The sequence below is a fragment of the Manduca sexta genome, chromosome 18 (genome assembly GCF_014839805.1).
Source record: "Manduca sexta isolate Smith_Timp_Sample1 chromosome 18, JHU_Msex_v1.0, whole genome shotgun sequence".
Taxonomy (NCBI): domain Eukaryota; kingdom Metazoa; phylum Arthropoda; class Insecta; order Lepidoptera; family Sphingidae; genus Manduca; species Manduca sexta.
Window position 1 is genome coordinate 13008987 of NC_051132.1, and position 126806 is coordinate 13135792.

Sequence of the window (126806 nt, forward strand, 5' to 3'; positions counted from 1 at the left end):
AACTGAAACTAAAAGTGGCTTAATTTATACTTTTTGTATTTGTCAGTTTATGAGTTCTTGCAAAACCGACGATATGATGAATTCCATGAATATGTGAGTAATCGCATCTGCAATTACTCTTAATTTTTAACATAGGTGGACGCTTCCGCATGTCGTTGCCCCAAAGTAAGCTTTTGAATTTAAAGACTTTACTTGACTTTTCTATTTCCCACTTGTGTGCTCGACAGTCAGTCAGCTCCGCCCACAGAACAAGTTCGAGTAAAACTATCCCACGTTTACTAATGTCTACCCTCACCGTAGTAGGATTATGTTCACATTCACCCCATTTGACCCTAGACCCCATCCTCCAGGTATAAACACAGCGCGCATGGCCGAGGTGTGGATGGACGAGTATGCGGAACTGTTCTACCTTCACCGACCTGATCTGAGGGTGAGTACTTCTGCCATCCCTTTGAAATAGGATCCTGAATAATGGTATTAAGTCTGCCAGACATCAGCGCCGAAGTATCGATTAAATAATATTCGATTATTATTGATCGATCAAGCATCGATTTAATTGACCTTTCTTTAGCTACATACCACCACTTTTTGTTGTGCTAGTTGTAAGTTTTCCTAAATAAAATATCTCAATATAGGTATTGTTATTTATTTTCTAAATTAATGTATTAAGTACTGTAATTTTTATTGAATATAATAAATACGGTCCAATGGTGCTTAGATATATTATTCCGGCAACGGTTTGACTGTTCCTCTGGCATTGTAAAGTCCACGGACGGATGTTGCTTACCATCAAGCGGACCGCTTGCTGGTTTGGCTACTAAAGCATTAAAAACGTTAATTTTTCATATCCCTTGATTTTGGACGAATCTGTCTTCCAGAACAATCCGAAGATTGGCGACGTGACGCACCGCAAGATCCTGCGGGAGAAGCTGCAGTGCAAGAGCTTCCAGTGGTACCTCGACAACATCTACAAAGAGAAGTTCGTGCCGGTGCGAGACGTCTACGGATATGGCAGGTACGTTATAAAAAAGTGTTTTCGAATATTTGAGAACACAAGAAGTATTAATAATACCAGCCCTGTATACTGTCCCACTGCTGGGCACGGGCCTCGTCTACTACTGAGAGGAATTAGGTTGGCCTAGTGCAGATTGGTAGACTTCAGACACCCTCAAAATTTCTGTTAAGAACTTCTCAGGTATGCAGGTTTCTTCACGATATTTTCCTTCACTGTTAGAGCAAGCGATAATTCACAAAGAATACACACATAATGTTAGACAAGTCAGAGATGTGTGCCCTTGTGATTTGATCTTGCAGACATTCGTCTCGGCAGGCTGTTCCACAACTAACTAGGCTATCGTAAGAAGTATTGTGGTGGTGTAATTAATCATTGTTAAAAGACATCAAATCACAGTTGATATTGTATAATAAGAAACGGAAATATTTATCGATATGAACTTAGAACCGTCACCGTTACATAGTAGAACTTACATAAACCAAGTGACTGAACTAATTGCCTCTTCTATGGACACATAGGATTGAGCTTATGAACAATCATTTCTGAAGAACGATTCAGAGGTATGTTCACTATAAATATGTAATATTTGTGGTCCTTCGATCCGGATAGTGAGGTCTGGTTGGCGCAGGTTCATGAACCCGTCGAGCGGGTTCTGCCTGGACACGATGCAGCGCGAGGGCGAGGCGGTGCCGCTGGGCGTGTACCCGTGCCACGCGCAGCTGCAGGCCACGCAGTACCTGTCGCTCAGCCTCGCCGGCGAGCTGCGCGACGAGGAGAAGTGCGCCCAGCTGCAGTACACCAGGTCACACTGCACGCTTCTCAGCAGACTGTTACATTTACTGTTAAAGTAACAGTTGCCACAACACAAACGTCGATAAAGCAAAACAGTGGTTATATGTTTCACGAAAGTAACCGTAACTTTGGCAAATACGGTTGTGAGGGTATATGGTAGGCTGGGACCTTATTCTCTATGCCACATGTTATTTTTACAGTGCGTAACAAGCTCGTAACGCATCGCGTCACGTTCAATACAATAGAAATTGGCATACAGAATACTATTCCACACAAATTTCACGAAGATAACATAACACGGCCGCGTAACGCGTTTGCAGTGTCACAGAGAATAGGGCCCCTGGTGAGGCCGTATAGTACCAGCGCAATAGCAAGTAAATATAAAACAAATAAAATGTTATAGATATTATGACACATATTTCGTCAATCGTTATTATAAGCGTGAACAAAATAAATTTATGGAAAACATATTTTCTGTTATTACATAAATGGAAAGTCGCAAAAAAGTATAGTTGATATGATTGATTGACTGTTGTGCGCAGGCGCGAGAACGAAGTCGACGAAGACATCAGTCGGAAAGTGCTGATGGCGACCTGCCACGGGAAGCAACGGGGGCAGGTAACATTATATAGAATCTATGGACGTCACATTTTTAGTACTCCGTTGACATAATTTTGACTTGAAATGCTATACACTCACCCGGTATATTATAGTCTAGTCGGATTGTGGATTTCTACTCGTAGTAATGCTCTAAGAACAGTAATATATCAAGCCGGCATGGCACTATTTTTCTAATTTTTATTATTTTTTTTAATAGTAAGAAAATAGGCAGTGTTGCTCAAGCTTTACCAAGTAAAAAATATTTTCTGAGATAAAAGTCCTACTGGTCTACGTCTTTCTATATCATTCCAGCTTACTTTGTACCAATATTTTTTTCTAATCGAATCTGTGATTTACACCCGTTTTCAATAACCAATCCCAAATGCTTTTCGATCTATCTCGAAAATTGACCAATCAGATAAAAGTTTTTTTTTGACATGCTTATAATGACCTATTTTGATTGGTTTATTCTCGAGATCGGATTAAGGCGAAAGCTTTACTGATAGACGGATGGATCTACTTTCCTTTTGCTACTTTTGCACTTAAAAAGTGATTGGTGTGGATGAAAACGTATTTGTCGTCAGAAATGGAAGTACGAGGCGAGCTCGGGCACGCTGAAGCACGCGGACTCGGGGCTGTGTCTCTCGGCGGGGCGCGACTCCAGCGCCGACGTGTTGGCGCGCACCTGCCGCGGGCAGCCCGACCAGCGCTGGCGCATCGACTACGCCGAGTACAACCACTTCACCAGGGACGGTCAGTGTACCATGGATTCCAACTATACTGGCTTTGGGGAGCTCTTATGGAGGGAGGTAGTCAGTAAATCATTGTTTGTGTACTGGGCTCGGCCACCTGGGAGGGGGGATACAGTTACCAGCTCAATGCAAACACATTAATTTGTAAGTCAATTTACCCTTCTATTCACCCCCCCCCCCCCTACTTGCCAGCCCGAGCTGGTTACTTCAGTTTGTACCTTGTCTTTAGTATAAATTTTATACCTAATTTAAAATGTCCATAGTAATATAAGTAATTTTAATAGTTGTTTAGAAATAATAATAATTATTCTTATGCTTTGTTTTGACGTATCATAAGTGCAACTTTGTTGGCCTACGTGATAAATAAAGTATTTTATTTTATTTTAATCAGTCACAATTGACATAAGTTAATACTATTATTACCTTTATAGATTGCCCGTAATGTGGTAGAAACGAACATTGCAATAGTACTTAAACAAACAAAAGCCTATCACCAGTAAGAGTGAACATGCTGACCGTACAATTTGCTACCATCAGGGCCATATTCGATGTGACAGTGTGTTTACACTATTTTTTACCACGGCAGTGTTATGAATATAAAAATATTTATAAAAATAATTGCTAGAGACTTTCAAATTAGACTGAGCCTGTGTCTCGAGAAACCAATTAATAAAATATGAAGTTATTTATTTATTGCGAGTTAGAGAGCGTCATGTTTGTATTAGTGTGCGTGTGTACGCACTACGCATGCGTGCTCATGTATGTGTTATTTTCGTGAAATTAGCGTGGAATGGTATTTATGTCAATTGCCATAACTGCTATAAGGCGCGTCACGTCTTTGTTATGGTTTGCTCAGCACACTTCACTCAATATGTGATAGTATTGCGGACATTAAAATTATTTTGTTGCAGACGTGGAGCCTAGCGACAGGGATGAGAAATTAAAAAGCTTCGTGGACAAAGGTACGTTACTGTTAGATGTTTTTGTTATTTATTTATTTATTTGGGAAACAAACAGAACAAATTATGACTAAAAGAAATGAATGTAAATTAAGGTTCTTAATCCAACACAGTTTCCACTAATAGGTAATACACACATAGAAGAGAGTAGACGAAAATTAATTTACAATATTACAAATTAAAATTGCATAAAGAAAATAAACAAACAAACTCAATCAAGCGTGGAAAATAATTCAATAGAGACAAGTATCTAAATTATCCACAATATCAATTAATGCCTTCCTTTAGATGTTTAACGATTGACAAAATATATCGATATCGGAGATTAAAGCAAACTTATTATTCTTAACAGTTGCTCTACTAATAAAAATATTAGAACCATAATTAGTTTTAGACGATATATGAGTTACTGTGTGACGTTGTAAATTACTTGACAAAATTGAGTTGTTTGAAGGATATTTGGATTCGATTATTTTTGCACTTTATGGTGATAGAGTCGCTCTCAAGTGCATTGATGCCAATCGTTCCGTATACTAGCATTATGCTACAGTCTAAAAAGCAATAATAATCATCGAATAAAACTATCTGTGTTGTAAATATGGTATATGTTCTTAGTAATTAAATAAAGTTAGTAAAAAGATGTTATTGACACGAGTGTTTATTTCGGACTAAAAGGGAAGTAACTATGGCAAACAAAATACAATTAGTTCTAAAAATAGAACATATAAAAAATAATAAGTCACGACGAAGGTTACAATCTCCAACAGCCGCCCTTAATCGCAGTTGTGACAGAAACAAAACAAATAAAATAATTAAGTTTCTAAACCTAAGTTAACTACACATCGTTTGTGTGCTAGAGGTCCGAGGGCCTTCGTTAGTACATCAGCAGGCATATCGTTACTTTTATATATTCTAACTTAACAATATTATTAGATACCTTTTCCCTAATAAAGTGAAACCTAGTATCTATATGCTTCGTCCTGCTGTGGTGTACAGGATTTCGAACAAGATTAATGGCACTTTGGCTGTCAGAAGCTAAGTTAACTGAACAAAGTATACCTGTTATCTCGTATATAAACCGACGTAAGTAACACGCTTCCTTCGTGGCAGACGCTAATGCCATATATTCTGACTCGGCCGAACTTAACGCAACAGTAGGTTGCTTCTTGGATTCCCATGATACTGGACCTCCACTTCACTTGTAAACATAACCGGTGTATGACCTTCTGTCGATTGGACAGTTTGCCCAGTCTGCGTCACAAAAACCCTTTAAAGGTTCTCTATTCTTCCTGTAAACCAATGAATAGTTTAGGGTACCTTTTAGGTATTGCAGAATCCTTTTAGCAGCATTCCAGTGTTCTTTAGTAAAACACGTATTAAATTGACTTAAATAGCTCGTGGCGTAAGCGATGTCTGGTCGTGTGTTTACCGCTAGATACATGAGGCATCCTATTAAGTTTTGATAAGGATAAGACTCACCGACTTGACCATCCATTCTTTTTCCATATTCTTTTAATTAATGGAGTATCCACGGCCTTACAATCCTTCATATTAAATTTTTCTAATATAGAAAGAATATAATTTCGCTGGTTCAACCTTATACTCTCGGAATCACTTTCAACTTGTAGTCCCAAATAACATTTCAGTATTCCGAGATCTTTTAATGAAAAATATTTCGACAAATCATTTTTTGACAGTGTCAAATGTCAAATCAGAATTAAAGAAGACTATTATGTCATCAACAAAGATTCCTAATATTACAAGTTCTTTACCAAAAAGTTTAGTATACACACAAGGTTCGGAAGGAGTTCCTATGAAACCTATTTTAGAAAGCGTTTCATTTAACTTTTATTCCAAGCTCGCGGTGCCTGTTTAAGACCGTAAAGAGATTTCTTCAATAAACAAACTTTGTTTTCTTTACCCTTTTGAATAAAACCAAGAGGTTGCTCCATGAAAACTTCTTCTTCTAAATCTCCGTTAAGGAAAGCTGTATCGACATCTACGTGCTTCATTCTCAACTTCATATCTGCAGCTATCGCAAACAACGTGCGGAGGGAAGAATGACGAATCACTGGTGCGAACGTCTCCTTGTAGTCTACACTTTCAACTTGATGAAAACCTTTGACGACGAGTCTCGCTTTATACTTGGTAATATTACCATAAGCATCCCTTTTAATTTTGTAAATCCATTTACATGGTATAACCTTTTTGTTAGGTCTATCTACTAAATTCCATGTATGGAGTTTCCTTAAGGAACTATACTCATCAACCATAGCATGTTGCCACTTATCAGCATCATCGGCATGAGTAGCTTCGTAATATGTCGTAGGTTCATTAGAATCTACCATTGATGTATTGTAAGCTTTATAAAAATTTGTTGTTTTTCTGTCTCTGGAAGGGTATCTGCGCTCAGAGTGCGATTCCTGTTCCAAATTCGCTGTCTCTTCTTCCACACTAGGCAGTCTTAAGCCACTGAGAGACTCTCGTTCTTCCAGAGTCACTGACTCTTTTGTACTTTCTAGATTTACTGGTAAAGTTGCTTCAGCCGCCGGGCTGATACTCTCATCACAGTCATAGAATTGACAGTCATGATCAAACTCAGACTCAATCTCTTTTGCTCATCAAATAATAATATAGATTTTGACTGTGCGACAGATTGCTTCTGCTTTAGCGCTGTAAAGCAATTTTCAAAAAAGGTTGCATCTCTGGATATAATAACTTTTCGTGGGTTAGCAGGATCCCTAAAAATATAAGTGCCTGGATTTTTAGAATAACCGACGAAAATTGCTTCCTGTGCCTTGACATCTAATTTCTTCCTGTGACACGAAGGTATATGGACTAGAGCTCTACAACCAAATACTTTTAGATGGCTAAGATCACCTTTTCGTCCATACCATTTGTCATAAGGAATTTGTCCACCTAAGGCTCGATGAGGAGACCTATTCTTAAGGTAAATGGCAACTTGGAATGCATCTTCCCAGAATGCTTTCGGTAGTGAACTTTCAGCTAGCAACGTTCTTGCCTTTTCTGTAACCGAACGATGGGTGCGTTCCGCTACTCCAACTTGCTGAGGAGGAGGCGTCGTTGTTTGATGTTCTATACCTTTTGAAGCAAGATAATCAACAAACTCTTTATTCACGAACTCCTTACCTCCATCAGTCCTAATTGCTTTAATTGTTTTATCTAACTGATTTTCAACAAAACATTGAAACACACAAAATATATCTTTGACTTCTGTTTTAGAAGAAATAAAATAAGCAAACACTTTTCGCGTATAATCGTCTACTATTGTCAACATATATCTATTTCCTTGAAAAGAAGTTGTAGACACCGGTCCCATCAAATCCATATGGATCAGTTCCAAGGGGAAGTAGCCCTATTAAACGCTAACCTTTTGAAAGGTTTTCTTGCTTGTTTACCTTCCACGCAAGCGATACAACTAGTTTTATCTACTCCTGTATACTTTATACCTACCTTGTGATTTTTCAGTTGGTTCATGCCTATACGACACAAATGTCCTAACCTCTTATGCCAAATTTGATAACTATCCTGACAGCCAGAGTGCACATCTTGTGTCAAAAATTATCCGCCACATTCTCGGAAACATTTACAGTACCATCTAAAACGTACAGTCCACCACAGGGCGAGGCATGAGCAACAGATTCACCTGTAAAATTAAAAGTATCAGATTTATAAAAGTTACATCCATTTTTATCAAAAACACAAATAAAACCCTTTTCAACAGTTTTATATACAGATAACAAACTAGCTTTCAAATCTGGTATATAAGCAACATCACTAATATTGTTGACCACGTTCTCGGGCGTGTTTATTGAAATATTTCCAATTCCGCAGCACTTAATCTGTTCTCCATTTGCGACAGTAACAGTACCTTGATTCTGTATCGAGATATTCTGAAACCAGTCCCGTCTAGAAGTCATGTGTCTAGTACAACCTGAATCTACATAAATTATGTCCTTTCTTGGGTTTCCAGAAGTATTAAGACTTGTAAATATCGTATCATTGGTATTTACCGCATTGCCTTTCTCCTTCTTGTTTCTCTGTGGACAGTCTGGTCTCTTATGTCCAGGTGTCTTGCACTCATAACAAACTATATTCTTCTTCATTGACTTAGGCTTCTTCTTCGCATGAAAAACAGAGTCTAATGACGTAGCCACATCTTTGGACATTTCATTAAGCAGTTTTGTTTTCACCAACTCTGTAGTCACGTCTACATTACAATTTTCTAAAGCCATAATGAGAGGTTCATACCTTGGAGTTAGACCTCCCAAAAGTATTGCAGCAATAGACTTGTCCTCTATGACTACATCAATATCCGCAAGATCCTGTGCGGTTGACATAACTGCGTTAATATATAGTTCAATATTTTTGAACTCTGATAGACTCAACTTGTACAGTCTACGCTCCAAAAATAATCTTCGTCCTATTCCCTTATCTTCAAAGGCTTTTTGCAAACAAGTCCATGCCTCAGATGCAGTTTTCGCACATCTTATATGGGTTATTGCTGCACCTTCTACTGATAAGCATATCTTTGCTAATGCCTTTGCGTCTTTGCGTACCTTTGTAGAGGCAGGGGTTGTGTCTCCATCTCGGTATCCACTAATTGTTTCCCATAAATCCTCATGGATAAGGTAATCTCGCATCTTGAACTTCCAAGTCGGATATCCATCTTTTATCCTCAAACAAGGAAATGTAAAAGATGAGCTCGACGACGGGGAATTTTTCACACTCGAAACATCTCCAGATTCATGTGACATTTTCAGACTATTACTATTTCCTAGTCACACAAAAAATATATTCAACTTTATTTTACTAAATAACGTGAAAAACTAAGAACTAAGCGTTCGTGCTGATAACGTGTTGTAAATATGGTATATGTTCTTAGTAATTAAATAAAGTTAGTAAAAAGATGTTATTGACACGAGTGTTTATTTCGGACTAAAAGGGAAGTAACTATGGCAAACAAAATACAATTAGTTCTAAAAATAGAACATATAAAAAATAATAAGTCACGACGAAGGTTACAATCTCCAACAATCTGAACTGGGAATCGAACTCAATCTCGACTGTACTGGATGTAGGGACACACTTGCGCAGCTATGTAAGTGCGCGTGCGCATATGTGCGGGAACGACACTCCATGCCTCCCATATAAAAGCGACGTGCGCCTTTGTTAACTAAGTACGTCTACTAAATTGCTACTATTACCACCTAAGTACGCCGCTGTGTATTAACGTACTCTGGAACTTTGAACATATGTTATATACCGTGTCATCCTTGAGTTTAATTTATATAAGCTAGGGTTGTCACTCCCATAACTACATACTTCAACATCAACCCTATACTGGATATAACTTAGCTTTAAACTTGAATTCAGCCTTAAATGAATAAAATAGTATTTATTATGACTAGACATTTTGTATATTCTAGAATTATACTTAAACAAGCAAAAATCTCAAGTAGTAAAAACAGTCTGAGTTGAGAATCGAACTCAGCTCCATCGTTGTCTCAGCCTTTGTAATATATTAATGTCAATTTGTCTGCAGACGGATATCCCGGTCGCTGCTGTCGTACTCTAGCGGGGAGTCGAACGCGCTGCCCTCCTCGGAGTCGCCGCGCCGCAAGTCTCACCGCGGGAAACACAAGCGCAAGCGCACGCGCACCAAGAACAAGGTATACAACATACTATTTCTTTCTACCTTCAGGTGGAATCTATGGAATTACTGAAATGCTAGTTAAGACTGCTTGGGTGGCGTAGTTGTATTACGTGCATGGTACGACTACTGATCTTCGAGTCCCGGTTCGACTTCCTGGTGGGGTAGTGATATTCGGTTATCGGCTCAGTCCAGAATTTGGAATTTGTGCATGATATGGCTCGAAGCGCGTCCCCCATCATATCATGCCACAGAGGCGAAATGTGTTCTCATAGTTGCATCTCTGCCTACTCCTAGGGCATAGGGGCGTGAATGTGTGAAGTATAGTACAGTAACCATCTTTAAAGTCAGTTTAAATAAGCTAACTCCCTTATTCATAGACATTATTTATCTAAGGACGGAGCATTGCTGTGATAACAAGTCTGTTTCTCTGACAGCTTGCTGTTTGTTCAGCTTTGTTTATCTGACAGCTAACTAGATTCAAGTTGTATCTCAATATTAGCCAATCACAACGGCCCTATGTTTATGCACTGCGAATGCTGCCATGCCGTCAGCACTGAGAAACAGACTTGTTACCACAGCAATGCTCCGTCCTTACATAAATAACGTATGTGAATAAGGGGGAAAGTTTGTGGAGCTCATTACAGCCATTCGCTAATGTTAATATACAGAATTGTGACATACACCGCAGTCTATTTACCTCGTTGTTAGTTCATCGTGAAGTTGTTGCGGACCCTGGCCAACGGCACGGAGGACCACCTGGAGGTGGACATCCACTGCAAGCACCGGCAGCTGTACCCGAACAACAGCTTCGTGAGGGACCTGGTTACTATCCTCAACGATCGAAACATTAAGGTACAAGATATTTAATAATAATAGTATCAGCCCTGTATTATATACTGTCCCACTGCTGGGCACGGGCCTCCGACACTACTGAGAGATTAGACCTTAGTCCACAGCGCTGGCCTGTGGATTGGTAGACTTCACATACCCTCAAAATTCCTATAGAAAACTTCTAAGGTACACATGTTTTTTTAACGATGTTTTTCTACACCGTAAACCAAGCGATAATTCACAAACGAAATATTTAATTTAAAATCATTAATAAATCTGTTATTTTTTATGTAATTTGCCAAAAATGCCGCGACGATCTAGTCATTATCGTCCGTACAAACCGCGTAACATAAGTGTTTTTAAAATGCCAAAAAGAGATTGCCGAAGATAAGTGGAAGTCCAGGGCGTCTGGATATCTAACCACCATTTCCTATAAACGATCCGAATCGCTTTTTTCGATCTATCTCAAAAATCGACCGATCAGAACAAAGCTTTTTTTGACGTGCTTACAAATGAAGTATTTTGATTGGCTCATGCTAGGAATCGGATTGAAGATTGAGATTGGGATTGTTTATTGAAAACGGCTGTAAGTCGTTACATACAAGTGTGTCGATAGGTGATCAACAACGGCCGAGTGTTCGAGAAAAACAAGGTGACGGAGCTAGTGCGCAGCACCAAGCAAGAGAAGAAGGTCCTCAACAAGCTGGACATACAGGACAAACAGGACTTGCAGGTCAGTGACGCAGTGACTGACAGTTGCCACGTATTCACAAACAATACTATGACGTACATAATGTCGACTTCATAGCTCTATTCGGCTTTTAGCTTGTTTATCTTTTTTTATTACTTTGAATGGCGAGACGAGCTTGCCGTTTCCTGATGGTAAGCGATACGACCGCACATAAACAGAAGAAACACCATCCAACCCTTTCAATTAAAAAGTATTGTTTGGTATTCCACTGCACTCGCCATCCTGAGACATGAGATGTTAAGTCTCATTATGTCCAGCAGCTACTCTGGCTACAATGTTCTTCAAACCGTAACACAGCAGTGACAGTGACAGATGAATATGAATCAAGGTCATTTGTAAATCACCATCTCTAGATGCCGAAAAAACACCATAGCAAGAAGCACAAACACGCGTCGAGTGTCCACGCCGTGAACATCGCGACGCAGGCGCCGGCGGGGCTCGCGGAGGGAGAGGGGCAGGGGGAGGGGGCGGCACTCGACAAGAGGATCATCATCGAGGACTTTGTGGCTGTACAGTCCACCACTAGCACCAAGGTATTTGTTTATTATATTATTTATATTATAAACTAGCTTCAGCTCGTGGTTTCACTCACGTTAAGGAGTATTCCGGGATAAAAGTCCTGCTATATATTTTCCCGAGATAAAATGTAGCCTATAGCCTTCCCAGGGTCATGTCACTCACGAATATTAAAGTCAAGAAGACGCTGGTTGCAATATTTATTACAAACACATTTAAAGTTTACAAATATTTTGGAACAAACAACTCATTATAACTTATGTTTTATGGGCATTGAAATAAAACTATTTACGGATTATTATTATTTTCTCGTGTCGTTTCAAAGACTGCCTTCATGGTCACGGGCTAACAGTCAGTCAGTCAGGTCAGTCCGTCGAAAGACTACGAAGGCTGCAAAGTTTTCGAAACATCGAAAGTAAAAAATAACATGAATACTCACGACAAAATCCTAAAAATTGTTTTATATCAATGTGTAAGATACGCGTAATCGTAAGAAATCATTATGTTTAACCCGTCATGACTTGTCAAAATTTTATTTTCAAATATGTACAGGTAGCTGAATGTTTGCCGCCAAACATTGACAGCTACACGTGTGACGGAAAAATAACCTTATTATGTAGTATATAAGGTTATAATCCCGTGACACACGCAAATGTCATGTAGCTGTCTTGGCTCGCCGGCGAGCCACGAGAGACCAAGAGTTAATGGTTTACGTGCCGTAATATCTATGGTCCGTTGTCAATCAATTTCAATAAACGATTTTCACCACCAACTTTGGACTATCCATATTTAAGCAAGTCATACATCTCTCTGATTGGTCCATTCTCGCTATCGAACATCGGTCTGTAGGTAACGATTGGGATCGTTTGAAATCAGCTGTTAATGCGTGAAGAGGTAACGTTATCAATTCTCTAACGAGCCGTTTTAATGAACGATCCCTATCGCTTTTTTTTGATGTATCGTGAAAATCGTCCAATCAGGACAAAGATTTTTGGACATGCTTATGAATTACTTATTTTGATTGGTTTAAGGATCGAAGGTTAAGATTGGGATTGTTTATTTGAAACGGCTGTAAGTAGTTAGACACATCATAAACACTGCACTACACAGAAGTCGTCAAGCCTGTGACAGGTACCTCATGCTCCTCGGTCCTCACTTCCTCTGTATCATGTTCGGTGACCCACGTCAACTTGTATTCCTCCTCGAAGCTATTCCTGTCGTGGATCATGCCCACAGTCCTGCCGCTGCCCACGCTGGCCACGGCCAGGGTCTGCAGCTTGGCGACCACCTCCTCGATCCTGTCGGTAAACCCGGGAAGGTTGCCTTTATCACTGGCTGCGTACGCGTACTCCTTCAACTGCTGTATCAGTATATACACGTCCAAGTTGTTGATATTGATGTACAGCCCGTGTGACGGGAACCTGGTGTGTGGTGTGATGGTGTGTGCCGGCATGGAGTCCAGCAGGTCGCTGACGGCGCGGAAGCCTGTGTATATGTAGCCGGCGCTGCGCAGCGCGCGCCACAACACGTTGCTCAACACGTCCCGCGCCACGTACCTGTGCGTGGTCAAGGCCTCGTGCTCCTCGCCCCACGGCGCGTAACGTCCTGGCCGTCGTCTACTAACCATCGACAACTGCGCCGCTAGGTTATCGATGCTCGTTCTGAGTCTGTCAGTTTGTGCCTCGTGTTTCAAGTCGTCCACAGTTCTCTGCATATTAACTACGGTTTGCTCTAATGCGGCGAGTCTCTCTTCTATTGTGTCACTCATTTTTGCACTTTGTTATAACCGAATAACGTTTCAAATCACTTAGTGTAACTGATTTTCAATTGGTTTTATGAGGAGTGTGTATGCGGCTGCATTCCACGCCGGTATGGACGTTATCAGCCCCCTTATCAGTAGTGATAGCGACTGATTTGATGTCGCAAGCTAGCGTTACGCACGCCGGCATTATGATTGCAACTAAGCGGATGGGTTTATCTGTTGTTGACATAGTTAGTCGATGTCGTGTTGGAAGTATATTGTTCAGTGGGTGTATCGGCCGCGTATGTTACTGAAGTGTATTGGATTCAAATACTGAGTTCGGAAATTTTTCTTACGCCTTTTAAGATGCATTATGATTTTTAGAGGCATCGTTACCGGTATTTATCCAAGTTTGAAATGCAAATGAAATCGTAGATTTAACAAAAAAGATTAATAATCTAATAAGTAAGATAATTATTAAAATATAATCTATATCTATATATATAATAAAATCGTCGATTTTTGTTGTCTGTACATATAAATATTTTGGAAAGAAAATATTACTAGACCCGAGAAATAAGTAATATATTTTATATGTATGGTGATATCTTACAACTAAAACGTAAATCCGAAATACAATTTTATTCTATGGTACGTGATGTTAGTAATGATGTAAGATAAAGATGTAAGCGGCGATAGCCTAGTTGGGTGTGGAACGGACTGCCGAGACGAATGTCCGCAGGTTCAAAGCCCAAGGGCACACACTTCTGTCTTTTCTAAAAAATCATGTGTGTATTCTTTGTGAATTTATCTTTCGCTTTAACGGTGAAGGAAAACATCGTGAGGAAACCTGCACATCTGAGAAGTTCTCTATAGGAATTTCGAAGGTGTGTGAAGTGTACCAATCCGCACTAGGCCAGCGTGGTGGACTAAGGGCTAATCCCTTTTAGTAGTGTCGGAGGCCCGTGCTCAGCAGTGGGCAAGTACATAATACAGGGCTGAGATTATTATTATTACGTGATGTAACTTGCAGCGCCCGCGGAAGCATAAAAAGGTGCGCGCGCGCACGTCTCCCGCGCCGCTCCCTCCCCCGCCCTCGTCGCCCCTCCCGCCGTCCTCCGCGGAGGGCGACACGCCGCTCACTATGTTCACCAAGCAGAGGGCGCCGAAGGTCAACGAGCTGATCAAGTAAGAAATACATTTTTAGAGGTACAGGTGAAGTCAGTTTCACTTGTCAAATAACATAATACTTTTCGACGTGAAAATACGCCAATATTGAGCCTATTTGGTCAGCAATGTTTTTTTTTATTAATGGCCTACATTTTTTGAGAAAACGAGCGAAAATGCTATTTTTGGTGTTAATTGTTTAGAGGTCGAACATGACCTCGACGTCCTGTTTGTGAAATTAATTTGTAAGTCATGAATTATTTTGTTGCCTTTAGGTCCTCTCTCCAATCTGACGAGATGAAGCATGACTCCATCGAGGACACGCCGATGTTGGGCAGCGAGAGTGAGCGAGACGAGGATATGCGCCACGCCAGGAGTGATCGGGACGGTGAGAGGGACGCGGGGGACGAGGACTGGCCCGTCGGTGCGTATGGTTACTTACGTTAATAATTCGGTCTGGTTTATTAAAATGTATGGTTTAGAGTGGTCGAATTGCTGTATTGAAAGTCTTGTTACGGTGGTTTGTTGTATGTCGTTTTTGAGAGCAAGTCAATGATATTTGTCATTAATATATACGGTTGTATCAGCAGGCGTGTCGCGGTTCCGCAGCCAGGACGTGCCCCCCGCCGCGGCCGAGTCCCCCCCGCCGGCGCCCGCGAGCCCCTCCCCCGCGCCCGCGCCGCACGTGCGGCATCAGCGCACGCACGCGCACCATCCTGGGTGCGAGCACGATCAACAAGTGAGTATGGCCTGACCAGAAATTATAGTCTCGCCGTGTTGTGGTGAAAATGAGAACCAATTTTCCTGGCAATGATAAGTGGCGCCTCCATATTGTCTAGTCAGATTATAATAATGTTCGATGTATGTCCGCAGGAGGTGTTGATATCGCCGAGCTCGGCGGCGGTGGAGGCGGTGGGTGTGGCGGGTGTGGGCGGGGCGCGGCGCGGCGTGGGCGGGGCGGGCGACAAGCCCGTGCGGCTGGTGATGCGCACCAACCTCACCTTCAACCTCGGACACGACTTCTTCCAGCGCGCGCACCGACTCGCGCAGCACAAGTCAGCGCAACACTTACACTCTCTACGTTATCCTAATTCTATTTGTATTGGAATTCCGGGGCTAGAAATTAATAGATACATGATTTAATTGCTGATTATTCAGTTACATTAAGCTATTATAATAGCCCTTTATTAAATACAGCCCCACTGTTGGCCACGAAGGTCCCTTAAGATATATATTTTTTTCATTCAAAGTAAATTATGACGTTTTGCAGTGAGCTGACAGAAGAGTTGCCGGTGTCCTCCCGTCCCGCGCCCCCCTCCGAGCGTCTGGTGTTCCCTCGCTCGCCCGAGGCCCGGCCGGACGACAGCGACACCACGCATCAGTCCTCCAGCTCCTCCGAGAGTAGCGAGGGCACTTGACGGAGCACGCGTTATGGACGGTGATGTAGCGTAAATGTGGTGTCAAACAATGTTTAGATTAGCACGAAAATTTGCAAAAGTTAACTTCCGCAAGTAATTTTCGCCGAAAAAACAATCATGGCTAACTGCTGCAAATTTTACAGCTTGCAGAATTTATGCGCGTTACGACTAGCTGACTGCTGCAAATTGTGTAGTTTGCAGAACTTGTGCGAGTCGCATGGCTATAAGATTATTGAAATATTGCCACTAATATAAACATATCAGGAAGCTCTTATGCAATATTTCTTGCTAGTTTAAACTTAATAAAGACAGAAATGGGTCTCTCTAAATGCTTAGAAAAGTTTAATGTATGTTTATTTAATATTAAATCATAGTGCCACTTAGACCATCTAGAAAGGACACGCCATAAGCCTATTGATGCAAACAAAAATTCTGTTTCTCATTGTCACTACTACATTGAAACAACAACACGTACAGTCAAACCGTATTGTGTCGATATGCACACACATATAAATATTTAACGCTACACACACTAATATAATTCTGTAGAAGTGTGCATACTCGTTTGATCTTATCCTTTGATAGCAGGAAGAATTATACAATCCGCGTTTTTTTGTATTGTCTAAGTAACGGCATTTTTAATTTGTTTAAATACATTAATAACAGCGTCTCGGAAAAAAAAAATAATTCGGTAAATTAGTTCATCGATTAGAAGGAAAGGTATATTAATACACAATTTTTAATCGTATAAACTATGCATTAGAGACCATTTTTGAGTCCATAGATTAGTTTGGTTAGGCTACACAGTTATTTAGGGGTTTGCAATATATAGCATGTAGGTTCTTTAATATTACAAATGGAAGAAATGTCCGTTCTAACGGACACTGCCTCTTATAAGGAGGAATAATTTGACATTTCGATTGTTAAACCAACAACAAATTTGCTGTCAAGAATTAGACGTACACGATAAAAAAAAATACAATTGAAACCGGTTCGTTCGCTTGAGTGCTATAAAGGCGCAGTTTTTAACAAGCTTATTGGTAAACTATAAAGATTACAAATGAATAAAATAATATCTTTACTTTGTTGACCGCAACGCACTCGCCCGTTCTGTCAGCGAACGCGTGCGTACGTGATGTCACGCGCGCGTACAATACGGACAACGCGCTCTTTGTGTAGCGAGCACGAACCGCAATGGTAGGTAAATATCCTATACTTTAGCGTCACAAAATAAAAAAATTACAGCAAAGACATATCAATATATGTAAGTGCTCTACTGTGCTATTTTTGTAAATTAGTTGTACTTAGTAAACTATGCCGTCCGCGTCAAGACTGCACTTATAAATTAATTGTAAATATTATTACTTTATGATCGGTCGATTTCAATAAACGACCTCAATAACTTCGGATCAGTAAAAATTAACTATTTTTTTTAAATTGATATTCAAAAACTACAGATACGCCATTCCCTTATCAAACAATAGAAATTATCCGTACGCAATTATACATATTATATTTCACATTCATGTCGTATAAAATATAATATGACGTATTAAACCAGTACGAACAAAAAAGACAGGTAATATGCTATTGATTGATTTAATTTCGTGTCTCAGATTGTGCGTGCTAATGGCATATTTATAGTTTAGAATATTATTATAAGTATGTAGATCTTCTTTTTGATTGGTCCATTTTGATCTGAAGATAGCAGTTAGATACTTATTGTAATCTGCCGTAAATTGTATAGGGTTAGTATGGCTGCATTTTATTACAATATAAACGGCACATATCTTGATTACTGGCGGAGTGATATACGCGCAATGTACGTCATTTGCCTGTGGCTGTTTCATCAATATAATAAAAGAGTAGAAATCATTATATCATAGAAATAGACGTTATTTTATAAAATACTGAACTATGTGTTTTAATAAGTCCTCTACCATATCATGGACTACAATACTTTGTAATAATATGTTCCTATTGAATTTTTAGTAAAATATGTATATGCTGTCCTTTTTTATCATTACATATTTTAATGTCTAAAAAATTTCGTATTGTATTATATTATTGAGTAACTTTAGTTCGTATATGGTAACATTAAATATTAATTTATTAATATTAAAACCAAACTATTACATCATAATATGAACATCACTTCATTTCTTATCGAAACAAATGCACGCTCCATTCAGACGCGTCCGTAACGGGATGATCTAGTTTTTGAACGTATCAGAAAATTATTATAAATACGCTTAGCGTTTGCATTTTTTAAACTATCATTTTTTCATTCATTAGCAAAATATTATATTATATCGGATCTCAAAAATGTATAGGTGCCTTCAAATTTACCGCGCATCCCTTGGCGGCAAATTTGAAGACGCCCTTAGTAAGTGAAAGGTCCTATTTTGAAGGCGCCCTTAGTAATTGCAAGGTTTTATTTTGAAGGATCCCTTAGTAATTGCAAGGTCTTATTTTGAAGGGGCCCTTAGTAATTACAAGGTCGCGTTTTGAAGTCGGTCTTACTAAGTGAAAGGTCCTATTTTGAAGGCACTCTTAATAAGTGCGCGATCCTGTCAAGGATGTCTGAATATATTATTGTCAAACACAGTTCCTATCACACATATTTCATATCTTTAGTGAGTACAATGCGGCTGTATATGTCGCCTATATTTTACACCTCGCGCTTACATTCTTAAGTAATGTAACGACTATTTGATATGACTTGCAGAGAGTGGCTTTGTCCCTTTCTGCCGCTAAGCAGTATTGATGTTATAGTTTGAAAGGTGACGTCTGCAAGTTGTGTTAAAATATTCTTATTTTCTCAAAATGTGTTTATACTATTGGCTTGTTAAGTAATTATTGTAAGTTTAGTGATATGGTTTCAAAACATTCTGTAACTAAGTTACTTTGATATATATATTTTGAATTTATGTTATAATTTTGTTTATGGTGAATTACTGAACATGTTATAATCCGCACGCAAATGCTGATCATGTAGTAAAGGTAGAGCGTGACACGAGATAACGTGCACTTGACAAAGAAGCAATTAGGGAGGCCGACATCATTCATATCAAAGGATACAACTCCTCATGAGTCAAGGCATCCCTTTCTGGTCGCCAGAAAGGGATGCCTTGACTCATGAGGAGTTGTAAAATGAAGCCCAAGGAAAATGTCGACACATTTTACTTGGGCTTCACTACGCTATAGAGAAAAGCACGAGGCGCTAAATCACTCGTGTTTTTTTGTATTGCAGTTGAATTCCCAGACGAACATGCTTCTTGCTTTTAAATGACACACACACACACGCACACAACATCACGCATTTTATCCCCGAAGGGGTATGCAGAGGCGCAACCATGGCACCCACTTTTCGCCAAGTGTGTTCCGTCCCATGATGTGATAGGGGGCGAGCCTATTGCCATATCGGGCACAAATTCCAGACTCCGGGCTGATACTGAGCAGACAAACCCAAATATCACTTTTGCCCGACCTGGGATTCGAACCCAGGACCTCAGAGCGCTGCCGTACCGCGCATGCAGTACAACTACGCCACCGAGGCAGTCAATGTAAATGACGTCAGTATATAAACAGTAGCAACGCCATACAAAACTAAATTACAAAGTACTGCGTACCATTTTACCGCAGTCATCACCCAAAACATAAGATATACAGTCTAATATTAATATTACCCTGGTTACAAACCACTACAAATCGGAACATAACAGTGCATGAACGCTGTTGCTTGCCGGTGGAAACACACATTACAATGGTACCTACCTAGACGGCCCCTCGTGTGCGAGAGACCTCCAGTATTTAGTCAGTTAGGCGTCCAACGCACTGATGTTTCGATTGTTTGCTCAGTCGATGTTCATTGTCTAATTAAACTTACATTCGTTCCATTTGTACGCTGTCTCACCTCACAACTGTCCATCTGTGCTTGTCTTGTGCTGTTTAGTGTACATCCAGTATAACGAAGTCACGTTGCTATGAAGGAATAGTTATTCGCGGACTTTCTCGCATTGCCTTTCCATAGGAGGGGACTGGCGCTCGCGTGCGGACTATATCGCAAAATGGGGAGAATATGACGGGACGAAAATTGACTGGATAAGCATATTCAATAGGGGACCGGCCTATGCTTGATTTTGTCCATTATTCTATATATAATGGTTAATAATATGAAAAAGAAGTACTCCTGCGAAAACTGCATAAAAATTGGTTAAAAAATGAGCGAGTAATACATATTTAAAATATTGTAATGTGCAGAAGTGGGCGCGATGTGGGGATATCGCTACATCTCTTTCTTTCGCACGCGTCGTAATTCCCGATGACGTCACATGTGGGTATTTCGTCTCTTTTCTGTTTCTTGTTAATTACCCCTTCCACCGAAATTCAAAGACTTATAACTTGTTGATTTTTTACCGGATTTAAAAAATTCCTTCTGTTATCTATACTATTATATAAAGCTGAAGAGTTTGTTTGTTTGTTTGTTTGTTTGTTTGTTTGAACGCGCTAATCTCAGGAACTACCGGTCCAAACTGAAAAATTCTTTTTGCGTTGGATAGCCCTTTGTTCGTGGAGTGCTATAGGCTATATATCATCACGCTATACCCAATAGGAGCGGGGCAGTAATGGCTAATCTCAGGAACTACCGGTCCAAACTGAAAAATTCTTTTTGCGTTGGATAGCCCTTTATTCGTGGAGTGCTATAGGCTATATATCATCACGCTATACCCAATAGGAGCGGGGCAGTAATGGTTAATCTCAGGAACTACCGGTCCAAACTGAAAAATTCTTTTTGCGTTGGATAGCTCTTTGTTCGTGGAGAGCTATAGGCTATATATCATCACGCTATATTCAATAGGAGCGGAGCAGTAATGGCTAATCTCAGGAACTACCGATTCGAACTGAAAAAATATTTTTGTGTTGAATAGTCCTTTGTGGAGTGCTCAAAGTTATATATCATCACGCTATGACCAATAGGAGCGGAGCAGTAATGGCTAATCTCAGGAACTACCGGTTTCAACTGAAAAATTCGTTTTGTGTTGGATAGCCCTTTATTTGTGGACCGCTATAAGCTATATATCATCACGCTATGACCAATAGGAGCGGAGCAGTAATGGCTAATCTCAGGAACTACCGGTTTGAACTGAAAAAATCTTTTTGTGTTGGATAGCCCTTTGTTCCTGGAGTGCTATAGGCTATATATCATCATGCTATAACCAATAGGAGCGGAGCAGTAATGAAACATGTTGCAAAAACGGGGAAAATTATGAGTTTTGAGAGCTTCCGTTGCCTGCGCTGCGTAAACGGTTAAAGTTATGCAACAACGATGTATGACGGGATTGTTTCACTTAAAAGTTCTAAATAATATAACAAAAGTCCCCCGCTGCATCTGTCTGCCTTAACGTGTTAAACTCAAAAACTACCTAACGTATTAAGATGAAATTTGGTATGGAGACAGTTTGAGACCCTGGGAAGAACATAGGCTCCCGGGAAACTACTATTTTTATAATGGAAAACTTTAGCCTGAAAAACTTTATAACGCGGGCGGAGCCGCGAGCAAAAGCTATAATTTATATAACGTAAATATTTGATAAAAGTAAAGAACAAAAATGAGTCCGGTACCCTATTGTATAAAGTTTAATGATTTTTAAAGTGTATAAATATCGCATTCTGTTTGTGTTTACTACAATCTAAACTTTGTTTTCTATTCGCCCCTCGAGGTCTTAACAATTGTAATTTTTTCTGTAATGTCTAACACTAACGAATGCGATGGCTACGAATTCTAGGTTCAGTGTTCAAGAAACCAATTATGTAACCTGAAACATGTTTTTCAAGATTGTTTGTGGCATAAGCTTGTCCCCTATTATATAGGACAATTTATTAGCTTGACGAGTCGTGCCTACGGGTGCATTAAGTGCTCTTACCTATCCATAACGTAAGGTTTTTAGTTTATCCTTGATTTTTAAAAAAGAATATGTACTATATATATCTATGTATATTGTTATAAAATGGAATAAAATGAGGTTATATTCCAAATGGGTTTTATAATGATTGTAAATAAATATGTTCAATAAAGTATTGTTTTTATTCACCCAAATAACAGCCTTTGTGATGCGTATAACAAACAATCATATTATTTGTTTGTGCGTGGCGTTTACTCACTCGGAGTTATCTACATACATAACATCACGCATTTTATCCCCGAAGGGGTATGCAGAGGCGCAACTAGGGCACCCACTTTTCGCCAAGTATGTTCCGTCCCATGATGTGATAGGGGGCGAGCCTATCGCCATATCGGGCACAAATTCCAGACTCCGGGCTGATACTGAGCAGAAAAACCCAAATATCACTTTGCCCGACCCGGGATTCGAACCCAGGACCTCAGAGCGCTATTGTACCGGACGTGCAATACAACTACGCCACCGAGGCAGTCAGGAGGAGTTATCTACAAATTAATTATATTCAGTGTAAGATGAGGAACCAATGACTGATGAAAGCATTTATTTATTATTTAATTGCCAATACATGACAGGCTCGGAAATATGTAAAACAAAGTGATGTTAATAATACAAGAAACCACCGAAAGGTGGCCGTCGCCACATGTGTGGCATAGGCTCGCAGTACTCGCGCCCGTCTTCGGAGTTTCTTCGCAAAATACACGTCGGCCTCCGTGCTCCGAGCTTCATCCGCCTCCCGCCGCATTTGCACCTCCTGTCCTCTTCGTCAGAGGTTCCCGCCTCCTCACCGGGGGCTGCCGGCCTGCTGATCAAATGGGTGGTGGGTTGTGGCGTAAAACCCACTCGGGATCTTGGCGTAGGACCCAAGGGCTCTCCGCTGGCTGGCTGGTGTGGTCCAGGGATATCTAGGCGAGCAGGTGGCCTTGGAGGTGTGAAACCTGCCCCCGAAAACATTTCAGGCGCGCGAGCTAAAGCTTCAATAGAGAATCTACTGCCATCCATATCGGTTCCTGAGAAATGTGGCTGCCGGATCCTCCTGAACGTGCGCAGCCCAATTGCATTGAACTCTGCGTTGATCTGCGACAAGTCGAAGTCCTCGGGCGGGGGCGCCTTCCTCTCCGCCTCGTTGTTTTTCAGTTTCTCTACGAACGCGTCGATCACTTGCGGCATCACTTCCACATTCACCTTCTTCAGATGTCTCGCTATTTCGCTTCTCATTTTGTTGTCGTTCGAGCAGTTGTGCCCGTTCTTCTCTATATCTGCTAAATGCTTGGCGAGACTTAGTTTGACTTGGTTTCTATGATTAATGTTCTCTTCCTTTTGATCCGGAAATGGAACCTGCTCGAAAAACTCGTCCACTTGTTCTCTCATTTTAATTTCCTCGACCTCGTCCTTTAATGTATCAGGATCTGGTATAGGAACTTTGGCGAGTTCACAAAGCAGCTGATTAATCTTAAACATTGGATTGACTGTAGGTTCAGTTTCAGGTTGACTTTGGATCTCGTAGAATTGCTTAAGCACAGCCTCTTGCACTTTAGACTTGTAAAGCTGCCGTCCCTCTTCGTCATTCCTGTTATAATGAAGTTGGACAAAATCTTCAACGATCTCCTCGACCAAGTTGTCAAACAGCGCCATTTTGTCTGCCGTGGTGTTTACAGGTGGTTCCAGTATAGACACAACTGTTTGTTTCAAAGCGTCTTTATAATTATGTCTGTTTTTGTCTTTCTTGATGAGCATTTTAATAGATGCTATTTGTTGTTTTAGTAGTTGTTTTCTGGCCTCCTTGCTTTGTTGAGCGTCATAACTAGTAGGAATCATGTTTAAAATGTTTTCTAACTCGTCATCCAGCATTTCATTGTACATGAAGTCGTTAACGAAGATTTCTTGATCAGCGTTGAGTTCAGTAAGCTTCATAACAATTCTAGTGAATATTTCTTCTCTGAAGTCCTTGTGTCTCTCGATTTCTTCGACCGTGTTGCCCATTAGAGGCAGTTGTCGACACCACTCTGCCACTGTTTCGAGCAAGAGGTCTGCCGGTTTTCCTTTCGGTGTATTCGGCGTTCGGCAGCAAGGAACAGCGGGCTTAGGTGCCAGAAAGGAACTCCGCCCCGTCGCTGCTGCTGCTGTTGTTGGTTTCACTTGTTCCTTACTTTTCTTACCTTTAACTTTACCACCTTTACGAGGTTTTGTTATAACACATTTTCTTGACTCGGCTGTAGATTTCAGCGCATTTTGTAATTTGTTGGCAAATTCATCATATCTGCTCTCCTTTCCAGGTAAAAGAGGCAGTCTCGGAAGCCATTTTTTTATTTCCTTCAGTATCTTATCCTGTGAATTTTGTTCATATTTTTCTATTTCATGAATCTTCTTTGCAATCGTTGCTAACTTTAAGTCCCATTCCAACTGTTCGTTCAAGTTAGTAGCTTCTCTCAATGGCAGTTCCTCAAACCATTTATCGATCTCACATCTGGTTTTTACTATTTCCGCTTCGTCTATTACGGCGGCTTCATTAGGTATAGGAACTTTGAACAGAGCGCTGTATAGTTCGTTATAAATCTGATCTTTCGTCAGAGGAATAGCGCTTTTATTTTGGGCGCACTGAAAGTAGCGATCGATTTCGGCTCTGATCTGTTTCTCGTATGTTAACTTCATTTCTTCGCTGCTGTGATCGAAGTTCTCTAGAATGAACATATTCACTAGACGGTTTTTGTACATTTCGAATCCTGGTTCAGGCATTGGTTCTTTTCTCGCGGGACTGGGTATTGAAGTGTTGATCACGTTTTCTAGATTTTGTTTATATTCTTCTCCTGCTGACTTTTCTTTAATAGCTGCATTTGCATCTATAATAGTTTCTATTAGATCTTCTTTTAATTTTTCAATATTTTTTGCGGCGTCTGGATTAAGAGGTGCTTCTTTTACAATATCATTGACTTCGTCAGTAAAAACATCACGGTAAAGAGGAGGATTGTTAAATACAGCTGGATCAATATTCAGTTCCCCAGTTTTCTGCAATACTTTTTTCTTGATTTCATCTTTGGTTGATTTTACTACTTCTTGGTTCTCACCGCGGATTGGCAGAGCGTTGCAAAACTTCTCCACAGTGTCTACGATCAAAGCCTCCGGTTTGTTTATGTAGTCTTTGTTTTTTAGCATTGATACCCTTGGCTTAGGTTCAGGGCGAATAACTCCCATGTTGGTCGACCTCGTTACATCTGATATTGACACGTCCCATGATTCGTCAGCTTTTGCTTTATCTACTCTGTTCAGAAGTTGATGTATGAGAACAGGCACAACAATCTCGTGCCGAGGCTCCAGTTCCAGTCGCGAGATCCAACTCGAAATATATTCAACGGCATCTGCATCCGCTTTTTTGTCATTGGGGTCTAACGTCTTTTTAATTTTCCTTTCAAATAACTTTTCCGCAAGATCAGAAACCATCTCTACTCTATGTTCACCATCTTCTTTGCTCGTAATAGGAGCTAGTGGAAGATTCTTCATCCATTCAACGATTTCTGTGATATAATTCATTTCTAAAACAAATGATTCGACAGTGTCGTCGAATGGCAAAGGCACGTGGGCGAGTCTGTTGTACACCTGGTTTTGTGTAAGCTCCGCGGGGTTAGAGGTTTCGTGAACAATTTTTTGTATTTCGTTCATAAGTCTATCGGACCATACTTCTAACTTTATCTCGTTATCATAGACGTCTTCGCCGTATTTTCTTACATATTCACCGATGAATTCGCCCAAGTCATCTACGATAGGCGCCTGTCGTGCCTTCTGTTGTATAGACTCTTTGTAAGCGGATAGTTTCGCTAAGATCTGATCAATCATTCTCGCCATATTCACTTTCTGTTCGTTAGGTATTGGAAGTGTATTTAAATAAGACATGATTATATTTGCCAAGTGTAGATCATAATTCATAGCTCCCGGAGCTCTACTTCTCTCGTTTTCAATAGCAGTAATGTACTTGGCGACATATTGTATGAAGTTAACCCGATCTTTATTCCCTAGCGCTTTGTAATTTGGATCTATAGGTATTGATTTCAACCAATCAGCCAACAGCTTTATGTACTCTAGCTCTTGTACAAATATCTGTGGTGCGAACAACGCGTTGGGTTCAGATTTAGCGAAGTTGTCATATACCTCCTTTCTCGTTGGTGGCTTTAATTTCATTAACTCTTGTTTTAGTACTCTAGTCAACGCGCGACGGGCGACTGGATCATCAACAACATAGTATTGTTGTATAAATTTTTGTATAAAATCTTTCATTGTTTTTTCAATTATAGTTTCGTCGTGGGGTTCTTTAACAGCGTTTGCTTTCGCCAACTGTCGTTCCATAAGGTCTTTCATTCTTTCTATGTGCGCTTTACCTAATGTGGCATCTTGTGGCAAATGTTTCAGTCTCTCTTTTAGTTCCCCCGTCATTTCTGATAAGTAGGGCCTCGCAGTGGGGCTCAGGACGGAGTTTAACCATTGCCTGACATCGTTTTCGATTTCCCTTTCAGGGCGTTTGTTAACTAAATGAGCCTGGACATTCTCTGCTAATTCGTGTATCATTTTGCCTCTCAGACTTCTGTCATTATTAAGATATGCATCAGCCGGTTGCTCGTTCATCCAAATGGAGATTTCATCTTCGAGTATATCTATTCCCTTAGGTACGTATTCTATATGTGACTCCTCTTCTCTGTACTTCAAATGCCCGATAGCTTGTCGATTCCCGTGCTGAGGTCTAGTTAATACTGGCACCCTTTGTAATCTCTCAAATATTCTTCCGAACAAGTCTTTAATCTCATCTAAATGTTGTTCATAATCTACAAATATTCTAAATTTGACGAGCCAATCTGATATGGTGGTCGCCACGGCGTTTTCACTTTGAAGTGAGGGAGTGAGCTGTAAATTTCGCAATGTTTCCACAACTGCTGCTGCTAATTCGTTTATTATTGCTTCTCTAAAACCTCTGTCTTCTGACCTATGATATAGGTCTGGTATAGTATCCATCCACTGGTCAATAGCTTCGGCTATATATATGATGAGGTTTATTTCCTCGGGGCTTTGCCGTGGTATTTCTGATCTTGGTATTGTAACTCTTTTAGGAGTAGAAGTTATTGGATATGACGGCATAGTGTTCCTTTCTTCGGAAGTATATACTGATATGATTCCTGAGAGTCGAGGTTTGGTAATATTTCTCGCGTTATAATCTTTGGGATTGTTATATATCACGTAACGGACACTAGCTATTATATTGCTAGCTATATCCATCGCTTTATTAGGAGACACGTCACAATAATTTTGCAAAATTCCCGCGACTTCATTCACACTGTTTTGGTTTAAACCGTTATCTGTGGATTCGAGACGTTTTAACACATCAGAAATTTCTTTTTCTATTTCCTTGTTAGGATTGATTCCCATATTTTCGAGGCATTCACTGATTACTGTAAAAATATTATATTTAAAATTTGCCGGCGTTTCAAGGTTCATGATCTCATGAACACGTTGCTGTAACATTACATTTTGAACTTCGTTAAATCTATGTTTGGCGTGTCGCGCCTGGACACACAGCAGTCTGTTGGCTAATTCTTCAGCCAGCCTATAAAGGTATACCATCTTGGAGGCAGGACGTTTTATGGCTATCGGCAATTTTTTCAAAACATCTAAAATTTCGCCTTTCAAAGTAAATTTGTAATGTGCAGCAACTTTGGGCTCTTTCAATAAATACTCCAAGTTATTAAGAAGTAATTGTTGTATTTCATCCGCCCTAATATTGTTTCCAAACAGATCTTTTTCTATTTTTATATTAGACAACCATTCTTTGATTTCATTTTCTATTATGCGGATGTCTATATCTGCTAAAAATCTGGTATTATCTGTAGTGTTCTCTTCTGTAGTATCTTTAAAATGTATTGAACGATTTTTGCTATTGCTTGGTTTATCTTCTTTAAACAGCCGGTTATTTAATTTCTTTATAGTGTTGAATAAATCTGCAGTAAATTTGTCTTTAAACGGGCCTTGTTCTCGTTTATCGCCTGGCATCCACATCGGTAGCTCATTCACACTTTTGTCTATTTCAAGTTTTAAATTTTCGTCATAGTTTTTGTGATTAATATTTTCTGAAATTGTGCAAATGTCTTCAATCAGTGCATTTATTACGTTATCTCTGAGCATTTCGTTTGCAGCATCGGTTTCGGCGTACATCGGAAGTTTCTTCATCCATTTTATTGTTTCATTTCTAACGTATTCCTTGTAAAAATCGTGTTTCGGCGTCAATACTTCTCGAGTCTCGGTGCTTTTAAGTGCGATATTGTTGCTTTTGGGTTCATTGAGTTTTCTTTTGTTCAGGATGTCATTGGAGTTGATTGGACCGTGTCCGTAGTCCTGGAAAATAGGTTTCTTTGTTGGATTGACTTCAGTTTGAGCGGAATGTGATTCTTTTGACTTTAGACAAACGTACGGCGCTGAGCATGAATCCATTGACGATGCACTCATCTGTAAATTAGTCATATTTAGATTACTCGGTGCAAGGTTGGATCTACAATTGCCAATTGATCTAAATTTAAACCTTCGTACTATCGCTCACTCTTCTTCTAAAGCATAGACTGTAAGTGTATACCTCCCGATCCCGAGACGTGCTCGACGATTCGGACATCAGTTCCGGTCCCAGTTCCTGGACGGTGACGTTGGAGTGATGCTCGCGATGATGCTCGTCGAACCTCTCCTTCATCATCTTACACTGCTGTTGGTTGCAGGTCTGGTGTCGGACATAAATTGCGACTGAATTTATAGGAACCAGTGGCGTTTATAGACTACTGTTGATGAAAATTTACGATATTTGTAAGTTTGAAACAATCTTATAGCTTTGCGTAACCATTTGTTAGTACACGTTCTCTCCTAAAATATCTCTGCTATTAGTGTTGAAAAGCAATGTGTAGAAAAGCAGTTAGGACAGCGTAATCCTTGTAACTGCGAACAGTTTAGTTAGTCATTATTTTAATACATTACATTAACATTAAAATATAATATATGGTCATTTTGTCATGATAAAACAACTCAACTAACGTAGGACGACCTGATCCTGTCTCTGAAGCTCTTAATGTTCTTCAGATATCTGACGTTGACGTGTCTATCGTTTCTTTTCCCGTTTCCTCCGTCTCTACTCCTGGCAGCCCAGTCGCGTCCCTCCTCGCTGTCCAGCAGAGAGCCCGTTTTTCTTGTTGAGTTTCTTTGAATGCGTACTGGTATGTTACTTCTTGCCTGGTATGATGACGCTGAGGGTCAAAGGTTTGATTGCAGTCGTAGTTTTGATATCCCCAGTACCTATATAATGCATACCATGCAGCATAATCTGTACTATTTCTACCTTTTTATTTATTATCAGCTTCCCGTCAGTTGCATTAGGGATTTTTCAAAAAAATGAGAAGACGAGATAGTAATCGATGTAGTCCTCTCTACTATTCGTAATGCTTCAACAGTTACCCGTTAATCACGTACCTGATATCTTCCGAAGGCGGTCCTGAGTAACGCTATACTGGTTTGCTGGTAGCTGCAGGGCCATGTCTCCCAGCGGCCTACCTTCGCCACCGGGAGTCTCTTGTGTGGTTCACTTTAATTTCATATCTATATTTGGTTATATAGTGTTACTTAGAATTTGAGTTTTTGTTTTGTTTGTTTCATGTTTGACGGCTAAAAAATAGATTGTTGCTTGGAAACAAATAGAAGATTTTGTGAGGAATCAAAGATAATTATCATGTAGAAGGAGCATCTAGGGAAGAGTTTGTATACTTAATAATAATAATAATTTAGCTTTATTTATTCCATACTTAGTTCAATAAACATGCAATAGGTGACTTAATTCTTTTAAAGTTAATTTAATTAAAGTTAATTTTTAAGTTATGGACCCCCTTCGGGTAAAAGCCTCCTCCAAGGAGCTCCACTTATCTCTATCCTTCGCGACGCTTAGCCAATCTCGGCCTGCCGTCTCTACGATCTCGTCAGACCACCTGGCGCACGGTCGGCCTTTCGCTCTCGTACCTCGTGGACCGTTCCACATCAGCGAGCGTAATGTCCACTTGTCGTCTTTATATCTGGCCATACGGCCTGTATGTTTGTATACTTAGCACCTAATTAATGGTCCCGATAACTAATTGTAGCGACGTGTAGGTAGTCGACGTATAGTAAAAGAGGGACAGATGGTGACGTTCCTTTATAGAAGGGCCGCGGCTGGTCAGGCGCAACATCTGTCTGACTTGAGATTTTCCCTTGCCATTTCTTATTCCTCAAATACACACATGCACACGCTCACACACGCACACACATACATACACACACATTCACGCACGCTTTTATCCTCGAAAGAGTATGCAGAAGCGCAACTAGGGCCCCCACTTTTCGCCAAATGTGTTCCGTCCCATGATGTGATAAGGGGCGAGCCATATTAGGCACAAATTCCAGACTCCGGGCTGATACTGAGCAGAAAAACCCAAATATCACTTTGCCCGACCTGGGATTTAAACCCAGGACCTCAGAGCGCCTCCGTACCGCGCATGCAGTCCCACGCATGCAGGCAGGCATAGTAATATCATACAATTTTGCCAGTTGCCACCGAGTTCCTCTGTGTTTAGCTTTGTACATTTGTATATAGAAATATAAAACTGGCGAAAGTTTCAGAGACCTAATAGTAAAATTGTTACGTATTTTTTATAATCGTTTTAGTGTAAATAATAACACTAATCTATGAAAAATAATATATTTGTAGGAAATTACAAATCACCCAAGTGATCAATGTATTACAATAAATCAAACAAATTGTTCTTTTTCAAATTATACAATATACTTTATAGTTCTAAAGTTAGTCATCAGTCACCTTTTCTGTGACATACGCAAGGCTCGTGACTAACTTCATGCCGTGGTTCGTCGACATCACTCGTCGCATCCGAAGTCGCACAGCGCTCGGTTGATAAAGAAGCGAGCCAGCGAGTTGGCCCTGTACCGGAACGTCTCGATCTCGTAGATGTTCAGCTTGGTCAAGTCTTTAGTCAGGAACTTCGCCGTTGGACGATCTGTAGAATAGATACCGTAGTTTTAGAATGAAACGAATAGTCTTTTGTACACGTAATGCTTAGTTTTATAAAAAATTTAAGCAACCTTCTGAGATGAATTGTAAATCGCATTTTGGCCTATATTTAGCTCCATGCAATCGATAAATAAAGATGGGTTATTTGTCTACAGACACAGGTATTTTAGTAAAATTATACTTAATGCATATTTAAGGCCGGTCATGTTTAGATAACACTTCTAAGTCATTAGTTTACATATATTAATACCTTTTGGATCTACATGAAAGACAGGCAGCTGTGTGACATCAGCGAAAGTAAATGCATTGCACAAGTCCATTGCGCTGGCGGCGTGCAGTGTGGTCGTCAACCTGATCAGAGCTGCAACAATCAACATCACAAAAATACTTTTATAATAAATAACATTTACGCAAATGTTCGACAATAAAATAAAACTACCGTTGCCTCGTAAAACTCTCCCTCAATAATGTTAAAAATGCGAAAGATTTTGAAAGCGTCGACGTCTAGATCCATGTTAGAAGTAAACGCAGTAATCGCTGGACAAATTTAATTAAATTCGACACGTAGAACCCAGGTAGACCTAGACTAACATAAGTAGGCTACTTTTTTATTCCAGTAATTTGTTCCCGAAGTAAATATTTGACCTTTATAATCAGATTTTTTATGATTTGATGATGATGATTTAGGGACTTTTGTAGCGTGAAAAGCTCTTTACAAAGCCGTGAACAACACCCAGTATGCAATAAAAAGAAAATTATATGCAATAGAAAGAAAATACAGTTCTAGTGCAATTTGTTACTTACGATAAGTGCCATTGATGTTATAGCTGTAAAAGGAGTCCTCTCGGTAAGAGGCGTGTTGGATGAGCGTCCTCGTGGATTGCAGGTTCAGATGCAGACAGTCGAGAGCTAGTACTGCGGTGTCGGTCAACGGGTTGTAGCTGCAATTTAGATGCTCATGGATTAGTTTTTAAGAATTTTATTATTTTAGAGTTCTATTTAACAAAGTATGATTAATAACTTTTCATAATTGTACTTATACATACATTAGTTCATCTCCGTCTTTAACACAACAATCTCAATGCCTTTTTTCGATCGATCGGGAAAATGGACCAATCAGAAGAGTTTTTTGTGACATGCTTATATATGTGACTTATTTTGATTGGTTTAATCACGGGATTGGATGGAAGATTAATATTGGGATGGTTTAATGAAAACTCCCGTCAGGCATGAAGTCATTATAGTATTAAATATATTATATATGTTAGTAATATTGGGTTTCTCTACTCAGTATTAGCCCAGAGTCTGGTATTTGTATCTGATATAGCGATCGGCTCGCAACCTATCACTTCATGGAACGGAATATGGTGGAGAGTGGGTGCGCCAATTGTGCTTCTGCTTACCCCTTTGGGAATTAAAGAGTTTATGTGTGCGTGGGTGTGTGTATATTATATTATTCGTTTTAATTAATTTCGCTCGTGAATTTTAATAATAATTAACTTATCTTTGGTTTTTATCCTAAATCTTACTTACAAGAATTCGGAGACCGCGCACTTGTCGTGATTCCTGATGTTGAGGTTTTCGTCGATGTAGGTGGAGTTGAAGTAGGGCGCCTCGAAGCGGAACCGCGGGCGGGTGTAGCGCGGAGGCACACCGCCGGCCGGAGGGCGGCAGTGGGAGTTCGCACGCAAGTTAGACACGATGCACTCCGTATTCTCCAAGCGGCAAGGACGAATGACTTTAGGCGGCCCTAGGGATAAAATATTTATGTGGTATGAGAGGTTATAAAGTCATGCTAGCAGCAGGAAAAACATTTCTTTTTTAAAATCCTGGTACCGTGTTGTATACAAGTTGTCTGCAGCATGGAGCCATGAGGTGGTACCATTTATGTCTCACTGAGTAACTGTGATCACACTTCTCTATCATTAAGTAACTGTGATTGTTCATAAATGGTGTTCACTTACCATCAGTCGAGCTACTTACAGCGCGTGCCTACATTAAAATTTCAATACATTACCTGCATTGCAAAGATTGGCGAGGACAAGCACTAAAACGATAGTTTTGGACAGCATTTTGTATGCTAGCGATGTTGTTGACGCGCGACACACTACTAGACGAATGTTCAAATCATTAAGCATTGATTGTGGCGAATTAGTGAGGTTTGCACAAGTGTGGATGAATTTCTATTGTTCATGTTTGTGGCGGTCGTGGAATATTGGTGTAATAATTGCTTTATTTATCGCCGTTAGAGAGTCGGTCTGGGTTTAGGACTTGTTGCTAGGTCCGTCGCGACCCGTGGTATACATTACAGATCGATTGCTGTTGGAAAACCAATTTCTCATCTTATAATTTTGATAAATGTACTTTCATGTCTATTAACTAATTTGTATTTACTAGTATTTTGATAGAAATATAGACAATAACTTTTATATATTTTGATTGAGGTAACTTACGTCGGTGGTCCTGTAAGGGTTTCTTTTGAGGTACAGAACCCTAAAAACGCTTGCTTTAAATCATGTTTTAATTGTGTTCTACCAAAACATGTCCGATAAAAACATCAGTAATATTGTGTTAGCTCGTAGCGTATTTGCGTAAGGTTGCGTCTGTACAAACAATTCTTTTATTTATAATTTGAGTTGTATTTGTTCATTGATTTGAGTCAATAATAGACCGCTTTAGTTATGGGAATTTAAACCTTATATATCTTTGGGGTATTTAATAGTATCAAAAATGAGTAGTTGGCCTCGATTCACCCCTTCAGGAATAAAGGCGTGAAGTTCAATGTATTTACAGGTAGGTACATTTCCGTTTTTTTTTCGGACATAATTGTTAGATAATGTTAGAGAACTACGCAACCGACGAAGTAACTAGAATTAATTTTAATGCCTGTGCGTGACGCAAACTAGGATGTACAGGTTGATGCAAAACACAAAACATTTTAAAAATCGTTTTTATTTATTCATAACTATCGTACATTATTAATAATAATATTAATCAATTAAATACAATAATAGTTAGGTTATAACTGTCAGCGACACTCGCACTCAACAAGCCGTGTTCAGCCTAGTAAATGCACTTTTACACGTCTCGGCGGCCGGTGCGTCGCGGCGTCGCGTCGGCGTCGTGTCGGCGTCGTGTCGTCGCCGCACCATTGGAAGTAACGTGAAATGCCGGCGGCGCGGCGCAGCGGCCGCTCGAGGCTTGCACAGTGTTAAATAAATTGTGCGGTTATTTTTTTAAAACTTATTTTTATGTCTTTTTTTCGTAGAATACCACAATAAATTCTTATCGTATGTATGTGGATTTATAACCAGTGTATTACTGGTAATGTATTAAAAAAAAAAAAAATCAAACAGCCTGTATACGTCCCATAACACATTTTTAACATTAAATTATAAGTGTAACCAGAATTTTCATTTTTGGAAAATTTATGAAGTCGATAGTAATTTCAAGCAATAGTAAAAATAATATACGTTCAAATTGTCTATAAACATTACGTCACAGGTTGGAAAAAAACTGACATAGTTTCTTCACGAATATAAAAGATTAAATATTGTTTTTTTAATTATTTAATATTGCAATATTTTTTCAATTAAAAATCGTTTACAATTTGTTTTTTGCTTTATATTATGGGCTTGCGCTATATCGCAATCGGTGGCGACAATGTAGGGTGGGACGATTGTCGTGTGAGTTTCAAAATGACTAGATTTTTTGGCAGTAGAATACCAAGAGCAATTGTGGTGATCCTTATTGTTTTAAAATGAGAAACGTACTGGCTGTTATTATGTTTCTTTTTATATATTAAGTTCTTGAATACGACTTTTTCACCGCTACAACTTATTTAACATGATAATAAAATATCAACACGTGAATTCCTTTTTTAAGATGTAATGTGTAAGTTAAAATTAAATATAACCAATGTTCCCTACTCTAATTTAAGATCTTTGTTTTATTACCATTTTGTTATTTCCATAATACTTTAAATAATATTTAAAGAATCTTTTTACTTTATTGCAAAATTGTCGGAGTAAAAGAAAATCAAATTAGGCAATCGTTTTGATAAATTCAACGGACTTAAAAGTAAGAAACTTAATCTAAAAAAAAGGAAGACACACATAGCGTATCGTACGCTGAATATACTGTAATATTATGAGAAAAAAAAACAAACTATAAAAGCTCAGACACTTTAAATAAAGGAATTCACGATGTCAATACACCGTCACAACGCTTTACACATTGTCTAGTAAAGCAAAAATATTACATCAAAAAACGTAAACAAAGCTACGCGAGTGCAATTCCGCTATTAGGGAAAATATTCCCACGATGGGAGAAAAAATATATCGCATCCAAAGAAAACACAACAGGAGACTACGTCTTATGTGTATTAATATAATTCTTAGGGCGCGAGTGCACAGAGTTTTTGAAACTACGCAATGATTTAATTAAATTTTTCAACTACTTCAGTATTTTTTGCGTTTTTTTTTACGGATTTTTTTGCGTTTTTAAAAACGCTCCGCTCACGCGCCCTCATGTTTGGTGAGGCACTGTAGATGCTTGTACGAGTTTAACCACTGCGGGTCATGAACATGATAGATTTAAACTATGTAAATGGAGGAAATTTGTGAAATATAGTGGTGTCGCGCGAATTCCCTCGCCGCGACTGCGCGTACAAGCTTGTGAGGGTTCCAACGATCTGCGGGGTGAATGGGTATCGAGTGTTTTGTGTCTTTAACATACCGACAATAATAATCATAAAAAAAATTATAACTTACAAGATTTTTAGTACTCTATTAAATCTTCAATATAGTTCTGAACGAAGATTTCTCATAAATTTCTGTTACTATTTAAAGCTGCACCACCAGAGGCGTTACTTATACTTTCCCAATTTAAAATAGCATTTTTACAAACAATATTGATAAATAACACAAGCATTCATAACTCGGAAATGAAGGAATAATTGTTCTCGTATTTTTCGTATCAATGTGTTTTTTTGCGACATAGTTCGTAATACTAAGCGACTGATCGTACACAACAGCAACGCCATCGAATACTTTAGAAATACAAACAGCGTCAAGAAATTATAAATCCCAGTAAATGCACCGCAAAACGTCTCGAATCCCCCAATCACCTCGCACGCAACACAAAATGCTACATCTCTAACCCACGCTTCCGCTACCGATCATGTCCAACATATATACAAGCTGTCCAACAAATATTTTCAACATACCAAACAATGCGTAAAACAAATAAATGAAAACACTTTTTAAAAACACATTTCATTGTACTGACAACTTTACTTAAAGTAATTCACTAGAGTTCGGTGTAGAAGGTTCTCGAAGTTCATTCGGCAGTTAGAAGTGCTAATTAATCCAATACAAGTATAGGAATAATTTAATTGAGCCTGATAATTGTTTGTCTCAGTTTCATTTCACATTGACGACTATTCTAGCATTTTGGCTGTCTCAATGTCACTTCACTGACTGTCAATAAAGTAGCGATAGTACCAAGATTTTATGAATACCAACATGTTAAATTTATTATTTGTCTTTTACTAAGAAGTTTGGCAAGGGACCCACTTCAGTGTTGGTTACTCGTCAACACAGTTCAATATCTATTATACAATTATCATAAAAAATACTAATGAGATTCTCTTCAGCCGCAGTACATTGAAAATAGTTTTTGAAAAACATAGTATGATACACAAAGACATATACACATATATATAAAAACACAGTACAGTTAGTTGTATAAAATGAAACTTGAAGCGTTAGAAAAAACAAGAGAAACATAATTAGTGATGTGAAACAGACATCGATAACGTTAAACATCGATGAAAAGTAGAGCCTTCTCTAAAATATAGAAAAATCGACAGTTGCATCGCACAACACTAGTCATCGGCGTCCGCGGACGTTGAATACAACAAAAGCGAAACCGTTAACATATCGACACGCGGCCGCTCACGCCCATGGCGTAGTGTTGAGAAAATAATCACGAGTCTTATACAGCTTTAATCTCAGACGCATTTATCGAGCATTACAACGAACTATCGACAATAATTTCATTTACAACGCGCACAGTCGCACACGTCACACCCACACTACCGTCCCTGTGTAGGCACAAGACCTATTCACTTAAATAGACTGTCTCAAATAAATAAAGCCTCTTTAACAATGTATTTTATTTATCCTGAGAGACATGAAATCAGTAACAGTATTCTACTTCAGAAAATTTTTACTCAACCATATCTTCTCATTCAATATATATTTTTTTAGGTTTTTTTTTTTACATTATTATCGAAGCTGTGTGGTCATAGACACGAGCAGTTCTATACAAGTCATCGGGAATTTCTACCCAACTGCTTTGGGGGTATGTCTTTTCTCTCGCTTACTCAACACTCATTTTCCTTACCAGCACAGCCCAATATTATCGACTTTAAATCACAGCCAATTTATACGTGCTATCTATTTTTGTACAGTTGAAGGACCCTCGTATTTTCTGATACTGGGAATTTTTATCTTAGTATGAATTTGGGAACACATGTGTTTGTTTATTTCTTCAATTCATTTTGAATCATTTCATCTGACAGCTTAGTGATAGACAATACTGCTCGCGTTTACGCCTACACATTGTTTATGCCCGGGTATTCCACAGCCCACAGTGGCGGAGTGTGGGAGCGACGTGCACATAACACCGCTCAAAGCTTCCTTCTTAACAAGCACTTAACAATACAATATACGCCAATGATTTGGTTGTCTTTTATCTCCCGCGGCCAACGTTTTATCAAATATTGGCTATTTTGTAAACAACAAGCCATTTGGATTTGTTTGTAGTCAAAAACAGAGATTATTTAACAAGTTTGGATACACAGACTAGAGTATGGAATAGTCATCATATGTTTAACAGAAATAATGTACTGATACATAACTCAACTAAACCAGTAAATAATTTCTATAAAAAAAATGACTATTCTATATCATATTTGATGTTTCCAGGCTTGGTCGTCTCACATTCAGACCCTTTCTCAAACAGTAGTTAGTCTCACACTAGGAATGTCTAACTAAATGCACAACGCGGCTTTTCCTACGACTTAGGGCGAGTTTACACGGTGCTGTTATAACAAGACAGCATAAAGCACGACAAAAAGCAGTGTGGACATCGAACTTTCGTGAATGAGTTTTCGACATATATACATGGTAATAACAGCACCGTCTAAATAAGTCCTTATTCTCTGTCACCGAAGACTGAGTTTTCAGTTTTGACACAGCTAGGTTCCATTATCAAATTAAAGAAACCTTTATTTGAATTGTACCTAAATAAACAAGGTCTGACAGAGTATAAAATACCTAGATTTAAGTATTTAAAAACTTTAGAATTATTTCTATTTATTTATCATTTTGAAAACATCGATACAGTGTATAGCTGCAATTCCTAGCTTGTGTCACCTACAATCTAAGTTTACATCACATCACAAGTACACAACTCTCAACACCATCCCATACTTTTAACAGAGACAGAGACATTCTCACTCATTACTTTTGCCTTCCAATCATTCTTCATTAGAGGTACAGCGAAGTGGTTACGGCTTTTATGGATTTGGTGAAAAATATCAATTAGAATTTTAGTATATTAGTTTTTAACGATTTTATGAGTGACCTAGAAATGTCGCACAAACATAAGACGGTTTCTTACAGAATGGCAGTCAATTACGTACTCGGTAATATCGAAACGATTCGTTGTAAATTTTCGAAAACTATCGATGTTTGTGTAACATCTCTAAAGGGTAATAATATATAAATTCAACGGTGACCGCCGCGGGAGATCCATCTCTACAATTGTGATACACATCCGCTCCGGAATCGAACCCCGCGCCCACACGACCCGCCCCACGCATACACGTGCTCGTAACAAATTATAGCGCGTCAGTAAGTCGATGTAGACGGATCGTGGAGTCGACATCGGTTCCGAAAAATACCAACCGCTCTCGAGCATCTACCGATAAAACTTGCACACAGTTTTTTTTTAAATCTTCATTACTATTAGTATGGATTTCAATTTCATTTATTCTGATTATCAAAACTGTTGATATTTTAAGCAGCAATTATATACTGTCCGCAAGTTGTATCGATAAATACAATACGAAGTGCGCCAATACGCGTGGCAACATAATGAGCAGCAGTGGCGGCGTGTGGCGCGTGGCGGGGTGAGGCGACATGTGGCGGTGCGGCGGTGTGGCGGTGTGGCTAGTGTGCGGGCGCGTCCGTCTGCGTGGCGCGTGTGTGGGTGCGCGCGCGCGTGCGCCGGCGCTACGACGCGGAGCTGCCCCCGCCGCCGCCTCCACCGCCACCTCTTGAACCCTCCTCGCGCTGCTTGCTGATGTACACCTGCACAAAACGTAAAATAATTGTAATTTGAATATGATTTATTAAAATAACCTGTAAGTTCAATGAGTACTCCTACTGTCTAGTTTATGTCCGTCCCAGGAATCTTTAATCAGAAGACCATTCTCAAATGTAAAATATTCACACTAATAATTATGCTCGAGTATAGTGCCTAAATGAACCTAATTGAATTTAGAAAAATTGCTTCAAAACAGGCTGTTATTCATTTGTGTCAATGCATGTAATATAGACGACTTATTTATTTGTTATTATCTAGTTAATTGCAGTGTGTGTGTACGGTGGTACATACCTGCAGCAGCCGGTACTTGCTGACGGAGAGGTGCTTGAGATGCGGCTGCATGCGTTCGTCTCCGAGCGCGAAGGTGAAGGCGACCATGCAGAACACGGCGGCCTTGCGCACGGCGGAGTTGTGGTGGTCGGCGAGCTGCGCCACGCCCTCCATCAGCGCGGCCACCAGCTCGTCGGGCAGCTCGGTGGGGCGCGCCTTGGCCACCTCCGCCGCTAACTTCAGCGCGCACAGCGACGTCGGGAACCCGCGCGTGCGCAGCACCGGACGCAGTAGCGCCAATACCTGTAACGTATTAGCACGTTAGTCAGATTTACAATTTCAAATCTATTTTTGTTAACAAGTTTCCAATATTGTTTCGGCATCGCCACGTTGATATAAATATTTAAGATTTTTTTAAACCTCCATATTATTTCATCACTATTGACTGCTGTTTTCCCAGACACAGAAAAATGTGTAAATATATTAACAGCTAGTAATAGCGAGCGTCACCTGGTGTGCGGGCACCGCGTTGGCGATGTGCGGCATGCCGGCCTCGACGGCGCGCATGACCTCCTTGTTGAGCGACTCGTAGGCGTGGATGAGCTTGAGCACGATGAGGTCGAAGTAGTCCTGCCACTGCGGGCGCGTCTCCTCGCGGCGACAGAGCCACACCAGCACCTTCACCGCCTCCGCCGCCGCGCGCTCCTGCGCCGTGCCCCAGCCTGCAGGCAACACGGGGAGGTGATGAACACTCTAGTGATATTTACTTCTAAATTTAACTTAGCTCAGTTTTGGGAAGGTTTTAGTACAATGTGCATTTGTAAAAAAAAGCAATTGTATTAACAAAACCGATATACTGCTATTCTAGATAAAAAAAAAAAATACAAATATTGAATATTATTTGAATGAAAAGGCGATCGAGCTGTTCATTGTGTTCGTCGATAAATTGCAATAAAGATGAGGTGATCACTCACCGGAAGTTTGCTGCGCGTTGGTGGCTGCTTCGGAGTTTTCTTTGTTACCAGAGTTCTCGTCCGTTGACAGCACCGCTAGAGCTACCCGCACTATGTTCCTGGAAACATTGACGATAACTTTAATGAATCCCATTGATTTCTAGTTTTAATACACATATGTTATGGGTTAAATCCTAATTTATGTTGCACACGTTCGTTGTGAGCAAACCAATAAGTCTGAGAATTTAGAGATGTTATTTAAGGCGATACCTCAAGGTCCATTTTCATACATTTTGTTTCGGCTTTAATCTGGGTAACTAAACAAGTATTGGCAAGTAAAGAATTTAAATTCACGTCTAGTTAGTGATTAGTTCTCGCAATTGAAGAAAAACGTAAAAATAATTAATAATCATGGATATTTCGGCCTTTAAAATTTAATATGACGAAATTTTAAAGGCCGAAATATCCATGATTATTAATTATTTTTACATTTTTCTTTCAACTGCGAGAACTAATCACTAACTAGACGTGAATTTAAATTCTTTACTTGCCAATACTTGTTTAGTTACCCAGATTAAAGCCGAAATAAAATGTATGAAAATGGACCTTGAGGTATCGCCTTAAGAGTTATAATACATACAAAGTACGGTCTTATTTTATTAAAATCTAACGACCTGACCCCGCTTTGCACAGGGAATTCAGCATAATATGTGCCTATAATTTAATTTTTCGTATATAACATTAATGAATTATGCTCATACACTTTCTTCTTAAATCACACTGTCCATTAGTGAAAACCGTATGATAATCCGTTTAGTAGTTTTTGAGTTGATCGCTGGCAAGAACGAAGAATTCAGACGAGTTTATTTTATAATAATAAGGATAATTAACTAATGAGACGACGACTCGGCAATCGTAGTGTAGGATGCCCATCAGCTAGGTGAAGTGACGATCTGCGAAAAATCGCTGGCAAGAACTGGATGCGACAGGCCGAAGACAGGGTAGTATGGCGCATATAGGAGGAGGCCTATGTCCAGCAGGGGACAAAGATATGGGTTAATGATGACAAATCTGTATATATAAAAATGAATCCCTATTTTCCTTGGTCACGCCATCACGCGTGAACGTCTGGACCGATTTCACTATTTTATTTGTTGTTGTTGCGTTTGTTATTGTCAGGTGAAGGATCTTATGAAAGAAAAAATTAAGGAAGTTGAGCGGAACGTTATAAAATTTAAGAAAAGTTAATTTAAGCGATTGACAGAATGCGCGCTGCAAATTCATAGTTAAGACAGGATAACGTCTGTGGGGTCAACTAGTTAACTAATAATAATGAGTGTAGTAGTGGTGTGCGAGTGTAGGGCGCTCACTTGAAGTACTCCTTGGGCTTCCTGCAGTCGCCGTACTTGAGCAGCTCGTGCGTGGCGAGCAGCAGGCGCTCGGCCGTCTCGGGCGCCGCGCGCGCCGCGTCCAGCGCCACCAGCGCCTCCAGCACCTCCGGCTCGCGCAGCCCCGCTGCAACACCACCACACTCATTGCTCTACTCGCTACTGAGCTCTGATATTTATTTCTTATACGGGCACAATAAAATGTCGACTGACGAGAGATGACTACCCCTCGACAGTTGCCATAATTATGCCGGCCTGTTGGAACCGGATATACACTTGCCGATCCCGGAACGCGACACACTTACTTGGGCCATTACATTATTTTAACATAATTCATTACATTCGGCATGGACATCTTACTGTACACAGTAAACTAATGCCTTGATAACCTACAATCTCACCACCATTTCTACTAAGCAAAGCGACGAAATACATATAAATTCAATTTTCAATATAATTATACCGCTAAGTATTCACTTTGATCCACTATATATTATAATAAATTGGTCCTCACATTTGGTGACTATGTATCCATTCTCGTCCGTCTCGTAAGGTTTCATTTTGTCGCGACCCAGATTGCTCGAGTTGTATTCCCTGCAACATACATAACAAATTATATACAAACACGTGACGTAATCTTCAATTATTATGCGTGCGAAAGAATGAGATAGAACGATATACTACGCGCCCACTCTTGTACGTTGTAGTGTTTGAAATATAGTTACTGCCTTAATTCTTAACCAATTTTAATAGTTTTCAAAGAAGAGGTTCTTTACTATTTATTATATTTCTTTTAATTATAGAACGATGTTCAAAATCAGAAATAGAAAATACCCAATTAGATATTAGATATACTAATTAATGAATATCTGTGACATTGCACCTAAAAGTCTCTTTTTGAATTCCCAAGTCTTTCATTATTCTTTTCTCACAATTTAGTGGCTATTCAAGAGTCAAGACAAATTCTATAATATTGCTTTCAACTGACGTTTAGTTTTTAAATAGTGAGTGTATCATATACCCATGATGGTGCGGGAAATCCAGCCTGTTGTGGGTCGGGACGGGTGAGGATTCCTTGGTGCTGTTTGCTTCTTCCGAACTGTCTGCCGATGCGGCGCGGCCCAGGGGATCCCTGTAAATATAAATTAAATTTTTACCAAACATTTTCTTATTCAAAGTAAGTTATCCACTAAGCGAAAATTTAAGTGCCTCCTATTTTTGCAGGGTTTAGTGCGGAACTCATATCAAAAATGTATGCAGAAGAAATCCACATTAGTTTATGCGTGTATAAGCAAAGAAACATGCTTAGGGGGCTTGCTTTTGCATTAAAGTAATTGCTGCCAAAATTTAATTGAATTTTTTTATAAAATTATACCAAAATAAATTCTATGTATTACCACAACATGGCGAACTTTCTAGTTATAAGAAAAACTCTTAGGCTATAGTGAAATGAAAAGCAATATACATACGCGTTGTAGTGTCCGTTGGGCACTCCGTTGTGCCCCTTGTTGGAGAGCGTCACGTCCGACATCTGGCTGATGCCGGAGTCCTTGCTAGACATGTAGTTGCCGCACTCCGCTGAAAAATACATTTTTATGGTAACAATCTCTCGATGAAACGTCGGAGTATTTATGTTGGGGCCACAGTAAGGTTTTCGTCCACTATCATAGTGTAATGGTGTGATCAAGACTTGATAGGTAACCATTTACTGAAACTGGGAAAGAAGGAACTTTATGCCTGGGCAACGAATAGGAGTTGAGATGTATAAAAACTGGAAGACTGGTCCGACTAAGCATGAACCATGAATGATGTTTTAGGAACTGAATGCTAACCTCCAGAGGCTGTATTTTTTTTAACAGTGTAAATCTCTGGCAACACAGCCGTGTTATATTCGGGAAATGAGTGTGGAATGATTTCGGTATTTCTATCATCATAAACGCAATGAGATGCGTTACGTGCTTATTGTGAACTGTTATAACGCGTGGGCTTAGTAAGAGGTGTGCGCAGCGGGTTACCGTTGGAGTGGTGCGCGGTGTAGGTGTGTATCTCGCTGGTGGTCTTGCGGATGCGCGAGTGCACGTCGTCGACGGCGCTGAGCGCGCTGGCGCCGCTGACGCCGCTGGCGCCGCTCGCCGTGCGCAGCGGGCTGTCGCTGCCTGCTGCAACACCGCCGTACACTACTCACTCACTGACATCGCGCTAGTCTAGTTTAGTCTTTTAATTCTAGTCTAGAATTTTTTGTTTGTTTTCTTTCACCGTTAAAGTAACCGATAACAGATTAATACATACATAATTTTCAAAAATTAGACCAATGTGTGCCTTGGGTTCTCAACTTGCATACCTTCACATTAGTAATCAGTTCCATTTCTAACGAGGCTACTGTGTGCTTAACTTTGAATTCACGTTAAATCTAATTTTAGTCTGTACTTTAAATTCACGTCAAATCCAATTTTTACCATTTTGATTTCATTTGTAAGCTTATGAATCTAAATGAAATCTTTTAAATGCGTGAAGTACGTATTATAGAAATCATAAATAGGTAGTATAACATGGTATGCTTACTGCTGGAAGTCCTTCGTACATGCTGTTGAACCACGCTGTTGACGAGCGCCTGCGTGTCCGCCGGCAGCTCGCTCATCAGCGCTGTGAACTGAAACAACACGACTTACTAATTAGCGAGACATCGACTTTTTCTTATTCCGTCACTGATTATATTATATTAGGTGATAGTAAGTACAGTGTAGTTAATAGTTGGAATATAGTAACGGATAAAGAGAGGTTGTGTTCTTTGACTATTATTACACTAGGTCACATTGTTTAGTGTCTGGTCTAGCGCGTCACTCACGGGTACGGGGTTGCAGTCGTAGAGACAGGCGAGCGCAGTCCGCGCGGCGCTGCGCACGTCGGGGGCCCTAGCGTCCGCCGCCAGCGACGCCATCTTGCACAGCGCGCGCCCCGCCGCGCCCGACGCGCCGCCTGCGGGCACCACGCGCGTCACATTGTTATTAGACAGTGGAATACAATTGAACAATAAATCTAAGACTATGAGTTTTTAAATGATTCAATTGATAATTTGAACAATTACTCCTGAAAGTCATAATTTTATACAATACCATAATTTGTGTTTGTATGTATATCTGTTTGGTGTGTGTGTGCGTACCGTGTAGCGCATGCGCGAGTGCGGCGGGCGTGCAGTAGTGCAGCGCGAGGTCGGCGACGAACCGCAGCGCCGCCGCGCGCGTGCGTGCTGCGGGCGCCGCCGCGCCGTCCGACAAGAACCTGCAACCACACACGCCTGGTAATGACGGAAATGATCATCGACTAACATAACATGCCCTGCCTTACAACTACATTTGCTGATTTCGAAATTATACTGTTATAAATATGCACTAATATCTAATCAAAATATAAAAACACTGGCTGGAAAGTAGGACGGCGTTCACATACTTAGTTAAAGATATTCTTTTGACATATATAGAGGTACCTGAATATATTGTGTAGCTGTAATTCGGCGGGGAAGCACTCGTGTATAACGTCTAAAGTCTTCATAATCTTGCTCTGCACCGAGCCCAGTATGTCCGTGCCTAGTTTCATTAGTAATCTGAAACAAAAACATTTATTTGTACAATACCTAACATAACTTAATTCGAGAAAAAAGTTCCTCGAATTTTCCATTCCATAATAACAATCGTTGAAGTTAGTTAAGATTAGAGCTTGTACTAAACATGTTGAATAATTCGTTGCATTTTATTATAAAACAAGTTATCAATGGTGTGATAGTGTAACACAACATATTACACGAATTAAAATCGATAGCACAAGATTATTTTTTATTGAAATCCCCTCATCGTCCTTATCAGCCACCTAAAGTCCACTGCTCATTATAGGCTATATATAATGATTTGTAGTCGGACCTGTCAATAGTGGCCTGCAAACTTTATCAATTCAACTAAATTCACTCAATATCGTTGTAAATTGGTGATTCGTCCCACCTGAACATAAGCTGATAGAGCCAGTCCTTGAGCTGCTGCCAGTGCACCAGGAGCAGTTCGCACACCGCGTCCAGCAGCAGCGAGAACACCTTGGTGTGCGCGTCCACGAACATCTTATTCAGCAGCTCGGTCAGTCGACGTAGCTGCTCGTCGGTCAGCAGTCGACCGCTGTTCAGGTAGTTTGCCTGGTACGGAAAAAGTTGTTAGGGGTGGGAAAATTATTGCGAATTGCGATTGCTAGTGATCCTTTAAGAACATGGTCAAAGTGATAGCGACTTGCCACCAATATGAGACCGTAGCAAGTATTGCTTACAGGATGGAGAAGCAATCTTGTTCAGGATTTGGTTTTCTGAATGGTCTATCATAAAAAAAATATATAGTTGAAATATAGGTACGATTTCAAAAGAGCAATTTTCGTCCTAAAATATCGATATCGATTAGTATCGAATCGATATGTTTGAATTTTAAACTTCGAACCAAACATTTATCACTCTCTTCCTCCACAAGTTCTGGCACTCACTCAGTGGTTGTATAGTGTGTGCTCACCAGATGTGTAAGTCCGTCCTTGCGCTCAGTCCAGTGCGTGCAGGCGCACAGGGCGATGATGTCGTCCGGGTGCGGCGGGGGAGGGGGCGAGCCGCACTCCCACCCCAGCCGCGACGCCGAACCAGACCACGACACGCTCTGCAACATACCACACATGTTGTGAATGAAGATTTGTCGAATACAATAAAGTGTATTTATTAAGAATTAAAATTGACTTAAATGTATCTTATATTACTGGGAAGGCCTTTGTAAAAATAGAAAGTCTTTGTTACAACAGTAATATTATTGTTAGCAAAGTATATTTTACCAAAGTGCCAAGTTCTATATGCAAAAATTCTTTAAATATTTGGATCCTTTGAGCCGAATTTGATTCAAAGATTAGAGGAAATATGAGAGGGTTGGTTTTTGATAGCAATACTTACATCATGTCTTCTATAGGAATCAAGGCTTCTCTCCGAACACACGCTGGAAGCCTCGGAGTCGTCGTCACGCCCCCTACCACCTTCGCACGCCGAGCTGTCTTCGGGACTCTGCAGACATTATAATTAAAAAAATAGTGTCACGTGTGAATCGATGAGGAGTAGGTACATAATCTATTAGCCTAGGTGTGATTGTCTCTACTTTCACACAGGCGCATTGCAATGCTATAATGTAATTTTCAAGTTTCAAATGATTTAGTTATAAAGTTTTTAGTCCATCTTTTTTGGAAGTAGTTTTTGGTTTTAAGTCCAGCTTTGGTGGGTGATTTGTTACAGTCCAGTTTGAAGGAGCCTGTCGCCAGCCTACCCGGAGCGAGTGCTCGGCGTCCCGGGACTGCTGCAGCAGGCGCAGCGTGGCGGCGGGCGTGCGCGACGGCGCCGTGCGCTCGGCGCGCTCCGTGCTCTCGCGCCGGCGCAGCGCCGACCCCACCACGCTGCTCGAGCGCGCGCTGCGCGGCGCCGCGCTCCTGCAGATGGACATTACGAAATTACATTGCATGGCATTTTAATAAAACTAGATTAACACCAACACAACATAATACAGAATTCAATGATACACTATACAAACATTAAAAATATAATTTGTTACTTTGAGGAAAACATTCCAATTTCACTTAAATGACTAGACTTTAATAACTACTTTATTAATAAATTATATGACTATAGAATCAGACCCAAATCCTCGCCACTGTACATACCTGGTAGGGCTGGTCTCTCTAGATCCGGCCAGAGACCTCGGTATGCCCGAGGGTCTCCTGCGCGCGCTGTAGAGCGACATGGGGCCGGTGTTGCGCGACGACGGCGACGAGGATCTGGAGGTGGCTGTGAAGATAATTATTGGGTTAATGAACATAAAAATAGACCAAGCTAACGATTGAAGAAATAGGCTGATGAGAAGCACCTTGACATTTTATTACCCTCTTTCAAATTGGAGTGTAGAGGAGCTACTTCTCAATCTACCTTCTATTTGGGTAATTAGTTGGTGTGAGTGTTGATCGTGTACTCACGTTGCGACTGCGACACGCCGGGGCGCGAGCGCGAGCGGCCGACAGTGCGCTCGGGGCTGGGCGGCACGCCGCCGCCCGCGCCGCTCCCGCCGCTCGCGCCCGTCGCCGGTGACCGCTTCGCACGCGCTGTCACAAACAAACATCTTTAAATAACTACTACTACTACATTCATACACGATTCTTTATCTACGATGGTATTAAATGAAAAAAAAAGTACATTTTTACAACTACACCTCTTCTGCGAGTTAAAATAGAACATTTGAAAAATTGATACTATATTGAATAGTAATATACACGCTAGGAACTAGTAAATGAAAAAATACACAATGCTACTACTATATAAAAACTAACACATGACTCCTATGTTTAGGTCTTTAAAAAATTACGGACTTATATACGTGATTGGTAAGGGAGCGAATTCTTAAATTTCTTCTTAAATCAAAACGTAAAATAAATTTTATCTAATCGATAAAGAAAAAACTGAAGTAGACTGATAGAGGAGCTATAACAGGCAACATCCAACAAGCTGCTCAAGAGATTTATTACATTATGTCAAGATTTGAATAGCGTTTTAACTGTAACCGACGTCATTAGGCGTTTCGTGATACAAAAACATATTTCCTTTGATCAACTCTACTGTTCAAGTATGAAACTAGTCCGTAATAATTCAAAAGCCTCAATGCCATCAGTGGGTGCAATTAAGCGTGTACCTTGCTGGCCTGTGTCTCCCTCTTCAGTACGAGCACAAACAACATTTAAACATTATTATTATTGTATGTATTTAACTGATTTATTATATTATGTACATTAAACACAATCGATTTTCAGTAAACATTCTTGTATCTTGTCACTGGAAGGGAAAAGCTCTTTAAAAATGGATACCGGCGGCGTATAGAATGCGTGCTCTCTGTGGTAGAATAAGCGATTTTGAATGTTTACTTTTTTTATATAGTTATATACTTAGTCTGGCCATAAATACTGTTACACTTAATTATAAAAAAATATTACATTTGAATTTCGAATCTGTCATTTTTATACGATTGTTCATTGTGTTTTCTCATTTTGGCGCCAATACATTGTAAAATATTTTGCGATATTAAAATGGTGTGGGGTGATAAAGAGAACCGAATCGCTGTGATAGCATTACACAAAGTAGGTATGGAGCCAAATGCAATTTTTAAAACTCTCCATACACTTGGTATTAGTAAAATGTTTGTGTACCGGGCTATTAATAGGTACAATGAGACCTCCTCTGTTTGTGACAGAAAAAGATCTGGCCGTCCACGTAGTGTTCGTACGAAAAAGGTGGTCAAAGCAGTAAGGGAAAGAATTCGAAGAAATCCTGTCCGAAAGCAAAAGATTTTATCTCGGGAAATGAAGATAGCACCTAGAACCATGTCGCGTATTTTAAAAGATGACTTAGGACTTGCAGCCTATAAGAGACGCACTGGCCATTTCTTAACTGATAATTTAAAGAAGAATAGGGTGGTAAAATCGAAACAACTACTGAAGCGGTACGCAAAGGGAGGTCACAGAAAAATTTTGTTTACGGATGAGAAAATTTTTACAATTGAGCAACATTTTAACAAACAAAATGACCGTATTTATGCTCAAAGCTCTAAGGAAGCTTCCCAATTAGTCGACAGAGTGCAACGTGGACATTATCCGACTTCAGTGATGGTTTGGTGGGGTGTTAGCTATGAAGGAGTGACTGAGCCATATTTTTGTGAAAAAGGTATCAAAACATCGGCACAAGTGTATCAAGATACCATTCTTGAGAAGGTAGTTAAGCCCCTTAACATCACCATGTTCAATAACCAAGTATGGTCCTTCCAGCAAGACTCGGCGCCGGGTCATAAAGCTCGGTCCACGCAGTCTTGGTTGGAATCGAACGTTTCGGACTTCATCAGAGCTGAAGACTGGCCGTCGTCTAGTCCCGATCTTAATCCGCTGGATTATGATTTGTGGTCAGTTTTAGAGAGTACAGCTTGCTCTAAACGCCATGATAATTTGGAGTCCCTAAAACAATCTATACGATTGGCAGTGAAGAATTTTCCCATGGAAAGAGTGCGTGCTTCTATTGATAACTGGCCTCATCGTTTAAAGGACTGTATTGCAGCCAATGGAGACCACTTCGAATAAGCTTTTTATATTTTTAATTGTTTTATATTTATGTATTAAACTGACACACTGTAAAAGTAATAAATGTTATTTGCAGTTAACAATTTTCTTTTTTCTTTATTACAATATTTATGGCAAGACTAGGTATATTCAGTTGAATGACGAGGCAAACTAATTGTCCCATGAAAAGCGCCAGGACTGTATATACTTTGATCACCTACATGATTATTTATTTTTTATGTGCATAGTGGTTATTCAGTATTTTGTCTTAATATGCTGGGTTGACTTGACATTCAACATCAGAGGAAGCGTAGCAAAACATAATATTTTGTTGTGTTAAAGCTGTGCTTTTCGCTGTGAATTCATAGCTATCTGTAATCGATAATTATTACAAGTAAAATTTAAATATATCGTTACGTTGTTTACACATATCTCGTGTAAGATGAGTGGGGCTAAGGAACAATGTTTTGAAATCAATTAGACCTTTGGTTTATATTATGGTGTATGTAAAGTATATTCCATAAATTTTATCGATAATTAATTTAAGTGCATGTGAGTGTGTGTGTGAGTGTACTCACGCAGACTGGCGGTGCTGGCGGGCTGCAGCTTGGCGCGGCTCATGTGTGAGTAGAGCGCGCGCGCACGCGCACGTTGCGCCGCCGCCGCGTCCACCGCCGACGCCGACCGCCCCGCCGCGCCCACCGCGCCCACTGCGCCGCTCGGCGACCGCTCTGGGGGACGGAAACAGTCACTAACTTACTACATGGATAAAACACAACACTAGAATTCGAAGTGCTGTAATATAGGCGGTCGGTTTTAACATTACAACATAAAAAACGTCTCTAGACGACAGGATTATTCTGAACATGAAATATATTCCAACGGTGTAACATTACATATTTTTTTATTATAACGATTATAATAAAAAAATATGTAATGTTACACCGTTGGAATATATTTCACCGTTTTTTATTATATCGTTAACAAATACTCGTACATTAACAATAGTACATCTCATTTACTCTCAACCACAGTATTTTAATTTGAGCTGTGACTCAACGACGTGTAATGACGTGTAAGCACCTCTCATGGCGACGGGGATGTGTGAGACGGGCGGGCGCTCCTGCGAGGCGCGGCGGCGCCGCAGCGAGCCCGTGCGGGACACGCCCGACACCAGGTTCTCAGTCGACGCTTAACCGACAAACCGTGGGGACAAGTCCGAGCAGCGTGCAACAACACCAGGGGTTTAACAATAGAGATGACGAATTACAAGTTAAATATTAAGGTATTTTGTTGTATACGATACCTGAAACACTCGCTGACGGACTTCTCGGGCTGACTATGGCTCTTCTCTCTGTAACAATAATGTACATATTTGAATTAATTTTTTAGAGAAGGTATGTCGTTCCACGAGATAAACTTAGGCCAATTTTTTTTTGCCTCTAAAACAGATAATTCACATGACTACATACTTTACCAAATGTCTACACTCTACAGCATAGAGAGCTCAAGAGAAATGTGACTTGTGTATTGGCTGTTTGTGCCTTCAGTGATAGGCTCCACCTGAACTAACTCACACATTTATACCTTTTCCTATAAAAAGAGACAACCCTACAACGAGATGATCTTAATCTAAGATGTGCTCGTAAAGTACAGTGAGCATAACAAGTGCAACTGACCGGTGCCGACGTGGTGCAGACTGTCAACGCTGCCGATGTTGCGCTCCCTCTCGATCTGCTTCTGCGCGGCCGAGTCAAGTCGCGTGAACAACGCCTCCGCGTCCTCCGGGAAATGCGTCTTGTACGCCCAGTACGCTCTACAATACGTAAAATACACTGAAGTATGTTTAGCTTGTATACAAAATATATATGACTATGTTACAATATCGATGTTCCTCGATAAATATTGATATCGAATGGTAAACATCGATCAGTCGATATTATTGTTTTCAGTAGTATTACTAAAACTGCATTTTGGGATATGAGCAGTAACTGAAATACGCGAAGATGTGCAGGGGGGCACAACTCTCTCCATTTGATAGCTACATACATCTTATGTAATTTTTTATACAGTTAGTGAGCTCACTATAATCGGATACAGCGAGGTCCGTACCTGCGTGCGTTCGTCCTGGCGGCGCTGTCGGCGTCGACGCATGCGCGGCGGATGGCGTCGCGTATCGCCTGCTGCTGCTTCTCTACCGCCGGCGTGGACCACTTCTCTAGCAGCATCACTAGCACCTCGCTAGAATGGATTGTATGTCATTGAGCAGGCGAAAGTTTGATGCGAAACGACATGGACATTATTTTAGCGTGCTATATAAAACAAATATTTTTAAATATACTGTCTTCCCATATTCTGCAGTTAAGTATATGAATATATTTGTAATCTAGTTTAAATATGTGGCTTGAAGGACCAATAGTAATTGACCCCTTCAAATGATATTTGCAGCTGCCAATTATGCATCAATCAAAAACTAGACTATTCAGTTAAAATATTGATCGTATAAAAGTATTTAAGGCCTAAATATGTTTGCACCTGTATCTACCGCTTAATGAATAAAGTGAGTTACCTGAGCGTGGATCGTATCTCCTTGGACTTGTTGGTGGTGAGGTTGGTGAGTATGACGGGCACCAGTCGCGGCGAGTGCACGTGCGTCACTATGTACCGCACGCACACCGTGCCCGCTGACGACACCACCTACACAACACGGATTATACTTTATTACTATATTGTATAGGGAACAATTTAACGTGACTAGCGGCAAAGAAGACAACATGGCTTTTAGAGAGAGAACCTGAGGATTATTGGTCCTTTATCGCAATAAATAAAGCTTGAAAATATTGTTAAAAAAAATACGCGAAATAGAATAGACTAACTCCATTATTCGTATACTTTATTTATCTAAGGACGGAGTATACCTGTGATAACAAGTCTGTTTCTCAGTGCCGACGGCATGGCAGCCTTCGCAGAGCGTATACATAGGGCCGTTGTGATTGGCTAATATTGTTTTATCTCAATTATTATTAGGGTATACCAGCAATAAACTATAAATATCAAAGTCAAACAAGCCATTAACAACATAAAAGTTCGTTTACTTAGGATACCAAAAGCATCATCTAACGTTTACCTTGGCGGCGTTCTGTATGAGATTGATGAGCTCCTGCAGGATGTACAGGCTGAACTGTTCCAACTTGGTCCTCAGCACTTTCGCCATGTGCGCTATCGTGATGCACGCCTCGCGCACCACCTGCCAACCAAGACATACACAATTTAGTATTTTTAAGCTTTTATAGCATGAAGGTATTTTTTGTTTATACAAAACATGAAAAGTTACTCCATTACACTTGATGGCAAGCGATAAATATCCATTGCCAGTCGATATAATTACGCTGACCGTAAAAGGCCAATCAACATTCACTCATAGTACCGGATCTGTAGTGACAGAAGTCTTTGCTGTGGATAACAATTGTATAATTGTACACAGACCTGACTCCTGAGGTCCTTGATGACCACCAGGAACGGCACGGACAGGTCCTTCAGATGCGCCGCGAACTCCGCCGGGTACTGCTGGTGAGCGTTCGCCGTTAGCAGAGAGCGGATCTTCTTCAGCTGAAATTTAAAAAATATTTTATTTTGCATGATATTTACATACAAATCTAGTCTTTATTGTTCTGGGATGAAATGTTCTGATACTGAATTTTCGTGGTTTATTCAATAAAACAAATGATAAAGAATATTATTATCATCGAGTGATATATTTTGTAATGATCTTTCAAACCAGATTTAGATTATGTTGTGAAGTGTTCGTGTGAATAATATTTTTGCTCGCGGCTTCGCTCGCAGTGAATTCGGATTGTGAGATAATAAATAAAAGTACATTATATCCTGTCTCGGTGTTGAAGCTTCCGCCATACCAAAAATCAGTGGTTTAGCTATGAAAGCGTAGCAGACAGGCAAATAGGCAAAATTACTTTCGCCATTTTTATTCGGCCCAGTGACTCCACTGCACATGATGGTAAGCAGGGTGGGGCCCAAATAGTGTTGACTGAGGTGAAATGTAACCAGTTATAAGTGTGCGTGGGTGGTGTTACCGCGTCGACGCGTTTCTCCCAGTCGGCGGCGCGGTCGCCGAGCAGCGCGGCGGCGTGGCGGCACAGGTCGTCCAGCCCGCGCGCGCCGTACACCGCGGCCGGCGCCGAGCTCGCGAACGCCGCCTCGAACGCCTCGCACGACACCGCGCCCGCCTCGCCGCCCGCGCCCGCGCCCGCACCCGCACCCGCGCTGCTCGATACTGCACAATGCACATCCAAATCATAAAGCCTCAACGAGTGTTTTTATCACAGAATACCATGTGTACTGACCGAGAAAAATTCTTCCCAAATCATGGTAACATAAACAGACTTAAAAGTTTAATGATGCTATGGACTGAAATATAGTGCCTATATAACAAGTTAGTAATCTAATAAATTACCAATCAGTATAACAACTTATTCACCATTCCTTAAATCGTTAGAGTTCATGGTTATCACTTACCGCTGCCAGCGCTGGTCATCTTGGCTGGCGGTGGTGGTTTCCTTACCACTGACGGTATGTACAGCCCGCCCACCGTCCGCTTGGGCGGCTCGCACGCTGTTAGTTGAACGAGGTCGCGTCGGCGTGTGCCAGTGTGTATGGCCAGTGTTTGAACCAATTATTGGTGAATGGGTGGTTTCATGTGCCATGTGTTTGTCAAATATTGGGCCAATGTAGGCAGAACAAAATTCGTATTTGATATGAGAGTTATTTTAAAATTATTTATGAAATATTCGTTATAGAATTATATGAAGTTAAATTCAGAACAATGGAGGAAATCCAGTTATGGAGAAAGATTAAGAATATCGAAAGAATTGATAATGAAAATACAGCATTATTTTGAAAATGTTTTGTAAAAGTCAACAATGAAATTGTTGGGTGTTGCAATGGTATGAATGTTACGTGGTGGTGTTACATGGTCGGTTACAGCGTGCGCGTTCGTTACGATGTCCGCCCGGTGACGTGCATGGTGGGGAGAAAATCATTGCGTTAGTAAACTAGTATAGAGATAACTAATTGCTATGTGATAAAATAATAATAAATAATGAGGTTGTAATTTTTTTATATGTATTTCTATAGCATTGCAAGCGAACAAATAATTAGTGAGCTATCGTAATTATAGTGATGTCCACCGCCCGCCATATTGGAAATGAATTTGCTAAAAGGAATAGGTATGAGAGATGGAGGAAAGATACAGCGGCTTTTCCTTTAGTTAAGCTCATTTTAATTTAGCAAGATATTGGTACTACCCCAGAAAAGCTGACCAAATAAATCGAAACCATGTATTTTTCTAAACACATTATACCTACAAATAAATGTATAAAATCACTACTTTGTGTTTCTAATTAACTTGAAGGCAGTGGAGGGGTGATTGAGAATTAGGAAACCTTCAAACGAGCCACGCAGTTGCAGCGCTTTTGCCACATGGCTAATCCAAAGTCACCCTTAGAGTTGTTAGATCTCTTTGCGTTATTAATGGATAAAGCCTACCAAGACGCCTTTACAGATGCATCAAAAAGTAACAACACATTATACGGCATAATATGCGATTTATGTTATCTGTTATGACCAGTCTGAAGATAGTATAGTGTCATATATAGTGCCATATCCAGGAAACAATAAAATGTGAACATCGACCCATTTTTCAATAGTATCTCCATTATGCACATTACAATTGACAGATCCAAAAAATATATTCTTTGTTTTTTTATTATAGTAACAGCAGTGACACTGCTGCACCTGATCGTAAGTAGGGTAAAGATAGAGTATCGACTGACGAGAGTTAATTACCCCCTCGACAATCACCACAATTTTATGCCAGCCTGTTTACAAGCGGATATACACAGGCTGATCCCGACACGCGACACAGTTCGTTATCACTACCCGGGCGGACAAAAATGTCCTACCACCAGCATAATCCATAGTTTACATTTTATATTTTCCCATCAATAGTACCCTATTAAAGCAAGTGACTAACTTCAAACCGATCATAGTGTGTAACGTCATGTTGGGGTGAAACGGTGAGTGGTTGGTTGGTGCACTGACCTGGCGTGGAGGCGCCGGAGCTGTCGCCTTCCCGGGCCTTGCCCGAGGTCGGGATCGTCATGGTCCTCTTGACCGTCCGGGACACGAAGTCAGCCTCGTCAGCGCCCGCTGTTGCGGGTACAATCATGCCAAATTATTATCTATCAGTTTCGATAACACACATGCATTAGTCGCGCCTCTGCCTATGCTATGAATGGCGTTTGCTTACTGCCGAAATTAATATAATATTTCAATCACTATCCTGATTCATCGGTTCAACATTTTTTGATTGGCTTATTTTTGTAATCGATCCGAAGATATTGGTCGATAAAATTACAACACGATATGCAGTTCAGCCGTAACTGCCTATAATTCGTCCTCACCGGTGGGCAGCAGCAGGCCAGCCTCGCGCGCCTCGTCGAACTTCTGCTCCAGGAGCGCCAGCTTCTGCGTCGGTAGCAACTCCTTTTTCTTCAGGTCTTGTCTCAGTCGCTCGCCTGGAAAACAGCAGACATCATCAAATGTACTATTTCGACGTCATAAGGTGTGTAACAAAGTACAATGGCACTTGCCTAATTTGAATTGATGTGCCTTGGACGATAAAGGTATTTTGATATTGATCATATTATATTTTTACAACATGGTAGAAATAGGAATGTGACTTATTGTGTATTTTTTTATACATGAATCAGTCCAACATGATGTAAGTTCTGGGCTTGCCTACGCCCGAGTCCAGGCTATGCAGTATCATCACGTAGAGCGAGTACTCACCAACATGTCGGTACACGTCGACGAGCAGCTGCACGGCAGCGTCGCGCACGGCGCTGCTGGGGTCGCCCACCAGAGACGCCAGGTTCGGCACCGCCGCCCGCAGCTGCAGTTCTGCAGCGCCGTGACTGCACATACAGATACATTACATTAGTTTTTAGTATTCAGAATCTATATTGGATGTATTCTAATATGCGGTATAGTTAATTTAATCCACATAAGGTAAGCCGACATCACATTAACGTTATAATAATGATGTATAATTAGTTTTAAACATCAAGCGTAAGCTGAAGATCAAAACCTTTTTTTAACCAAATGACACATTGTAAACATACAGAATGTGTATGTGTATATGTGTGGCGTGTGTACGTACGTGTCGAGCAGCGCCTGTATGCAGCGCACGGCGTCCTCGCGCGCGTGCGGCGCCTTGTGCGCGAGCGCGGGCGTGAGGCGCGCGAGCAGCGCCCGCGGCGGCGCGCAGCGGGACGCGCCCAGCGCGCACACGCACTGCCGCGCCCAGTGGCGCACGCCCTCCTTCGTGTCCGCCAGTCTGACCACGCAACACCACCATCAGTATATAACAACCAAACCACATGTCTCCCGACAGTAACAATACTTCTACTGTTCAATGTAAACATTTATTCTCAATAAAAATATAAATATCTGCCTGATAGATATATATCTCTGGCAAGTATATTGTGAAAAAGTTTCTTGTGCAATGAAAATCTTGTACTTCATTATAAACAGAGCCAGTACTGTTGAATAACATATGTTCAAGTATTAAATATTAGCATGTGCTAATAAATACATAAAAGCTCCTGATTGATACCACAGCTATATCTTAGCCAATAAGAATTTCCATCTTTTCTGCTGCAGCTTACATTCTGTTCTTGGACGTAAAAATCCGTCCAAGGTAGTGAGTGATTCTCACCTGTCTATAATATGCGGTAGCACGGTGGGCACGAAATGTGAGAAGTCCGGCCCCATCCGCTCCGCCAGCGCGGTCATCACCTCCAGAGCATTCTGGGCCACCTACAACAACGCACACACAAACTATAATATGAAATATGTATATAATTTATACAAATTACAAATACTCCTAATATCAAAGTTAAATGTGGCGCTTCATTAACACAACAGCAAAGAAATAGATTTCTCTTTTCTTGACATGCGTAAAGGTATTTAAAAACGATATGTTTTAGTCTTAAAACCAAGTATTGGTATACTAATTTTACTATTTTTCTATCCTCCTAAAGGTTGTGTAATGAGATGCTTGTGTATTTCACGAAGTATTCAAATTTGAGTGTCAAAAATCTGTCATCTTCATAGATGCCAACACAAATCTCAACATTAGTGTAGCAGCAAGTTTATGTGACTACAGATGTATTTATTTATAAGTAACATTCTAAATACCTCATTATTAATCACATGATGGATAAAAACGGCGAGCTCAACTCTATCCATAGTTATCACCAACACATAGTTGCACAAATATACAACATCCAACGGCCAATGTTTGGCGCCTTGGTTCCAATCGGTAGACCACCGACACACTTCTCAAAACAATGAGCGTACGGACGCCGCGTCCGCCCAACCATCCACTGCACTGAACACAATCTGACATAATATCTCACATCACTAGTATATCGCGGTGTACTTATTCTGTAACCGAGTTACCATCTTGGCGGTTTGTTGAAAGAGGTAACATTTCAAAGGTCTATTAAGATAGCGGTAGCAACTTAGCTGAACGAAACCATATACGTTTTACAATTTGTAGCTAATGTAACTGCTATTTTGATAGTAGTAGTAAAAGCTTTTTTTAAAACGGTTTGAGCTTCAAAATCCTTCTTTTGGTAACTAATTAGCAACAAATTATAAAATGTATTTAGTGTAATCCTGCTAAGTTGCTACTTTGAAGTATATGTTTAGCAGTGAATGCTGTTCGTATAATTATCTGTGTACGCTAACTGCATGACAGTCCGCTTGCATTTAATATGTTGGAGTGAGATTTTCGGAGCCTCATAAATCCTACCCTTTTAAAGCTAGCAGTACATTGCAACAATTTAGGGGCTGTGAAAGCCACTTAACGTTAGGTGACCTGCTTAACAGTTTGCAAAAAGAAAATTCTTTCTATGGAAAACGAACTGTCTTCCTAGACTTCAACCCCGCTTCTCTCCGGAACAAGCCATTATTCGTTACTTAGGTAAGCTATGAAGTGTAGTATATTGTTTCCTTCAGCCGTAGCATATATAATTATGCCGGAACAACTGAAGACCATGACGTTAAGAAGTACATTACTATAAACGGCACGATAAAGGTGATCGCGCAGTAATAAAGTTCAATTGAATGATTGATTTAATTCACGTGTTTATTGCGAATGGACACAAAGTGCACTCTACATTGTACTTTATAGTTCTATGAGAAGTTATGCATAACTGCATGTAGAATTTTGGTGACACCAGAACTGATGGGACAACTTTTAACATGTCTTTCGTTATTGATATTAACAAATAGCGTTGATACGTATCAATTCAGAATAGGTGCGCGTGCGCAATGATGCTTGTCACGACGGTGCGGCGGCTGCGGCGGTAACATCTCGCGCCAAACAGACTGTGATGATGGCTCCCGGGCGTCACGGACCGCCGGCGCGTCCAGACCATGCGCGCGCACGCTCCACTACACAACTACTTAAAGATTCGTGGACATGACCCAGTTACCGCATCGCCTCTTCGGTCTAGTGGCAATATATGGATTGAGGATATGTAGGATTAAGTTTGGTTTCAAGGTTGGGGAACATTTTAAAAGGGGCTTTTCTACCACAATTTGCCTAAGACTGTATTTCCCTGGAAGATTTTCATCCAGCCATGGGCCGATGTTCAAAACGAACCCTAATTTCTGCAAATGGCTTAACTACGCATAAGGGCAGCTACAAGACCCACTTATACAAAAATATGCAGTTTTATACTATAGGGGTGGAATACAAATGGTTGAGTGATTTTTTACAGCGTATACTGAGCTGGTATCCCTTCTACCACACATCATGCAAGGAATCCGTTGTGTACCTGGTATTGTTAACTGTGTGTGTGTTTTTTTTCTTTTTATACTTTTTTTTTGTTGTATTTATGTGTGTGTAGAGAAATAAATGGTTCTGTTACCTTAAAGTTGCCGCCGTTGAGCCAGGCGACGAGCGCGTCCAGCAGCTGCGCGGCGAGGTCGTTGGGTATGTCTGGCTCGCGACGCACCAGCGCCGTGAGCTGCTCGCCGAGCTGCTGTCGCAGCCGCAGGTCCGGCCGGCTCAGCAGCGGCAGCGCCGCCTCCAGCGACGCCGGTTGCGGATAATGCGCCATCTACACAACATATATTTTTTATAGGTGCACAGCAAAGTGATCCTCAACACCAGATGGTAAGAGTAGTGGGTACCAGATCGTGTTGACTGGCAAGAGATGATTGTCCCTCGTCAGTCGATATAATTATGTCGGCCTGTTTGTATATCCGGATATACATAGGCTGATCCCGGTACGCAGCGTAAGTTGGTGGTATTTAAGGAAATATTTGCGTAATTTGGATAACTAAATATCATGTTTGAACACCAAACACAAGATCGATATTGCTTTGCTCAAAAATGTTGTCTGGCTTCTTCTCAGGGCAAATACCTTGTATCTATAATTAGCGATATCAATTATTTTAGCGGAGCTAAAATTTACCTGACTTTCTAGATAAAATGCTGATTTTTCAATTGTTCCCTTAATTCTGCCAGACAAAAACTAGTTTTAATTTTTTCATATTCTGTACAGAAAACCTTTAAGATCGTCTTAAATCGTCTCAAAAAGATAGGTGGTGTTGGTCATATTTAAAAATCATCTGAAATTTAATTCATTATGACTCAAAAACATAACCTTGGTAAAGATATAAACTATGAAGTCAAAACTTTGAACAAAAAAATGCACGAAGCTGAAAACATAAACAATGGTTTACGCGAACGCATCACGTGGTCACCAGTCCCACTTGTTCCCACTTAATGCTGATTAACACAATAACAGCTGAACGCACGAATTACATATGGCTTCGAAGTTTTTCACGATAAATTCGCAAGAATAATTTTTTAGGCCAATTCTATCTTCTACTTTCTGGTATCTTTACATGTAAATACACATAATTAGCATCTTTAAATGACTAAACAAAGGTATTACGACCGGCCGCTTACTGATGTCTACTCGCCCTGAAAGATTTAACCCTAGGCCAATCCATGCATTGTTTCCCAACCTGGGATCCGAAACCAGGTTCCAGTCGTATTGCATACATATGTTAGTGCCATTAGATTCGGTGAAATGAATTGATTTCCTAGGTGGATTCTCTGGTTGGGCAGCACTGAGTACATTCTTTTCTAACACTACATATTTGCCCCAGATGAAATTGAAATTGAAACAGTTTGAGGATCAGCAGTTGTTTGATCATAAATATTACTACCAATCAATACCTATGGTATTTTTTATGTATGTACATTGATTACTCTTGTATTGGTATTTCAATATGGATAATTTTTATTTTCCCTGGCAGAGAGACCTCTAGAAGTGGTCCCACATAATTCGTCTTATTTTTTAAATACTCACCGTTTACTTCAAATATATATACGTATTAACAATCGGATAGTTGGTATCGGCGGCTGGGGTCCTTTGCCAACACAATGTCATTTCAGTGGGGGGTGCGCGGCGTGCACACTGCACAGTCCGGGGTGGGGAGGCCACGGTCGCCACAAACACAGCACTACACGCACATATCACAGATATATATTGGTTCATCAGGCACTGGAACGTTCGTCACATGGTTTCGGATACGATGGCTGTGGACAAAGAAAAATGGAAATTAAAATAAAGTTTTTGTATAGCAAGATGTGTTATTGAATAATGCCCTATGTCAAACAATACCGATGAATATCTTCAGATCGCGATATTTTACCGAGCACTATAAAATTCATTTGACAAGGTCATTCATAAAAGCATACACACTAAAATACCTATTTTGATATTAATAGTCGGTGATCCGAAACGTTGAATAACTGCAGAGGGAGCAAACTGTTTGCAATTGAACACAACAGATTGCTAAAATTCTTAATTCAAAACACAAAGCGTTGCCAGCATTCGATTGGACAATAGAATCTTTTCTTGATGTTATTTCACGAACTGGAAATATCTCCACCGCGAGCTGGTTCCAAGGAAATTGAATAGAGAGCGCAATCAATCGCGAACATAAACACTATCTCGTAAATGCTGTGAGTTATTGCCGGAAACCTAAAATCTTTCGCTACATACCTATTAACTTTAGAATTATCGAGCATTTGTAAGCGTGACATATAGGCTAGCATGCACGATAGCTCACTAAATATATTTATATCATAGTGGTGTCTATTAACTCCTATTGGATTATAGTGACAGCACAAGGATTTAATGTGTTTAGTGCTGAACATATTTAGCAAATTATTGTTCAGCCATAAAACGTCAAAATGTAAACGCTACAGTGGTATATCAAGTCTTGCTCCAACCTCGACCTTAGCAACGTCCTCTAGGGTAATGAATAATATCTCGGTTCCTTAATTGTGTAATTTATACTATAGCTCATAAAATGTCAATATGGATCAGTTCGTTTTAATGTGCCACTTGGATTTGATGAGCATCATCATAAATGGAAACGGTGACTATACATGACCTACAGAAGCTGCGAGCTATAAAACAAACGTGGACTCATTGTTAGTCAAGTCTGACTCAACGGAGCCGTGAGTCGGTCCTGCGAGTTCGAATTACGATGATAGCGGTTTTAATGTGTACCTATTTAATTTTTCCTATACCCACTGAAATTGCTTTACATTTATGCTTTATATTTGTGTAATACTTTTGCAATTATAATATAGGATATTCAAAAGACTGTGTTTTTAATCGTACGAAATATTACTATATTATGAAAATCATAAACAATTTAATTTTTTTTTTCCTTCGTCCTAAGAGGACAGGCTATAGTCTTACGACCATACTGCCTAGTCTTACGTATTTCTTTTCTTCATAAACAATTTAAATAAGAATATTTGACATTAATATTAACGGAGATTCAAACACTAGTTTCACAGCTCGCTCATTATCCATTGCAACAACAAAGATGTCAATAAACTGAACACTATTTCCATATTATCAGTTCAGAAAACATCTTTTACAGTAAGTATCCAATTTGCAACAAAAAATTGTGCAACATAAGCGTACTCGTACTTCCCGATTTATTTTACAAAGTCGCCTCTAAAGCTTCCAAGTATCAAGATTTAACACTAAATCCAGGTAGATAAATCTACATATTACATGTCCTAACGTCCAAGTTATAAATACACTACGGATGTGCGCGGATCGGTCGCAATACCGTAGATACGCACGGCTTATTGCCTTTCGAGACAATCGCGACTTCTATATTTAGCCCGGCGCGGCGAAAACGGGTACACACTGCAGGTTGCGCGGTGCGCCGTGATCGAACACTTCCTTATCCGTTTATGGGGTTTAACGATAAACAATTATACCTATCACTTAAACAAGGTTTAGGTTAGCAAGAATACTAGTAGAAGGTGACTTTCGCAAGCCATTTTAGGGTGTAGTCAATCACGACATATTGACTTCTTAACTTTGAGTTTTGCAGGACTTTCGGCGACTCACATGTGTATCAAATTATTGCTGCTAATGTAAACGGACCTAGGAGATCTTGTGCAATATATTGCGGCGACAATTTGCTAGTGTTAATTTATTGTGACCCTTCAAAATATTCACTATCTTTATTTCAAGTACTTGAGAGTTAAAAGATACACTAATTAGGCTGTGGAATGAGAGAGTTCATGTTTTCTATCTTCGGGTAGCACAATCGTTGTTTTGTACCTATTTTTAGTCTGTACTCGAGGCAGAGAAGAGCGTAATTAATACTTTTAGTTGACTTGTGCAAGTTTTACAGTCAACTGCAATAAGAAAGAAGAATCTTTTTGTGATAGAAAGAGTACGGTTGTTGCATAATGACGCATTAATTTACATTGTCAATAATGACACAAATAACAGTAACGAAGTGAAAACATCTCACTGTCTCTCTCGCACGTCTGCATCTTAATGCCGGTGATGTCATAGTATGAGTAAAGCATTCTTTATGTTATTTAGCAATCAGCTCTTTTACCATATTTAAAATTTACAATTCAATTATTTGCTTTCCGTGCGGCTTTGTAATAGACTTATAAATTATGTATTTGATAACCATAAGGTAGATTTATTTATTGTTCCCGTCAGCACACACACTGCTCTAATAAACGACTGTAAAGATTCCAAACAATGGTTACGCCGCAGAGATTTGTAAAGAATAATAAACTAATGGACGGATTCCGGTACTCGTTCATAACTCAGGTATATATGATGATTGACATCGTATAATTGGCTTTTATCCCGCTCTGTACGTTTGATAATCAGCGCCAGGTTTAGGATTTTTAGGTCCCTATTGGGAAATTTAAGGTTACGACAGTCTTTACATCATCAATTTGCTTTATTAAAATGCCATAATCATTCCAAGTTTGGATTTATAGTTGGGCATTTGGACACCCTGGGTCATGACGTTTGAGGAATCTCGTGGTTGACTCATAGGATGATAAATTCTTGGTCATCTTCCATTACATGGGTCCAAACATGGCTGGGGGAATGTGGTTGTATTAGCTATCCCCGAAATGCTATGTAATTCAACACGCCTCACGAAACGTAGCAGCAAACTCCTTTCATCGTTTTCTTGTACAGTGAGACTAACTGGTCGATTCGTGAAATAGACAAATGACTTTTTGTCTAAGAATGTTATCGTGCATTTCTAAATAATCGCTTCTTAATGTGTTTTTGATGTTCCAAATCTTATCGTTTGGTAGATTATGCGACGAATCGTGCGCGGGCGTGACTCCGACGTTTGGCGCGGACGAGACTTTTTTGGACTCGACGAGTATTTTTTACTTAACTGTACACTTCCCACTGCAGTCAGGGTTATTGGGTCTTGTGTCTCCCACTGATATTAGCTTACTTCCGTGTATAGAAATATGAGACTAAACAAATTAAGGTGGCAGTAACCTCTGCTGACTCAAACAACAAATCATGCAATCATTTCAAAGTTCTAGCGTTAGTATTGTTTATAGGCAGCAAGAGGCACGATTGTCTTGACATTCCGTTGAGAATCCGTCTCCTTAGTGATTAACCATTACTCAATATCAAGTTATCAATATTATCGCGAATGAAAATAACAACAATAAGTCTCAATATTATTTTGTAAATATGCCATATGTCACGACTGCCTTTCAAAATAGAGATATTGTGTTTGTTATAATTTTATGGGAGAAGGTATGAGAAAGTTACAAGAGTAATTCTTGCACGTCATAATTGTATGCGAGTGTTTAGATCTCATATGTGTCTGAACAGTAGCTACGATGCGGTATTCTTCTGACGATTTCTGCCAATTGCATATGATTGTCACCTCTAAATCATTACTCCGTAGACTATGAACTATCAAGTGACCAACTGGATTGTTTCAAATCGCCTAATAAGAAGAAAAGCAAGTATGGGCTGATGTAACGGGGTAAACAAATTGTACCATTAAACACATATTCCTTCTTCTAACTTCTAGAATTCGAGCGCATCCAGAACATTCCCACTTCAAGAAGGCCAAGGTCATTGCTATCCTACGACGTGCATTATTAAGTCCAATATCGCTCGACGCCGATAACCCCACGCTGCACAGTGGGATGACATCATGGCTCGACGGTCATTTTCTTATCAACAATAACAACATCACTGCTGATACTGATTATGGGTTTATTTTTGTTTCTATTCTTGTGGGTAAAGTGTATTTGTATACAATGCAAGAGAGACACTGTACTATTGAACTTAAAGTACCAATGCGTGGTCCTGCACTAATTATTTCTCCCTTGTTTCTTGTGGGTGTAGGAATTAAACAGAGTTTGTGAATAAAATTGTTAAATTAATTAATATATCAAGTATTACAAAAGGCATAACATGTTGTAAGACAAATAAAAGAGACAAGTGACAATAATTTTGATTTGATAGTTATATAAAAGTCGCAATGGATGCGTTCATTTAAGTTCTAACAGTAGGCAATGGTGGAGCTCGCCCATTCCTGCTGTAAAGTTTAAACTCTAGAATGACTACTAGAGTGTAGAGTCTACACAAAACCATTTACAGCATGATTCTATGTTCACTATATAATATTTAAGACAAAATTTCTCCAGGGAATTTACTATTAACACGGACGGCACCGTAAACAGAAACTAGTCTCTTACAATGAATGATATTTGATCCCAAAATACGGCTTGTACGTGTAATCTTATTACGTAAAAACCCTTACAAGTGCTTACAAACGAAAAACGGCGTAAATTGTTAAACTTGAAATGAGGAAGTGGGAAGTGAATCTACGCCACATTTCCTTGTTATAAACAATATTGTATCGCTCATTGGTCGTAAAAACCTTTGAAGTTTAAAACTTACAATGCAAGAACTGATGCCACATTTATGCGCTCAAAATGCTACAGATGTTTTTTTGGTATTTTTTTAATATATTTCATTTACTAACATTTCATTTACTGGTGGTAGGTCTCTCTTATGTGCAAGTTCGCCTGGGTAAATACCACCGCAATGTCTCTTTCTGCCGCCAAGCAGCAGTGTGTAGTCCCTGTTGTGTTCCGGTTTGAAGAACATTGTAGCCAGTGTAACTACTGGACATAATAAGTCCAGTATTTACACTGGATGTCACTCAATTCCGAGGATGGCGAGCACAGTGGAATACCAAACAATACTTTGTAATTCAAGGTGCCAAACAATACCATCAGGTAAAAGGCAAGCTTATCTCGTCATTCAGTCACTTTTTTTTAGCCTAGTATGTCCCAATGACCCACAAACTTGCCTGTTACTTATAGACAACATCCTATAGAGATCTTGGAAAAGCATTTTCCCACCATAAAATATTGTTCAAAAGAAAGCCATGTGAATCATACACACCACTGTCTATTATATGTATATAAAAATGAAATACCTTTCAGTGACTAAATACACTTCTGGCATTATAAAGGTTGTAAATTTGAATATTGCCACTAGGTAGCAGGATAAGAAATGTTCCAATTCACGGGACATAGGATTTAATCTTTATGGAGGGGCAGCTTATCCCCCCCTCCCATCATATAGAAATTGCAAAATGCAAAGTTCACTCATTTGACTCCATTGAGCAATCTATCCCCCATATCTAATTCAGAATGAATTTACTAATTAAATTACAAGTAAGTATTGCATTTGTGCTACTCCTCCTTTTCCCAGATTCTTTTTATTCGAATACATGTAATTACTATGTTTACAAGCTTTTTAATTGTACAGTTAACAGCTTGTGGAGCTATACACATTGGACTTTATACCAAACATACTACAATTTCTGTAGAGATAAGACTACAAATGTAATGTTTCATGTGCTTGTGACTGTACCTACAAATCATACTGTTTTCATCATCCATATATCAATTTGCCTCCCTCCAGCATTAAACTACAGCTTGTGACACTCATGTTTCTATGAAAAAATACTTACTGTCTTAAAAATAAGACTACAATAACTTAATCAAACTGCAGATTGTAGTTTAGCCAACTAATGCAATGGCATTAATCAAATAGTAATGACTATTACCCGAGAGAATTCATAACATCACACTTTCAGTCAGAAATACACTCACACACATGATCTATTCATGCTAAACTACAAAATTACCAAAATACTGAAAAATAACACCAGGGCCTTTTCATGAAAATATTCATTATTCATGGATTATTTTCGGCACAATATTTGCAGAAGTCAAGAGGAGATTTCATTTATTATATTTTTTTAAATGTCAACATGACCCACATATATTTGTATGTTGCAGTATTTTTGTATTATATAGGATTATAATTTAAAGAATTTCTGCTCATATTCTAAAAATGCTTTCACAAGAAATCAATCAATGAAAATTTAAATTATCCCATGTGCTGTAATATGCTACTTCTCAACCCAAATATGAACTGAATCTAGTGTAAAATAATAGATTATGTACACAATGACTTAATTAAAGTAGGTACCAAAGTGAGTTCCTATTGATAAGGGAATTAGAAGCTAATTAGATTATTGTCACAAAATTTTTACAAAGTGAATCATAAATGTTCAAGCATAGTAGACATTAATTCAATGAATACTTTATGAAATAAGAATTTAATAATGTACAATATATTGTTAAAAAATATTTAGAACAAGTCCTTATCTAAAAAAAAATTATAAACCAATGTGGAAGTTTTTTGAAAAATGATGATATTTTTGTCAAAAGTAACCTCTGCAAATCCATTTTAATTGATCCCATCCTGGATTGACTGTATATACAGACCAGTTTTATATACTGGGAAAGTACACAGTAATGGTTTTTTCAGACAGTCCATTTATGGAGTTCTACCTGGTTCATGATATTGAATTATAACAGCTGCAACTGTGAGTAGTAGAAGTACCAAATATCACCATATTTGGTACTTCTACTACTTACAAATCATACTGTTTTCATTCATCATGCACCACCATGCATGATGCTAGTCAGACTCTAACACTGTTAAAACATGTAACATATGCACTATAAAGATAAAAAAGGATACACACAAACTCTCAGGGATTTTATAAGGCCTAACATCAGTAATGGCAGACCAAGTCAAATGGTACCTATGATTCTTTATTCAGAGAATAAAGTCCTTGATGCCTATTATAATAATAATATCAGCCCTGTATTATATACTGTCCCCCAGCTGGGCACGGGTTTCCTCTACTGCTGAGAGGGATTAGGCCATAGTCCATGACGCTAGCTTAGTGCGGATTGGTAGACTTCACACACCCTCAAAATTCTAACTTCAGAGAACTTCTGAGGTATGCAGGTTTCCTAACGATGTTTTCCTTCACCATTAAAGCAAGCAATAATTCACAAAGAATACAAACACAACTTTATAAAAGTCAGAGGTGTGTGCCCTTGGGATTTGAACCTGCAGACATTCACATTGGCAGTCCGTTCCACAACCGACTAGGCTATCGCCACTTATATCATGTTTAATACTATTAATCCTTATCAATTATTGCAATCCATAACATTATAATCTTATTAACAGTTGACATGTTATCAAAAATAGCTATTTCTGGGAAAGACTTTTTAATGCTTTTGATAATTTTATAAATATGGTATTTTTTAATTGTTACATCATCAGCTAATCACTATAATTCCCATCACACCTTTATACCTGAAGGCATAGGCAGAAGCACAACCAGAGTATACTTTTTTCACCATGTATATTCCATCCCACAATGTGAACGGGGGCAAGCTTATAACCATATGATTATAATATTCTTGACTATATATGTCTGTAAAACAGTATTGTTATTCCAGGTGACAACCTTTTGCAGCTCATACAATAGAATGAAATACTTTTTGAGACATAATGTTAAAAAGACATAAAACTTAAATTTTACCATCAAGTACGAAACAAATTAGCTAGATTAAATTTATAGTTTGTGGTAGCCTTGCCCATGAATATAATGAAGTATATAGACTGTAAGGTTTTGCGAGTGTTAAGTGAGTCAGAGTGACTGTTACACTCAGCCATTATTGAAATGTACACCATGACCAACAGTGGCAGCAACTGTACAACAGAGCAAAGAAGTTCGGCAAGTCACTGGGAACTAAAAATCTGTTTTTAACCTACCATAAAAGCACATGCAAGGGATTTATAAATATAATTCTTCTACTTGGTTCTATAATAATTATTCAGTGAAACAATGGTACATTATAATTATGTCTTTATGTCAGCTCATTATCCATTCGCTGGTGATAGAATATATTTTATGTCTGCCAGGATTGTAATCGCTGTACACAGGGTGTTAAAACCCTGCATAGTGATTCACATAAGTGTGTCGCGTTTTGGGATTAGCCGGTGTACCGGTTTCAACAGGTCAGCTTAATTGTGATGACTCTGGAATGGTAATCATGTCTTGTTAGGCGACATGGTAGTGGGCCCCACACCGCTTACCATCAGGTGCCATGGGGTCACCTTGTCATAGCCATACAAATAAAACAGCTTTTGTATAATATAAGTTTAGACTGAAACATTAAGATGTGACTAGCCCAGTTGCCGTCTTTAAAGCTGAGTTTAGATTTGCATGTTCTTACAGCATTATATTGCTTAACAAGTTCAAAATGTTAAAAAAACACAAAGCAATATTTCAATTATTCTTTATACATGTGACTCGCTGCAAATATAAAAATTTGCATGAGGCAGCTAGCCATGATAATTAATATGGTAAAAGTGCTAGTGGATGTCAACTTCTAGATATCTAAACATAGATAGATCATAGATTTAAACATTGCAATACTATAGTACTTGCAGACTGTTAACTAATATTTTGCTCAGTATAGCACCACAAGTTTTATATTTATGGAACCAATAGAAGAGCTTGGTGTCTGCGGATTCCCAGGAAAATGTGACAAAATGTTTTTATTTGTATATTCCTTTGTGCAGTAGTTACATCAGAGATGAGAGATGAAAATAGGTAGGTACAATTGGTTTTAGTTTAGTTTATAATACTGTTTATGTAGAGGTGCAATTTATTTTAAAATTGACGCTACCGAAACGCAGTATTAACACTGCGAATTATATTGCAAATAAAAAGAATCCACCTCAAGTTCAATCAGTAGACAAAGCATATGCATGCATAATACAACTTCTTCTATCAACATTCGTATAAAGAGTTACTGAGGTCTTTGGACGGTAAACTTTTTGACAATACGTACACAGTGTGGAACATCGCGACCCGTCGGCGTTGGCACACTCCAGTACGGAGACAATTATTATATAGACAAAAGAATAAAGTGAAAACTCAACAGGATTTATACTGTCCCGTCTCTGTATGCAAGTCTTATCCTCTATGTACGAATATAGTGCGTCAGTTCGTCATGATGTCATCGGCAGCGAGCAATTGAAACCATGTATCTAAAATGTACAATCAACGTGAATATCTTGACAAATAAACAAACGTTGGACACAGTTTTTAACACTTTTTAATAGGAAAATACACGAATTAACTGTTAAACGGCCTAGAAAAACGATGAGATTGAATTATAAGAGTTTCTTGTGCTGAATATCAATGAAATCCGTAAAGGTGTCTTGTACGTCAAACGGTTAGGCGAAACTAAATTTGCTACTTAATATGCGGTTTTTATTCGTTAATTACGCAGCTGTAAGGATGAGGACTTCCGTATATGTAAAATACAATGGAACGTCTAATGTAAAGAAGACAAACATCAATAATATCAATGTAAAAATACCTTTGAAGAGGACATAGCCATCCGAGATCGACCTTTTGGAAACAAAAACTTCCTTACACAAATCAACACATCACACTCACATTTCAACGATCACAACTAATTTACGTATTGTAATAGCAAAACGACAGCACAATGAGGATTTATTGTATATTTTAATCGCGTAAAAACAGTCTCAACGTTTTTCAAAATCACTTGAAAAATTCAGCGATGCGCGCATGCCCGACAAAAATTTACATCACGTGACCTGTCATGGCGTCGCGCGTACGACTTTTTCGTTATTTTGCAACATTATATGTGAAGGCTAATTTATAAAAATAAATTCTTTTGTAAAAGTATGTAGATAATTCTAATATTTTTAAAATAGTATTATTATTATAATTAAAAAAATATATATAAATAGCTAATAATATATTGTTCAATGAATAACCTTAAATGGTAGATGGCGCTGTTATGCACTGCAGTAACTAAAACCAACTACAATTTTAAATTCAAGTTTCAACAGAGGACACTATTTTCGATGGGGTATGTACTTTTATTTTATTGCATTTGGCCAATTTTTTACTCGGCAATGAATTGTTAGGCCAGGTTAATCATTATTAATAAATTAATTGATGTGTATTGGTAAATTATTAATGGATTATTGCAACAATAACTGCAATGATCTTTTCAAGTTGGCGCCAAAACCCCAAATTGAAGTTGTGGTAACTGGTAACTTGTAAGTAATGCTTAGTAAATAGTAGTGTTGCAGGTTGTACAGTTTAAAATTCATGCCAGATGAGGACTACATTTTTATTAGTCCAATCTGGAACTTAATATTACATTATTTTTTAAATTCCCGGTTTTACTGTCCATACTTACGCGTCTTTTACATGGATGAATTCGATAAGAGATTGGAGGCAATGAAGTGTCCTGAATACGTACTTTGAAGATTCTTAGTTTTACTCTATGTGGACGCTATTTCACTTTTTATCAGGTGCTGCATAGTCATAGACGTGCGCGTTTAACAAATTTGACTACATTCATAGACGTACTATGTACAAGTCTCTTGGTGTCGTTGCTTTCTACGTGTGAGATCTTTTCTTTCGACCAAAGTATAAGACTAAATCAAAGAGAATTCTAATATACGGAAAACGCATATGTTTATTTACACATTTTATATAAAAACTGTAGTATTATGCCCAAAAAAGCAGTCTTTAAAATTTATTTGTATATGTGCATTCATGACCACGCAAAACGATAATGTATGTTGTATGTATGTATGTTGCATTTCTTGTGTAGTGGCAGCCCCGGGGGGGGGGGGCAACCCAGGGCCCGTGCCCCGGGCGGTGAATTTAGAGGGCGGCAAATTTAAACTTGGCAGACGAATACACATCTCATCATTAACGCAACTTTGTCTACTGAGACATCCAGTATATAACACACATAAATTATTTCCCGCGAGGCGCGAAATGAAGATGATGATGATGACAAAAGTAAAAACATTGGTGGTTGAGGGCGGCATTACCCAGATTTTGCCCCGCCTTAAAAAAATTCAAGATCCGGGGCTGTGTAGTGGTTACATTGAAAATAACTGATTCCTTGTTTCCGACAATAAACATATAGGGCCCCTTTTCTAGGTGGTCTAAGTATCGAGATATTATGGATAAGTATCAGAAAATATTTACACGGCATGACTAACAGAAAAACAATAGATTTCGGTTGTTCAATTCTATTGTGAAAATATAATAATAATATAAAAAAAACAAACGAACAAAGATAGATAAAAATTTTATAATTGAATTATGTCAACATTTTCAAACCAAACAAATACTGACACGGATTGGTTTCAACGCGGCAGGGTATAAACGTGGTTAGAATTCCAAAGATTAGAGTAAGATAAAAGTTGTGAATTTGAAGTTTGTTGAGATCTGTTGTAAGTATAAATGTATATTTTTCAACATATATTATTATTTGTTTTGCGAACAAACTCATTAGTTAATATTTACTTAAATAGTTAATAGAAGCAATACGGATACGGCATGGGGAAGTATCTCGGATAGTCCATGTCCTCACAGTCGCAGCACATCGGCCGCCGTCGCCTGCAGCGGTATACGCGCTCTGTGCATCTGCACTGCACTTCGTCTCTCTCTCGCTCCTCCTCTTCTTCCACTTCCTCGAGGTCCAGCCTCCTGCGAGCTACATCAGCTCGCAACGCGTCGCCTTCGCATGTTCCTTTTCTTCTTGCTCTTGGCGCCCTCGGAATATTTCCTTGATCGGGAACCTCAGGCATGCCAGCTCGGCCCGCTAGTGATTGACGAGGCGTTGAGAACCCTACCGGTGGTTGAATGGACATATTTTCCAGAAGAGACAGCACTGGGCGTGATATATTCTGTTCGGGGATATCCTCAGGATAATGCCTGGGAGTGAACACTGCTTGTTGTTGGGCCAACGGTGCTGCACGTTGTAACTGGCTTTGATTAGTAGGAGATTTACTGCTCATAACTTGTTGAGGAGATCCGATTTGCCGTAGAAGGACTGGACGCTGCATTAGAGACGTGCCTCCGATGCTGGGGTCTTTAGGTTTTGCTAAATTAGAACCCGCCACTCCACTAGGCCCCGCAATTGGGCTAGTGCTAAAAATACCGTTCACATTTGAAACAGTTGGCATCTGAATTACTGGTTGTGCTTGAGAGGGAACAAAAGAGTCCACACCACTAGGACCAGAGTGAAATTCTGGAATGGCACTATGCATCATAGACAAACGTTGGTCTTGTAAATCAACTAGGCGTTTCATTTCCGAATGCATGCTAGATGCAGCTGGTGGAGCTGCGACTTGACTTCTAGCACCTGTCAGTGGGTCATAGCTTGTTCCTGCGGTCTGACTTGTGTGTAGGTGTCGTGAGGTAGATCCAACGATGCTACGCCCCGTTGGACCGTAAGCCCCCTGACTTGTAGCAGCTGCAGGTTGGCAGCAAGAGGGGACTTGTTGCGAGTGTGTTTGGTTCAAAAGAGGTTTTTTTTCACGCTCTATTCCCTCTTGGATGTCTACATATGTGTGCCGTTGTACATTGGAAGGTTCTTTATGTGACATTTGTTTACTTTGTCCAGGATAACCGCTTATAGCTTGCGATCTATGGCTGCTGGCGAGATCCGGCTGACAACAGGGTGGGACTTGTGATTGCGCTACTCGAGCGTCCCTCTCACGCTGTAATTGCTCTTGAGTATTTAATAATGTAAACCATTGGCTATTAGTAGGTTCCTTATATGGTGGAACTCCTGGTATAAGATTTGCGCCTAACAAATGCGAAGCCTCATGACCAGACGGTCCCAAATTCGCCCATTCATCGTCAAAACTTTCAGGTAGAAAAATTTCACCACTATGTTCTACGGCAGAGGAAGAAAACGGTATGTGCTGGACAAACCATGGGTAAGCGACGGCCTTTTCGACTTTTTCACGTCTGTTCTTCAACCTGTTTATGAATTCATCTATCAGGAAGGACAGGTTGCCTGCATCTTCCGGCTGGGTAGTGAACTTTTCTAGGAATTTTGACAATTCGTTCTTTACTTGTCTCATAGCTGAGTTGTCACAGGAATTGGGTTGTTTCTCTATCTCGTGGATCTTCTTGGCGAGTGAGGCTCGAAGTCTTCTTTTTTGCAATTGATCAAAATGGGAATCGCTTTGGGCAATTGGCAAATCTTGCAACCACTGAGCAATTTCTAGGCCTAAAACTATTTGGTCACCCTCTTCTTGCAATGCATCTCTAGAAGGTATCTCTACTTGTAACATACATTTTATTACTTTTATAGTAAAATTATCTATACCTTCGGTAATCCGTTCGTTGCCCGGTAATAGTTTTGCATTTTCGTAGAGCTTTTGTATGGAGATATTTACTTTATAACGGTGTGCCTCTGCTTTTGCCTGATTCATGTGTTCATGTAGCCGGTAAAGTATATAGTCTTCAATAAGGTTTAAAATAAGCAATTCTTCAAATAAATGTGCAGTACTCTTCTCTCTATCTTCTAGTTTAGGTCGCGGTGGCAAAATGCATGTAATAGCATCCCAGAGTCGATACTTATAAGAGGTAGAAGCGTTTATATTTATTATCGCTTTTACAAATATTACGATGTGTTCAATGAGTTTCGCTTTAAGTAACGGTTTTGTTTGATCTAGTTCTTGGGAAGAGGGAAGACAGGACAGTAATTCTTCTATCTCTTTGTCTAAATAGTCTTGTAGATAAACTTCATTTTTAAATTGCGTTGGGTTCATTTCTACCTTGAGGTAAGCTACTAATATACCATTGAAAATGCCGTTCTTAAGTTTCGAAGATAACTCACGTTCTTGCACGTTGTTCTCTGCGATGGGAATCTGATTGACCCAATCAGATAAATAGGCCCTGAACCCTTCATTAACCTTTGATATTGTAGGTCCTGTCGTGTTTAAATTTTCTATAGGGGACACAATATTTGGATATAAACTAAATCTTCTACCTTGGGGTGTATGAATAACCTCTCCTGGTTCCACCGAAACCAATGAATATGATGTTGGTTCGCTCATTCGTCTGATAGTTGAAGGACGTTTTTTTGAGCCTTCGGATAAGCTCCTTCCTCTTCCCCCTGATCTCGCAGGTAATTGGGTAACATTATAAGGAGCCTTAGATGGTGTTGCTCTGGAAAGAATAGTGCTTGTTACTAGAGGTGTATTTTTGGGATATTCTGTCTTGTCTGGTGCCTTTAATGAACTATCGGGTATGTTCATAGCCGGGACTGGTATTTTTTGTATTTGCTCCATCAATTCTGGTGCCCGTTCAAGTGCTTGTTGCATAGCCTCGTCCCCTACCAATTTGTTTATCCATCGAAATATTTGAAATTTCAAATATTCAACCTCATCTTCATTCGACGATAATGAGTTATTCATGCCAAGGAATCTGTGCCTGTCCACTATATCCCCAGCTAAATCATTGATTGCGACTTCTCTAAAGCCCTTCTCGTTTTCATCGGCTCCTAATATACTCGTCCACCAAGCTTCAATTACTTGTGTAAGTTGATTCGTGTACTGTTCTATGAAAGCTTCCACATCAGCCACAGTTATTGGTTCAATACTGATATTTCCTGGATCGTTTGAGAGCATTGAGGCGTTCGGTATTGTATTTTGGAGTATTACAAACGTTTGCTGTTCAGCTCTTTCCATATTAAGTGCACTAAAAGTACGCATGAAACTTTTGAATCGTTTGACCAAAGTGTCAGCCAATTCAGTGAAATAACAATTTGGTAGTTGACTTGTTTCCCGTAATGCTATTGCTACGACTTCTTTAATTTTATCGTTATCTCCCCATTGCAACTCATCAATGGAATCTATCAGTACATCTATAAGCTCCGTCTCGATATCTCGGATGCTTTTTGCATTTAAATTTAAATTAAACTTATTCATAAAAATCAGTAACTCCTCCTTGACGAAACCTCTTACTTCTTCTTCGGTTGGTTGTATTAGTTTTCTAAAGGGAAAATAGTCAATCTTTTTATTTCGAGTTGTTCTTGCGCGTCGCTTATATTTCTTAAATTGTCTGGAATTAGTATGTAGAATGTCTCTAATTTTGTTAGCCAGTGCGTCTGCCAGGTTATTCAACTGTACATTTCGATCACTATCGTTCGCGTCAAACATCACTTCTTCAATCATCTGCATTATCTCAGATTTTGATATCATATTGGAATTGCACCATAATCGTCTAAACTTTGCAGCTAGGCAACTCACAGTATGATCTAAATTATGTCGTTCAAGAAGTTCTGAGCTTTGCGCGTATACTTCTCGTAACCAATGTTTAATATTGTTTTGAGGGCTGTCGTCGGTTGGTACGCTGATATTTCGAGTCTGGCCTCTAAAAACATCGGAGTTTTTGGCTTTTCTACAATTGTTTACACAGTGCCTACAAGTTGATCTAGCTTTAATCCAAAAAGGAGCGCTTTTGGCATGATCTTCGATGCCCAAATTGAGTTTTTTTCGATTCTTTTTAATTTTTCTAACGACTTCATCCCTAAAAGCTTGATACACTTCATCACTGTGACAATCTATGCTTTGCAATAGTTGTAGCATGTCTGTTCTGAAGTCTTCTGAAGACTTGCTCTTTATCCTACTGTGTTCATTACACTGTTGTTTATCGACAGCGCTTAGCAACCCTATAGAGCTTGATGTGGATTGAGCAAATTTGCGGGTTTTCTCTGTGATATTTTTTGAGGTTATTTGTACTGATTTGAATGCAGATCCTGTGGAACCGACTGCGAGTGATGCTTCTGGGCAGCGCTGGGTAATGGAGCATATCGGTGACAGAGGGACGGCTACCTAGAACACCGGAGTAGATTGTAGCTCCAAGCCATAAAGACCATATTATGATAAAGCATCTATAAAGAAACACACATTTCTTTTAGACGGCTCCACACGCGGCAAGGTCGCTACTTGTCTGGACATCATTTCAACAACTGCTGGAAAATAATGTTAAAAATCTTCAAATTTAATTGGGAATTAGCAATTTATTCATACTTTAAACCTAAATTTTTAATACCAATATTTACCTTGAATTTTCGCTGAAGTTGAATTCTGCAATATAAAGCAAAATTCAAATTAATATGTTTTCATAGTGAGGAACTTACTCAGCCTTTTGGTCTAGTGTGAAATGCCCTCAAATTGTTAACGTCAATTCATAAAACCAGCCGGACTAGAAAATATTATTATATACCCGTTTCGCAAAATTTCTCAGGCTATCCCGTGTGCTATTCGAAACATCTCGTAAGTATCGGGTCTCAAAATTTCTGCAAAAGGCAGAAGCGTTCAACTCCGGACACATGTCACATGTCTTCGGCCTTTCCTCTCTGGTGAGTGACTCATCAGTATTCACTCTGGGTCTTATAGTCACTTTGGGCTCATAACCACTGTGATGCGTGGGTGACGCTCTAGAGTCTCTTTCAAATGAATAATTAGAGTTGCATTCTGACAATCTGGTGGATGACAAACGACTTTTTGCGAAACATTTTGATACTGAAAAAGAAATAATTAAATTATCTAAATTATAGAGAAGTAACTTAGGCAAATGTTTTATTGTTTTTTTTTTTAAATCCTTTTGAGGAAATACTGGTATGTAACTGACCGTTCTTGGCCTGCGTGTAGTTGACGAGCCTCTCGACTATTTCCGACCTCTGTGGCGACATGTTCGAATACTTCCTCAAGGAGTTGGCGAACGAGTCGGGCTCGTATGAGGGTCGCGGAGTACATGATTCTGGAAAATTAAATCACTGATTGAATGATATTCTGTTCAGTTTCTGCTATTGACTGGAATGTAAGAAATGTTTCTTATAAAGATGGGTTAGGTGACTGTCTTCGTACCTCTGTCAGGCCAGGACATGCCTTCTCTAAATTGAGTGCTCAGTCTAACTGGGCTGTATTTCTCGCCGCTGCCGGTGCCACCCACATTAAAGTTATCGTGACCTGAGAACATACGTAACCTTGGCACCGTAAAATATAAACAAAGCAAGGTAGAGCACTCTTAGTTTGAGTCATTAAGATACCGTTATTCTGGTAGGATCACTTAATTTGTTCCTCACCGGGAGTCAACTCGGCACATTGAGGGGGTAACTCAGCGAGATGATTTGGCGGCGAAGTCGAGCTGACGTTGCAGTGTTGCACCTGGGGATAAGCAAACGACGTGATGTAAGCTGCCTGAATTTGTGACTTGATGCACTTGCAGTTTTCTATTCAATAATCGTGACTGCACTCGACTTACTTTTAATGCGGTATAATATATTATAATCAGTTTTCTTTGTTATCTGCATATTTGATTAAATATATTTTTTTTAGGATTATTTGCCCTTTTCCATGATGTTTAGAGGAAATAATATTAATACCTTGTACATGCTAGCGTACCGTCCGTCGGTGGCCTGCACAGAGGAGTCGCAGCGCAGCGGCGGCTCCGTGCACCCCTCAGACATGGCACGTATCGGTTCCGGCACATCTCGCGACACGTGGATACACGTCGGCGTCGGATGAGCAACTGATGCTATAGTTATGATATACTTTTCTGTTATTCTTACATACCTACATACATAGTAACACGCCTCTACCGCATAGGCAGAGACTATGGATTGCCACTTTGCATGATTCTGGAATACTTCTCTCGCTTCCTCCACTTTCATCAATCTTTTCATGCATTCCCATTGGTTCAGGGTCTCTTATTCTTCTTTAATAAATTTTGTGAAAACATTTTGATACCGGAATTGGGCATGAGGGTGTACCGCCTGCAGCCGTCCAGTACAGTGACGGCAAGCCCTGTGTCCCGCAGCTCTCTCACCACGGCCACCATGCCGTCGCCTCCCTCCATCGCTCTTAAGTCACAGTCTGGGGATATGCTAGAAGGGAAATTAACGGTCACAAATTGCTCCTTATCCATAACACTTACGAGGAATGCCATAATTACCGTCATTTTAAGCAATATTAAGGTGTAGCATAGGTCCAGGTATTAGCACGCTTGGAGTTCTACCACGTGTGGCATGGGCCTGGAATTATGAAAATGAAGTTATGAGGTACAAGTGTAATAACCACTCTGATCGAATTGAGTCCATACACTTAATATAGATTAGCAAAATAGACAGTACTATTTCAAGAGTTTCAGCACAAAAACATACTGTCATCATGTATAAAATTCAATAAAACACCTAAAACTTCGAATTACGAAGGTGTATGGTTATTATCTATACTATTATATAAAGCTGAAGAGTTTGTTTGTTTGTTTGTTTGTTTGAACGCGCTAATCTCAGGAACTACCGGTCTAAACTGAAAAATTCTTTTTGCGTTGGATAGCCCTTTGTTCGTGGAGTGCTATAGGCTATATATCATCACGCTATACCCAATAGGAGCGGGGCAGTAATGGCTAATCTCAGGAACTACCGGTCCAAACTGAAAAATTCTTTTTGCGTTGGATAGCCCTTTATTCGTGGAGTGCTATAGGCTATATATCATCACGCTATACCCAATAGGAGCGGGGCAGTAATGGTTAATCTCAGGAACTACCGGTCCAAACTGAAAAATTCTTTTTTGCGTTGGATAGCTCTTTGTTCGTGGAGAGCTATAGGCTATATATCATCACGCTATATTTAATAGGAGCGGAGCAGTAATGGCTAATCTCAGGAACTACCGATTCGAACTGAAAAAATATTTTTGTGTTGAATAGTCCTTTGTGGAGTGCTCAAAGTTATATATTATCACGCTATGACCAATAGGAGCGGAGCAGTAATGGCTAATCTCAGGAACTACCGGTTTCAACTGAAAAATTCGTTTTGTGTTGGATAGCCCTTTGTTCCTGGAGTGCTATAGGCTATCTATCATCATGCTATAACCAATAGGAGCGGAGCAGTAATGAAACATGTTGCAAAAACGGGGAAAATTATGAGTTTTGAGAGCTTCCGTTGCCTGCGGTGCGTAAACGGTTAAAGTTATGCAACAACGATGTATGACGGGATTGTTTCACTTAAAAAGTTCTAAATAATATAACAAAGTCCCTCGCTGCATCTGTCTGCCTTAACGTGTTAAACTCAAAAACTACCTAACGTATTAAGATGAAATTTGGTATGGAGACAGTTTGAGACCCTGGGAAGAACATAGGCTCCCGGGAAACTACTATTTTTATAACGGAAAACTTTAGCCTGAAAAACTTTATAACGCGGGCGGAGCCGCGAGCAAAAGCTAGTATAATATATAAAGTAAACAGTATATTTCAGTAAATGTCTAGAATTTTTCGTGCACACTCGTTATTAAGTAAATCATGATGGTACATTAATCACAATTGTTATAAAGTATGTTTCACTTACTCAATTATTTAAATTAAATACGTAAATTTACAATCAAATATAAATCATTGTCTAGATTTTGATCTACTCTCCGTCGAATTGAATCAACATTGACACATCGTGACAATAATTTCGAAGAGAATTGAATACTACGTTCTTAACTACGATAGAAATAAATTGACAGAAGGATATTAAACTGAGTATGTATTAAATACTGAGATTAAATATTACATTCAGAGCCATTGCTCAGAACATATTATTTGAGATAATATTACATGGAAAACAATGACAAGCTTGTCTTCTGAGATATTACACTTAAAATATTGTATGCTTTCGAAATGTAAATGTTGATATATTGAAACGTATTCCCAAAAAAGCAAAGTTGTAAAAATCTAGTTTATTCTTAGAGCATATTTCATTTCCATATCACTACATAGTATAATCCATATATTATAATTCTCTTTGTCTTAGAGTTTATTTTTCTCTGAGAATAACCGTCAGCTAATTCCAAGCTCTATATTTTTATTAAACTAATAGAATTGCATAAAATCTGTAAGCTGAACTCGGCTACTCTCAGCTTCAGTCAATGGTTTGAATGACTCGTCGCATGGTCTCGGCCTAGTTCCGTAGCAGTATATTATTATACTTTATGTTTTTATGCGCCAAAGAGAATACAAATACTACGTAAGATTATGCGCAAGGAACAAAGAGAGTTCGCAACACTGCTATACAAATAATTACTTCCTCTCACTCTTGCTACGGAAAATTGGTAATCCGACTGTGATGATTAAAGATTAACTCACCACAACACTGGCAAGATAATATCTCTCCGTTAGGCCAGTCAACAAAATAACATAATAATATTAATTACATGTATGGTTTTATATTAATGGAGATAAAACAAATACTTTTGAATTGTGTGAAAAAAAAAACAGTTATAAACATTTACTATAATTTATTCATAAAGTTGACGATAGTGTTACTTGTCATGATATTAAACGAAGCAATGTTACATAGAAAACAAAACAATATGTGACACTAAAAATTATTCTGTGATAAGAGTAAGCGATCAAAATGCAAGTAATACACGTTTGTCGTAAACACGCTAATATCGTTAATAGAAGCAATACGGATACGGCATGGGGAAGTATCTCGGATAGTCCATGTCCTCACAGTCGCAGCACATCGGCCGCCGTCGCCTGCAGCGGTATACGCGCTCTGTGCATCTGCACTGCACTTCGTCTCTCTCTCGCTCCTCCTCTTCTTCCACTTCCTCGAGGTCCAGCCTCCTGCGAGCTACATCAGCTCGCAACGCGTCGCCTTCGCGTGTTCTCTTTCTTCTCGCTCTTGGCGCCCCCGGAATATTTCCTTGATCGGGAAGCTCAGGCATGCCAGGTCGGCCCGCTAGTGATTGACGAGGCGTTGAAAACCCTACAGGTGGTTGATTGCTCATATCTAGAAGCGACAGCACTGGGCGCGATATATTCTGTTCGGAGATATCCTCAAGATCATGTCTGGGAGTGAACACCGCTTCTTCTTGGGCCAACGGTGCTGCAAATTGTAACTGGCTTTGATTAGTAGGGGATCTACTGCTTGTGACATGTTGAGGAGATCCAATTTGCCGTGGACGGACTGAACGCTGCATTAGAGGCGTGCCTCCGATGGTGGGGTCTTTAGGTTTTGCTAAATTAGAACCCGCCACTCCACTAGGCCCCGCCATTTGGCTAGTGCTAAAAATACCGTTCATATTTGAAACAGTTGGCATCTGAATTACTGGTTGTGCTTGAGAGGGAACAAAAGAGGCCACGCCACTAGGACCAGGGTGAACTGCTGGAATGGCACTTTGCATCATAGACAAGCGTTGGTCTTGTAGGTCAACTAGGCGTCTCATTTCCGATTGCGTACTGGGCGCAGCTGGTGAGGCTCCAAATTGTCTTCTAGGACCAGCCAGTGATTCATAGGTTGTTCCTGCGATCTGACGCGTGTGTAAGTTTCTTGAGGTGGGTCCGACGACACCAGGCCCGATGGATCCATATGCCCTTGGACTAGGAGCACCGGCTGGTTGGCAGCAAGAGGGGATTTGTTGCGATTGTGCTTGGGCCTCAAGTGCTTTCTTTTCACGCTCTATTCGCTCTTGTGTCCCTATCATTGTAAGCTGTTGTACATTTGGAGGGTCTTGGTATAGCACTTGTTGGTACTGTCCAAGGTGACCGCCTTTAGGTTGTGAACTAAGACTACTGTGGGTGGCCGGTTGGCAGCAAGGTGGAATTTGTTGCGACTGCGCTTCCCGGGCCTCTCTGTCACGCTGTAGTTGTTCTTGAGTGTTTAACAAGGTGAGCCATTGCGCACTAGTTGGTTCCTTGACAGGCAAGGCTTGTGGTAAAAGGTCCGCACCCACCATACTTGGTCTACCTGCTTCAGCTGGCGCCATAGTTACGTAAGGATCATCTAGACTTTCTATTAGGCTAATTGGACCACTATGATCCACAAAAGACGAAGAAAAAGGTACTTGCTTAAAAAACCATGGAAAAGAAGTAGGTGCATGAACAATTTTACGTCTATTTTTCAATCTATTAATGAATTCGTCTATCAAAAATGACAGGTTGCCTGCTTCTTCAGGTCGGGGAGAGAATTTTTCAAGGAACTTTGTCAATTCGTTCTTCACTTGTCTCATAGCTGAGTTGTCACACAAATTAGTTTGTTTTTCTATCTCATAGATTTTCTTCGCGAGTGAATCACGAAGTCTTCTTTTTTGTAACTGGTCCAAATGAGCATCACTCTGCGTGATCGGTAGATCTTGCAACCATTGTGCAATTTCGTGACCTAAAACTATTTGGTCACCCTCGTTTTGTAGGATATCCTCTGGAGGTACATTCACCTTTACCATAGCATTATATATATTATTAGCAAAAGTGTTAGGATCGAGGGCGGTGATGCGGTCGCCGCCTGGTAATAGTTGTGCATTATCGTAGAGTTTCCGTAAAGTTATTAACACTTTATCTTTGTATGCAATTGTTTTGGGTAAGTCCATTTCATGGTGTAATTTGTATAGTACATAGTCCTCGGCGATATTCAATTTCAAGAACTCCTCAAATAAATGTGCAGCGCTCTTAATTCTATCGTCGACCACAGGTCGCTGAGGCAAGCTGGATGATATAGCATCCCATAGTCGATACCTATAAGAGGTGGAAACATTTGCATTTATTATTGCTTTTATTGTGTCTCTGGCGCGTTCAATTAGATTTGCTTTTAGTAACATTTTTTTTGAAGTTAGTTCTTGGGAAGATGGGAGCGAGGACAGCAAATTCTCCAATTCTTCTTCAAAAAAGTCTTGTAAATAAAATTCGTTGCTGGATGTCGCTGAATCTATTTCTGCCTTAGCCAAAGCCATCAACACACCATTGCGTATGTTACGCTTTAGTTTTTCTGCTCGTTCTTGTTCTTGTGGGTTATTCGCGGCGATAGGGATTTGGGTGATCCACTCATCTAAATAATGTTCAAAATCTTTGGTAATTTTTGGTATTGATGGCACAATTGGACTTTCTCTGGTAGCTCCCATATTCGCAGGAGTACTCAATCGTCTACCCCGAGACACCCCACTAACTCCAGGTCCTACCTGGTTTATTGAATATGATGCTGGTTCACTCATTCGTCTGCCCGTTGCTCCGCGTTTTCTTAAGCCACCAGAAATGCTGTCACCACGACTTGCGGACCTTTGCATAGGAATTTGGACGAAATTATAACCAGGCTTATTTGGTGCAGCTTTAGCTGGACTTGTACTTTTTGTAGGGACAGGACTTCGAGGGCGTTCTACCACGACTCGTGATCTCACTAGACTATCTTGCAAGCTCATGGCCGGTACTGGTATTCTTTGTATCTGCGCCATCAATTCTGGTGCCCGGTCGAGTGCTTGTTGCATAGCTTCATCCCCTACTAACTTGTTAATCCATCGAAATATTTGAAACTTTAAATACTCAATCTCCTCTTCATTCGACGAGATTATAGAATTATTCATGCCAAGGAATCTGTGCCTGTCCACTATATCCCCAGCTAAATCATTGATTGCAACTTCTCTAAAACCTTTTTCGTTTTCATCAGCTCCAAGTATACTTGTCCACCAAGCTTCAATTATTTGTGTAAGTTGACTTGTGTACTGTTCTATGAGGGCCTCCTCATCAGCCTCAGTTCCAGGACTGTTACTAGTATTTTCTGGTTCATTTAGTTGAATTGACGCGTTCTGTACTGTGTTTTGGAGTACTACAAACGTTTGTCGCTTAACTTTTTCCATATTAAGTGCACTAAAAGTACGCATAAAACTCTTGAAACGTTTTACCAAAGTGTCAGCCAGACAAATAAAATAACATTCCGGTAGTTGACTTGTTTCCCGTAATGATATTGCTACCTCTTCTTTAACTTTATCGTTATCTCCCCATTGCAACTCATCAATGGAATCTATCAGAACGTCTATAACCTCCGTCTCGACATCTTGGATGCTTTTTGCATTTAAATTTAAATTAAACTTATTCATAAACATCAGTAACTCCTCCTTGACGAAACCTCTTACTTCTTCTTCAGTAGGTTGTATAAGTTTTCTAAAAGGAAAATAGTCAAACTTTTTATTTTGGGTTGTCCTTTCGCGTTGCTTGTGTCTGTTAAATTGTCTGGAGTTAGTATATAGAACGTCTTTAATCTTGTTAGTCAGTGCGTCTGCTAGATTATTCAATTGAACATTTCTATCACTATCGCTCGCGTCGAACGTCACTTGTTCAATCATTTGCATTATTTCAGATTTTGATATTTCTTCGGAATTGAAACATAGTTGTCTTAACTTTGCAGCTAGGGAGCTGACTATATGATCTAAACTGAGTCGTTCAAGAAGTTCTGAGTTCTTTGTGTGTATTTCTCGTAACCAGTCTTTGACAGTGTTTTGGAGGCTGTCGTCGTTTGGTACACCGATGTTTCTTGTGTGGCCTTTAAAAATATCAGGGTTTTTGGCTGATCTACAATTGTTTACATAGTGCCTACAGGTTGGTCTGGCTTTAAACCAGAAGGGAACGCTTTTAGCATGATCTTCGATACCCAAATTGAGTTTTCGTCGATTCTTTTTAATTTTCCTGACAAGCTCATCCCTAAAAGCTTGATACACTTCATCACCGTGACAGTCTATGCTTTGCAATAGTTGTAGCATTTCTTTTCTGAAGTCTTCTTTTCGTGTTCGTATTTCTTCCTGTGACTTGCTCTTTCTTCCACTGCGTTCATTGCACTGCCGTCTATCGACAGCGCTCAGCAACTCTATAGAGCTTGACGTGGCTTGAACGAACTTGCGGGTTTTCTTGGTGATATTTGTTGAGATTGTTTGTACTGATTTGAAGGCAGACCCTGTGGAACCGACCGCGACTGGTACTTCTGGGCAGCGCTGGGTGATGGAGCATATCGGCGACAGAGGGACGGCTACCTAGAACAACGGAGTAGGTTGTAGCTCTAAGCCATAAAGATCATATTATGATAAAGCATCTTTGAAGAAACACACATTTCTCTTAGACGGCTCCACACGCGGCAAGGTCGCTACTTCTCTGGACATCATTTCAACAACTGCTGCAAAACATATTTAAAAAATTCAAATTTTATTGGGAACTGGCAACTTAAATATTTAAAACTCTAATTTCTATTATCAATACCTTGAATCTCCACTGAAGTTGTATCCTGGAATACAAAGCGAAGTTTGGATTAATATATAAAAAGCTTAAGCAAATCAAGTATTTCAATATTAATTTCATTTGCACTCTGGAAGCCGTGTTTAATTGATATAAGTCTATAATATGATTAAAATTTTATGAACTTCTCACTAGTTTATTCTATACTTCCAGATACTTATAGTAATTACGCTAAAGTTTAAATAATTAATACAAAATGTATTCTTCATATTATGCAGCCATATAATAATATATCTCAAACATCACGGGAATTAAATGTTATGGGGAAGAGTTAGTCACTTAATACAGGGTAAATTTTTAAGACAGGGCAGCTTAAACGCTGTAACTACAAATAAGATTTCTTAGGAGAATGTCTATTGTTTTTCAAAATATTACGATCTACATTGACTGATCTTGAAAAAATTTGCAATTTTGAAGAAAATTAGCAATTTACGCAAAAAACGTAACGTCTCGTACTACTTAGAATCAAAAGACTATGGGACCATTAAAGGTTTGACAAATTTAACCTTTTTGAGTACTATATACTATAATACAGTTTGAGTCACTGCCCACAGAACTTATTCTTTGGTTATACTAAACATCACAGTAACTACAGGGATGGCCATTTCAATAAAAAACAGATCGAAGTGGTGGTGATGGTTACCGTGGCTTTGTTTCGGGCCCGGCTCTGGTGTTCGTCTGAACAATGATCGCGTATCGTCCCTCCGTTCAAGTAGCAAGGCTAAAATCAATTAGAAGTATTTAAATTCAGCTTTTTGGATTAGTGGCAGAGCGTTATGTTATTTTAAAAATTAATCAGACTAGATAACATTATATTGGTACCTGTCCTGTCGAGTGTTTAAGACTTTCCCGTGTCCGCTTCGACATATCCCGTAAGCACCGGACCTCAAAGTTCTTGCAAAAGGGAGAAGTATTCAACTCCAAACACATATCACACCTCTTCGGCCTTCCCTCTCTGGTGGGTGATTCATCGGTCTTCACTTTAGGTCGTATAGTCACTTCGGGCTCGTAGCCCCTGTGGCGCGTGGGCGAGGCTCTAGAATCTCTATCAAGCGTATGATTGGAGTTGCATTCTGACAATCTGGTTGGTGACAAACGACTTCTTGCGCATATTTTCGACGCTGCAAAAGAAATAATTACTAAATTATAGAGGACTAGGTAACTCATGAAATTGTTTTATTGTTTTTAATTCCTTTTGAGGAAATATTGATATCTAACTGACCGTGCTTGGCCTGCGTGTAGTTGACGAGCCTCTCGACTATTTCCGAGGACCTCTGTGGCGACATGTTCGGATACTTCCTCAAGGAGTTGGCGAACGAGTCGGGCTCGTACGAGGGCCGCGGAGCACATACAGATCCTAGAAAATTATATCCTTGATTGACCATTTTCTATTCAAATTCTACCATTAAGTAAAAAGTAAGAAGTGTTTCTTATAAAGTTGGGTTAAGTAACTGTCTTCGTACCTCTGTCAGGCCAGGACATGCCTCCTCTAAACTGGGTGCTCGGTCTAACTGGGCTGTACTTCTCACCGCTGCCGGTACCGCCCACTTCAAAGTTACCGTGACCTGAGGACATACGTAACACCGGCACTATAAAATCCAATAAAGCATAATAGTACTGTTAGTTTACTAAGGAAAAATAATGAGGAATACCGTTATTTTGAGAGAATATCTGAATTTGTTCCTTACTGGGAGTCAACTCGGCACGTTGAGGCGGAAACTCTGCGAGATGAATTTGCGGCGAGGTCGGACTGACGTTGCAGTGTTGTACCTGGGGATAAGTGACCACCTGATGTCAGCAGACAGAATGTGTTCTTGTCCAACATATTATATGCAGTTTGTTATTCGATAAACCCATCCTTTGTCCTCTACTTATTCCTAACCAAGTGTTGTGTTCTATCTAATCACTTTTTTCCGGCGCAGAGTCGTAAGCATAGCTATAGAATTTCCATTGACTGTTTATCTTTGTTTTATACTGCATAATACTATAAAATTCTATTCATTGTCCCTTGACACGATATTTATAAAAAATAATAAATACCTTATAGATGCTAGCGTACCGTCCGTCGGTGGCCTGCGCGGAGGAGTCGCAGCGCAGCGGCGGCTCCGTGCATACTTCAGACGTGGCACGTATCGGTTCCGGCACATCTCGCGACACGTGGATACACGTCGGCATCGGCGGATGAGCAACTAATGATACATTCTTGGTAAATGCTGTCTCATTTATCATAAAATCTCACGTAAAAGAATAATTGATACCGGAGTTAGGCATGAGAGTATACCGCCTGCTGCCTTCCAACAGTGTCACTGCAAGCCCAGCATCCCGCAGCTCTCTCACAACGGCCACCATGCCGTCGCCCCCCTCCATCATTCATTAGCTACGATCCAGGGGAATATGCTAGAAGGGAAATCAACAGTCAAAAATTGATTATTATTCATGACATTTATGAAAGATGAAATATTTACCGTCATTTTAAGCAATCTCAAGAAGGAGTAGCACAGGTCCGGCCTGTAGCAGGCTTGCCAGTCTTCCGCGTGGGGCATGGGCCTAGAACGAGGAACCTGGTTTTTTAAATTGACCACCTTCAGTTGTTGGTTGGCTGTTCAGTAAATATGAAGGAGTTAGTTTTGGAAACCGAGTTCAGCATGGCCACTGAGTGACTGGTATAACTTTTACTCATTCTCTTCCATTACACCGTGATCACACTGCGTAATGGGTCGCTAAAGGACAAATGAAGGCAAAGAGGTAAGACTATGCATGCCCATAATATATGCTGGGTAAACATACCAAAAATTACTAATAATTTCTATACTCGTAAAAGGTTACTCATACGATAATAATAAAACTGAGAAAATAAATTTCTAAATAAACTATCACAATTTAGAATTTTGCTGCACTCATGGTCGAATTTCTGTTGAATGACAATAATCTGACAGAATATTTATTGTTTATTTTACTTTTCCATTTTCAACTTAAACCAGTTACTTGTTCCAGGAGCATAATATCTAACCTCAAAGAGAATTATAATATGTATCGACTATCGAAAAGCTGGTATTTATTTATGACATTGCCTCAACTTGCCCTACCCACCATATAATAATACTACCTACTCCTTATGTCATTGTATGTTGGTATCAATCATGATTCTAAATGATGTCTCATGATAGCTTAGTATAAAAAAAAATATTTTTCGGGATAAATATTTACCCCTGGAAAAACAATCAATATATCCTAAAAGCGAAAATTATTAATTATAATTGATTTAGTAGTTCATGAGATTAGCAAAACAAAAAAAAACAACAAAATCCATTTAAAATATATTCACGATTTCGCATACATCACAATACAAACATTAATTTCTAAAATATAATCGCGTTGGATAGGGACAGTGCACGCCACAACACTTTGGACAACGCCTCATACACTCGTCCCTGCACGAGGGGCCTCGCTCCTTTCCATACATATTAGACAAACCTGCCTCTTTGCATCCGCATTTGTAGGGCTCTTTTGTATCCTGTTCTTCAAATTCATCTTCAGAGATCAGCACTTCACGTCTAGAAGAGGTACTACATAGAGGACCGTCATGAAAATTCCTAATACCATACGCCTGTTCATGTCTTTCTGGTCTCTTGCTGGCAGCTTGAGCAGTTTCCCATGATCCAAGGGCAGTACCTCGTGGCCGAACTATTTTTCTTGACCTTTCTTCTCGTCTGGGTGGAGATTGATCTCTTCGTTTCTGTCTTTTTGCAATAGCAGGCATATCCTCCGGTAAATTACACTGGAAAGGTCTGATACTATTAGGCGTAGGTCTTGGTGGAGGCATACAGGTTCGCGGTATCGCAGAACTTCGCCCTGGTGAGAAACTATATGGAATGAATCTTGGCTGACATTCACAACTAGATGACCTCAAGTCTTGGGGATCAGTTTCGGGTTGGATGAGGTCACAAGGCAATAGACGTTCCTTCTGGCCTTTTCTTGACCAGTTATATTCTTTATTGCATATTTCTGGCGATATAGGGCAAAAGGGTGTTTCCGATTGAAGGCTGACTCGATGTCTGCGAAGACCGCATATGGGTGACTGACAGACGTGCGGGGCTTCATCTATTTGAGTGGCCGCTTGAATAGATGGACTTCTTGGAATACTTGAACGTTCTTCCCAGGATCTTATCTCCGTTTGACTTTCAGCGTCAACTGGCGATGGACTAATGGCTGCATCTTTTCGAATTGGCGAAGTTCTTGGTCGTCTTTCAGAGATGGATCTTTCTCTTATTCTTTGAAGATGGTCACGGTCTTCTGAACTGAGAGTACTTGGAGGGATCCGAGGTGTCAGGTTATCCGTAACTCGGAGCGATCGATCTTGCTCCTGTGATATAGTGGGTGGGACTGGATGTTTCATCTGGTCAAAATCTAAAGTATTCATTGCTGTTGGATTAAATTTTCTCAAAGCTTCTGTTCTTTTTAACTTATCAATTAATTTTTCAGCGAAATCACTGACTTCCTCGTCCCGCCAATATTTCAAAGGAAGTTTCTTAGTCCATTTTAAAATTTCATTTTTTAATGTTCCTTCATAGTCGTCAAGCGAACTTTTCTCTTTCTCCAGTTCGTGCAATCGTTTAGACATTAGTGATATAACTCTATATGCTTGAAGTGCCTCCGCGGGAGTTTCTTGATTTAGCGGTAATTTGTTTGCGTAATCAGTGATAAAATCTTTGATTTTAGTTTCCTCCACTTCATCACGAATTGAATCTTCGCTTGAGAAAGACACGTTGTTGAGCCTTTCATATAGTTGTTTACTAAGTTTATCGGGCTCAATTGGTGTAGTAGGATGTTTTTTAAGGTAATCGTTACAGAAATTTGAAATTTCTTTATTTATTTTATTTTTGTATTTTTCCCTTTCTTCTGGGTTGCCACCATAAAAATGTAAATTTATGAAAGCATCAGCTACATTATCTTTTACAACTTCAAAAGAATTATATTCTTCAGGTGACAAATTTTCAGATGTAGGTAATGTTTTCGATATAGTGTCTCTGAGTTGCTGTTTGTAAATTTGTCCAGCTAATTCGCTTTTAGCATTATCTTTTGCTTCTTTAACTTTATTAACTAAATTCTTTTTTAGTTCATTTATAGTACCTTCACTACTTTTGCTAGGTTGTGAAATACTGATCAAATTATCCAACTTTTCTTCTAAGATATGTGTATAAAGAAAATCGTCATTAATTGCCTTTGGGTTCATATTGAGCTCTTCTATTGTGTTCTTTAATTTTCTAGCGATATGTTCTTTCATAGCTTTAGTTTTTTCGCTTTCTCTGGATAATTTTCCTTTTTCAAATAATAGACTATCACAAAATTTGCTAATATTCTCAGATAAAATATCTGCAGCCCTTTTTTCAGTATGTATAGGACCAAAACTTGAGTCTATGTCAAGTAAAATATCTTCATATAGAGAATCAGGTACTTCCTCTACCTCAGAAGCTTGTATGTTTCGTAATAACTGTTCTACCTTTTTATTTAAAAAATTCTCCTCGTTTAGCTTTACAGGATCTATAGGTAAGATTTTTAATTGTTTCTTTATTTCTTCTCTTAAACCTTTTTCATCTCCTCTCAGGTTATTAAGATTTTGTTTAAATTGTTTTGTTAAGGCTTCAAACTGCCTACTATCTCTGTTTTGTTTGTCAACAATCGGCAGAGAATTGATCCACTCGTCGATGCTATTATCAAGATCATTGCGAATCGTTGCGTGACGAGCTGAAATGCTTTGAAACATTTGCAGTTCTTTTAAATGCTGTAAAAGAAGTTTAGCTGTATTCCTTACGAAATTTGGATCTGATTTTTTCTTTGCATCCATAGGAAACTTTTGAAGGTATTTGACTATTTCGTTTATGAAAAGTTCATTGGTGTTTATATTTAGTGATGTTGTGAGAGCAGTTTCAAACACGTTTGTTAGTCCTTTTGCCATACTCACTACAAGTTTTTCTTGGGTGTTTCTATCCTGTGCATTAGCTGATTGGTAATAAGGAAATACTTTTAGCCAGTCCATTATACCTCCATGTAAGTTTTCCTCTATAAATTCATTTGAATCTTGTTCTAGCATCCAACTTAGGTTTTTGGAAAAACCTTTACTCGTTATCTTTTTCTTTAGATCTTGTGCTACCTTATTTATATCATCTTGACTAGAGTATCTAAAAAAAATCTGTAACCATTCTTTAATTACATAATCTACGTTTTCACCCTCTACGTGTTGTAAATTTTTGGCTAGCTCACTAATCATTTGGTTTTGGTATTTTTTATCAGTTGACTGGTGTAAATACTTTGGAATGTTGTCAACCCATACTGATATTTCATCTTGTAAAGCGTCTAAATAATTAGGTATTTGTCCTTCAGATTTCTTAACATGTTGTCTAATTCCCGATGGTTTTGCTAATTGTGGCACGGCTACTCCTCTAACAGAGTTCATTAATGCTTCTGTTTGAGGTAACACGATATCAAAATCTCGTGCATCCATGATTTTGTTTAGCCAACGAAAGACTTGATATTTAAGGTTCTCCAATTCTTCAATTTCTGAAGGTTTTACACTCGCATTCAATTGTAAATATTTCTGTCTATCAATGATATCGCCAACTAAATCGTTTATAACTATTTCTTTGAAACGTTTAGACTCGTCTTCATTTAAACTTAACGGCATTTTGTCGAGCCAACTTTTAACAACTTTTGTCAAATCTTCTCTGTATTTATCCTCCTCAGGCATTCGTTGTTGTGTTAAAAGAGAGTTATCGTCAAAATGGATTGACGGCAAAGAAGTATCAAAAGTAAGGCGCCTCGGTTGAAAATAAAAATCTCTACGAGGTGTTGATGTTTGGAAACCGGAGCCGAGCAATCTTGTTGTTAATTTGTCGGCTAACTCTTTCTGTGTAGTATTAGATGGTACAGGTGTACTGTTTAAAAAATTTTGAACTTCTTTAAGCACTGATTCTTTATCATTATTATTCTGTAGTAATTGTGATACATTGTCAATAAAAGCTTTTGCATTTGTTCTTATATTTTCTCTGGTGCTAGGACTAAATTCAACCAAAATATCATCAATATAATCAAAAACTGTTCTCTCCACATTTTGTCTTAAATTTTCTTTTTGCTTAGGCGCTAAGGCTAAAGCATGACGTGGGGATATAGTACTCCTAGTAAAATCTTGACGAGTTGGTTCTAAAGACATTTCCCTTGTTCGCTTAGTAAATTTTGGTGAAACATCTCCAGTTTGCTCATCTGGAATTGTAGTTTCGTCTAAAATGTAACCATTATCCTTTATAGTCTGCGCTTTAGTCCCACGTATCATTTCATCTGGTAAGAGGTCAGAAATACTTGCTACTGAGTCTTCTTCATATTCTGTAGCGGATTTTCTTGTTTCGTCTCTTTCTTCTTTGACCTCACGTGTTATGGATTTCGTTGCTGATTTCTTTTGCTCTTCAGTTATAGGCATGGTTTTAGTAGAATTGATGACGGTATCAGCTAGATTTTTAGCTTCTTCGGGTGTCATGTTACCTTCATGTTGCAATAATTTTACTAAATCTTTTTTAGCATTCGATGTTTCATTTGATAAAACGTTTTCTATATTATTAGATAAAATATTAGTAATTTTGTGCTGTAAATTTTTTTTTACTTTACTATTTAGAGGTATAGAATCAGTTTCTAATATACGGGATACTTCTTCAGATATCGTTTCTTGAAAATTTTTTGCTAGTTTTCGAGGTTTTCGTTTCCTTAATTTAAGTTTATCCATTAACTTTTCTGCAAGTTCTCTTACAACTTTCGGGTCAATATCTATACCATGTTTTTTGCAAAGAGCATTAATCCAATCTTCTATTACTTCAAGCAAAGCGTCATCATCATATCCTTTCATTTTCAACTCTTGCAATTCTTCGGCCAATTTTGCTACTAAGAGATCTTCATTAAGAAACTTTGATAATTCCGGAGTATCCTTAAGCCAGTCAAAAATAGATTGAACATATTGATCAGAAGGGCTCTTCGGTTTTGTTGGGTATAATTTATCAATTAACTTCTGTGCTAATTTATTTTTGGTGTTTATGTCCAGAAGAATATTTTTATTTTTGTAGACAGTTTGTAACCAATTCTCAGTATCTTTTTTCATTAATTCTTTTACATGTTCTCCATCCGTAACATTCTGTTGTAAGTCTGTGAGTGTTTTTGATAAATCATCAATAACTTGGATATTATCCTTAACGTAAAAATTGTTTTCGGTAAATTCTGACGTAGTATCTATCCATTCGCATATTTTGTTACGAATTTCATTGTATTGTGCATTTTCTTTTGTATCAAGGGGTACCAAATCGTCAGCCAATTTATTTGCCATAAGCGTAATAACATCTTTATTAATTCCTGGTATATCACTCAAAACTTTTATTATTTCATTTTTTAATGCTTCTTTATAAGCATTATCATTCGATACTCTCTCAACAGCTTTTAATCTCTTTACTAAATTATCAATAATTTTTTCTCTATCTTCGGGTTTTATTTGGTCTTTGAAAGGCAATTCATTAAACCATGAAATAATTTTCTCTTTAAATAAATCCTTTTCCATGAATTGTTTCAATCTGGTTATTAAGTTTCCTGCTATTTGATTCTTAAATATAGTTTTATCTTTATCATTCTCTGGGCACCACATTGGTAACACGTTTAAACATTTATCGATCTCTTCTCTTATCTTTCCGAAATCACCATCTTTTATCATCTTTTGTAGGTTCTCTATTAACTTTTTCGACAGCATGCAGCGCAAGTATTTGTTGTCCTTTGTGTCATCGGAGTACACCGGTATCTCTTTAATCCAATCGAGTACTTCTTTTTGGATTCTACGACCTGTTTCTGATTTGCAAATGCAGGGCAGGGGTCTTTTGCAAAAACAACAAGTTTTGACAGATGCTGGACATGTGCTTGGGAGCTGTTAGGGGAAAATGAAATTAGAAATGGAAGTACTGAGTATTTTGAAATATGTAGATGCAAAGTTAGTAATATCTCAAATTGCCGCAATCTCTGGTGTATGTATATATGAAAATTCTTGTAAATAGTGATGTTCATAAAAAAAAACAGTTGCTATAGTTTTTCTGTTTTACTTCACTGTTCCATTATACTTACAGCTGTTGATGATTTTGATTTGGTCATCACGCTTGCTTCTCGGACCACAGGTGGAGGACATGCTGTCAAATAAAAGGATCATTATTTTTAATATTATTTACTAAAATCTGTATAAGCTATTATAATATACAAGGTAAATCGGTGAAGTCTGTCGATTATATCGCTAATTTAGGAGGTTATCAAATGTTAATTCACCCGATAAGTTACAATATATAAGTAGCTCCAATTCCAATTAATTTTAATTAGCTCTATGAAATGTATTGTTAAGGTATTTATTTTAAAATGACATATTATAAATATTTCATACACGAAGACGCACCACAGCATTTTTTAAGGCAAGGGTGTTGCGGGGTAAGGCGACTGATCGAAACTTTAGTCGCGAGCTTTCAGCATTAGCAGCACACGAATAGTAAAGTTTACGTTGTGAAAATCTTTGAATACGTCACGAAAGTTGCTCTACTTAAAAGTTTTGTTATTATTTATTATAAATTTAAAACGACATAAAAAACCAGGGGCTCCATGTTCGGATGTCTGTAAGTTTTATAGGACCGATATTGAAAAGTGTTTATTTTCATTTCATTAGTAGGGAACCGTGGAATTCGAAGTGCGCTCGTAGTGCTCACGCACATTGTAAATCCTAAGCAATTACAAAAAGTGGGGCGCGTCTTCCTGGATAACATTATCTATAAAATACCTATGTTCAAATAATTATTAAGATACTCTTATTATTGATATTATTGTAGATATATCCTAATGTGATTTTGTATATAATATAATATTTTCAAAGATACTTCATACATTTTGTAATATCTTTAATAACGGTATAATTGGCCAACACACTTGTCTCTTAGTTTCATTAATCTCTAGTGATTACCTTGAATTTCAATGTTGTTGAAGTCAGAACACTGCAAAGAGAATAGATATAGTATAAGTACACTTATTAGTCTAAGACATAAGTATTGAAAGCTTTGCAAAATTTTGAGATGGATGCCTATTTAGTTTCTTATATTGGGGATGCTTCCGATCTTTCTAAGGCACACAGAGTCATTTTAATGTCGCGCTAATTTAAATGAAACCACATATTTATAATCTTGAATAAGGTACTGGACCCGTAGATGTATAATAAAAAAGAAAAAAATAAATAAGTAATTTCAACTTTACACACTATTACTAGTCCAAGAGAATTCGTCGCATCGGCCACGTCACACTTTCAGTCACAAATATATTCACGCATACGCCATATTCGCAATAAACTAAAAAATGATAAAACAATCAAGAGTAACATCGGGATTTTTGATGGAAGTATTCGTTATTCATGAATGTTTTTTGGCACAATTAACAGAGGTAAAGAATAGTATATGATTTAATTTATTAACGCAATGTGAAAGCTACCCTGTTGGAACGTCATCGTCATTTCAGCTGGGAATCGTCCACTGCTGAACATATGCCTCCCCCATTGAGCGCCACAGGGACCGGTTCTGGGCCGCCCTCATCCATCGGACTCCGACGACCCTCACCAGGTCGTCGGTCCATCTCGTGGGGTGCCTGCCGACGCTGCGTCTCCCGGTTCGTGGTCGGCACTCCAGAACTTTTCCGCCCCAACGGCCATCAGTTCTACGAGCTATGTGCCCTACCCACTGCCACATGAGTTTCGTTTGAGTTGGAACATAGTAATTGATATTAAAAACTAATTTGCACCGTGAATGATTCAAATTTTTGTCAGTTTCGAACAAAACAAATAGTAATAAAAAGTAGTTTTTTTTACAGGCCCTTAAACCACTACTACACGAAGAGAGCTGCGGAAATGGAATATCTTTTCCGATATGCGTTTGTAGCGGCGTAAAGGTTAACGCCGATTGTACCGCCACACATTCCAAGATGCCAAATGGAATTGGTGAGTATTTCTGACGGTATTTAGTCATGGAGATAACATACAGACATGTAATAATATCAGCCCTGTATTATATACTGTCCCACTGTTGGGCACGGGCCACCTCTACTACTGAGAGGGATTAGGCCTTAGGCCATGCTGGCCTAGTGCGGATTGGTAGACTTCACACACCCTCGAAAATTGTTATAGAGAATTTCTCAGATTTGCAGGTTTCCTTACGATGTTTTCCTTCATCGTTAAAGAAAGCGATAATTCACAAAGAATACATACATATTTTTTTAGAAAAGTCAGAGGTGATTTGAAGCTGCGGACATTCGTCTCGGCAGCCGTTCCACAACCAACTAGGCTATCGCCGCTTTTTTCGAGATATAGACATCATTTAACATGTTATTTTATGTATGTACCTACATTTAAAAAATAAAATAAAAATACAAATAATTTATAATTTTCTTAAGCATTAGATTTTGCGTAACTTGGGTTTTTAGTATTTCATTAATTTCGTATAAAATATAAGTTGGCATATATCTTAGAAATGCTTTCGAATATAAGTTTCTAGGATTCAATACGCACGGCAAAGTCACTGCACTTGATTGTTAATAGAAACTTACCGACTTTAGTCCGCTGTGTTGGTGTTTCTTGTGTTGATTGTAACGTGTTTGAATCTTTGGACATATCTGGGAACCACGCAACATGTTAACAAAGTGAATAGCTTACCTACAATTTTGTTCAAGCCCTCAGTTGGCTCATTCATCTCATTTCACACATTAATTCTGTTACCTATTCAATGAATAGCAATACTCACATTATTTGGAGGACCACATCGTAGCGTGCCGCATGGATCTTTCACATCGGCAGCAGCTGTTTGGGGACGAAAACATTTACTAGTTTAAACTATAGCGTGGTTTTGTATAGCATTATGAAATCTTAACAAAATCCATATCATTGCATAAATTCTTTGTATTCGGTCATGAATTTATTATTACAGGTCATAATCTAAAGCCGTACGAACATTTAAATGTCTTTTACGTAGTTTTCTTTTCGTTAGCCAGTGGGCAAGTCCAGGTTTTATTTTAAATATAGATGTCGCCATTAGAGAGCTATTTCCAAATAAATTATGTTTCAACAATATCACTGGACATCATAAAATATAATTACCTTCCGTATCCGCTTTGTTTGTAGAAGTCTGAAACATTAATTGTTTGAATTAACTTCATTTGTTTTACATTTAAAAAATGACATTATTTCTGCTACAACGCGACGTGACTTGGCGACTTTACATCTCACTTATATCATCTCATCACATCACGTCAATCTCACTGATGGTAAATATCTGGGAAACAAACTTGTACGGTACACTATGGCATTTTAATCCCGACTAGAGTACTAGCCGAATATATAGCGGCTGGTACACAAGCTATCAGTGGCGAAAGGTGAAATTTTCCGAAAACGAACCCGACACAACATATAAGTACTAATAACACGATCTACGCGGTCTGACAAACATTCTAATGACAATTAGATATTACCTAAATTACGCAAGACGGCGGAAGGAAATTTATGAACCCTTTGCCATTGGAAATATTATATTTTAAAATTATTATACATTTACACAATGATTGTGGCTTATGGTCCTCACCGACTGTCCGTTTGTTTGCAAATGATGCATCCTTCTGTGGTGGCTGTACCTGGTCTGCACGCTCGGACACATCTAAAATACACAGTACAGAGGCATATAAATTAGTTGATTGTTTATCTATAAACTGGAATATCAGTAACGGGAAACAAAGTAAAGACTGTCCATAACAGTAGCGACTGTCAGAAATTTGAATTTAAAAGCACTGTATATGACGAATTTCTGTGCTATGTAATTAATATAATCATAATTATCGGCCTGTACCAGTCGACTGCTGGACTAAGGCCTCGTCCAACACTCGTTATTATACCCTGACTTTTACTTGTAGTATCCAGTTTCTGCCAGTGACCTTACGCCAAACACTCCATGGCGAAACATGGTTATAAACAAAACCAAAGTAGACTGAGCCCAATCAGTCACCAGTCTCGCATACCAAACATCTGTCACTCAACATCAGAATCTGAGTCCCTTTCTCCTACAGTCGATTTGAGTCCTTATTATAGGTTTAAGTTAGATAGTAGATACCATAGGAACTTCATCGCAGATGTTTCGGATGGCGTCCTTGATGTATTTCGTGACGTCTGTGAGGTATCGCACTTCGGTGCCTCTGGTGTTCCATCCGCGAGGCTTGGTCCTTCGCAAATAGTCGTACGCGGTACTTGGATGTTTGTCTCTCAAGCTGGGAAGAGCAAGATGGCAATAGTTTCAATTTCTTCCTGTAGAATACTAAGACTATATTTACAGGAGTACATTTCGGTTTCAGGCTCTACCTCCGAAGTATTTCCAGTGAAGACTAAATAAATTCTGACGAATTATGAGGGGCCTAATTTTCTCGTTGGTCAATATTGTGTTTTAAATACACTATACCTATCATTAACATAAGTGCCGTGTGGTTACTTACTATGCTAGCATTAAAATTTTGTGAGCATGTACGTTATAAAGAGCTTGTAAGCATGAATTTCCGTCTTTGAAGTCGGTTCGATATATATCAGGATACTCACCTGTGTCGACTTTTCTCCCTAGGTTTTCCTTGGTATTTTATCTCGTAGGGCGTATTTATTGTTTTGTCTGTCCTTTCTGGTTTCGTTCTGGTGCAAGTCTGGACGTTTTTGGAACATTTGTCTGTTTTTTCAGGTTTTGTGGCAGCTGGACTCGACTCGCGGACATTGCGTGTGTGATACGAGCTTTTAGAAACTGAACAAATATCAATCATTGTAAGTATATGTATGAGGTGAGGTGTAGCTAGTTTTCTTTACATTAACAAGATTGTTTCACTGAGGATAGCATTGCGAGGTCCTAAACGGAAATGACTACGATCCGTACTAACAAAAGCGACTTAGTTTATTCTAAAGGAGGGAAATGCTATGCTGGTTAGACAGTTTCTCAATACATTGCGCATGGTAAACCATCACTGTACTTACGCATATCTGAAGCACTGTTATTCGTTAATGTGTTTAGATTAATTCACTTTAGTTGGCTATCAGATAATCATAGTAATAGAAAACTAAGAAATTGACGATACTCGGGGTCACTTAGTCCTCTTATTATTAATTAGTATTATGAGTTTTAGTATATGACGAGATACGTAACTTACAGCTTTTATTCTGTGTGTAAGTGAGCAGCCTCTGTACCAGTTCTGTGGACAGCGACCTGTTGGGCGACAGGCTCGGGTACTTGCGGAGAGAGTGAGCAAATGCTGATGTATCCTCGGATCGGTATACAGAACCCACTAGAAATAAAACAGCATACAAATATTCTCGTGCAAATAGTGCGTGGAGATTTTAAATGACAGATTAGCAGTAGTAACGCAAAAACAACTTTATAGCGTTCGTTTTAAGATAATTGAAAGTAAAATTTAAATTTATTGACAAATGCTACCTAGCAATGCCGATGTCATGATACTGAACTGACTGAGAATGAGTTACTTAGGTGAGAGCTACTGAAGATAACTAGAAATTACCCAGAAGCTAATGCCTGAATAATGATTTATCCAAACTGGCACCACAAAGTGACCCCACCGCACCTGATGGTAAATGGAATGGGGTCCAATAGAATGTCGACTGACGAGAGATGAGTACTCCTCTATTTGATAATGTCTGTCTCATAGGTAATGCAATCATACCTTGACGTCGTCCTATCTCTTTTTATTTGCCAGCAATTTTCCACTCATACCTCTATCAGTCCAATGCAGATTTCCTCTGCAGGAACGCGTGCTCCTCACCGGCGTGTACTGGCACTCGCTGCCCCTCCACCCTGGGACTACGAAGTTACCCTCAGCTATAACAAAAGCAGTTTTATATACTGGATAAGTAGACTAGTGTCCCAGCCTGATATAGGCTAATTATAAACCATTGCAATAACACAGAATTTTGTGTTTTTATGCACTACGCTCATCTTAATAGATAAGATTGTATGTTCTCTTCGTTTTTAAATAATAATTCCCAAATACCTAGTCTTGCCATAAATATTGTAATAAAGAAAAAAGAAAATTGTTAACTGCAAATAACATTTATTACTTTTACAGTGTGTCAGTTTAATACATAAATATAAAACAATTAAAAATATAAAAAGCTTATTCGAAGTGGTCTCCATTGGCTGCAATACAGTCCTTTAAACGATGAGGCCAGTTATCAATAGAAGCACGCACTCTTTCCATGGGAAAATTCTTCACTGCCAATCGTATAGATTGTTTTAGGGACTCCAAATTATCATGGCGTTTAGAGCAAGCTGTACTCTCTAAAACTGACCACAAATCATAATCCAGCGGATTAAGATCGGGACTAGACGACGGCCAGTCTTCAGCTCTGATGAAGTCCGAAACGTTCGATTCCAACCAAGACTGCGTGGACCGAGCTTTATGACCCGGCGCCGAGTCTTGCTGGAAGGACCATACTTGGTTATTGAACATGGTGATGTTAAGGGGCTTAACTACCTTCTCAAGAATGGTATCTTGATACACTTGTGCCGATGTTTTGATACCTTTTTCACAAAAATATGGCTCAGTCACTCCTTCATAGCTAACACCCCACCAAACCATCACTGAAGTCGGATAATGTCCACGTTGCACTCTGTCGACTAATTGGGAAGCTTCCTTAGAGCTTTGAGCATAAATACGGTCATTTTGTTTGTTAAAATGTTGCTCAATTGTAAAAATTTTCTCATCCGTAAACAAAATTTTTCTGTGACCTCCCTTTGCGTACCGCTTCAGTAGTTGTTTCGATTTTACCACCCTATTCTTCTTTAAATTATCAGTTAAGAAATGGCCAGTGCGTCTCTTATAGGCTGCAAGTCCTAAGTCATCTTTTAAAATACGCGACATGGTTCTAGGTGCTATCTTCATTTCCCGAGATAAAATCTTTTGCTTTCGGACAGGATTTCTTCGAATTCTTTCCCTTACTGCTTTGACCACCTTTTTCGTACGAACACTACGTGGACGGCCAGATCTTTTCTGTCACAAACAGAGGAGGTCTCATTGTACCTATTAATAGCCCGGTACACAAACATTTTACTAATACCAAGTGTATGGAGAGTTTTAAAAATTGCATTTGGCTCCATACCTACTTTGTGTAATGCTATCACAGCGATTCGGTTCTCTTTATCACCCCACACCATTTTAATATCGCAAAATATTTTACAATGTATTGGCGCCAAAATGAGAAAACACAATGAACAATCGTATAAAAATGACAGATTCGAAATTCAAATGTAATATTTTTTTATAATTAAGTGTAACAGTATTTATGGCCAGACTAAGTATATGCAGAGAAAACTAGTTTGGATATTATAATATTTTGTACCAGACGGGATAGCTATATTGTTTGGGGAGTTAAAACCAACACGTCATAGTCAAAAGACTATGTGTTGTCGTTTATAACTGGTTCATCGTTCGCAAAACCAAACAGTATTATCGTTTTACCGTGCCATACTTAAAAGTTACTAACTTAAATGAGGTGCCGCTCTTTGTGGGGGAAACTCTGGTAGATGGACTGATGGCGATGCAGACTTTCGACCGCAGTGGGCTAGCTGTAAATCAAATGTTTTATCACCTAGTCTTAGTTATTGAGATTGATGAGCAAATCTATTCGCATTCGTCAGTAAAAAAGAGAAGCGGTAAACATTCTCTATGCCAGGACCATCAGTAAAGTCTCTGCAATCTGGCCGCGCCGGTTCTATAGTACTGTAGATCAAAACTGAAATTATTGTGGCTCTAAACAACTCCACATATTATAAGTTTACCTGATACACGGTTGCATACCGCAAGTCGTTTGCCTGGGTACTGGAATGCTGTATAGATTTGAATCTGGTGTTTATGCCGAGTGAGCGGCGCTCAAGATGCTGAGGGTTGATGGCGTTGATTGCTGAAACACAAACGTTATTAGTTACGAGTTATTGTAAGAGCTACTCATAATGGTCATTATAGTAGCGATGGCTCTTTCACCAGCTGGGAAGCATGGCAATAGCGAGGGCTGTAATATAGATATTTATTGGTGATTCTGGATTTAAATATGACAAATGATTTGTATTATATATAAAGTCTTTTTAACTTAATTAAATGTTTCGTGTCTTCAGTAACGAGAAAATCTTTAAACAGAATACATCTTTGTCCATACTTAGATTCTAGGTCCACAATGATGAAATTAGTTGTTTACATTATTTAATGTGATAAAAAAACCTCATCAAAATCCGCACTTTCGTTTGGGAACTACGATGCCTTCGACAGATACACAGAACTTATAACAACCCTCGTTTTTCGTCGACATTTAAAAAAACATACCAAGGACAGCTGTGGCGCTGTTGCCGCCATGCTTCCCGTCCACGACCGTGACCACGAGCCCAGCGTCGCGCAGGCTCTGGACTATAGCCAGCATGCTCTGGCCATCCCCGTCCATACTCCACTAGAAACAAGGTTTAAGGCATTGGCTAGTTGAACTTCACCACTGCTGCTGTTTACAATACAAGTAGGTATACAGCAATTGTAATAATGAGCAGTCCTATGGCTGAAAATAGCCCCTAAAGACTCATACGGACCTGTTGGCGGTCTGCATCTAACTATAACAAATACCACTGCACAGCTTTCCCATAATAACTTTAAACATTTACAATTTATCTACACAGGTGGCCAATACATTAAGTATACTTAAATAATTTTATTTTTCTATAAAATAAACAAAATGTTATGTGTAGACATGTCCAAATTTTGGCAGAAAATAAGACAAGTGATCAAGTCAGTTTGATAGACCGTAACCACGAAGTTAGAGGAAAGAAGTAAGTTTTAGTAAAGCTTCATTGGCACATATACTTCTTAGTAGCTTTGCAGCCTTTTGGCTACGATCAAAGTGTATTTATTTGTTACAAATAATAAAGGGTGATGTTAGATTAATTATGTGATATTGTAATTATTTTTAGAGTTGAGGAGAGGTAATATAACCTTCGCGATTTGTATTCGTAGTTCGATTTTACACGATTCAACGGGGTTACTGAATGTTAAGCTTCAACACCATATTATCCGTTTTTTATTGCTGTGAAATGAGGCGTACATTCCACCGGATATTAAGCGATACGACCGCCCATAAACAGTAGAAACACTATTCAGAGCATTGAATTATAAACTACTGATGGAACTCTACTGCTGGCATAAGATGTTACGATACTCATAATAGCCAGCAATTACGCTCGCTACAATATCCTTGAAACCGGAACACAAAGTGCATGTATGTACATTGCTGTTTAGCGGTAGAAATAGTCATTGTGTTCGTACCTATCCAGACGGTAACTCGCATATAAGGGACTTACTACCGTAAGCCCCCTATCAATAATTTACGGTAAAACTGATGGTATTACTCTTAATTAATGCCATAATATTAGCTAGATACTTTGGAACTCCAATGGTTTGCTTTTCATACTTTCTGGCTACGGAAAACAAGTCTGTTATATATTATAACTAGCTTTTGCCCGCGGCTCCGCCCGCGTTATAAAGTTTTTCGGGCTAAAGTTTTCCGTTATAAAAGCTACGCTATATATTTTTCCGGGAGCCTATGTTCTTCCCAGGGCCTCAAACTGTCTCCATGCCAAATTTTATCCTAATACGTTGGGTAGTTTTTGAGTTTAATACGTTCGGGCAGACCGATGCAGCGGGGGACTTTGTTTTATGATATATTTTTGTAGAACTTTTTAAGAGGAACAATCCCGTCATACATTATTGTTGCATAACTTTAACCGTTTACGCAGCGGACGCAACAGAAGCTCTCAAAACTAATAAATTGTCCCCGTTTTTGCATCATGTTTCATTACTGCTCCGCTCCTATTGGTCATAGCGTGACGATATATACTTAACCTATAGCACTCCAGGAACAAAGGGCTATCCAACACAAAAATATTTATTCAGTTCGAACCGCGATTAGCGATTACTGCTCCGCTCCTATTGGTCATAGCGTGATGATATATAGCCTATAGCACTCCACGAACAAAGGGCTATCCAATACAAAATGATTTTTTTAGTTCGAACCGGTAGTTCCTGAGATTAGCCATTACTGCTCCGCTCCTATTGGGTATAGCGTGATGATATATAGCCTATAGTACTCCACGAACAAAGGGCTATCCAACGCAAAAAGAATTTTTCAGTTTGGACCGGTAGTTCCTGAGATTAGCGCGTTCAAACAAACAAACAAACTCTTCAGCTTTATATAATAGTATAGAAGTATAGATTCAGTCGTCGCTAAACTCAGGTGGCCAAACATAAAATTAGATTTGTCCGTTACAAATGGCCTTCAATGTTATGAATGGCGTTGTTTTGGGGACGGCCGTTGGTACCCTATGGCCGTTGGCGACCTTAGCGATTGATAACGTTCAGATTTTGATAAAAATATGACCGTTATAGTTCACTTGTCCATGTTTAAACTAGATGGCGTTGCGCGTAATAAGCGCGTAGTATTTTTTTTTCAATGTATCCTATTGTATATTCCATATAGCGTATACCATAGTCTATATCCATATGCTACATACATTGGGTTATTTTTGGTAAATGTTTACAGAACATAATTGGGAAAGTAGTAATTGTACAGGGTAAAAGCAACAACGAGAATAATTGAATGGATGATTTTAATTATCAACCATTTATATTTATTTTATAATAAATACCAACTACCGACTTATAGATTAAAAGATTTTTTAGAACAATGATTGCTGGTCAGTAACAAAAAGAAATATGCTGAGCTTTAATCTTTTGAACTTGAGTCGCTCTACCGACGGCAGCGCGGTGGTCATGCCTACTTATAATTAATGTAAACCGTAATTGCGCTATTAACAAAGAAATAAATATTACTTTGCAGTCCCTAATAGGAGCGTATTCGTCGTCTCGAGATATCAAACGTAATGTTAGTTAATTTCCCGTTAAGTACTAGTTACCTCCGTCCGGCACAAAACAGTGCTTAAAGTTCTAATTGGATTCTGTAGACAAATTAATGTTCTTTAGCGGACAAATGTGCATATTCAGAGTAACCGGTTATAATGACATTGAAAGGACATCCTAACATTTAAGTAACACTATTTTTCGGATTTTATCCAACACCTTAGTCCGTCCTGTGACCACGAAGGATGCAAAGTCTTCCAAATGTCAGACGGAAATTATAATATAAAAATCGTAATAAAATCAGCAAAATAGTTTTATTTTAATGTTTAACATTCACGTATTCATAAGAAATTATTATAACATCTTAATCTGAACGAAATATCTGATTATAGTAATAAACGATACTCTTATACATGCATGTGTTTGGCGAGACCGCGTCATTTAATCGTTACAACCGATGTCATTGTAAACTGTTACTACTAATAATAATAAATAATAAATAATAATAATAAATAATAATAATTTTTATTGTAAATAACCGAATTTGTTTACAATTTCAATGGTTACAAATTACAAACTTATTATAAAAACAAAAATTAACATATTTGCCAGGGGTACCCAAACTAGGCTAGGCCTGTACCTTGGGATACCAGAAACAATTTAAATATAAAACACAATTAGGTTTTCTATAATTTGTTTGCTAGGTGAGCACTAACAGTAAATAAAATTAAATAAATAACAAAATTAAGAGAGGTAAGAACTTTAAAACATAATAAGGTAAAAAGGTAGCAAAATAATAATAACTTATAACTTATAATTTATGTATGATGTTACATAACAATAATTCTGTTTCTTCGTAATTCAAATTAAACAGCCAGCTAACAATTGTATTTTTTAATGTAATAGGGCAATCGTTCTTGATGTTACAGTGTTTTGAGACGTTGTTATAGATAAACGAATGTGAGTAATTCGGGAATCTTTTAGCAAAGATGGATTTAACTGACGGAAGATCCAACCTGTAAACTCTCCTCGACAACACGACATTGTAATCATGGGAGTTATAAATATTTTTGTGTGCAGATACACAAGCTTTAAGTATGTATAATTGTCGAACCCTGAGAAGCTTCAATTCTTCATACAAAGCATCCGTGGGGGACCTAAACGGTTTGGACAGCATGACCTTCAGAACGGCACGTTGTGCTCTTTCAATAAGTAGCATGTGTGATTTGGCTGCACCACCCCAAACACCAATGCAATACGCAATTAGGGACTGACAGAGAGAATAATAAATAAGTTTTAGGGTATCAACTCCGGCGGATCTACGTAATAACTTCATAATGCCAATGACCTTGCGAACTCTATTCGATAGTGCCGAAATGTGACATTCAAAGTTCAGACGTTCATCTAGGATCAGCCCTAGGTACTTCAAAGTCTTGGTTCGCTCCATGGAAACACAGTTACAAATGGATGGTGAGGAGTAGTCGCAAGTATGGATCTTGCAATGAGAGAGGGGTGGAGGTTGTGTTCTGGCTGTCTTATGGAAACACATGTACTTTGTTTTACTAGTGTTAAGGGTAAGGAGATTATTTTGCAGCCATTTCGATATAAGATTCATGCCTTTTTCAGCCGCAATGCGTGCATTTTCCCAGTCAACACCGTGAAATATAATAGCAGTGTCATCTGCATAACAGAATATGTCCGCCGACTGTAGGTTATTGTCGTGAATGTCGTTCATATAAATAATGAAAAGTAATGGACCGAGTATACTCCCCTGTGGCACGCCGAAAGTAACAGGTAAGGTAGTGCTACTGAGTTTGTCGATTTTGACAAGTTGCTTTCTGTGGGAAAGGTAACTGTGAAACCATTCCAGAGCAATGCCGCGAATTCCCATGTTTTCTAATTTGCGCAATAAGATGGGTACCGAGACAGTGTCGAAAGCTTTGGCGAGGTCCAGAAAGACACCATAGCAGTAAAGGCCATTGTCAAGATGTGAAGCTATAGAGTTAATGAGCATTTCTGCAGCATCTTCTGTGGACTTGCCTCTTCGAAAACCGAATTGTCTTTGCGCAAGCAAGTTATTGTCTTCTAGAAATTGCGACAAACGTTTGTTAGTAATTTTTTCCAGTAATTTGGAAAATACACTCAGAAGTGAAATTGGTCGGTAATTGCTGGGCGAATCTCTGGCTTCTCCTTTATGTATCGGCGTTACAGACGCTACTTTCCAAACATCAGGGAAACAACCTGTGGTGAAACTTAGATTGAAAATATGGGTAAGAGGCGTAATTATATAGGCTCTTACCATTTTTATGAGTCTATTTGAAAAACCGTCTAATCCTGGGGCACTGTTATTATTTAAATTGCGTATGAAACTATCAACCTCATCATGATCTGTAGGTGAAAGAAAAAAGGAATTTAGTGGACCGTTTGTGATATTAAATTTGGAAGCCAAGCTGTCTTCAGATTCACTTATGTCTGTAAGTATTCTATTTGCTAAATTCGGACCGACAGAAACGAAAAAATTGTTGCATTCATTAAGAGATTCAGAAGGGTCTTCTAGCTTAGAAAGCAAACCACAGGGTAAGTTATTTTTTTGTTTTAAATGACAAATTTTACTGATCGTGTTCCAAAGTGATTTAATATTATTGCTATTTTTCTCCACTTCCTTCTTTTCAAACTCGCATTTTAGTCTCCTTAGCAGGTCATTACAAAAATTTCTGTACCTTGAATATGATGTTGTGATGATGTCATTATCCGGATGTTTTCTCGCTTGCATGTGTAGATGGTCTCTGTGTCTAATACATCGCATGAGGCCCGGCGTAATCCAAGGTTCAATATTATATTTTCGTTTGCTTATTTTTACTTCATTGGTGTGTTTTTGTACTATGGTCGAAAAAGTTTCCAAAAATAGATGTGCCGCCTCGTTAGCATCTGTCATTTTAAGCACAGAAGTCCAGTCAATTTCATTCAGGTCCATGGTTATCTTCTCGAAATCTGTTACTAACTTAAGTCTAGGAGGCTTTTGCTTGTGTTTTTGGGTCGACAGACCCATAATAACAATTTTATGATCTGTTATATCAGTATTGCATACTACGCTAAGCGCTGAGTGTGTTGATTTTAGAAAAATGTGATCTAGACAAGCCTCAAGTCGAGTAGGAAGGGTGACAGCCGGAAGAAGACCATGTTCAGCAGTTTTACATAAATATTCTGAAGAAGTATGTGAAATGCAATCTCTAGTTGAAATATCTATATTGATATCACCCGCTAAGATTACGTGAGGGTAACTTCTTAAAGAGACTAGAATATTATCCAGTGAGTTGATAAAATTGGTAGTATCCTTAAAAGAAGGAGAGCGATAAATTCCTAGAATTGTTATAAGTTTTGGGATCTCTATATTCAGGCAACATGCATCATCAAAATAGGGTTCTGCAATATTTACATTCCAACAATCTTTAACATAGGCGACTACACCTCCGTTTTGGTTTAAGTTACGTTTAGTAAAGAATGAGTTATAACCTGGAATGCAATTTATAACTGTCGTAGAATCCAGCCAACACTCTGTAAGAATAACAACGTCACAAATAATATCAAGACGATGAAGAGCAATAAGAAAATTGTTGAAATTTTTGTGAATACTTCTAATGTTAAATGTAAGAATTTTAAAATTATATTTTTTTTTAAAAATGCCCTTACAGTCTTCTAACATAGATATGTTTTGACATTGAATTTGAAAAGAGTTGTCTAATTGTATCTGTAGGTCTACAGTACCCATGATTCGTAATGTATATTTATTATTAGTGAGCAGGCTATCATCGAATTAACATAAAATATCTGATAACTAAAAGAATACATAAAGCTAGAGATAATTTCCTTCTCTACTAAAAATGATGCATATAAAAATTTACATTGAAATAAATTTAAATTGATCACCTTATGAGAGTAAACCGATGAACGAGATAATGAAAACAAGTTTAAACATGATGTATTACAAAAATATTTATGACCCTCTAGTGTAGATAACGATTTAAAGACGCGTAGAATATAAATTAATATAAACATCATAAGATTAGAGTCAGAAAGAGCAAATAACGTTTTAAAGTAGCCTAAAATATAAGTTATATTAATTATCACAAATTGAGATCCGAACGTTGTAACTTGAGTAACAATATGTAAGTGTTTATTTAATTTAATAACAAAGCGCATGGCATGATAATCAGAGAATTTGTAAATTTTATTTGTACCAGTGCCTAAACCACCGTAAATGAAATAAGTAACAACAAAAAAAGAATCAATAATATGAAATGAAATAATAGTTACAAGAGAGTAATTTTTAAATAAAAAGTAGCTTGCAAGAGCTTTGTGTAGAACACAATAGCAAGCAAGTCTAAATATTAAACTACGAAATAAAAGCAAACACTTAAAAATTACATCCATAATAATACTATAACGGCGCACTACAAAAAGACTAGAGAACAAAGTTAAGCTATTAAAGTGAAGAAACAAATAATAATAAAATATTTTGTGTTTAATAGCAATGCTTAGATTAGGAATACTGACTGTCAGCCTGAGGACTTTTGTTACTTGCTTGCTGGTTCAGTAGTTTGTCTAAGATCGTTTCAGAGGTAACACGAAGAACGGAGCTAGTGTCTGTTCTTCTCATGAGAATAGTACCATTGGATGTCCATACATATCTAAATTTGAGTTGGGAACCGATGGCGCGCGCCTTACTAAATAAAATCCTATTCGATTTTGTCAGATGCTCGTTGACATAGACACGCCGGGAGTTTCCAGGGACTTGAATCATATCGGTGGTGAGGCCGCGGCGGACTCTCGCAGCACGCAGCATCTCGTCGCGCGGTGCCCGTCGGGTGAAAGTAACAACCACCGGCCGAGGTCTACTATCTGTCCCTGAAGTCTTTTGACCAACTCGTTTAATATCATCGATATCACGAGGGTCCATGCTAATCCCGAGTTTTGTCGTTAGATTCGTAACTATTTGCGGAAGATTTTCACTCTGGTGTTCAGTGATGCCCGTCAATTCAATGTCTTTAAGATACTTATATTGTTGTCTGGATTCAAGTTCATTTCGAAGTTCGAGCACCTCAGCACGAAGATCGACGACTTCAGCCTTGTACCGATCTAAATCTTTAAGCTCTTTTTTCATGTCGCTCAACTCTTTACGGAACTGTTCTACGTCTTCTGATGTAGAGTTGAGAGCAGAGGTGAAGGCACACATTTCGCGTTTCATATTATCAAACGCATCTTGAAGTTGCAATAAAGATTGAGTGAAGGACCTTAGGGTTTCCTCAGGAATCGAAGTCGGCGCTGGCTCATTTGGATTATTTGTAGATAATGACTGTTTGTTCTTATCGGCTGCGGTTTTATTGTTGTCTTTGGCTGAGCGAGCCGGAGTTGCATCATAGGAGCGCTCTTTTGATTTGGCTTTGCAAGATGTGCAGCGGAACTGGTTGAACCCGGCTATTCGAGCAGATTTAGTTTCAGCCCTAGTTAAATTAAGACATCCGAGGTGAGATTTCTTTAAGCACGTATTACAGCATATAACAGTATCCTCTGAGCTTTTATCGTCCTTAATTGGTTTATTACAGACTCCACAATTATTATTCATTCTTATTGCTATCACGCCCTCTAGCGAATACTGAAGAAATCACGCTTTCGTCAAAGCCGAAGGGGATAGTAGTATGGATTTATACAAAATAGTTCTTACAAAATATGATAGATGGCTTTAGTTATCGTAGTAGGGAATCTATGCTTTTTTTTTTTTTTTTCCGTGTAAAGTATTTTTTTTCCTTGAACACTTAGAATAACTGTTTCCGGGTAGAACTTTTAGCAGAATATTGTTTATTATCACTTACAGAATGTAACAAAGGCACAAAACCACAATTAAGACACTGGCATAGTTCGTGTTCGAGTAACGGTCGGTATATCACAAATCCATATTTAAGTCAGTTTTAGGACTTAGATTATCACTATAACACTTGTACGCGAGCAGAAGAACACTAAAAGGAATTTGCTGATAACTTTAGTTAAGTTTAAACACTGGAAATAAATTTAACTTTGAAATTCCCGGGACTTAATTCAAATTTGTGTGTACTGTAGGGCGCCACCTAGCTAGTTTAATGTACTGTAATTTGTTTACATCTTATAGCCTCTAAATTCGTAAGTTATTCAATAAAAAGTTGAGCACACAATGGACTGTAAGAAACATGATGTAATAAAGATGTAAAAACGTGTATTATTTAATGTAAGGCCGAGTCGAGTGAATGATGAATTATCTGTTTGTTTCTTACAATATACATGTCTAGATACTGCGTGCGTGCCTGTGTATATTGTGGGTGCGTGTCCACTGATGCGATGGGATGTTCAGGAAGACTATTATTATTGCTGGAATGCACATTTCCGTTCTAATAACGTCCATTTTTAGTAGCTTCGTTTCGTTTCAATGGAAATTAAGAATAACCGCAGACAGAATCAGAGCGGATGAAGATAGTAGCCACTAAATCATGTAAGAAGTGGTAAAACAATTTGAAGAGAATAAAAAGTGTAGACATTTTTGTCGCCTACCTGTGTGCTACCATTGTTACTCACAAAATTAACATGAAGGGCCTTTTTCTGTAAGGTGACTTGGTTCGAAGCCCAATATTATTCATTCCTTACCAGTTACCGCAATCCTAGACCTTAAAGTATAAAAGCGCATAACAACTATGACAATGTTTGCTGACCAATTAACTTAAGCTTACCACCCGACAATGCATCTAGACGTATATATAACGAAATGTTTGTTTATAATACGCCGGGCAGTAATTGTTCGCGGCGGCCTTGCCCAGTCCGCCTTGAGCTAATGAGTTTGTAACTAAATGCGCAAAATTGACCCTATATGGTACAACTAAGACGCTGCCGACCAGGGCCAATGATGGGGAAACGACAGTCGTATAGGCATTTGTTATTTTGTTTCAACTACTTCCATGAAGAGATGGGTAAGTTTCGTTTAAACAAACAGTAATTCTACTATATGCTAGGAACTTTTGTTACATCATATTTTTTTTGTGTGTTATCCCGAGACACATTAATAGGGGACCGGCCTATGCTTGATTTTGTACATTATTCTATGTGTAATGGCTTTAAATACGAAAAAGAAGCACTTCTGCGAAAACAGCATAAAAATTGGTTAAAAAATGAGCGAGTAATTCATATTTAAAATATTGTAATGTGCAGGAGTGGGCGCGATGTGGGGATATCGCTTCATCTCTTTCTTTCGCACGCGTCGTAATTCCCGATGACGTCACATGTGGATATTTTGTCTCTTTTCTGTTTCTTGTTAATTACCCCTTCCACCGAAATTCAAATGCTTATAACTTGTTGATTTTTCACTGGATTTTAATAATTTATTTGGTGTTATAATTTATATTATGTAAATATTTGATAATTGTTAAGAACAAAAATGAGTCCGGTACCCTATTCGCTTCGTTTTCTACTTATCAGTAATATCTGCATACATTATCGTTTAGATATCAACCAGTCTTCATGTAGTTATTACCAATATCTTTCCTTTGATTTCTGCATTTCGATCGACCACGGTGGCTACGTTTCGCCATTAGGCATTAACACAGTTTTGCGTTGCGACAGCGGCTTTGGAGAAAAAATATTGTAACTGCAGGCTAGTGTGGGTGCAATATTTTATCTAAGTGCATTGCGTTCGCAGAGGAATGTCTGAACGAAGGTATTTTAATCTTAATGCACTGGTATATAAATTAACCCTTGAAGCATCTGAATGTATGCTTTAAGGGTTAATCTCCCGTAACAATAGTGTGATATGTCGGGTAAAATTCCATGGTTCCTGGCTTTGCCCAAGAATGTTGTAAAAAGATCGCCGTAAAAAGTTTATAGAGATATTGATTTTTTATAATTATGTGGCTTCGTTTGATTCATGAACACGATGTTTTATTGTGTCGTTAAGTCTCTGGAATCCGGGTTCCATGAGCAAGAACCTGGTTAACTAAGTCAACGTCTCTATTGAGAGATGTGGATGAGAGTAATATAGGTATGTTAACTGTTTTAAAGCTGGCTGAAATAAGCTTTATGATGATGAGTGTCTTGACTACGGATGACCTGAACGCCCAGGACCTTGATTAAAAAAAGGCTGAACTATTAAAATAAAACTAGGTTTTAGATTTCATCGCAGTTTTTTCTATTTCACTTTTCTCCCGCTGTTTGGAAAACTGCAACCTTCATGGTCACGGGGCTGAGGTGTTAGACCTCCAAAGAGTCATTAAAACAGGACTACAAATAGCTGCATGCTGTTACCAAGCTCAGATATCAGATGCCAGTAATTCTACTTAGAAACAGACTTGAAATAATAATACATAGAGCTAAGATATGATATCATTCTAATATTGCAGTTGAGGAAGTCGGAGCTGTGTAATGCGTATAAATTATGATTTGAACAAAATTATTCTGTTTATGTTTAGGTTGACCGTGAAGTTTCAAACGTATGATTAAGAAAGCCGGCATAATTGACGTAATCGTACACAGATCATTAACTGAGGACGTAGAATTTAACAAATAGTTTTAGTGTGTTTTATAGACAAAAGAAGGCATCAAGTAAACGGCTATAAAGTCACCAAAGACCGTAAACATCCATAACAAAGTAATATTGTTCTTTGTCAATTCTGGTGGTAATATTGGCTTACACAAGGTGTTAAAACCCACCACAGTCTACGTAATAGGTCGTGTTCCTTGATCAGCCTATGTATATCCAGTTCCAACAGGCCGGCATAATTGTGTCGACTGCAGGGGTAATCATCTCTCGTCAGTCGACATTCTATTAAAGCCCACTTCACTTACCATCAGGTGGGTCACTTTGCCATGCACATAAAAATAATCTGCAATATATGCTTTTATTTCAGAATCTCATAGTCCCTATAAATGGTATGCATGGCTGCCGTTTGTAGCTTACATTGTGTATCAGACATTATGCATTAGTCATTGTGTGTGGCACCCTTCGAACAAACAGTTCGTGATGCAGATGCAACGGATATTAGTTGGCAGGCCTCTAGATGTGAAAGTGTATTTGGATAGGGTCCACTGTCTATTTTTGCCCTAGTGTGGCGTTTTGTTCCAGTCCGAAAGGCGTATCCAGTGAAAATAACCTTTTAGATGTTACCTGTGTATTGTTTATTCATTATAGTTTGATTTAACGGAACAGAAAAACGTTTTGATACCTCTTACCTGATAATTCTAACTATAAATTTCGAAGGTGTGTGTAGTTTACCAACCCTCACTAGGCCAGCGTGGTTGACTAAGACCTAAATCCTCTCAGAACTAGAGTAGGAGTGTGTCTAAGACAGTTGACAGACCTGGTTTTATTTTATATAATCCAATGACAAAGGAGTCTTATGTCGGAGCAGCCGTGGGCTTACCATAAGAGAGCGTCTTGCTTATCATTCATTTGTTTACAAAAGTTCCCACGCTACCACGAAGATGCATTGTTTGCAATAATTTCACCGCATTATGTGACGGTGTTTGAATATGCAGTTATGTATGTATGTAAGAAGAATTTTCATTCATAATTAATCGCCGCAATTATCTCTATAGTGTACTTAGAGCTTATAATTATTTTCCAATACGTTTGTAAGAAGCATTAGTTCAAGAAATAAATGTATATCTTTTGGTACACAAAGCTTTGAGTTTAGTTAGGACTTGGGTTCAATCTCCTTAGGGAAGAAAAGAGGGACATTTGGAACACCTTACTCTACTACACATTAGGACGGAAATACGTTCGGCGAACTGTTGATGCATTTATAAATCAGTTTTTATCTAATATGAATAAACAATGATTTCTTGTATTGAATGAAAACTAAACCTGGATGTTTGGAACTTTCTAAGTATTTTTTCAAAGTTTTTGCTGTTGTTATTAACATTTTAACTGGTCAACGACCCTTAATGACTCCAAGTAAAAAAATATTTATAACGTATCGTCTTCAGAGATGTAAGCGTAGTTTTTATAATGTTATTATTCGTAGTTTATTTTTGGGCAGAAGTCAAACACCAAGTAAAAAAATATAGTTACACATCTTGGCTCTCTGATATGACGTTCTTCAAAAAATAATATCAATTAAGTATAGGGCTCTTTTCCGTCTGCGGGAGCGATTCCGTTTGTTTGCAATTGCATTCTATTCGACGGGCAGCTTCGTTAGCCGTATAAAGTCAAAAAAACCCTATTTATGGATACGGCTGCCAAAACCACCCTTCGACTAGAACGACCGTAATTGCAAAAAGACGGATATACGGAATAGAGCCTCCTGCTTATTTGTATTTTTAGACCACAAGACGTCTACGAAATGTCTTGAAATGTAAGCAAAGGTCCCAAAACACATTAAGCATTCGGCATAGTGTTGCATAACATGATAAGTTTATGTTCCACGCGCAGACGCTGCAGCTGTGATCTACACCGAACACTTGTATGAAACTTGATTCGCCTACACTGCTCTAAAGATTGTACACACGTGGGATGTTAGCTTTTTAAATTATCAGTCTTACTTTTAAAAATTCGTATAGCTATGCTTAGTTAAAAGCCAAATTTACTCGATCAGCTGTAAATCAAAACCCGCCATATTGCCTCTAAATAAGGTTTAAACTAGGAAACTTGATGTTTTTTACAGCTATTTAAGCAATTATTAACCACATTTTAACGCTAAAACAAGTTTATAAGTAAGACTGTATGTGCTAAAAGTGGTTGTGTATTATTTATTTTTAGGTTATGTGAAGACAATGGGCTCTTAAGGAGCTAATTATTTGCTCCGTTTATATTAATTGTAAACAACGCTCTTACTAAGTCATTATATGTATAGGTAATGAATAATTAACAAATGAGTTATAAAGTGATTTGTGTAAATAGATACAAATATTATATTTTTCATTATTTATGATGTTAAGAAATGAAACAAATCTGTAGAATCTTGTGAAACATTCAATTTAAAACTCGGAATAATTAATTACACGTTGTATTTAATATTTAATTAATCATTATTTATTTCTAATTGATATTGCTTACAATTGGTAGAATAACAATTAGTTATGGCCCGCGATTCTATATAAATAGTATGGATTAAACGGATGTTTACCAAAATTAAAAATAACGAACATTATATAAGTCCACGGACGTATGTAACTGACTTTAGAAATCGAAATTCACAGTTGATTCGCGGCCGCAAACCAGTCACCACGTTAACACACACACATTTGCCGTCTGTCAAGACATTTTAGACCTTATTTCTATCCACTAAAACTCTAAACCCAAGAACCGAAATGCAGGCAAGTTGTTTTACTACGAAGCCAAACTCCCCGCTGCGCATGCGCATCTAACTTCAGTCTGGTACAAACAGTATCGCGATAAGGTCGTGTTCGTTATAAATTATCGTAATATTTAAAAAAATACGTTAAATTTGCAAACTATTATGTATAACGAGTGTTATATTTACATAAAAACGTTACTGTGAGTGCTAGTGGCAGTTAGGTGTGTCGAAAGTGCTGTAAACAATGGAAGACGTGTTCACCATAAAAGTAAAAACAAAGCCGGACAAACGGAATGTTTATCCATCAGAGAGGCGGTATTCCGCGTCCACAGTGTCGGGGCTGGCCTGGGTCCACATCGCCCTCGCCGCCACATCGTTCCTACTCGCCTGTCTTGCGATAGTTAGCCCGAATGAACCAAAACAATGATAGAAATACCACAGAGTACTTCGAGACGGAAACAGAGAACAGCACGGCTGTATACAATAACGATTACGTTTTGATATTGGCGCCGAGTTTGATAACCGCTTTTGGTCTGGCGGCGGGCGTTGCGAGCATAATGGCATCTGTTAAATGGTACATAGACCACAACATCACGTGGTTGTTCGTTATTTCAACTTTTTCAACAATCATATCGTTCGCTTCGTTCATGATGATCGCTATCTGGTTTGTGACGACGTCAGAGGGCGATATATCAGATTTTTATAAGGACAAAGTCCCTTTCAAGGATTATATGGTGGTGAAACATACCGATGTGTTGGAGAGAAACGATTCTCACATGATAATATCATTAAATACGACGAAAGAAGAGCCTCAAGACTCGCATTTGTTTACTAAGCACGTGCTGTCGATAAATATCATGATTGCCGCGTTCTTGGAGCTGCTCTGGTCCATTCTTAGCGTTAAAATATCATACAAGGGCATGAAGAATGACTACAGAGAAGACAATAACGACCGAAGAGGCAACTGCGTGTCTGTAGTGACGAAAATAAAAGGGAATAATACGAAAAAACTGCCGCGAAATAGTAAATTACTGCCGCCGAAACCTGATTTGATCGAACATTATCCTAGTAAGAAGATAAAGAGGATATTCTTGGCTCAGGGGGACAGTGGCTTCTATCTTAAAGGTCAGACTAACAAAACAAAACAAAACACGGAGACCAGCTCCGAGTTTTACAAAAAGAGAAGGATGATGAATTTCTTGAACAGATGCGCGTCCTTTGACGGAATGTCCAATCCGGAGATGAGAACGCCGAGTGTGCAGTCAGAATCAGCTCTAAACCCGATACCAGAAGTGGCCAGTGTTGAAATAAACATGGAGAACCCAGAGCCCAAGGACAGGATGACGCCGGTGAGCTGGGGCGACACACCTGACCACACGATATACAACCAAAACACGTTGAATTTAGAAAACATATTCGTTTTTAAAAATGCTGAAAAGAAAAGCGAAGATATCGGTGAAATTAAAGAGTGATTAATTGCCCGTGAAGGCGGTTTCGCTAAGCGGATTCACACAATGTTGATAATGTAACTAACTGGCGTACATTAGTTTTTTATTGGTGTAAAGACAATAAGGCTATTCTGCCATTGTTGAGTATAAAATGTTGAATCAGCAGCGTTCATTAGGAATGGGAAGTGTCCATTCGTCGTGGCGGTAAAAACTTGTCTAATCACAAATTTATACCTAAATATGTTAATTAAGTCTTTTTATGCACAAAATGTGTGTTATTTATTTATGTTCAGTTGTTTATGGACATACAGGCGTGTCCACTTGTAGAGTACAATCTAACAACAATGATCTCCTTATGTATGAAATAGAACAATTGTGGACAGTGGACGCATATTCACACATTAACTTGTGTGAGATCTGTAAGTGTTCGACTTATTTTGAGTTTATAAAAACAATTTAATATTCCACGACCACGATTCTTTTCAAAACTCACAACTTAATAATTTTAAAAGAGTATTTATCGAAACACCTACCGCTTTTCAAAAAATATCCATGCAAACAAATTACTCTACATTTATTTGACTCTGATTTAGCAAACCGACTTACCTTACTGATAATATTTATTTACATTAGATATTAATATACCTGGTGGCTATGTTTTTGCCATAAATAGTGGCAGAATTATAATCGAAAAGCCACTGCATAGAAGCCAGAACACTGCTTGTTCTTAGATCATTTTATTATTTTTCTGGGATAGATAAAGTCTTCAAACGTTTAGCAACAAAAATCTACGTCAATAAATTCCGTTATAACTAAATATCTTTGAAGTTAATGTGTTTGCGTGCGTAATATGTTACAATCGACGCAAATTAAAATAAACTCTTACACATGACCCCTTAAATAGAATTTTATCTACGTCTTACGACTTATTATCTTAGGTCGTGTAATTAGAAAGACAGACGGAACACCCAATTATTTAAATATCACTGCCGTTTATAAATAGAATATGCAACGACGTAATAGTTACTTGATTCTTCTTTGGACTTCTCCTGCATCAACAATTTAAATGTTTATTGATTATTTTTTTAAGCATTTTTGATGCTAACGGTTATCGATTGAATGTGGAGTATAGAATTATGCAAATTTATGCGATTTCAGTTTGAAAGTGAAATGTATTCATGTACGCAAAGTTACATAAATATTTTCACGTCTACATACATAATTATGATTGAACAAACTGTCCGAATGATTTTTTGCCAACTCTGAATTGATGTTCGCAATCCACAGCCCTTGAAGTGTTCAAATAAAAACTGGGAACTGGTTTAAGGTCAGGCCGAGTGTAGGCCAAAGGCAACGCGTTAGGTCGGAGAAAGATTTTAACAAGGTCATATTAGCCCTGTGATAAACATTGTTTCATTGTTCAGTCTTTATTAATAACTAAATGTTTCTCGCAGTTTCTCCTGCTTGAAGTATTTCCCGACACAAAAGTCCCTAAAACACTGTGATCTGTGGTCATTTGTAGGATGCTAAGATTTATTAAAAAGAAAATCCTACGGGAACTCAAGATCAGGATAAAAGTAGCATATATACGCTATACCACCATGTCTACCTATGCATAAAATTTGATCCAAATCAGTGTCTTGTCCGTTACTTCTAACAAACATCTAAACGTTTTGGCCAACTTTAGAATGTATAACATTCGTAACAAAAGTTTAGGTCTTTCGTCTCACGTCGAGTTGTTGCTTTTCAGTAGACTACATATTCGAAATTATAGAGCTACTGAGGCGTGTTTCACGCAGCCTCCTTCACCTTTAAAGCGAGCGATAATTAACAATTAAGGTCACTATTGCTATGTATTTTTTACCACTGATGAAAATTATATAATTGACCAAATTTTTTTTTATAAGTTTATTTGCAAATAGTACTGTACACAGTTTTGTCCCCAGAAAGAAGCAACAGCCTCGATGCACTGGGTACCAACAATCTCATAGAATAGACTGTATCATGTAGCCTGTTGGTGATGATGATCACGTACAATCTAATAACCAGCTTATTAATTTTGTCCGTTCCATAAATAATACAATAAATGTTCACAGTAACTTGCAATCGTAAATGCCGTATCAAGTGTCGACTATTGTGTGGTGTTTTATAGGCAAAGTTATAACTAGTTATCGGGCTTCTAATGGATCTTTTAATTAGATATTTTCATTAATAGTTTTACTCATTTTAAGATATACTCTACCTTTATCAGCCATATTTGAAAATGATTTTTTTGTGATTTGACTGTCTCGGTGGCGTAGTAGCGTACTGCATGGGGTACGGCAGCGTCCTGGATTCCGAATCCCGGGTCGGGCAAAGTGATGTTTGGGTTTTCTGCTCAGTATCAACCCAGAGTTTGGAATTTGTGCCCGATGGCGATAGGCTCGCCCCCTATCACATCATGGGACGGAACATACTTGGCGAATAGTGGGAACTTTGGTTGCGCCGTAGCATACTCCTTCGGGTATAAATGCGTGATGATGTGTGTGTGTGTGTGTGTGTTTTATGATTTGTTTAGGCAGCTTTTAGTGGTTTTGTTAGTAATTCAAGAGATTTTGTGTGGCTGCGTCTCTTTCCAAATGCCCTTGTGTCTGCAAGTTACTCATATTACTGACCGAGTTAACAGTTTAAATCAGCGAATGACACGCGATATCTTTAACCGCACGTGCAAATCAGGCGGGGATTTAGGCTTGAACCATTGACGTTTACGTAGTGCATACATATATATCGATGGTTTGAACGATAAGGCAGCTGAAATACCTGAATAATTACTAAATTAAGGAGAAAAATATTCATGTTGGTATCTTAAGATTTGGCTTTCATTTCGTTTATATTGTTAATGACTGCAACGTATGGAATGAATACAGCACTAAATATTGTAAAGAATTCTCATTTTTTTCGTCTGTTTGACTTAACGCGTTAATATATTGCCCTACGCGGTCATATACCATGCACACCCAATGTTATGTATTTGAGATTATGCGCTCGTAGAGATACAGAGTCCAATATATTTATAAGTCACAAAAATATACTCATTTATTGTCCGGCTGTCAAAAATTTATAAAAATAGACCATATTTCATGCGTATTAAAGTCGCCTTCAAAGGGCTGCCTGCAGCTGCTTAGCAGTTGACAGGTAAGTGATGGGTTAAGGCATCAATGAGTCTTTGGTTATTGTTGTGGGAAGCGACCACTTACGATCAAATAAACGCTTTGTTTTGTCTCTTAATATTATAGTAGAACAGTAGACATGTTCTACCGTAACACCAGTCCTCAAAGATACGGACGAACTATCAATTGTATTATACGAATCGTTTGTAATATACGAAGTATTTTATATTTAAAATATATCAGAATAAAGTTAGTTGATTCCGCACTCAGCAGATGTGCTGGAAACCAACTATGGTTAAAAAGTTAACAATTAGAGCCTAAACCAATAAACATTTTACTAAACCTATACAATGAATTTAATCAATGTTTTTTGCCTTTGAATCTTATTGGAAACATGTCACAAAACATGGTTATTGTTTTTTTTTAATAATTACTGCGGTTCCTTTCGCGTTTTATTGAGTGAATGTTATTGAACATTACTTACTCATTTCATTTTCTGTCGTATAGTTTATTGGTTAAGGTACTTTTTGTTAATTTATGATGGATCCGACCCTGTCCAATAATGATATGATATTAGATTAAGACTGAATATTTTGTATTTTTATACATTAAAATATTATTTAAAGCCCTTTGTTTAATTCTAGATATTTATTTGTGAATATCAATTTGGATATTTTATGAGAACAATAGCATTTTTAAAGGAATATTAAATGAATAAGTGTTTTGAATAGTCGAGCCCCCTTATTCATGGACGTTTTTTTATCTAAGGACAGAATAAATAAAGTTAAAGTTGTAGTGAGTAAAAAAAAATATTTATTGTCCTTTATATATTGGCCTTTTTTGTCTATTAAGTATATATTGGTCTTGATTGTTGTATCTCAATATTAGCCAATCATAACGGCCCTATGTCTACGCACTGCGAATGCTGCCATGCCTTATAGCTATATATGCCTAGCTTTTCTCCGCTCTTAGATAAATAACGTCTATGAATAAGGGGGTAAAAGTTTACAATTGACGAGGAATGTCTTCATTCATCTTATTCAGTTTGAATAAAATATTAATATTCCATAGGTAAGTATGTACAGCAAAAGCACCTTAACAAATTCATAACTTCATAACGCTTCTACGCGTTAATTTCTATCGAAATTTTCTTTTATCTTATATGTAAAGTCAGTTAAAGCCTTTGAAGTTTATTTTAAAGAAGAAAAATCGATGGTTGACGAAAGCCAAAGAAAACAAAAGCTTAAAAACGATGTTAAAATTTTTAAGCTACTTCTGAAGTTGACTGTACATAATTTGGTAATTAAATACTTACCCCCTTATTCATAGACGTTTTTTATCGAACGACCGAGTAAAGCTGTGATAACAAGTCTGTTTCTCAGTGCTGACGGCATGGCAGTCTTCACAGTGCGTAGACATAGGGCCGTTGTGATTGGCTAATATTGAGATACAACAATAATAGCCAATCACAACGGCCTATGTGTTTCTCAGTGCCGTTGGGCACTAAGAAACAAACTTATTATCACAACTTTACTTCGTCCTTAGATAAAAAACGTTTATGAATAAGGGGGTTAGTTTGTAAGTTTGTTTGAAGGGGTTAATTTTTAGAATAATCAAAAATAAAAATCTGACGCGAATACAAAACATTTAATTAATTTAATTATAAAAATATGAGATTATTATCAATGATTATACTATTCAAATCAACGTTTGTATTATCTTGAGAATAATTTGGACAATTATTGTCGCCATTTTGACGCATTTATCGTCAGTTGTGCAACAACCGTGTGTGGCGCCTTATTCATGTGGTTATTAATGCATCCATTTTATTCTTGCACCGCCCTGCGTGATATTAATGTCTGCCCTGTGTGATATTAATTGGTATTAACTTGTACCTAAGTACAGTGCAATCCACACTTAATGTTTTCATATTTGTCAAATCTCATAATATTTTACTAGTGGAATCTTTCTCTTCTTTTTATTTCTTCTCTAATTACAAATAGCTTAAACTAGGTTGCATATGAGGTACGAAATATCTCATATCACCAAAACCAACCCGACCATCCTTGACTTTTACTTTCTGTTGGTTTACACGTCGATTCGGATTTTGGAATACAAGCCTGAAAAAAAAATATTATAAATGTTATGAAGGATTGGTTTAACATAGAGATATACTGAGTTACTGAGTCGCTGATTATATATGATTCTTGATGATGTCCAATATCTTAGGTCTTTAATACAATTGAATGTAGAGGCTAGTTGAGAGGATGTTGATAGGTAAGCGCCTGCTTATAACCAGTAGCAACATATCATATTTGATTTATAAAGTTCATTGCGCAGGTCATGGCTTTAGGCGCAACTGCTTGATGATAATAATACAATGTCGAGGCGTAGTGTAGAGCCACACTTTGTAAATAATTATGGTAGGATCCTTATAATGGCCCGGATAGCGGCTATCGTGCAGCATCCGCCATAGTGGCCCATGTAAGTGAGTCGTGCTCCGGGATTAGCCTGTGTATATGGTTTGAAACAGGCCAGCCTAATTTTGTCCATTGCTGAGCGATAATCATCTCTCGTCAGTCGATATTTTATTAGTCCCCACTTCACTAACCATCAGGTGCGATAGAGTTACTTTGCCATAAACGTAAGAAGCAATTCATCGCTCTGAGTTTTATTACATCTGTTCATGAACGTGTTGTTCAGGCGAGTGGCATACTCGTTTTGTGATTAAAAAAAAAGAAAGCTTACCAGAAGTGTAGGGTCAAATTCATATCCATTTTGGCATTCATCTCTAATAGCAAATCCTAAAAAGCAGTAGTAATAGTTTCTGCAGCTAGTGGGATCTGGCACTAGACTGTAGAAGGAGTCGTTCTGACAGATCTCTTTGGGAGATACGGTTGTGGTTACAGCAGTTGTAGTTTTATGAGTGGTTGTGGTTGCAGGAGTGGGTGTAGTTGCCGTCGTGTTGCATTTAGCGAGACTGGGTGCTAGACATTCCTGAAAGAAATTGTTAAGCATTATGTTTCTATCACTATTTTAGTATGATATTGCTGAGATTTTGGATTCAACTCTTAGGTTAGGGAACATTTTGTGAGGATTTTTCTATTATGAATTACTCTTTACTCTACCTTCCAGAGGAGATTGATGAGCGGCAGGCAGCCAAAATAGGTCAAATCTTAAACACAACCTGCTTGAGTAATCCGAGACACCAGTCCCACATTGGATTGCAATAAGGAAAGTCAATAGATATTATAAAGTTCCTAATATTTACCATAATCTTAGGACTGAATTCGAAATTATAAGGGCATTTCTCATGGATGGGCACACCGTAGTAACAAAGATAATAATATCTACAATCTTTTGGGTCTATTATCCTGTAGTGTGCTGCTGACAATATGCATTTCCGATCTCCCTGGTGACCATTCCGCGACGAATTCTTGCGAGGGAACGCAGTTACAGGTCGGGACTTTTGTGATGAGGGAGCAGGCGTCGAAGCTTCATGCGGTCGGGTACTGGTTCGAAATATATATACATCACAATCTCCTTGACCTGGTGGTACGCATTTCTGTAAATAAAATAAAGTAAAAATGGTTAAAACTCATATGAAGCCTATTTGTAGCTGACAAAATCTAGCAGAAGTTAAAACATTATACTGACCAGCTCCGTGGGATCAAACACGAAGTCTTT

General features: G+C 38.7%; 7 protein-coding genes, 1 long non-coding RNA gene and 1 pseudogene across 15 annotated transcripts in view; 2 read left to right on the top strand and 7 right to left on the bottom strand.

Moving 5' to 3' along the window:
• Positions 1 to 18519, top strand: part of LOC115444513 — a 40058-nt gene extending 21539 nt beyond the window's left edge. The window contains 9 exon segments of the mRNA XM_030170304.2: positions 9685 to 9811; positions 10504 to 10647; positions 11243 to 11359; positions 11731 to 11910; positions 14668 to 14822; positions 15077 to 15225; positions 15392 to 15540; positions 15675 to 15856; positions 16072 to 18519. Coding sequence (XP_030026164.2) covers positions 9685 to 9811; positions 10504 to 10647; positions 11243 to 11359; positions 11731 to 11910; positions 14668 to 14822; positions 15077 to 15225; positions 15392 to 15540; positions 15675 to 15856; positions 16072 to 16219 — 1351 coding nt within the window. The 3' untranslated portion in view covers positions 16220 to 18519.
• A 12384-nt stretch (positions 18520 to 30903) lies between these two features.
• Positions 30904 to 34182, bottom strand: LOC115444536 (fibrohexamerin). The gene is made up of 5 exons (XM_030170348.2): positions 33264 to 34182; positions 32780 to 32996; positions 32051 to 32187; positions 31497 to 31607; positions 30904 to 31232 (listed from the first exon to the last, which is right to left on the bottom strand). The coding sequence occupies exons 1-5, from the start codon at positions 33382 to 33384 to the stop codon at positions 31093 to 31095; spliced, it is 726 nt and encodes a 241-aa protein (XP_030026208.1). The 5' UTR covers positions 33385 to 34182; the 3' UTR covers positions 30904 to 31092.
• A 3462-nt stretch (positions 34183 to 37644) lies between these two features.
• Positions 37645 to 71934, bottom strand: LOC115444535 (CLIP-associating protein). 4 transcript variants are annotated; one of them, XM_037439804.1, is made up of 36 exons: positions 71680 to 71934; positions 61874 to 62103; positions 60419 to 60610; positions 58195 to 58295; positions 57637 to 57813; positions 57267 to 57391; positions 56882 to 56992; positions 56517 to 56633; positions 54933 to 55028; positions 54491 to 54690; positions 53886 to 54008; positions 53527 to 53646; positions 52969 to 53096; positions 52512 to 52640; positions 52079 to 52215; positions 51706 to 51753; positions 50978 to 51130; positions 48279 to 48404; positions 47970 to 48093; positions 47579 to 47738; positions 47215 to 47322; positions 46793 to 46930; positions 46247 to 46431; positions 45739 to 45855; positions 45415 to 45533; positions 45100 to 45230; positions 44817 to 44904; positions 44270 to 44413; positions 43724 to 43832; positions 43276 to 43386; positions 42769 to 42848; positions 42237 to 42381; positions 40888 to 40985; positions 40424 to 40635; positions 39935 to 40216; positions 37645 to 39627 (listed from the first exon to the last, which is right to left on the bottom strand). In XM_037439804.1, the coding sequence occupies exons 3-36, from the start codon at positions 60608 to 60610 to the stop codon at positions 39550 to 39552; spliced, it is 4512 nt and encodes a 1503-aa protein (XP_037295701.1). In that variant the 5' UTR covers positions 61874 to 62103; positions 71680 to 71934; the 3' UTR covers positions 37645 to 39549. The 4 variants fall into 4 exon arrangements, with proteins under 4 accessions (XP_037295701.1, XP_030026205.1, XP_037295702.1 ...); XM_030170345.2 differs by having other exon boundaries at positions 56517 to 56624; positions 56879 to 56992; XM_037439805.1 differs by lacking the exon at positions 54933 to 55028.
• A 1552-nt stretch (positions 71935 to 73486) lies between these two features.
• On the bottom strand, positions 73487 to 81613 carry LOC115444538. Of its 3 annotated transcripts, none has more exons than XM_030170351.1 (11): positions 81508 to 81613; positions 80118 to 80196; positions 79913 to 80049; positions 79549 to 79700; positions 79249 to 79330; positions 79031 to 79132; positions 78795 to 78923; positions 78387 to 78685; positions 78223 to 78247; positions 78068 to 78129; positions 73487 to 77992 (listed from the first exon to the last, which is right to left on the bottom strand). In XM_030170351.1, exons 3-11 carry the CDS (start codon positions 80019 to 80021, stop codon positions 73673 to 73675), a joined length of 5280 nt encoding a protein of 1759 aa, XP_030026211.1. In that variant the 5' UTR covers positions 80022 to 80049; positions 80118 to 80196; positions 81508 to 81613; the 3' UTR covers positions 73487 to 73672. The 3 variants fall into 3 exon arrangements, with proteins under 3 accessions (XP_030026211.1, XP_030026210.1, XP_030026214.1); XM_030170350.1 differs by having other exon boundaries at positions 78068 to 78132; XM_030170354.2 differs by lacking the exons at positions 79549 to 79700; positions 79913 to 80049; positions 80118 to 80196; positions 81508 to 81613 and having other exon boundaries at positions 78068 to 78132; positions 79213 to 79304.
• An 841-nt stretch (positions 81614 to 82454) lies between these two features.
• LOC115444521 lies at positions 82455 to 90152 on the bottom strand. Of its 3 annotated transcripts, none has more exons than XM_030170322.1 (12): positions 89988 to 90152; positions 89666 to 89747; positions 89459 to 89597; positions 89241 to 89389; positions 88889 to 88970; positions 88664 to 88765; positions 88423 to 88557; positions 88023 to 88321; positions 87844 to 87921; positions 87165 to 87189; positions 87017 to 87081; positions 82455 to 86941 (listed from the first exon to the last, which is right to left on the bottom strand). In XM_030170322.1, the coding sequence occupies exons 3-12, from the start codon at positions 89568 to 89570 to the stop codon at positions 82601 to 82603; spliced, it is 5388 nt and encodes a 1795-aa protein (XP_030026182.1). In that variant the 5' UTR covers positions 89571 to 89597; positions 89666 to 89747; positions 89988 to 90152; the 3' UTR covers positions 82455 to 82600. The 3 variants fall into 3 exon arrangements, with proteins under 3 accessions (XP_030026182.1, XP_030026181.1, XP_030026180.1); XM_030170321.1 differs by having other exon boundaries at positions 87017 to 87078; positions 88853 to 88970; XM_030170320.1 differs by having other exon boundaries at positions 88853 to 88970.
• A 353-nt stretch (positions 90153 to 90505) lies between these two features.
• Positions 90506 to 105073, bottom strand: LOC115444520. The gene is made up of 15 exons (XM_030170318.1): positions 104894 to 105073; positions 104640 to 104760; positions 104102 to 104223; positions 103807 to 103888; positions 102038 to 102142; positions 101460 to 101594; positions 100867 to 101059; positions 100391 to 100544; positions 99869 to 99940; positions 99388 to 99415; positions 99035 to 99090; positions 98841 to 98906; positions 97216 to 97246; positions 96342 to 96403; positions 90506 to 96147 (listed from the first exon to the last, which is right to left on the bottom strand). Exons 2-15 carry the CDS (start codon positions 104752 to 104754, stop codon positions 90553 to 90555), a joined length of 6816 nt encoding a protein of 2271 aa, XP_030026178.1. The 5' UTR covers positions 104755 to 104760; positions 104894 to 105073; the 3' UTR covers positions 90506 to 90552.
• A 6680-nt stretch (positions 105074 to 111753) lies between these two features.
• LOC115444522 lies at positions 111754 to 112446 on the bottom strand. Its single transcript, XM_030170323.2, has one exon. The coding sequence runs from the start codon at positions 112444 to 112446 to the stop codon at positions 111754 to 111756; it is 693 nt and encodes a 230-aa protein (XP_030026183.2).
• A 6024-nt stretch (positions 112447 to 118470) lies between these two features.
• On the top strand, positions 118471 to 120239 carry LOC119189688 (annotated as a pseudogene).
• A 4507-nt stretch (positions 120240 to 124746) lies between these two features.
• LOC119189700 lies at positions 124747 to 125981 on the bottom strand. Its single transcript, XR_005112554.1, has 2 exons — positions 125868 to 125981; positions 124747 to 125239 (listed from the first exon to the last, which is right to left on the bottom strand). It is a non-coding gene; the product is annotated as an uncharacterized LOC119189700 (long non-coding RNA).
• Positions 125982 to 126806: the final 825 nt, after the last annotated feature.

Coding starts and splice junctions, on each gene's coding strand:
- LOC115444535 (XM_037439804.1), bottom strand. CDS start 60,610: ATGGCGCATTATCCGCAACCGGCGTCGCTGGAGGCGGCGCTGCCGCTG. Junction 57,392..57,636: donor ATACAGGCGCTGCTCGACAC/GTACGTACACAC, acceptor CTGTATGTGCAG/TCACGGCGCTGCAGAACTGC. Junction 54,691..54,932: donor GATGACCAGCGCTGGCAGCG/GTAAGTGATAAC, acceptor TGCATTGTGCAG/TATCGAGCAGCGCGGGTGCG.
- LOC115444538 (XM_030170350.1), bottom strand. CDS start 80,021: ATGGAGGGAGGCGACGGCATGGTGGCCGTGGTGAGAGAGCTGCGGGAC. Junction 79,133..79,248: donor ATGTGCCGAGTTGACTCCCG/GTGAGGAACAAA, acceptor GTATGTTCTCAG/GTCACGATAACTTTAATGTG. Junction 77,993..78,067: donor TGGAGCCGTCTAAAAGAAAT/GTGTGTTTCTTT, acceptor CCGGTGTTCTAG/GTAGCCGTCCCTCTGTCACC.
- LOC115444520 (XM_030170318.1), bottom strand. CDS start 104,754: ATGGACGGGGATGGCCAGAGCATGCTGGCTATAGTCCAGAGCCTGCGC. Junction 99,416..99,868: donor TGCAAACAAACGGACAGTCG/GTGAGGACCATA, acceptor TTAATGTTTCAG/ACTTCTACAAACAAAGCGGA. Junction 99,091..99,387: donor AAACAAAGCGGATACGGAAG/GTAATTATATTT, acceptor GTCCCCAAACAG/CTGCTGCCGATGTGAAAGAT.
- LOC115444536 (XM_030170348.2), bottom strand. CDS start 33,384: ATGCTTAATGATTTGAACATTCGTCTAGTAGTGTGTCGCGCGTCAACA. Junction 32,997..33,263: donor CGCCAATCTTTGCAATGCAG/GTAATGTATTGA, acceptor TTTTATCCCTAG/GGCCGCCTAAAGTCATTCGT. Junction 32,188..32,779: donor TGCGCGGTCTCCGAATTCTT/GTAAGTAAGATT, acceptor TCTAAATTGCAG/CTACAACCCGTTGACCGACA.
- LOC115444521 (XM_030170320.1), bottom strand. CDS start 89,570: ATGATGGAGGGGGGCGACGGCATGGTGGCCGTTGTGAGAGAGCTGCGG. Junction 89,390..89,458: donor TACTCTCATGCCTAACTCCG/GTATCAATTATT, acceptor ATGTATCATTAG/TTGCTCATCCGCCGATGCCG. Junction 88,766..88,852: donor GATATTCTCTCAAAATAACG/GTATTCCTCATT, acceptor GTATGTCCTCAG/GTCACGGTAACTTTGAAGTG.
- LOC115444522 (XM_030170323.2), bottom strand. CDS start 112,446: ATGTGTGCCTTCACCTCTGCTCTCAACTCTACATCAGAAGACGTAGAA.